Here is a 118,479-nt window from a genome sequence, read left to right on the forward strand (position 1 = left end):
CTAGGTCGCGTTGGTTTGAGTAACATGGAAAACTGACAAAATATGAAAAATAGACTTCGCTTACCACGGGCAGAGCGATCACCTTTATGACGTCATAGCAACTGAATCATGTAGCGCACTTTTATTTTTATTTTTTTACCTCTTCCGAAGCCCCTTAAAAAAAAATTAATTAATCTTCTGTTAGATAGGCCTGGCTAAGATAGGTTGTAGTTACATATCGCCAAAATCATACCCCAAACGTGTTTTATTTGTTGAATTTCACAACAAGTGCATGTTTGTTTATTTGGCGCACCTTGGAAACGTCCACCAATTCTGGAATGACGCGCATCAAACAGCAGCACATTTGTGTGACTCGCCGTGTCACGTGACTGACCTGCAGGAGACCTCCTCCATCCTTTTTTTTTTTTTTTCTCCATACCCTCCGTCCTCCTCTTCTTCCTCCTCCTGCATGCACCGACGCGGTGTTGCAGCCCTCAGGACATCAGTGCACTGTCATGGGACAACTCGATGCATATTGGCCCGGGACGAGCACGGAGACGTCGTGATCTACACCTGCCACTCAACAGTTGACGAAATAAATTATTTGCAAAACTTCCAACTTGGACTTCCTGCGTTTATCTTGCATGAACGATGAATTCCAGCACTAGACCATCACGGTAAGTAATGTGTGTCCAAATCAAGGGTCTTTATTATCTTTACTCTAAAATATAAAAATGGGAACTTGCGTGCGATGCTAAAAAAAAATATATATATATATATATAAAATGTCATCTTTGAATTAATTACCTTATTTTGAAGAAAAAAGGCACCTGTCAACGTTTTCTAAGACTCATTGCACATGACAACAGAGGTGACAAAAGTACTCACCAGCTACACATTGTAGTAGTACAGATGTAGATAGAGAGGGAGAAGAGAAATTCACTTTTTTGATACTTGTGTACAAAAAGACAAATACTTTGATAAAAGGAGACGTACTGATTCAACTCCTGTATTTCTGAAGCTTTGGTTTTATTGGGAGGAAAAAAATAACAACAGTAAGAAAGGATTTGTACTGTACTTTCTTACTTCCCACCGCTGCAGGACAAAAGTATGAACTGAATGTTAATCATTGTTATATGACTAACTGCATATTTACAAAGTGTGTAGAGGAGAAAAGTAAGACATTGAGAAGTCCATCGTTCTCAACAACAACAAACAAAATGCAACTAAGTTATTGACATGTTAAAAGTGGCCACGTACAGTCTTAAAATGTTCTGGATGTTTGTTTGATGATATTCACGCTCTTAACCCCAGTTACTATGGCAACACTTTACAGTAACTATATCTTGGTCCTAAAGTCAGCCGTGGAACACATGGAGGGGACCAAGTGTCTAACAACTCTGATTAAAGTCTACATTGATCTATGCATTCTAAATATACCCAGTCTATGAAAATATTAAGACAGTCTTGTAGGCTAAAGGCCAATCCCTGAAGGACACTTTGGGGATTTTCCATGCGAGCCTCTTAAGGCCTGATCTTTGCCCTGTCTGCCATATTTGCTCATTAAATACACTGCGTGTCTGCAGCTGCTAAATTCCAATGCAAACGAAACGCTCTCATGACGTTAATTTGAAATCCATGATGCCGCTTTTGGGAATGCAGTCAGAGGGTCTCAACCGTGCGGCCAAATTGGGGTTTACTGTGCCCCAAAAAGGAAAATAGCACTCGAACATTGTAGTTTATAAAAACATACACGAAAATGTAAAAAAATCATTTTTGTCACACGTTCTGCTTCAATTCAATTGAGATTGTGCCGCTCCTTCTGGTGTGTGCACCTTGGGGGAGTAATAATACAGACATACGGATATTATCGGCGACAGAAACAACTCCCCAACAGTAGCATTAGTCGTTCTTCGCAGAGGATAAAGAATATGTTCCATCTTCTTGTTTAAATAGCCACTGCTTAAAGGGTTAGAGCACAGTCACATAGACGCTATTCATTTCCCATTATGTATTAGCATTAGCATTAAGCTAGTGGACATGAATGCTATGTGGTTGTTTTAAGTACACAATGTTTGTGTTAACATTAGCATTATGCTACTGGACTTGAATGCTACGCTATGTGGCTTATTTTTCCCCTGACGACAATGAGTGATCTTCCATCTTTTTAGTCCATCTGATGTCCTCTGCTCCATCCACAGGTTCCCCTCCATCCATATCCTTCTCTTCCTTGTAGTCCTTCCTGTGGGTTTCTCCTTCTCACGACCCCAGTGGATTCTTCAGCGTGTCCCTGCGGTCCTCCCACAGCAAAGAGAGAGTCGGCCGGCCCCACGCTTCCTGTCTCAAGCCCGGCTTGATGTCACCTCCCCCTGTGACCCAGAATGCCACAAACGGGCGCCTCTGCCCAGCTACTGGGATCTACGTCAATTTCTGGCCTATGAGACTCTTGACTCTGATGGTCAACTCACCGAGACCGCCGTTGGAATCTATGGATATAACCTTGGGTCCAACAAAAGCTCTGCATACTCCTCTAGGCCTTCTGGGAAAGGCAAACAGTCGCACACCAGACGGAAGCGTCAGATCTTTGGTCACGACGGGCGCTACAGCATTGCAGGGCACAACTTTGTGCTTAAATATCCCTTTTCAGTGGCCGTCAAACTGTCCACCGGCTGTTCTGGTACTTTGGTCGGGGATCGGCATGTTCTAACGGCTGCTCATTGTGTTCATGATGGTAAAAACTATGTGAAGGGTGCCCAGAGGCTCAGAGTGGGCTTTCTAAAATTCAAACAACGGGACATACAGTCTTCGATTTCTAACTTGACCAACCACGTTGAGGGTGGTCCAAACGACGCCCCAATAGTGTCTGAGAAAATTAAGTTCCAATGGATCCGAGCCAAGCGCACACATGTACCCAAAGGATGGATTAAAGGCAATGCCAATGACATTGGGATGGACTATGACTACGCTCTTTTAGAACTCAAGAAAGCCCACAAACGGCGTCACATGAAGTTGGGCGTCACCCCTCCTTCTCGGAGGCTGCCGGGGCGACGGGTGCACTTCTCAGGATTCGACAACGACCGTCCGGGACAGCTGGTGTATCGTTTCTGTCAGGCCGGAGAGGAGACGTCAGATCTGCTCTACCAGCACTGCGACGCCCAGCCCGGGGCCAGTGGGTCAGGGGTCTACGCCCGGATGTGGGACGGACGGCGTCGGCGCTGGGAGAGGAAGGTGATAGGCGTGTTTTCTGGGCACCAGTGGGTGGAGCGCCAAGGGGCGTCTCAGGAATTTAATGTAGCTGTGAGAATCACACCTCTCAAGTATGCTCAGATCTGTTACTGGATTAAAGGCAATTTTGTGGACTGTCGACAAGGCTGAGGTAGTACATTGACGTGTTAGAACCACTCACAGCACTGAAGAAAAAGATCTCCAAAAATCACCGAAGGCAACAAAAGTTGCTGATGCAAAATTATTAGTGAACCCCGTTAATTTTATTTTTTTTTTTAATGATTTGACACAGACCCAAAACGTTAGTATTACTTATAGACCCAAAATGGCAGCAAAGCACTTTTCCTATCTCACAAGGCTATGGCCTTGAAGCTCCTCCCCTCAATTCAACACAGTTGCTTGGCCCCAAGGCTTGAGATTTTCAGCAATTATCGGAGGATAGGTTCCCCCTCAAAAATCTGCAACTAAGCAAATGATGAAATATTACCATTGAAATATGTAACCAACATAAGCCAATTTACCTCCTAAGACACAACAGAGGCAAGTGGCAAATGTATTTGCTTTGAGGGGCAATTAACAGTGGTGCTTTGAGATAAAAGTGTCCCAACTCACTATTTTTTTAAATTTTATTTTATTATTTTTTTTTTTTTTAGATACAAGTTTTGGGTTTGATTTACGAGGAAAAATTGGAGATGCGAGTGGCAGGATGGTGGTAGTGAACTAAACTTACTTACACGCAGGCAGTCAATAACAATGCACATCCTCTGCGTAGAGACTAATATTGCTGCCGCTCACTGAGTCACTTACAGTAGTTGTGAAACTCTTCTCTATGTCTATAATGCATGACTGCATTATACTGCCCCCCCGGTGGCCAAGTCAGGCACTCCAGGAGCCACAGCAGATTAATCAAGATGCACGGTTTCATTACTTAGATTAATTTAATCGTGTTGTTCATGTTTTTATAAAGGACAATGTTATAGATGTACTTATATATATATATATATAAAAAAAACAAATTACACATTACAAACATTTTTTGTTGGGAGGTTGGATCAGATTGATTTTTGTTTTTTATTTCAATAGGAAGATAATTTGAGATTCAAGTTTTTTGAGTTATCAGCGTTGCGACGGAACCAATTAAACATCTCTCAAGGCACCACTGTATGTCCAACCCGTCAGGAAATCTTATAATCCTCTGGAGCGTTGACTACAATTAGAAATTTGCCTGTGGCTCTAAAAAAACATTGATAACAGATGGATGGAATATACAGAAAATGAACGTCAGGACTGGGAGAGCAGTTTTTTTTTCTTTTTAATGCAAAGTGTGATTGCACTGTTTGAACTTTTTCTCCAGATCTACTTGTATTTTTGTGGATGAATGTACACGTGAGCTACCAAAGGTGTCATTTGATTGTATCCAAATAATTATATTCTTTTTAATGGGCAAGGCAGTTCTTTACAAGCATGATGTATTATTTCTGCTCAATCAAATGTTTGGAATTCTGATGGGTTGCTATTGTGCAGAAGTGTTTTTTTCCAAAGTTCAGCTTCAGGTGCACATTGTCACTATCCAAAATCATATATCTCATAATTATTTGGACACAAAAAAAAAAAAAAAAAAAAAAAAACTGTAAATATGGAACTGCAGCACATGATTTTTGTAGGGCAACCGTTTGCTCCCTCTTGTGGGAGTTGCAAGTATTTTTTTTATTCTTACTCTTCCCTTCAATAACCTTTGTGGAATTGCATTATTGTGTTCGGGAAATGAATAACTCTGGCAAATAAATGGGAAAAAGTGCTTCTGAGATCCTTTTTAGTGTGCACATATGCTCAGTCAATTATACAAACACACAACTGTGTTTATTTTAACACCATGTTTTATTTCAGATGGCCAAAAAAAAGATCCTCAGGGTGAAATGAATACTGTAAAAAGCCGAAATATGAGGACCAGCTCCTTGAACGTCTGCAACAGAGATGTGATGCTGGATATGTTACACAGAATGAAACAAACTCAAATTTCATCGACACCGGCATCTGTTTTACTCGCACCCCCGTCTGTTTTATGCTAAAGGAAACAAGGGAATGGAAGTGAAAAGGAGACTCGTTTTTTTTTTTTTTTTTTTGTGAAAAAAAAAATGCTTTCCAAATATCAAAACTTCAACTCCACTTTATTGTCAGGGGCTTTCAGCAAACCAACAAAGGCAGGCAGAATGTGTTGTTAGAGCAAGCACTTAAGTGGGAAGAAAAAAAAACACAACGGCAAAAGCTGAAGCTGTTTCCTATCAGGTATAACTAGATAAGGGCAGGTGTTGTCATAAGATAATTTCTTTCAAGCGAACAGCGCTACCTTCTGGACACTGGTCACTACATTCAGGTCGACATGCGCTAACTGCACACAAACAGCAAACGCAAAACTGCAAGGCACAAAGAGGCAAATTCCTCTTCCTCCCGAGCCCCGCTCATCCTGTCCCTTGACTGAATATATCAGATTCCATCGGTTTGATGATCATTCAGGTCATGTCAAACGCATTTAAATGAACCACCAAATACATGCTTTGTCTGTGGATTTGAATGTGTGTTAAAAGGAGGCAAAAGTCAGACGGCGCAACTTAAGGCAGAAAGGTGCATAAACAGCGCAACTTTTATATTAAAAAAAAAAGAAAAAAAAAGGCAACATGCAAAGTGACCTGTAGAAGCGTAGGGGTAACTGGGGCAATATAGGACACTGGGTAATACGACCCCAATTCTAATGAAGTTGGGACGTTGAGGTAAACATAAATAAAAGCAGAATACAATGATTTGCAAATCATGTTCAACCTATATTTAATTGAATACACGACAAAGACACAATATGTAATGTTCAAACTGATAAACTTCATTGTTTTTAGCAAATAATCATTAACTTAGAATTTTATGGCTGCAACACGTTCCCAAAAAGCTGGGACAGGTGGCAAAAAAGACTGCGAAAGTTGAGGAATGCTCATCAAACACCTGTTTGGAACATCCCACAGGTGAACAGGCTCATTGGGAACAGGTGGGTGCCGTGATTGCTTCCCTGAATTGCTCATTCATTCACAAGCAAAGATGGGGCGAAGTTCACCTCTTTGTGAACAAGTGCGTGAGAAAATAGTCCAACAGTTTAAGGACAATGTTCCTCAACATACAATTGCAAGGAATTTAGGGATTTCATCATCTACAGTCCATAATATCATCCAAAGGTTCAGAGAATCTGGAGAAATCATTGCATGTAAGCGGCAAGGCCGAAAACCAACATTGAATGCCCGTGACCTTCGATCCTTCAGGCGGCGCTGCATCAAAAACCAGCATCAATGTGTAAATGATATCAAATGATATATCAGTATCACTGTAAGTGCAACTTGAAACTCGACTATGCAAAGCAAAAGTCATTTATCAACAACACCCAGAAACGCCGCCGGCTTCTCTGGGCTTCGAGCTCATCTAAGATGGACTGATGCAAAGTGGAAAAGTGTTTTGGAAAATTGTGGACGCCGTGTCCTCCGGGCCAAAGAGGAAAAGAACCATCCGGACTGTTATGCACGCAAAGTTCAAAAGCCAGCATCTGTGATGGTATGGGGCTGTGTTAGTGCCAATGGCATGGGTCGCTTACACATCTGTGAAGGCACTATTAATGCTGAAAGGTACACACAGGTTTTGGAGAAACATATGCTGCCATCCAAGCAACGTCTCTTTCATGGACGCCCCTGCTTATTTCGGCAATACAATGCCTAACCACATTTTGCACGTGTTACAACAGCGTGGCTTTGTAGTCAGAGTGCGGGTACTAGACTGGCCTGCCTGCGGTCCAGACCTGTCTCCCATTGAAAATGTGCGGCGCATTATGAAGCGTAAAATACGACAACGGACACCCCGGACTGTTGAACAGCTGAAGCTGTACATCGAGCGAGAATGGGAAAGAATTCCACCTCCAAAGCTTCAACGATTAGGGTCCTCAGTTCCCAAACGTTGATTGAATGTTGTTCAAAGAAAAGACATGACCCTGTCCCAGCTTTTTGGGAACGTGTTGTAGCCATAAAATTCTAAGTTCATGATTATTTGCTAAAAATAATAACGTTTATCAGTTTGAACATTAAATATCTTGTCTTTGTAGTGTATTCAATTCAATCTAGGTTGAACATGATTTGCAAATCATTGTATTCTGTTTTTATGTTTAACACAACATCCCAACTTCATTGGAATTGGGGTTGTTTTTTGTTTTTTTTGCTGTACTTAAATATATCATCTTCATCACCCTCTTTAACATAACATTGGTCAACAAGACCAAAAAACGTCACGAAAACGGTAAGAAAAAAACAACAACAAAGAATACACGCACCCATTATTTCACGTTTGCGTCATGGAATGTCAATGGCATTCAATCACAGGCAAAGAGAATTAAGATTATGTCACTAAATTTAAAACTGACCTCCCCCTAGTACAAGAAACGCACCTTATTAAGTCAGAAGAAAAATGCCTCATCTTTATTTCACTCAGGCTATCTCGGCCTTTTATAACAGTACACAAAGAGGAGTCTCGATACTAGTTCATAAAAGACTACTTTTTACAATAAATATTACATACAGCAGCAGATCCAGAAGGCCGATACATAATTATACAGGCTACAATACTGAACAAGGCGGCACGGTGGACGACTGGTTAGAGTGTCTGCCTCACAGTTCTGAGGACCGGGGTTCAATCCCCGGCCCCGCCTGTGTGGAGTTTGCCTGCGTGGGTTTTCTCCGGGCACTCCGGTTTCCTCCCACATCCCAAAAACACGCGTGGTAGGTTAACTGGATGGATGGATAATGCTCAAGTCACATGAGAGAATATGATGCCATAGGGCAGCCATATTGGATTCCGTCACATGTGCTTCATACTTCAGGAAAGGAGGGTGTTTGCATATACTGTATTGCTCTTCTTTACGTTGTAAAAATTAGTGTGAGAAAGTATCCCATTTTATGGTGTTGATACAGTTTCATGTCCATTAGTAAATGTGTGTGTGAGAGATCATTGGTATAAAAAGGAGAAAAGTGAAACGAACTTAGTCGTTTCTGGAACATTTAAAAAATCCTGGGACATCATGAAAAGGGTAATATGGGCCACCAGATTGGGGGGAAGAAAAGGACCGGGTCTGTATTAGCCCCATAAAAATGAGATCATAAATTAATCTAAGATCACTGGCATACACCACTTTACCAACAACGAATATTTCTTCTATAGATAAAATACCAGCTACCATGCCTGGAAATTACGAAAGAATTGAGCCCAACTCTTCTGCGTTGAAAATGCATCATTGCACGCATCATCACCAACTTTCTTTGGTGGAGGATCAAGAATTGGTGGCAGACTTTCTTTTGGTGTTCTTTCGTTATTTGCCTTGTAAAATATATATTTTCATGTTTTTCTCTCTTGTCAACAGTGTAATGCAGTTTCAGTACAAAACTAATTCAGTTAAACGTCATGTCATGTCTGTTTGGTATATGTTGATAAAATTGTGAAATTTCAATTTAACTTTAGCTTATTCTGGTCTCAATTTAGGCGGCACTGCAATTGGTTCAGAAATACAGGTAATTTTCAAAAAGTGGCCCACATTACCCCAGTTACCCCTCCTGCTGAGAATACGTGAACTGGTAATGAGACAGGCAAGTGTGGATGACTCCAACACGGCGACTCAGCATTCAGCAGCATCCGTGTCATTAAACCTCCTTAGAAAATGACATTCAAAATGCAAAGGGAGGTTTCATCCTCGTTGGCCACATTAATCTAGCTCTGCTAACGCACATGGGCCCCATTGGGACAGCAAGTCAAAAGATGAAGGCGGATGAACTTAAGGAGCATAACCGATGCCCGAACTAGATCATAGCAAGGACTTCATGCCAAAACGTTGGAAGAAAAAGCATTAGCACCGTGTACCTTTAAAGCATTCATGGCCGGAGCTGTGAGGGTTCCGTGTCAGGGTGAAGACACCCCGGGGTCACAGCCTATGATGACAAAAAAAGAACATGCCAATCGCGAAAACCCAAATTAATGCGCAAATTAAATGAGGAAAAGCATGCAGCAGTTTTTGTCAATACAGTGAGTAGAAGTAATAAAGTGCTGAGCAGCTCGCCGACAAGAAACATATCGTCTTGAATGGATGCCATAACTGAGGCAGCTTAACATACACTACTCACAAAACGTTTGGGATATTGGGGGAAATTTCAGGAGTAACCTGAAATGCAAACAAAACAACTTGCTGTTCTCTAAGAAGAAGTTCTAGAAGAACGTCTTTAATCCATGATCATTTCCTAGGACATCCACTCGTGTACCTGTGGCTAAAAAGCAAAGTGTGGAGAGTCTCTGTCACTAAAATGCAGAAGTGCAGTCAACGAATGAAGCTATCGTTGCCAGCAGCCTCTCAAATATTCACACGTAACCGCTTTTATTCAACATTTCCCCACTCCCGAAGACCAGGAGTCACAATTTATTCTCAATCGACCGGATTAGGTGTGCAGTCTGTTTTAGAAAACAGCAAGTTGTGGAATAACTACTGATACAATACAATGAAAAAGGTCTGACATCTGCATTCGAAAGGTTGGAGAAGGTCAATTTAAGTTCACCTGTAAAGGTTACAGTGCATTTTAGGTTCATCGTGAAATTCCTCTTAATACTCAATATCCCTAACTTTTTTGTCAGTAGTTTATCTTAGCGCCGAGACTTTCCTTCAACATCTTGGACACTTAAAATAAAATCATCCCTTAATCTGCATGATATGGTTACAAGCCAGCCCATTTTTGGGGGGCATAGAAAGGGTCTCTGCTGGTTGCCAAGCAATTGCCCGTACCGTTTGAATACGCGGTCCGCCGCTCAATATTTGATGATTTGTCGTGCGCGATGGGTAGCGACTTGCTCGTCTTAACTGTCGGCAGTAGGTTTTCCCGAGAAAACGGCTGCATCTTCGTCTTGAAATTAAGTTTGTGGTTCGAGGGTTAGAATTTCAGACCAATCAGGGACAGAAGGTTTACGTGCTAACTGACCTGTGAGGCTATGTGGCTACGTAGCCACTTTTGACATCTTTGGCGAAACCTCTCCTCCTCTTCTTCCAGCAACAACACAACGCAGCATGCTAATGTCATCAGCGTGGTAATGCCCGGCGTAACTCGAAATAGTATACAAAATAAAATATTCTTTTAAATAGGTTTATATAAACATTGCATTAAAAATATAACCGTATCAAAACACGATTATGAGTTCAGAGTCCTGTCCCTTTATCCTCCAATTGTGAGCGCCATACACCCCCTCTGGTCTCCCAATTTCAACTCTACCGTACGTCTCCCACCTCCAGCTTTCAGTCTTCACTGCGACTTTAAGCCCAAACTACTGGACAGAGGGTACGAGTAGGCTTTGCCCAGCACTATGCGGTCTCTGAGCAGCTTGAAAAGGACATAGTAGTTGCAGAGGAGAATAAGGCCCAGAGAGAGCGTGTGGTTCCAGCGCTCGGAGAGGAACAAAGAGTATAACTGATACAGAACCACACTGGTCTCAATCCAGATCAGCAGGTTCAGGATCCGCAATGGCTTGTGGAAGAGGAACTGTAACACACAAAGAAAGGAAAAGGTCAGAAAACCTCAAGGGCATATTCTTACGGGTCACAAATATTATTTTCATCATTTCATGATGATATACTGTACATTTGCATGAAAGCAACACCAGTAAATAAAACATTAAAACAAGACGATTAGGCGGACATGTTGCTCTGCATCTTTTCTGAACGACAGTGTTGCCCTGCGTATTCACCATTCGATTGTCAGGAATTCCTTTGCTTGAAATAACTGACTAATCACTATTTTTCTGCTCAGGCCAAAGCAACACAAGTATTACTTTGGCGCCATCTTTGGGAATGTGTGTGGTGTCGTTTCAGAGTGAAACAAAGTATGCTATTGCTTTTCTCACATTGCACTTGTCTGCTTTGCCAACATTTATTCTTGTGTACAAGAGCACATACTTGTTTATCCATGTCACGTCAGTTTGTGCGAGCATTATTATTTGTATGCTAGCTGATACTATTGAGCCTCTTGTCAAGGTGGTTTGTTTGTGCTGGATAATTGAATTCCTGATTACAGTTTGTCGTCATAGAAAAACAAAAAGCAGGTGTCCGTGTAGATGTTAGCTTTTTTGCTTATCCTTTGTGTTGTTAAAAACCACAGGAAGTAAAACAATCCAAACGGATTCATTTCTAAGTGCTCTACCACAATCTTGTGGCATGGAGAAGCAACTCCAACTAACTACACGCCACCATTTCGGGGTGAGGGCGAGCATGCTTTTGCTTATACAGTAGTGGAAGGCACTTCTGTACAAGCAAAACTACGTTTCTACATGGAACTCCAAGTAGGAGTTGTTCTCCCGATAAAAATGTAAATAAAATAAGCATTGTTGTCTTGACTACTGCAGTTCATGTATAAAATTATATAGGAATTAGTTTCTGCACAAGATAAACTAGTGTGGCCGCGCTTCTCTGTGATTCGGTGTTTCACCTTTATATTTTTGTGGCGTCTTGGTACCAAGAAACTATGTTGAAGTGAGTTGGAGAGCTTCATTTACACAAAATGAGTGCTTTGCCGCCATCTTGTGGCATCTATAGACTACGATAAAGGTTTTTTTTTCGGGGCTGGAGGTGACAATTGTGGATTTTCGTTATTTACGACAGGGCTGAGTTCCTATTCCCTGTAAATAGCAGGGGTCCACTGTAATATTAACTGTTAAGTTGAAGAGTTCAACCATAAAAAAGCAGACATTGCAACCTCCAATTTCTGCGAATTTTGTTGAAGCCAAATTGTATTTAGTGTATTCTAAAGTTAATATGAGTTACAAAATTAAGAGGCTAAATGGGGGGGGGGGGGGGGGGGGAGAAGTCTTTCAAAGAGGTCTTTAACGTCATTTCATAGCAAAACCAGACAACTCCAGGAAAGTAATTTTCTTAAAAACAGACAAGTCCAACCTTTTCACGCAACTATGAAATTGGTGGTTGAAATGGTAATGGTATTATGCTTTGAACGACAATCTCGAACTAACCCTTGACCTTAATTTCAATTCACCCTTAATCCTAACCCTTTAAAGTGAGAGAAAAGCCACTTTGCACAGAGTCAAGTTATTTTCTCCATTGTTGTGATCCTCAAGATCCTGTCGACCCACCTGACCGCGACCGATAAGGCTTCCTCGTAGAATACGCAAACCTGGTCACAAACACCAATCTCACCGGTGAGTTTCTCGACATTTTCCCTCTTGGAATGCTTCACGCAATTAACCTTAAGCAATACAGTTGGCATTTCAAGCGCAATCAAAGCTATAATAAGCAGCAAGTTAACAAGAAAGACATGTTTGACAATGTATGCAACGAGTGACGAGAATGTGACATCAATGCGTATTAGCTCGTGATTGGCTTGAATGGAGATGACGCTAGCGGCAGTAAAATAAAACCTTTATTTTCAACGAGTTTTACACAGGAGCGGTGGGTGTGGTTTTGCAGGATTCGAAAATGCAACACTGAACAATGACGTGACAGACAGTCTGCTAGTAGGTGATGTCATTTATTTTTTTTTAAATGGCGGTTGTCGGCTTTTGCGCTTGAACTCGTCAGTTTACCACTAGCTGGGGTTGCAACCCTTGATCAGTCAAGTGAATCATTTACCGGTTACTAGGATTTATGCGTGTAGGTACTCACATAAAATCTTGCATGTGAAACATCAGATGGCATAGCAACATTATAAGGTCCAACTGCTTTATACAGACAGCGGCTGTGTCGTACCAACACACCTTGAGGCCAAACAGTGTGTTCTGACCATCTGTTGGGGGGGGGGAACAAAACTTTGTTGCATTCAGAAGAGAACCATGAGACTTACGAACTGCAGGACAGAGGGATTCACTTACACATGCTGAGGTGTATTACTGTATGAGCCGTGCTCCAGCTTCTGCCATCGGCCCAGGTGGGACGCGGAGCGATGCAGCAGGTCGCAGTAGTTAGGGGGCAGCAGCTGGCTCATCAGCATTACAAAGGCATTGATCCACACCATGATCAGATGCTCACATGACCAGCGCATGTCATAGTATTGGGTGCTCTGGAAGAACAAAGGAGTCTTATTAATCTGAAACATGCAGTCAAGCATTGAGATGAATTTAAACAGAAGCAGAAGAGCAAACCCACCCTCACAAAACACAGAGGCAAGAAGGCAACATAATAAGCACTGAACAGCGAGTTGAACAGCACTTCCTTAATCCGTCGATTAAAATCGCCCTTCAGCTCCTCCACCTCCGATCGAATCAGCTCAGGCGTGTGAGTGTGCGTGTGGGGCGGGCAGGTGTGCGTGGGCATGTGCTGCGGTGCGGAAAACTGTTCTCTGAGGTTCTCTCTTAACAAGAGGAGGAAATCCCGGGGTCGAAAAAAGGGGGCGTCCGTTAGGTCCGTTTGCTGGTGGTCGGCCGAGTAATCGTAGTCGCCTGTTGACATTTGGCTCTTGGGTCCTTCCTGGTGGAAACAGCAGAGCGGGACATACACGCCAAACCTACAAGCAGGAGAAGTAATCGATTTAGTATTTAGTTAGACATAGCAGTCACTGATTAGCATAGAGAAACATGTATTTTGAGTGTGGTGAATAAAAAATAAAAAAGGGAAGTTGTGCCTGTGCCTACACACCAAAATCGGGTTGTCATGCTGACTTTCAATAAGATAAGATTCATTGCTTTAGCGCTTGGGTCTGGCAGATTAATCACTATTTATGTCATCACTAGATGAGCGATATCACAGTAGTGACGAGGGTTGTGTGCTGGTTTCCAGTGGAAGAAAGGATGAACGCAAGTTTACACCCCAAAAATCCTTGTTGACTTATCATTTGAGTGAAGAGCAGTGAGAGCGACATCAGAATGTGAAAATAAAGTAGACAAAGAAATTAGTCAAACGTAGACCTTTTATTTACAGTTCCTAAAAACCACTGACTGCCTTTGTTTCTTATGTTTTACTAGATAGTACTTAAATTCAGTGGTGACAACCTGTTAAAGCTGTGAATAATGTACCATATTATTATAAACCGGTGAGCTGTTTTGATGTGACTACTGTGCAAAATGTACAAACGGTGACGTATGGAAAGCCGTTTGAGCATTTATTTCATATCCTTGATATGCAACTTAAGGCCTATGTACTAGTAAGCACTTTTGGTGTCAGACAATTTGGTCCACTAGTAGATTGACTGTCTTACTAGTAATGTTTTTTTTGGTTTTTTTTTACCCAATGTATCGATATCCTTGGTATCAAATAAATATAAAGAGTGTAGTACATGGACCTGAAGATGGATGTAAAGGACATCAACCCAATGCTGAAAAGTCTTTACATACAGTAACTACTCGTGAAGCACTAGATGTAAACTAGTAGAATTTTATAGTGTAACATAGTAGTAGTAGCAGGCAGATGTTAAAATTGTTATCCTCACTCGGAAGAAAATTCAGCGCTCTAGTACAACAACCATCTTACTAGTGAAGTGTTTTCCACAACTGCCTTGCACTACAGTATGACATTTCTGCACTAGGACATGTTGCAAGTGAGGCAAAACTACTAGTGGGCAAGAAAGTTACTAGTGCGTGACAAATAACTAAATAAATGTTACTAGTGCAGCACATGAGTTTAATAGTATGGTTTAATTGCGTCTCACTAGTAGTGCAAATAATATTACTCGTGCACCGTAGTCATTCTACTAGTGTGCTGAATTGTCTTCCGAGTGAGCACAAACAACATACTAGTACATGGACCTTAAGCTGAATATCAAAGTTATCGAACCAATGCTCAAACAGCTTTATGGAAATTATTGGAAAAAAACATTACTTTGTGCGCCCTAGTCGTTCTACTAGTGAAGAAAAAGAGCGAACTAGTACATGGGCATGAAGCTGGATAATGTGGATATCAAGGATATCGAATAAATTCTGACATCATAATCACTAATGTCTTTGAAATGGCGTCCTTACAAAACGCTGGCCCTCCGTCCACCTCTCATCAAAGGGTTTAAGAACAAGTTCCATGGAAGCAGAGTGGACCAGGTTGGTACTAAACACTCACGGGTATCCCAAGAAGAGAAGGTTGAGAACAGAGTGGTTCTTGCAAAGGTTGACCAGCGTCCAGCAGAGCACCCAACAACACGTGGTGAGCAGACACAATCTTGCTGTGAGCAAAACCAAATAGCAGACCAGCGACTCCCTGCTGCTGAGAGACAGCTGAACAGAAGCAGGACAGATATCTTTACTTAGGAGACAAAACATGGATTCATCAGCTGTCAGGTTACATTAATACCTTGATTTACAAGTATCGCTCAGTCAATTTTCTTTTTTGCTTTGTAGTACTTCTACGAGAGGTACTATACTGTAGCAGTAGATGATAAAGGCTAGAACACCAGCCACGGACGTTCAATCAATTTTTATGTTAAAAAAATGCAATCAAGGAAAACTTTCTTTACATTCTCGTTTATTACTTTTACGATTTTATACAGTACAATAGCGTACAGTGGTATTTTTCTTCTCAAAATACACGTCACCAAAAAAAATGTTTTGGGGGGAGGCTACAAAGCAATAATGGCCTTTCCATTCTTTTCAATGGGGAAAGCTGATTTGAGAGATGAGTGATTTGAGTTACGAGCATGGTCGCTGAACAAATCAAGCTCATAAGTCAAGGTACCACCGCCATTTTTCCTAGGTTCTCTGGGAAAACTGAGTTCACCTCTGAAACTGTAGTCCAAACAAGCCTCCTGGCCAGCATGACTGTGATGAAGATAGCCAGGTGGTAGTCCATTAGGTGGAAGCTCTGTAGGTAAACAAGCAACGGTCAGAAGGAGAAGCTGTATGGCGTTCAGTCGCAGCATACAGTTTATATTGTTTTATCATCGAAGCCTGTCTGCCGGCGTTGTGATGGAAACATCCAAAATATGCCAGGCAGTAAAATGCAGACAGAGTGAGTCATTCCATATTATTGCTGTTTATGCATGCATTGTTCTGTGCATGCATTTAACGTCAGGCACCTTGTTGGGCAGCTAAGGGCTCCTCACAAAGAGGTTTTGTTCATTCACGGCAATTATTGTTTTTGTTGACACAGTAATTATTGTATGATTATTTTCTCCTACAGAAACGCAAAATAATATCTTAGTGAGATTTTTTTCAAAAGACATGAGGCGGTGCTCCGCCCATTGCTAGGTCAAATGCGGCATTTGTGATTTACGGTGCGCCAGTGCGGGAAATGAATCGGGCATTCACTAAATGTAAACACTGAAAACATTTCCTTACTGCTTACAGGTTTAAGTTAGCTCTCCTACCATATTGGTGCTTCCAAAAGTGTGTGTGTTCTTACGAGTGAGGTAGAGGTGGGTGGCTGGCTGTATGGGTACCACCAAACTGTCCTGTAGATGTTGACGTACTGGACGAACAAGGCCACCAGAAGATAAACAAAGAGCAGGAACTCAAACAGCAGGCTGCTGTCCAACGGCAGTACAGGAATCTTTGAGTGGCGGACGGGCTCTGGTCTTATTACGGCCGAGATCGGTGGTGCAGAGAGACCCAAGGAGCCACTGTTCCTAAAAGAAGCCCCCACCCACACACACACAAATACCAGCGATAAACGTGTGCAAAACAAAAACTATACATCCATTTTTATTCTTTTTTGACCAAACAAATTGTACTGAAGAAAGGCTGCAAGAAACACCTCATCCACTTGTTTATTAAAAGCGTGTGCAACTTGTTCCTAATTAATGGGGGTAAACAGTGGAGATAAACTGTGCACACAGACACCACAAACAAACATGAGAAGACTGAGAAGCACAAGCGCTTACATGAGCAAATGTTCAGTTTTCAGTTAGTCCAGGAAGTGATTAGTAAAGGAGCTGCGAAGCGGACGATACGGTATGTTCCCCGAGTTCATTTACCTCTACCAGGGAATGACACGCAAACTATAAGGTAACACACAAGTGATAAGGTAAAACGCAGTGGTACCATGCTATATAACGGTTGGGCGTGGTAATTCAATCATTTTAGTATTAAATATTGTTTAGTAACATTCAGCAAAATATGTACATTCAAACTAAAGATTAAAGTTGAACCAAACTCAATTTGTTGTTTGTTCCTAATTAAATATGAAGGTAAATTGTGAAAATGTGCAAAGACTGAGCAACGTAGTGCTGAATTGAATTGGCTAGATCTTTTGAGCGTGACGATAGCGAGCTGGGGCGTGTAATTTGTTGCATGACGCCGTCCCCCACTAGATTAACACTAAGCGACCCTATTCCATGCGGTGTCCATTCGGCGGAATTGCCACTTCCCCGTCCGTTCATTATAACCCGACTCATTACAACCAGTAGAGCAATTCTCCTCTTCCCGCGTAGGAGCGGTGAAAGGCGGCACATGTTTGATTGACAGATGAAAGTTCCGGGGAGGCGGGGTTATCAGAGCATTTAGCGACAAGCCCTCAACGCCTGCAAGCTAAAAGAAAGTCTCTTGTCCATTTTGAAAAATCATTTCACATACTTTACAATTTTCCTTAGTTATTCATTCATAAACAAGACTCTTTTCTGTAATGTGTCATATTTACAACACAGTTGTTTTGTCCGTTTGGTTTTACTTGAACTATTTAATTTTACGACCTGCTCAGTGTACAATCCAGCTGGTACACGCCCAATTTTATATGTCACTGCCAAGGAGCTACAAGACTTCCGCCCATAGAACTTCATCGATGCTCGATCCTCGCACCCCAATGCGACAGTTGACTTGCTTCTTAACATAACAGCGAGAGAACAACTTCCGAGTCTCTTTTAAAGCATGGAGCAGCTAGGAACGTTGCAATTATGGGAAATGAGCTCGACTCTTGGACACCAATGAGCCGCCAGATCGTCAACTCCTTGTTGAGTTTGTTGCATCAGGCCGAATATTCGAGTTAACATATTGCAATACTTACCCAGCTCTGTGCACCGGCTGCATCATGCCTGCCTCCTGATCATCCCTTGAACTCTTGCTTTGGATCCATTTCCCTGCCTGCCTGGACCCTGCACCACATTTCCTCCAAATATCTCCGAACAGAAGCCTTTCCCTCCAGCCACAACAATAGTCACATGTACATGAAACATCTGTGCATCATAGGTCTGCTGTTCATCTCGCTGACATGCACCTGGGTCCTCCTCACAATCAATACCCTAACAGAATCAGTTTTGTGTTCAATTTAACAAGTCAATTTGTGCGTAAACTGAGATGAGAAAGTCATTATTTCAATATTCATACTTTCCCTGCCATTTTTGTTTGGTGGTGTGCTTTGACATTTTTCTCTTGTAAAAGGGGTGCTACTTGGGAAATACTGTGTTCAGGAATACTTTTAAAGTGTTTTGACGAGTTTAAATGTTGTTAAAGTGTGGAAGAGTCGTAAAACGGTTTACAACTATTTAATAATAGTCGCTCTTATTTTGCTTTTTTACCAATCGCACGTGGATCTGGAAGATATCGACCAGTGATAAACGGGGGTTCACAGTGGTTGGATTTACAACAATGGCGCAATCAAGTGATTGAAATTCCATGAGGATGCCAATCCCCACTACCCAGCCTGTAAAAGATATTTAACCTCCCAAACTTGAATGACCTGCAGACAAACCAACCACTTAGATAGGGCGACCAAAACTTCGCCACCAAACAACATGGTTGCCCATCCAGATGCCAGATGCACTGTGAGAGGACCAAAGCAGCATTTGCGGTCATGTATCAGTAGTGTGAAAGGCAGGGCTATTAAGTACGGAAAGCCGTTTGAGCGTTTATTCAATGTCCTTGATATCCAGCTTAAAGGACCTGTAAAGTGAAAATATAATGTCTTGTAAATTTGAAACACCACAGAGGAGTTAACAAGCCTGCCAAATTGGAATCCAAAAATCGTCAAGTACCGTATTTTCACGACCATAGGGCGCACCGCATTAAAAGGCGCAGTCTCAGTTACGGGGTCTATTTCTGTATTTAACACATACATAAGGCGCACCGCATTATTGGGCGCACGCATGGTAAAACACACGCTAGCTTAAAACATACATGCACTCTAAAACAATGTTTTTAAAAAGGCACTGAGAGCAAAACTGAGTTCAGTTGTACTTTATTGAAGTATTTAACAATGTACTAACGTTATTTTTTGATCAATCCTCATCCACAAATCCATCAAAGTCCTCATCCTCTGTATCCGAAATGAACAGCTGGGCAAGTTCTCCATCAAATACGCCGGGTTCCCTCTCGTCATTGTCGGAGTCGGTCTCGTTGCCGTGCGGCTCCTCAGCAATGATGCCGGCTTTTACGAAAGCTCGAACAACAGCGCAAGCAGACACGTTAGTCCAAGCATCCACAATCCATTCACATATGGTGGCGTAACTCGCCCGGCGTTGCCTCCCAGTCGTAGTTGCACTTGTTTTTTCACAGCGGCTGGGAGATGGGCGCGCATGGAGTCACAGATCAACAGGGACGGTGACGCGTGGAAAAAAAACCATCCGGTCTCTCTACGTACACCTCCCTCAGCCACGCTCTCATTTTCTCTTCGTCCATCCAGCCCTTTTGATTGGCCTCAACGATGACTTCGGCTGGAAACTTTTCTTTAGGCAGCGTCTTCCACTTAAAAATCACCATAGGTGGCAGCTTCTGCCCGTTACCATGGCAACCAAGCACAACAGTAAAAGCCGACTTCTCGTGCCCCGTTGTGCGTATCGCTACCGTGCTGGTCCCCTTCTTCTCTCCAGTGTGGTTCACCGCGATGTCGAAAGTGAGCGGCACCTCGTCCATGTTGGTGATGTGGTTGGGCTGGATGTGTTTGTCGGCAATCTTTTTACTGCAGTAGGAGCGGAAGTTGGCCACGCCGGAGGTTGCTGCGCCACGGTAGTCCTTGCCCGGATGGATAGATGGCGCCGTTTCATAAAACGAAAGCACCAAGACTGACCTCCTTGACAAGGTTCGATTTTAATTTCTTCTGCGAGCGTTTTTGCCGTCGGTCGAATGGTGACTGTAGAGACGCTTCTCCCGGCTGTTCTTTACTCATTAATCCATTGCTCGAGTTGGTCCTCCAACTCCGGCCACCTCGCCTTGCTCCCGCGAAAACTCAGCTTCGTTTTCCAGCTTCCTCCACTTGCGAACCATGGATTTGTTGATCTTGAATTCTCTCGCGGCTGCTCGATTCCCACGTCCCTCCGCGTAACTGACAGCTTGCAGTTTAAACTGTGCTTCGTAAGCGTGTCTCTTCGTAGATGCCATTTTCGGGGGTCCTTACCCAAACCGATGTTGTTTTGCACAATGCACGGCACGGTATACCTACTGGGGGCGTGCCTTTAGCGTCCTCCTTCACGCGCGCCCTTCCCCCTTTACGTCCGCATGCTGTCCTCAGTCACGTCCGCCTTTCCTCTACAGCAGCGTGTCGGCAGGAAATGCTCCCAGTCAGTCAAGCGGAGCGCTCATCAAAGTCGCACGTAAGGCGCGCCGCATTATAAGGCGCCCCGTCCATTTTGGAGAAAATTTAAGACTTTGAAGTGCGCTTTATGGTCGTGAAAATACGGTACATAAATCAGGCTCCAAAATCATGAAACATGGAGCCCTCCTCTGAGCTGTAGGACGCAGTGGGCGTGTCCGCCGAATGCGCTGAAAACATGCCCTCCTCGACCTTCACCAGTCACTCAAGTACATGTCTGTTGCTCACACAATGTGCGTTGTGTCAGCTACAGGCTGAATAACGGGTGTCAACGTGTTAAATAAACTGTTAACTTTCCCTGAAGAGTCTCTTTGATGTGGACGAGAGGCGTCACATTTAATGGATTAATCGACAACTATTTTGATAATCGATTAATCGTTTAGTGCCAGTTGAGCTTAAAATTGTCTAAATCCTGGAATCTCAACATTAAATATTCTCCGATTTATTTTCCACTACAGTATGACATTTCTTTCTGTTGGTACAGTTCTACAAAGTCATCATCAATTCCATCCTTTGAGAGGCTTTCCGATGGCCACTCCAAAACACTGACTTCGTTATCCGTAAGCCACTTTGTAACCAGCTTGTCAGTATGCTTTGGGTCATTGTCCATTTAGAAGACTCACTTGCGCCCAGGCTTTAACTTCCTGGCTGATGGTTTGAGATGTTACTTCAGTAGTTCCACATCATGTTCTTTCCTCATGATGCCATGTATTTTCAGAAGTGCACCAGTCCCTCCTGCGGCTCAACAATCCCCCAACATGATGCTTCCACACCTGTAGTTCAAAGTTGGGATGGTGTTCTCAGGCTTGCAAACTTCCCTCTTTTTCCTCCAAATGTAACAATGCTCATTATGGTCAAACAGTTCAATTTTAGTTTCATCAGTTTAGTTTCAATTTTAGTTTCATCAGACCACAGGACATCTCCAAAAAATGAAGGTACTTGTCCCTGTGGGCATTAAAAAAATGCAATCTGGCTTTTTGATGTTTCTTTTTGAGTAATGTCGTCTTCCTGATAGAGGGGTCCTTCAGCCCATGTCGGGACAGTACTCGTTTCACTGTGGCTGACACACGTACCAGAAAGCATCTTCACAAGGTCTTTTGCTTTTGTTCTTGGGTTGATAGGCACATTTTGAATCACAGCACGTACATCTCTGGAACACAGAACCAGTCTCGTTCCTCGGCGGTATGATGGCTGGACATTCCCATTGTGTTTGTACTGGTCTTTATATCTGCATAGAAGTGTTTGAACAGATGAACGTCTGGAAATTGCATCCAAGGAAGAACCAGTCTTGTGCAAGTCCCCAATTCTCTTCCTGATATTGTTGCTGACTTCTTTTGACTTTCCCATGATGTTACACAAAGAAGCAGTGTGTTTCAAAGTGTTCAGTTCAAATACATCCACAGGTATGGCTCTTATTAACTCAAATGCTGTCAATAAACTTATCGGAAGCTTCCAAAGAAATGACATAATCATCTACGTCTTCTCAAATTGTTTGAAGGCATTGCAATCTTGCTGTATGTAAAATTCAGACTTTCAAGAAAGTATTAATGAAAAATTGCCCCTAAAAAACCCTCCTCTCGTTATTCTGTCATTCAGCAAATGGAAATAATTTTGGTTATCCAAATTGACCTAAAATAGGAAAAGTTCCATCTGATTTCATGTCAGTGATATAAAAAAAAAAGAAGCATATTTTTATATAGTATCGGTAAATATCTGATTTCAACTGTGTATTGCATGGCTTTATAGCTTTATTATAATTTGGCTTTATAGCTTTATTATAATTTTACCATCTGAAATCTCTCATTACCATTTATTCATGCATTCATTTTCCATACCGCTTATCCTCACGAGGGTCGCGGGTGTGCTATAGCCTATCCCAGCTATCTTCAGGCGAGAGGCGGGGTACACCCTCAACTGGGCGCCAGCCAATCGCAGGGCACACAGAAACAAACAACCATTCTCACTCACATTCACACCTACGGGCAATTTTGAGTTTTCAAATAACCTACCATGCATGTTTTTGGGATGTGGGAGGAAACCGGAGTACCTGGAGAAAACCCACACAGGCATACGGAGAACATGCAAACTCCTCACAGGAGAGGCCGGATTTGAACCCAGGTCCTCAGAACTTTGAGGCAGATATGCTAACCAGTCGCCCACCGTGCCGCCCTTTTACCACCATCCATAGTTTAATTTAAATTGTTTATTAATTATTACCATCTACGTTGCATGTTGCACCATCTGACCTAGTTGTGAGTGTAACTTTCACTGAAAACTGCTATAAAATCAATTTCCGATTCCTATTCTGATTCTACTAGTATGCCAAAGTGCAGAAATGTCTTACTGTAGTGGGGAAAAACATAACTAGTCAAGACAGTTGTTCTACTAGTACACCTCAGCCACTATTGGTACTCGTAAAGCGCTACATGTTAACTAGTAAAATGTTATAATGTCACTAATAGTACTAGTAGGACACAGCTGTCAACTAGTGAACAGTTCTGCCTCACTAGTAATATGTACTACTGTGTTACAGGACAAAGAGCATACTAGTTAGTACAACCCCAATTCCAATGAAGTTGGGACGTTATGTGAAACAAATAAAAACAGAATACAAGGATTTGCAAATCATGTTCAACCTGTATTTAATTGAATACACTACAAAGACAAGATATCTAATATTCAAACTGATAAACTTTATGATTTTTAGCAAATAATCATGAACTTAGAATTTTATGGCTGCAACGCGTTCCCAAAAAGCTGGGACAGGGTCATGTTTACCACTGTGTTACCTCACCTTTTCTTTTAACAACATTCAATAAACGTTTGGGAACTGAGGACACTAATTGTTGAAGCTTTGGAGGTGGAATTATTTCCCATTCTTGCTTGATGTACAGCTTCAGCTGTTCAACAGTCCGGGGTCTTCGTTGTCGTATTTTACGCTTCATAATGCGCCATACATTTTCAATGGGAGACCGGTCTAGACTGCAGGCAGGCCAGTCTAGTACCCCCACTCTTTTACTACGAAGCCACACTGTTGCAACACGTGCATAATGTGGTTTGGCATTGTCTTGCTGAAATAAGCTGGGGCGTCCATGAAAAAGACGTTGCTTGGATGGCAGCATATGTTTCTCCAAAACCTGTACCTTTAGTAATGTACAGCAATAATGGTGCCTTCACAGATGTGTAAGTTACCCATGCCATTGGCACTAACACAACCCCATACAATCACAGATGCTGGCTTTTGAACTTTGCGTCCATAACAGTCCGAACTGTTTTTACTGACACTGGTTTTCTGAAGTGTTTCTGAGTCCATGTGGTGTTTTCCCATACACATTGATGTCGGTTTTTGATGCAGCGCCGCCTGAGGGATCGAAGGTCACGGGCATACAAAGTTGGTTTTCGGCCTCGCCGCTTACATGCAGTGATTTCTCCAGATTCTCTGAAGCTTTTGATGATATTATGGACCGTAAATGATGAGATCCCTAAATTCCTTGCAATTGTACGTTGAGGAAGATTGTCCTTAAACTGTTCGACTATTTTGTCACGCACTTGTTGACAAAGAGGTGAACCTCGCCCCATCTTTGCTTGTGATTGACTGAGCAATTGAGGGAAGCTCCTTTTCTACCCAATCATGGCACCCACCTGTTCCCAATTAGCCTGTTCACCTGTGGGATGTTCTAAACAGCTGTTTGATGAGCATTTCTCAACTTTTTTTGCCACCTGTCCCATCTTTTTTGGAACCTGTTGCAGCCATAAAATTCTAACTTAATGATTATTTGCTAAAAACAAAGTTGATCAGTTTGAACATTAAATATCTTGTCCTTTGTAGAGTATTCAATTAAATCTAGGTTGAACATGATTTGCAAATCATTGTATTCTGTTTTTATTTGTTTAACGCAACGTCCCAACTTCATTGGAATTGGGGTTGTACATGGACTCCATGGACATAGCCATGAAGGATATTGAAGCCATTTGAGCATTTATTCAATATTAAGGATACTGTATACAAATGTTCCAAAAATTTTTTTAAGGTAAGCAGTTTGCACATTGTTACGATATTAAAGGATAACAAAGCCCTTTGTTCTATATCCTTAATATAGAGTGCACTATTAAATGGACCTTAAGCTGGATATCAACGATATCGGATAAATGCTCAAACAGCTTCTTGGGAAGCTGTTTATTAAAAAAAATAAAAGAAAAATAAATTACTAACCAGACAGTCATTCTACTAGTGTGCTGACTTGTCTTATAAGTGAGGGCAAAGTAGAGTACATGGATCATTAACCTGGATATCAAGGATATTTAATAAAGGTTTAAACGGCTTCCCGTAGTTAAGCTAAGCTCATGGCATCTAATTAAGAAGTTCAAGATAGGGTGGAGATGCCTCTGGAAGTGACACAAAGATGAACGCTGAGAGAAACAATGCAGGCCAGACCTGTTCCTGAGGCCTGTACCATTGCCCAGGTTGCCGCCAACAAGAGTTTGCAGGGAGGGCAGGGCAGAGCGGCTCAACTGCTGTCTGCTGGGACCCCTGCGACCTCCTGGCATGGTCGCCGGTTACCGTGGCAACCCCGGACGCTGGGACACCTCCCTTGCTCCTTAATGAGCGACCATATACGCTGAGGCCACTGCGAAGGAGAGCAAAAGAGGGATTCTTATCACAGGAAACTTTCACTTTTCATTGGGGAACAACAACAAAAAATGAATGGGATTGTATTTTAAGAATTTGAAGGCCGATTTTTCGTCTGGAAACTTAATTCATGTTCTGAGCACTTTCATCATGATTTTAGTTTGGATACAATCCTGATCTAATATTGACGAGTGCGGTGTGACCTGAAGCCTCCAGAACACAAACACTGATAATGCACCATGCAGTAAAACATGTACTGTAAAGAATTTGTATGAGGAAAGAACAAAAGCCAGGAGGAGCGAGCAGCTTTCCTTAACATAAAGTTGGTTTGAGTGGTTGTATGTCGCTTGATTTATTTAGTTTTGCAATGATCCGGTCCGATCGGAATCAAGTTGAAGGTCTGGTGTGACCTGATGCACAGGCGATGGTGCCCTCACAATTTGACACATTTAAGGCGCTTTTGCAATGAACAATAGGAAAGCAATGAACAATAGAAAAATAAGCCAATATGTGTCACACTCATGGAATGCCACCCCAACTATTGCATACTCTGAAGTAGTCAAGAGTCACACACTTGTTTCAAATTAAGATTTTCTTTTTTTTTTTTTTTTTTACTTACAATTCAAAGTGAACAGCAATTTGTATTTATTATTATTATTTTTTTTAATTTGCCCTCAACATGGACGCTAACATGTTTCTGCACCATTTGAGTAAAGGGTTATATAAAGTGTCTGCTCGAAGTTTCCTTCCAAGAGGGAGTTTTCCCTTCCCTTTGTCGCCTCGCGCTTGCTCCAGTGGGGTTCGATTTTAATGCGCTGGGTGTGTCGTGAAGTGTCCTGAGACAACACCGTAAGGATTGATACCGAAATCGGTACTTTTTTGGTACAGCGCGAAGAGTTGGCCAATTCCCATGGCGCACTTGAACGCATCAGTGCCGCACAAGAGCGTAACGATGTCACTCGCAACAAAAAACTATGGATGGAAGGTTGAGAGTCAGAGACAGCACAATCTATAGCCTTAGCACCTTAGCTCAGTGCCGAATCACGTAACTAAACGTCTTTCCTTTCGGTCGTATTGCTGTGATTTCTTTTCTTTTCTTTTTTTGTGACGCACTGAGTGTTGCATTTGTAGCTGCTATGCATTTTTTTTTTTTGTATACACATTGCTATACGTGTGTATTGCAAATTGTTATAGTCAAAGTTTGACTTAAACAAATGGGTTTAAAGTTTAGCATTCATATGAGACATACTTCAGTAAATCAATACAAAATAGTGACAACAGTGGAGGTGGTGCAGCTTGCCAGCGACACCGTTTGTTTTACTGTAATACATGCAGTACTGTGCATAGTGAAAAGCTTTCATTTTTAACTTGCATTCATGATAATAATACATCGAAATACAATTACTGTATATCTTTGTTCCTTGTGCAGTTCTTTGCTAAGAGGTTTGCTTCACACATTTTGTACTTTTATAATTTTATTGTTTTGTATTTTCATACTTTATTATTATTTGTAAAATATTATACCTTGCGCGGCACGCTGGGCGACTGGTTAGAGCGTCTGCCTCACAGTTCTGAGGCGCGGGGTTCAATCCCCGGCCCCGCCTGTGTGGAGCTTGCATGTTCTCCGCGTGCCTGCGTGGTTTTTCTCCGGGCACTCCGGTTTCCTCCCACATCCCAAAAACATGCATGCTAGGTTCATTGACGACTCTAAATTGCCCGTAGGTGTGAATGTGAGTGCGAATGGTTGTTTGTTTGTATGTGCCCTGCGATTGGCTGGCAACCAGTTCAGGGCGTACCCCGCCTCCTGCCCGATGACAGCTGGGATAGGCTCCAGCACGCCCGCGACCCCAGTGAGGATAAAGCGGCTCAGAAAATGGATGGATGGATGCATTTATTTTTATTCCAGTCTCCTTTGCTCATTTGTTTTAAACTTAGGATGTCGTTTTGTTAAAAAGTGTCAAAGTGTTTATCGCTGTATTGAAAAGCAAATGCTAAATTGAAAACTGTTGCTATTCTATTAATTGACAACTTAACATTACGACATAAACACACAAAAGTACCAAAAATTGTTACCGGTGAGTGCTGGTATCGATTGCCAGGTACCGTGCCAGTTCAAATGTGAAAGGTACCCATCCCTCATCCACCGCAACATTGATGCGAGTTTCATTAGCCCATCTATGGCATCTTTCATCCTGTGTTAGCATTAAGCTAACTGAAGCTCACATGTGGTTTGATTAGGTGCAAATGCCACTGACTGTTTCTTTACACAGAAACTTTGTTTTCTCCACATTTGCTCAATGAAACACGTTTCAAGTGAAATCTGTTCTACTGATTTTTAAAGACTGGAAAAAAGCTAGAAAACCTTGTACGTTTCTTTTGGTACGTTTTGTCCAAATGTTCGAAAATAGCAATATGGGGAAGTCTGTAATGAAAATGACTGACCTTTAATTTAGGTGTGACTTTTCTGTGCAATACTTTTAGGTACAGTTTTTACATCTAATTGCTGTGTTAATGTTCAAATGTGCCTCATGCTACAGTGGATTACAATGAATACATACTTTGCAGAAATAATGTTGGCTCGTGTTTGATAGAAAGTTAGGCCTACTACTTTACCATCATCAATGTCAATCATTTTGTCAACACATGCATAGCAAAGCATTTATTTTATTTTATTTTAGGTAGTACTGGGAGTATAAAGTTTGAGAACCACAGATTTAAAACATTGGATGACTTAAGTCAGTCACTTTAACACAGAGAAACAAACGGTAAAGGAGCAACGTTTCAGTTGAAAGTCACTGGAGAAAACGGGAACTATTGCAGGAGAGTATTTTGTCATTTCGTCAGACTTTAGCCTTTTGTGTTGCACTAATCTCACGACACGGAAAGAAACGCGAGACAACCGTGGGCAGATTTCATGTTGATGACACCGCGGTGACGTGCACTAAACCTGGCGTTTCTCAAGCATGACACCAGGCAGTATGGCTTTTTATTTATTTTTATTTTTTATTTTTTTTTAAATATACGCCAGTCAGAAACTTCAGCAAATAGCTTCAAAGATGGGGGTTATATACGTGGGCGTGTGTGTCTGGAACATTCGTATAGATTGCTTCAAGCTCTGCGCAAAGTCACATTTTACTCACACGACAACATGCGGGAGGCTGAAGTGAACGAGGATGCATCAGTCACTTGTGTGGCTTCCAGCCGGACGAGTCCAGACGGAACCGAGCATTCCACCGACTCCTTCTTTTTTTTTTTTTTTTTTTTTAATTAATAATAATACTCCAATAAGATCCAACGCAGCACCGTGGCGATGAGCTACCGTGGTTCCGGACAAGTTGGTGCGGTCCCCGGTCACTCGGTGTCGGAATGGAAAAGGCGTCTTTTTCCAAAAAGTTAAGCCCAAAGCTGCGAGGAGCGACTGTGTAAATGCATTTCACAGAGACCGACGTGGCAAGCCCGCACCTCCTCGGGACTGACGTCATCTGTGCGCGACATGAATCGTAAACATGGAGAAAGGAACAAAAAAAGAAAAAAAAAAAGGTTTTTAACCGTTGCGTTTGAAAGTCATCGTTACATCCGACATCAAGGGTGGTAAAAGTGCTCACGCTGTATTTTAGTGTAAGTACAAATATATGTGGAGGAAAACGTCTCAGATAAAAGTACTGATTTAACTCCTGTACGTAAGTGAAAAAAAAAAAAAAAAGCACAGACTCGGAAATGTACTCGGGTACAAAAGTAGAAAGATCTTTTTTTGTTTTAACTGTCAGCTCTATAGATTTTTAGGAATAAAACCTCTGATTGATTAACAATTAATTTACTGTATTTTAATGATGGTCATTATGGTGGTACTTTTTTCGACTTACTTGAGTAGAAGTACAGATACTTGTGGGATAAAAACTGGTCAAGTGGAAGCCGTTATTCATATTTAAAGTAGTAAGTCAAAGAAATTTACGGTGCTATACAGTACTTTCAAAAATGTGTTACATCTAATTATTATTATATATGTTTTAAATCGGTAAATTATTTGATGGCTCCGCATAAAGTAGTCTTTAAGTCTTGAATTGAAATGTATTTTTTAGGAACTGTTTTGAAGCTCAAATGCAACCAATTACCTCCAAAAGTCACATAATTAGAGGGGGAGAGAAAAAAAAATATCCTCGTTGTGAATGTAGCTTTCAGTGACAATGGCAATGAAACGGATTCTGATTCTGAAATGAAGTTCACTTATGTGCAATCGAGCATTAACGTGACGTTTCGGTATTCACACACGTGTTCTGAGGCCCCGGTTTCTGTACAGAGTCTGTTGGAATCTCCAGCACCAAGGTGGCTCTTTCATCCTTCAGGTGTGGCCCTCTGTGACTGGTTTTGGTTTTGGTTTTGATTTAAGGTTGCTGACCCCTACTTGGAAGCGGCTCCTACATGCACAGACGATCTTCTCTGTACAACTATTTATGACGTGCACTCGATGGGTCACCTTCTCCACATCTTCTGATGGATTCATTTAGATTTCGTTTTTAAGGAAATAGAAAAATAAAATCAAACTTTTGAGGTATGTGTATCACATGAAGGTCAATTCTTAGTGCATTTTGAGCAAAATCTCTAACATACTCGTTTGACCCCGTATGGGGATCCAGAAAAAGTCGAAAGCTTGTATGTGAAGTTTTTATTACTCAAATTCAACGAGAAATAATGTCGAGAAGACGCTTGAATTATCAAAAATTGTCTTACACAAACTTAATGTGCTTTACAAACACACACAAAAAAGGTTCATACTTCAACATTTGCACCGGTAAAATTGGATCCTAGAAATGACAATGAGAGAAGCATCCTTGATTTCCCACAAAATGATACGTTAGCTACAGTACAGCATGTCAATTACTTACACTAATGGATTTTACGTACAACTATACTAAAAAAGCTTCATCATTGTAATTTAAGGCTTCACAGAAATAACTGCACACAATTAAGGCAAACAAATAAACATTGTGTAGCTTTAAATAATTTCAATATAATATAGCAGTTGTAATATTTTGGTGAGTCATCCAATCCTACTAACCCTTTAAGAGCTTTATTACCCTTCCTACTTTTTGTTGGCATTTATAAAATAAAGACAAAGTTGGTCACTTCCTGGAGGAAAAAAAACAAAGACAACTCTAAAAACAATAACTTCAATAACTATGGAAAGCATTTAGTCAATAGCCTAGTGGTACTAGTTGTTAACCGAGTAAGAGTAGGCCAAAAGTGGGACTCATAGTGGGGGGGGAAAAAAACACGACTAGTCCGACACTGTTGTTCTACTAGTGCGCTGAATTGTCTTCCGAGTGAGGACAAAGAAGGTACTAGTACAGGAACAGTTAGCTAGATATCAAGGATTTTGAATAAATGCTCAAACGGCTTTCTTAACCAGCAGGCCGTCAACATTCCCCAAGGTTCTAATTTCATTGACGAACCAGCCGAGGGCGTTCATACATTTGACGTACTGTGTATTTTAAAGCAGTTCTATGCTACCGGGACCTATTTCTACGCGCCCAGGCTGAGTGGAACGTTTTCTCTGCTACCAGGGTTATTTCTGTGCTTCCAGATGAAGCCAAATACTTCACAAGTGTATTTCAAGCATATATTTTCTGAACATGTATTGGGCAACACAAATCTTATCCTGATGGCTCGCTCATAAGGTATTTCAAATTTACCAGGAGTTTGACAGCAAGGCTGCTAACAACTCCCAGTTCAAGTGAGGTGTGCGTGCGCTCAGAAACAGAGGTCAAAGGGCGTTTTCACAGCTCCGCTCAGATGACGACGCTGGTGCCACTCCGAGAGCTCTTAACCTGAGAGAGACACACTAACTTTAGATCCATTTTTCTCAAAAGCTGGAAAAATGTGATTGATTTTTGTCTTTTTTTTTTTTTATTTTAAAAATCAATCCAAAAAAATAATAAATTATGAAGTGCAACTGAACTAAAGCAGTGTTTTTCTTACAGAGTAGTGTTCGTTCCTCCTTGGTCCTGGTTTGTTTCCAGGCTCGTACTCTGTGTAGCTAGGAGGTTTCTCACCCCAGCCGCCGCCGCCGCCCCCTCTCCTCCCTCCTCCGCCCCCTCCTCTCCGACTCATGTCCTCATCATCAGAGCTCCATGACCCTCTTGGTCGACGTGCTCCCGGTGGGGCATAGTTTCCTCTGGACCTGCTGTCAAATAGATCATCCCTGGAACGGGATCGAGAGGGGTCCATGCCTCCCCGTGCCCCGGCACGCGACCGCCCATCCAACGACTCCTCGCTGTAGCTCCTCGGAATGCCTCTGGACCGTGGAGGTGAGGGATAGCGTCGACCCAGTGTCCTGCGCTCCTCGCGGGGTCCGAAACCGCCACGGCTGCTGTCGCTGGAGCTCGGGGGGCGAGTCTTAGGCGCGGGGGGCTGCACTCGGCCCGGTTCACGTATTGGTGGGAGGGTGATGACGCGGCGGTCTGATGGCACCTCACCGAGTCCAGATATCATGCTGGGAGGCCCGGCTGAAAAGGGGACACTGACGGGCATGTGCTGGGGAACAGGTGGAAGCTGTTGCATGTGAGGGGGTGGAGGCGGCTGCACCTGATGGCAGGAAGACGATTTATAATAAAAAAAAAATTAAAAAAGGAAAAGGTCAATATGAACAAACTTCTGCACACAATAATATTATATATTATAATTACCACATTTGTGCTAATTTCCGTTAGCCCATCTATGTTTTTTGCATTATTTCTTAGAATTAGCAGACTGGCAGACTTTTGTTATTACATGGTTTGGTTGAACATTTTGTTGTTTAAATATATACTGTTTATTTCTCTTTTGTTTTACTGTATGCGTCAGGTTTACAGTAAACTTCAAGTGGGAGTGACAAATAAAAAGCTGGAGGCAAGCGCGCTTTGGAGAATCATGTGCGCGAGAGTCTTCTTTCTGTTTCCACAAAGTAATAATGTTACACAGGTCAGAGCAGCCACCAAGGAATACTTTAAAGTGTGTTTTCATAAGTTTAAATGTGTTTGAAGTGTGTGCGAGGGGTTTAAACTATATATCAATATATTTTGATATGGTCTCTATGTATGGCAGTGTCGAGAATATACAGTATCTCCTATGATAAACGGGGGTCAATTTATTTATGCAGGTCTGGGTTCCAATTGAGTGACCAAATTGCTAGTTATGAAAGTTTGTGAGAGCTTGGTTTGAATGGCAATAACAGTACGGCGCATACCTGAAGCAGCGGACTGCTCACGTCCAACCCCCTCACCTGACTCTCCATGTAGTCAAGCATGTGATTGGTGTTGGCAGGTGTGTGGCTGCCGTGGATACTAGGGGCCGGTATGCCGTAAGCTGAGGGCTGTGGCGGTGGCAAGGGCATGGGCTTCATATGCATGCTCTTCCCTGACACAGATCCTATCGGGACAAATCACAGTCCCAAATGAGCAGATTACAAAATCAAAAGTATCTTTCTTGCAGTGCGTGTTGTAGACCTACCTGCGTATAGCATTGGGTTCATTTGAGAGGAGGGAACATGACTCATCGGTCCATAGACGGGCTGTCCTCCCATCCAGGGAGCCATAGCCCTCTGAGCCTCCTTCATCATACGATGCTGCATTACCGCTGAAAGACAACCACAGCAACGGATTTACTCATTTACAAACGGGTAGGCAAAACATATGATCGTACAGTAACTCAGATCATCCGTCTGTATGGTCTATCCTCACTACCAAAGAATATTATATACTTTGGGCAGAGTTAGCTAGTAACACACTATATTTCCTCCATTCAGTGGCAGTTTTTGTTGTGGGGCGACATGGGGCAGTTGCCCAGGGCGGAAATTTCCAAGTTAATTGAATTACTGATGCTGGTCGTAAGCCTAAGCGCTAGAGGAAGATCCTGAACATTCAGGAGAAGATACAAGTCCTGGACATGCTTTGGGAAGGACGCAGTTACGCCGCCGTTATATTGAGAAGACGACGAGGGTTGTGTCAACTCTCAACGTAATGAGTCCATCTACTAGGAGCCAATGTAGTAGTTTCCCTACAAAATATCAAGCCCGACTACCTTTTTCTGGGCAGCAGCACTGCTGTGGGCAGCAGGGACAGCGCACATAGCAACAGCACTTCTGAGGACAACACTGGCAGCAGCAGATGCCAAATAAGATGATGAGCAGCAGCGCTCCGATGACGATGAAGAGAACAGTTAACCAATCTGAGGGCGGTAGAGGAAGTGTCACCTTCACCAATGTACGTCCAAAGAAACGGTAACAACGACCTCGGAACAAGTCCCTGGACATTTACAATATATGAAACGTTTTCTTACGATAAACAATCAGTTTGACTTCTTTGTCATTGTCTCCAGTGGTGTCTCCAGGTGCGTCAACGGCACAAAAGTACACACCGTTGTCCCACCACATCACTTCATTGATGACCAGATCAGCATCTGTACAAACACAATTGTTCAATAATTAAGAACAGTCGAGTAGAAGTTTAGACTCAGAGTCACGGTTGTTAACAAGAAGTCCAAAGGCCTTGGCTTCATTTTCACAATATTTGATATATTTCCAGGCTGTTAAACATCTAGTCCAAGTCAATCAGGTTTATTTCAGTTGTTTATTTTCACCTCCCCTCTCAAAAAGATGCACAAATAAAATCAGTTAAGTTGCACAAATTCTAGGTCACATTAATGGTGGAAAAAGTTTTCAAATGATTTATCTTGGTCAAAATTCTTTTACATCACAAAAATCTCGCATTTGAACAAGGGTGTGTATACTTCTTATGTCCACTGCAGCCTTGTTCCTGTTTTTGTAAGCTGCCTGGTGAGCCTACAGTATTGTGATATTTAACAAGTAGAAACAATACAGTATAAGATTTCTTGGTTACTCAGTAGATGGCGAAAATTGGCGAAATAATACAGTTATTTTCGGTGTAGAGTGAAGAATAACATCTGTGAAGCAATTTGATGTTCTTAACGATACTTTTTCAAAAGCAAACATGCTGTGGGATGAACTCACCATTTGCGATGGAGATCTTGCGATTACGGTATTCTGCGCCGCGTGTCGCCTCATTGTTTCCTCTCTTTTGAATCACGGTGCGAAGCGTGCGCTGGCGATCGGGACAGTCGTTCGCTGGATCCTGCCCCAACTGAAGTGCTGACTGGTAAGCTACACACGCACACAAAAAAGGAGAGATCCATAGGTTATCATATCTGCAGCCATCAACGGTACAATGATCAAATCTCCTCTCATGAAGCTGGAACTGTGCAAACACCACAATTCAATGTTTAATTTGTGCACAACAAACTGTGAAATACAGTGGTGCCTTAAGATAGAAGTTAAAACATTTTCCCAGACCACGCTCGTAACGCAAAACACCCATATCGCAAATCATCTTTGTCCATTGAAATGAATGGAAATGCTATTAATCCGTAAAAATTGCGTTTTCATCAAGGAATACTAATATAAGAACAAATGTAATTTGTATGTCATAGAAACAGAGTAATAGGATAATTAAATAGAAAGTAAAACATTAAACAGTTTGTGCACCAGGATGCAATGCTGCATTCCTATTCAATGGTTTTATCTTACTTACAGAGAATAGGGGCAATACATATACGAGGTAACTACGGCCACTTTTCATACTGCAAAAAACAAAAACGCCACTAGGAGTCCATCAGGTAGGTTATCTTGAACACACTAATCAGCTAATTGTAAAGTCTAGTCTAAAAAAAATGATAGAATTAATGATATTGTCGAAGAAAAATGCAGCCCTATGGGGGGGGCACAAGTCAGTGGAAACTGTAGGCCGGTCCCAAGCCCGGATAAATGCAGAGGGTTGCGTCAGGAAGGACATCCGGCTTAAAACCTTGCCAAACAAATATGAGCGTTCATCCAAAGAATTCCACACCGGATCGGTCGTGGCCCGGGTTAACAACGTCCACCTAAGAAGAAGTGGGACACTGCGAGGGAGAAAAGGATCTATACAGGCTGGCCAGACAGAGGGATAGAGATGAAAAGGATGTGCAGCAGGTTAGGGTGATTAAGGATAGAGATGGAAATACGTTGACTGGTGCCAGCAGTGTGCTGGCTAGACGCAAAGAATACTTCGAGGAGTTGATGAATGAGGAAAATGAGAGAGAAGGGAGAGTAGAAGAGGCAAGTGTGGTGGACCAGGAAGTGGCAATGATTAGTAGGGGGGAAGTTAGAAAGGCGTTAAAGAGGATGAAAAATGGAAAGGCAGTTGGTCCTGATTCTGATTCCTGTGGAGGTATGGAAACATCTAGGAGAGGTGGCTGTGGAGTTTTTGACCAGCTTGTTCAATAGAATTCTAGTGCGTGAGAAGATGCCTGAGGAATGGAGGAAAAGTGTACTGGTCCCATTTTTAAGAACAAAGGTGATGTGCAGAGCTGTGGCAACTATCGAGGAATAAAGTGGATGAGCCACACAATGACGTTACGGGAAAGAGTAGTGGAGGCTAGACTCAGGACAGAAGTGAGTATTTGCGAGCCACAGTTTGGTTTCATGCCTCGAAAGAGTACAACAGATGCATTATTTGCCTTGAGGATGTCGATGGAAAAGTACAGAGAAGGTCAGAAGGAGCAACATTGTGTCTTTGTAGATCTAGAGAAAGCGTATGACAGAGTACCCAGAGAGGAACTGCGGTACTGCGTGCGGAAGTCTGGAGTGGCAGAGAAGTATGTTAGAATAATACAGGACATGTACGAGGGCAGCAGAACAGCGGTGAGGTGTGCTGTAGGTGTGACAGACGCATTTAAGGTGGACGTGGGACTGCCTCAGGGATCAGCCCTGAGCCCCTTCCTTTTTGCAGTGGTGATGGATAGGCTGACAGATGAGGTTAGACTGGAATCCCCGTGGACCGTGACGTTTGCAGATGACATTGTGATCTGCAGGTGGAGGAACAGTTAGAAAGATGGAGGCATGCACTGGAAAGCAGAGGAATGAAAATTAGCCGAAGTAAGACAGAATATATGTGCGCGAATGAGTCGGGTGGTGGGAGAAGAGTGAGGCTACAGGGAGAAGCGATAGCAAGGGTGGAGGACTTGAAATAGTTGGGGTCAACCGTCCAGAGCAATGGTGAGTGTGGTCAGGAAGTGAAGAAACGGGTCCAAGCAGGTTGGAACGGGTGGAGGAAGGTGTCAGGTGTGTTATGTGACAGAAGAGTCTCTGCTCGGATGAAGGGCAAAGTTTATAAACCAGTGGTGAGGCCAGCCATGATGGACGGATTAGAGAGCGTGGCACTGAAGAGACAACAGGAAGCAGAGCTGGAGGTGGCGGAAAGGAAGATGTTGAGGTTCGCGCTCGGAGTGACCGGGTTGGATAAAATTAGAAATGAGCTCATCAGAGGGACGGCCAACGTTGAATGTTTTGGAGACAAAGTTAGAGAGAGCAGACTTGGATGGTTTGGACACGTCCAGAGGAGAGCGAGTGAGTATATTGGTAGAAGGATGATGAGGATGGAGTTGCGAGGCAAGAGAGCGAGAGGAAGACCAAAGAGAAGGTTGATGGATTTCGTGAGGGAAGACATGATGGCGGTTGGTGTTGGAGAGGAGGATGCAGGAGATAGGCTTCCATGGAAAAGGATGACGTGCTGTGGCGACCCCTAACGGGACAAGCCCAAAGGAAAAGAAGAATGATATTGTCAAAGAAAATTAACAAAATATTTCAAGAAAGGGAAGGGGAGTATAAATTCAGAGATATGACACATTTTTGAATTAAAAAAATGCAGAACCACAATAAAAATAAATAAATGAATACAAAATCAAATAATCGAGTGAGACTATGGAACAGACTGAGTGAGGAGCTGAAACAATGTCCAAACATCAACCAATTTAAAAACAAATTCAAACAAATGCAAATACAAAATATGAGGAGGAAGTAGTATCAATTACCGGTATATCATTATTATTATATGGGAGAATAAATAAATGCATATATACAGTGGGTACGGAAAGCCCGCATGGAGTTTGCTAAAAAAAAAAAAACACCTGAAGGACTCCAAGATAGTGAGAAATAAGATTCTCTGGCACTGCTCATCACCTGTCCAATACAGTCCCAACAGTGAAGCGTGGTGGTGACACCATCATGCTGTGGGGTTTGGTTTTCAGCTGCAGGTACAGGACGCCCGGTTGCAATCGAAGGAAAGATGACTGCGGCCAAGTACAGGGATATCCTGGACGAAAACCTTCTCCAGAGTGCTCAGAACCTCAGACTGGGCTGAAGGTGCACCTTCAAAAAAGACAATGACCCTAAGCACATAGCTAAAATACCGAAGGAGTGGCTTCTGAAAAACTCTGTGACTGTTTTCGAATGGCCCAGCCGGAGCCCTGACTTAAACCCAACTGAGCGTCTCTGGAAAGACCTGAAAATGGCTGCCCACCAACGTTCACCATCCAACCTGACAGAACTGCAAGCGGGAATGGCAGAGGATCCCCAAATCCAGCTGTGAAAAACTTGTTACATCATTCCCAAAAAGACTCACGGCTGTATTAGCTCAAAGGGGTGCTTCTACGAAAAACTGAGCAAAGGGTCTGAATACTTATGGCTGTGTGATATTTCAGTTTTTCTTTAATAAATCTGCAAGAAAATTCAACAATTCAATTTTTTTCCTGTCAATATGGAGGGCTGTGTGTACATTAATGTGAAAAAATGAACTTAAATGATTTTAGCAAATGACTGCAATATTAAAAAGAGTGAAAATTTAAGGCGGTCTGAATACTTTCCGTACCCACTGTATATTATATAGGTATAGGTGTGTCCCCCCCCCCCCCCCCTTCTTCTTCTTTTATGGTTGTTTTCGTTTTGTCTGGAATCACGAAAAAAAGTTACTAGCGAGGACAAAGAGCACACTAATAAACCGGAAACTGGATATCAACGAAATACTCAAATGGCTTTCCATAGATCTCCCGCTGGCATAAAAGATGAATAGATCAATAAACATCTCTCACCTGTGGAGTAGTACTCCAGCACGGGGTCCTTGCAGAAGGACTTAAACCTCCAGGTGACCAGAACATCTTGGAGGGGCGCCGACGTGGAGAAGTCACAGCGCAGGGTTACTGAAGCAAACAGAGCAGTGCTGCGCTCCAGCTGGGGGACGATCACTTGAATACACACCGACACTGGAAAGGTAAGCCAAACACACAATGACGTATGTATGCCAAGCAGAATGGAAAATCCGGATCCCTTTCACTCCGGAACAGTTTTACTGTGTCACGGTGGAGTTTTTAAGCTTCCGCTGTGGTATTATAATTGAGCTTTATTGAGAATCAGACTTGATCATTCGAACAGAACAAAGTTTCTAGACGGGAGCGAGAAACAAAAGACAAAAGACAAAGCACTAATTGTAAACAGTTACTATGACTGCCAGGTCCCCGACTGGCGGTCATTGGCCCTACCCCGTGTATCAGCGCCCCCCGGTCGTCTTGCATTTGTGTTTAGTGCTAAATATGCGTGGGAAGTGTTGCCTCATCTTTATGCCAGATGTAAAAGCCACAGGGGGGGGAAACCTATGGTCAATTTCTATGGAAAGCAGGAATTTGGGAAATATTCCATGGGAATTAACGAGCAAATCGGGGTCATTGTTTTGGAAATGCATCACATTCAAGCATAAATATGAACATTTTGTTTGATCAAAAGCAGACAATCGTGCAAAATATATAACGCTCCTTGCCCACATGCGAGGGCATAACAGGAGCGAGGCACCACAGTTTACGAGTGCGCTTTTCCCAGATACGACCCGCCGTTTGGCAAATTTTGTGAGCAATGATTTGAGTTACGACCCTAAACGGCGGCAGCGAGCTTCACAACATCAAGTAGCCTGGCCGATAGCGAACGCGTCTTCAAATAAGAGGCGGCGTGTGCTTGCTTCAAGCTGTTCATTGCCATTCCTAATTCATGTTGACTGCAAAACTAAACATTAAACACAGAAAACTACTCGTTGTGCATTTGACCAAACCACATAACTTTGCCTTAAAAAAGGTACGGTAGCTTAATGCTAACACACACAATGCAAAACACCATAGACGTGCTAACGAAACTATCACTGATGCCGCGGTACAGCATCACATTATTATTTTGAGGGATCAAACCATATTTTAAATTATAATTCGTTTTTTAAACAACCAAGAAATGTGTAAAATCACAATACTTGGTTGTAATGTAATATGTTAATGAAAAGAGAGACTGTTTATATTTTTTTATTAGTTTCTGATTTGTGTAAAGAACAAATACTGTATGGGGTTGATTCCAAAACAATGATCTATGGTTTTAATCCATTTTTTATTTTGCCCCAAAGGAAACATCCAAGGGTCCTGTTGATGCATTCAATTAAAATTAAAAATGCAATCAAAATGCAACCAAACGTGATGAATTATATTACTTTGAGACATTAATTGAAATAGTTACACTACCATTCCATTTTCAACAGGGTAACTTGTAATTGTAACCAATTACTTGGATTTCCAAGTAATCTTCCCAAGACTGCATGGAAGTCAAGGTACCACTCTGCTGTAGCCGAACTGTTCCATTTCTCGTCATTTCACCCGAGCGGCAGCGTAGCTGAATCGAGCGTGTTACCTAAATTTGGCCTCGCAACGCAAATTAAAGGAAAAAAAAAAAAACTACAAAAAAAAAAAAGACCAATTGATGGCTTCAAACTCGAAGTTGAGGCACTCGTTAGTTAAGGTACCACTGTAGTTGCATGCATTATTATTATTATTATTATTATTATTATTTTTTTTTAAATCAGGATTTTGCTCAAATATATTTCCCCCAATTCATCCGGCGTCTCAGGAGGGGGAAGCAGTGCACCATCAACACTGTGTATAGTGGGGACGGGGCGCTGCTGACCTCGACTCGGGACGTTGTGAGCCGGTGGGGAGAATACTTCGAAGACCTCCTCAATGCCACCGACACGGCTTCCCATGAGGAAGCAGAGTCTGATTTCTCTGAGGCGGGTTCTCCTATCTCTGGGGTTGAGGTCACCGAGGTGGTTAAAAAGCTCCTCGGTGGCAGGGCCCCGGGGGTGGATGAGATTCGCCCGGAGTTCCTCAAGGCTCTGGATGTTGTGGGGCTGTCCTGGTTGGACATCGGGGACAGTGCCTCTGGATTGGCAGACTGGGGTGGTGGTCCCCCTTTTTAAGAAGGAGGGTGTGTTCCAACTACAGGGGGATCACACTCCTAAGCCTCCCTGGTAAGGTCGATTCAGGGGTGCTGGAGAGGAGGGTCCGTCGGGAAGTCGAATCTCAGATTCAGGAGGAGCAGTGTGGTTTTTGTCCTGGCCGTGGAACAGTGGACCAGCTCTTCACCCTCGGCGGGGTCCTCGAGGGTGCATGGGAGTTCGCCCAACCAGTCTACATGTGTTTTGTGGACTTGGAGAAGGCGTTCGACCGTGTCGCTCGGGTGGTCCTGTGGGGGGTGCTCCGGGAGTATGGGGTACCGAACCCCCTGATACGGGCTGTTCGGTGCCTGTACGACCGGGGTCGGAGTTTGGTCCGCATATCCGGCAGTAAGTCGGACTCGTTCCCGGTGAGGGTTGGACTCCGCCAAGGCTGCCCTTTGTCGCCGATTCTGTTCATAGATTTTATGGACAGAATTTCTAGGCGCAGCCGAGGCGTAGAGGGGGTCCGGTTTGGTGGCCTCAGTATTGCATCTCTGCTTTTTGCTGATGACGTGATTCTGTTGGCTTCATCAAGCCGTGATCTCCAACTCCCACTGGAGCGGTTCGCAGCAGAGTGTGAAGCGGCTGGGATGAGAATTAGCACCTCCAAATCCGAGACCATGGTCCTCAGTCGCAAAAGGGCTGGCGTGCCCTCTCCGCGTGGGGGGTGAGATCCTGACCCAAGTGGAGGAGTTCAAGTATCTCGGGGTCTTGTTCACGAGTGAGGGCAGAATGGAACGGGAGATCGACAGGCGGATCGGTGCGGCGTCTGCAGTGATGCGGACTTTGTATGGGTCCGTTGTGGTGAAGGAAGGAGCTAAGCCGCAAGGCGAAGCTCTCGATTTACCGGTCGATCCACGTTCCTACCCTCACCTATGGTCACGAGCTGTGGGTCGTGACCGAAAGAACGAGATCCCGGATACGAGCGGCCGAAATGAGTTTCCTCCGCAGGGTGTCCGGGCTCTCCCTTAGAGAGAGGGTGAGAAGCTCGGTCATCCGGGAGGATCTCAGAGTAGAGCCGCTGTTCCTCCACATCGAGAGGAGCCAGATGAGGTGGCTGGGGCATCTGATTCGGATGCCTCCAGGACACCTGAGGTGTTCAGGGCACGTCCCACCGGGAGGAGACCCTCAGGGACGACCCAGGACACGCCGGAGAGACTACGTCTTTTGGCTGGCCTGTGAATGCCTCGGGATCCCCCCGGAAGAGCTGGACGAAGTGGCCGGGGAGAGGGAAGTCTGGGCGTCCCTGCTAAAGCTACTGACCCCGCGACCCGACCTCGGATAAGCAGTAGAAAACGGATGGATATTTCCCCCAACTATATTTTACTTCCCTAAGATACAGCCTTTAATTTGGTAATTTCCTGGTTTTATTTCCACAAATTCTTATTAATTCCCATGGAAATCCATCCATCCATTTTCGCTTTATCCTCACAAGGGTCACTGGCGTGCTGGAGCCAATCCCAGCTGTCATCGGGCCACCCCGAACTGGTCGCCAGCCAATCGCAGGGCACATACAAACAAACAACCATTCACACCTACGGGCAATTTAGAGTATTCAATCAACCTACCACGCGTGTTTTTGGGATGCGGGAGGAAAACCGGAGAAAGCCCACGCAGGCACGGGCACAACGTGCAAACTCCACACAGGCGGGGGCCGGGATTCGAACCCCGGTCCTCAGAACTGTGAGGCGGACGCTCTAACCAGTCGTCCACCGTGGTCGCTCCCATGGAAATTCCTGGACTTTTGCAACCCTATTCGGAGCAAAATAAAAGGAGTATGGTAAGAATGCAACAGCGAGTGTTTTGCTGAAACAACACTGAGCTCATCCTCCAGTGGCCCAACCAGAAAAACAGGTGACACAGACAAAGGCACAGGAAGTGAAACCAACCAACAAACATCAAGGTGGGTGGGATGAAACCGTGCAGTCAACTCCAAAATCAGCTCTTTCGGACATATTGCAGGATGCATATATATTAAATCACCTCCAAAATTGGTTTCAATTACATTTGCAAAAGGCTCCTCGTGATTAATAAAACAGATCACATATCGTGCAAGCAAATGTCATCCTTTGAAAGTACCGCGAACCGGGTAGGGCGAGCGTATGACCCCTTGAACAGATTTATATGAAATGAAACAATCATAATAATAATATTAAAATAACCCACAACATTTCCACTCCAGATAGAGAGAAAAAAAAAGTGTTCCGTACCTTTTAGTAGCGACGAGAGGATACAGGCGACCAATAATCGCCGCATGGTGTAAAAACGGCGCAGTAGACTTAAAAAAAACAACAACCTCTTTTTAAAACGAGAAGAAAAACCGTACAAAATAGACAAAAAGTATTATGAAGTGGTGGTTTCAAGCCGTATTCGTTGGCCCCTCTTGAATGGTGCAGTATGTGACTGAAGTGAAGTCACTGGGCTCAGCCGCGAGGCCACGCCCCGAAACAGGTGAGCGCTTCCTGTGCGGTGACGTCACGAGGCGTGACTGCGTTTCGGAGAATCATATACGGTGGGAATATTGAGCGAGATTTGGAAAAATAAATAAATAAAGTTTTACCTTAAAAAAAAAAAACTGGAATAACTAAAGACTGGAAATCGTGTTGGCTTTTTTCGTGCAAATAAAATAAAATAAAAAAATAAATTCAAAACAAAGTGAGAGAAGTCATTTTCAAAATACTTCATAGGTGCTAACCTGTAAAGACCAAGCTGTTAAAATATGATATCAATATTTACACACACTGATATTTCTTTCTGTGGTCTTCTTTCTTCTTCCAGACGCTGTCTGGCTGAAGCCACGAGGTGTCAGTCTAAACTAGCAATTCACAATCCAAACGGTTTTCTTTCCACCACCACAACACGCGGATAGAATTCTCTTGAGACTTGTTTCTACTTTTAATGCTCTTTTTTTTATTATCATTAATTTATTATTATTTTTTTTTTAACGCTACAGAGCTTAACACATAGCATGGTGGAAATGCGCACATGGGCCAAAACTATAATCCCCTTGGTAAAATAATGAAATAAAGGTCTTGTCCAAAAATTAATAGCACGCCACTGATAGCCTGTCTGACATTTCATCCTTAATCCATGCTTCAGAGAAAATCAAAGTGTCGTTTTATTTGCTACTTTGTAGAAACAACGGTGCCTTGATAGGCATGTTTTTCAGATATGACCCATCTCTTGGCCATTTCGAGATACGAAACGCAATTGGGGATATGGGTGCCCTTCAGACCCCCCACCGCTAGACGGCGCCAACAAACTTCACAACATCTGGCCACCATCAGTTCACATTGGTTTCCTTGTAGTGGAAAGGCAATATGAGTTGCTTTGCCAACTGCCAATAGACCCCACAGAAGAAGGAGAACAAGCGAGGACCATAACATTAGATGCAGTTGTCTTTAATGTTTGCAGTTTCCATGTTTGTAGGTTATGCAAAGAACAAATGTTATTACTGTTTTTTTTTTTTTTTTTACAGTACAATACTGTTCAGTGCATTTTTTTCTTATTGGAAAAAAAAAAAAACCTAAACATTGAAAACGAATTTCGATGCTTCTTGGGGGGCCTGGAACAGACAAACTGCATTTCCAGTCATTTCAGTGGGGAGCAATGATTTAAGATATGAGCGTTTTGAGATACAAGCGTGGTCACGGCACAAATTAAACTCATACCTGAAAGCACCGCTGTACAGTACTTGTTTTTGCAGGTTCAGATCTCGCGCCTGTGTCGAGGTAGCCTCCGACCTGCGTTTGACTTCTGTTCCGTATCTTCAGTGTAACATCATTCTTATGCTTGATTCTGTCAATGTTTGGAGACTCTGCCATGACCTCTCCAAGACAGGTGCATGTTTCTATGGGAACCTGTGCAAATGTGCTGGGATCACAAACAGTTACTGGGACAGTTTCAAGCTCCCCTTTGAAAACTGCTACCACTCCATCCATTTTCTACCGCTTATCCGAGGTCGGGTCGCGGGGGCAGTAGCTTTAGCAGGGACGCCCAGACTTCCCTCTCCCCAGCCACTTCATCCAGCTCTTCCGGGGGGTCCCGAGGCGTTCCCAGGCCGGCCAAAAGACGTAGTCTCTCCGGCGAGTCCTGGGTCGTGCTCGGGGACTCCTTCCGGCGGGACGTGCCCGGAACACCTCACCGGGGAGGCGTCCGGGAGGCATCCGAATCAGATGCCCAAACCACCTCATCTGGCTCCTCCCGATGTGGAGGAGCAGCGACTCTACTCCGAGATCCTCCCGGATGACCGAGCTTCTTGAACTCCTCCACTTGGGGCAGGATCTCATCCCCGACCCGGAGAGGGCACGCCACGACTGAGGACTTTCCCGACTGAGGACCGTGGTCTCGGATTTGGAAGTGCTGATTCTCATCCCAGCCGCTTCACACTCGGCAAATAAACAATAACACACCGGTAAATCTAAAATCCATTTTTAGTAGACATGGGTCAGATTCAACCCGGAACAGCCTTACTTGTATGCGAAACACCTTTTAGCACCTGTGTAAAAGAATTACATTTTGTGTGTGTGTGTGTATTTTGGAACGCTTTAGGGACCGTCATCAAATATCAGGGTGCAAAAAATGACACCACTAGTGGACAAAATGTTATTAGTAAGATATTAATTCTACTAGTCGTCTTTCTAGTGAGGACAGAGCACATTAATACACGGACCTTAGGCTGGCTATAAAAGGTATCGAATAAACGGTTTTGCGTGGATCTCCGAGGCTGAGCAAGCAGAAGTGCTGCGTGAGTTTTCCTCCAGTTGTGGATTGAAGAAAGGCAGCCTGTCACTGCAACAATGGACAAAGACGTGAGTCATACTTGGCACTGTTTCGTTAGCAAAAAGTAAAAAAAAAAAAAAAAAAAAAAAAAAGCCATCGCCACACAAATGATGATATTCCAACATCGTACCAGGTTCTGTCTAAATAGATAAACTTGACATGTAACTGCTACTGTAGGTTGTGTTTAAGATATGTGTCTTAGTAGTCATGTTTTATCCACTAGTGCTGCAACTTTAGGCCTACTAGTGCACAACTAAACCTTTCTAGTAAACTCCTGTCCTATTACCAGCATGCATAAGTTGTTCAATAGCGTGCAAAAATGTCCTACAGTAGTGGAAAACTTTTACCTGTAGGATACAGTCATTCTACTAGTGCGCTCAATTGTATTATTAGTGAGGATAAACAGCATACTAGTACATGGATCTTTATGGAAAACTGTTGGGCGTTTATTATCAATATCCCTGACGTCCAGCTTCAGGGTCCCTGTACTAGTACACTATTTGTGCTCACGAGTAGAGCAACTTTGGTGTACTACTAGGGTACCTACATGTTACAAGTGAGGCAAATCTGCACACTAGTTCACAACAGCTTCCTACGAATACTACTGCCGTTATAAAATTCTACCAATTCACATCCCGCACTTAACTAGTAGTACTAGTAGCAAACATGTCAACATTGCAGTTTTGCCTTACTAGTAACATAGTTGTCATACTAGTGCGCTGAATTATCTGACTAGTGAGGACAACGCGCTATTACTAGTACATGGGCCTTTGTATACTTGACTGATAACAAGTTGACATTTATTCACCCAAGAGAGAAAACTAGGTGAAACAAAGATTTCATATTCATATGACGACATACTCTCCCTTTTTAAAAAAACAAAACAAAACAAAAAAACACATAAATACTGTACCTGTTACTGGATGCACATTGTGAACATATATTCTGAAAAATGTCACGTTCTGTATTGTCAATGTTTTACAAAACAAAGGAAAACCTCGAGTCCCACATTTCACAGCTTTTAATGGCGACTGAAGCTCCACTTACACAGAGGGTCAGTACATCATGTATAGTTTGATTAATAGGGACTTACAACAAAATAATCACACTGTACAGGGTGAATTAAATGTGGGTCCTGTTGTGTCAGAGAACAGGCAGCAGTGTTAGTCCAAACCCTTACTAGACTGGCGTTAATGCATCGCATGTGCATCTCAAAACAGTGTTACCTTCACCTTGCACGCATTTGGATGGAGAACAAACTCCTAAAGTCACCTGACTGGTGAACTAATTTGTGTTTCTTTGCCGTTTAAACGACTGCGTTGTTACGAGTATGGTTGATTTAAAGATAAACAAATCCAATGAAGGCTTGCGATCAAGGTCACAAATTATTGAACATTGTTAATTTAGCTCCCTATCCATGTTAACTTCCAGGTTCAAATTGCGCAGATTTCCTTATTGGGTGAAACAGTGTTACCCGCATATCCATGTTTTGCTGATTTTTTTGGAATATGGAATCTGTCCTGTTATTGTGTTTTTGTGTCCAGGCCAAAGCCATGTCTAATATAAAAAAATATTGTTTTGGTGTCATCTTGTGGCATCTTGGTAGGGAAGTATATACTGTATGTGCCATCTGAGTTTCAATTTCTAACACTGAATTTTTTTATCACTCAAAAAGTCAGTATGGTATTTTTTGTGCCATATGATATTGAATCCGAATTTAAGACATTTTATTTTTTTCGCAGATTTTGTATTTTTTTTTTTTTTTAACAATCAAATTTCTAACACTGATGAAAATAAATCTTTACAATTCAACAACTTAAATTCAAATTCTCAATCAGATGGCACAAAAATACAAGATATAACACTGATTGTTTTTGTTTTTTTTAACCCTCAAGAGATTTTGTGGACAAAACAGAAATACCAGTACACCCTCTGGTATTTTGTTTCCATCTGAGTTTGAATTCAAATTCAAAACAGAATTTAAGACTGATTTTTTTAGCACAGAGAATTTTATTTAGAGTACAAATTTTCAATGCTTCAACTTTGATGGTAAAAAAAACCTCAGAGTAAAAAATGTTAAGGTAAAACAAAAATTCCAATTCAGGTGCCACAGATACTGTAGATCTTCTGGTATTTTTGTGCCATCTGAGTTTGAATGTGAATTTAAGATGCTGATTTTTTAAATCAATTCAATTAATGAAATTACGAACACTGATGAAAGCCAGATGCCACAAAAATACCATAAGATCTAACACAGAATTGTTTTACCATCTAAAAATTCAGTGTAAAAAAAAAAAAAAAAAAAAAAAAGTCTAATATAGGTGGCACAGGTATATATTGTAGTATTTTTCTGCCATCTGAGTTTGAATTCGAATTTAAGACGTTAACATTTTTGTATCTGAATTTTATTTCCGGGTTGAAAATTTCAGTGTTAGAAATTTGATGGTTAAAAAAAGTGTTAGAAATTCCTATTCAAACTTAAATGGCACAGATAGACTTCGCTATCTTGGTGCCAAGGGACTATGTTGACGTGACGGAAGGAACTTCATTTAGTCAGGCCATAGCCTTGTCTAATAATAATAATAATAATAATAATAATAAAAAAGTGCTTTTCTGCCATATTGTGGTGTCTTTTGGCAATTGGAAATCTTTTGGGGGCATCAATGCTATTATGTGGATTTTCGCTATTTGCTGTACATTTATTCTTGTTTTTGTTTATTGTGTACTCCATGTATTGATTTTTAAATTGGAAAAAAAAAAAATGTTTTAAACCTCTGTGATTGATAGTCTACCATATTGTTGTCATATACTCTCCACTCTTTTTTTTTTTTATTGTTTTTTGTCTCATCAAACAGAAATGAAAGCACTCATTGTGGAGGAGGCATAAAGCTACAGTCACTGGTTTCCATCCCCTTTTAAAAGGGAGGAAGGGGAGGTGGCGCGGTCCTGCCAGGAGGGACATTCCAGGTCACGCACCAAGCCCACATCAGTCCAGCTGAGACATTTGCTTGGCGACCAGTGACACATAACGAAGCACCAATGACATCGGCAGTTTAGTTTATCCGCGTGTCATCCGTGTCTCCATTCAAGTGTACCAGTTACAGTGAGCCTATTATCAGCTCACACATACTGGAGCGCCCATTGAATCACATGGTCGGACGGTCCGCCCCCTTCCAAGCGCCGAGGCTCTTCCAGCCAATCACACGATAAGGGAATCCCGGCTGAGAAGAGTCCCCTGCTGAGGATAACAAAATAAAACAATTAAAATGTCACTATAAATGAAGACGTTCCCAGGTGAGGCCACACATTGTTAGAGTGGTGAAGCAGAACCTGGGACCAACAACGCTTCAACTTATGACATCATCATTCAAAGCTGCCCAAACTTGGTAAATATACAATTTGGAGTGGCACTTTGGATGTTGAAGAGCGTTTTGCCCAATATTGTAAGGGGGTAGATGTTAGTGAAGGTGGGGGCGTTGGATGCAGAGCACAAAATTCTACCTAGTTTTCATCCTGGTAGCATGCGAATCTGACCTGTCAAAGGTAAAAAAGTCATTATACACTGAAAAGAGCGACATATTCTATGCTATTTCAGCAATACCATTTGAGGAAACGCGACTAAAAAAACTCAAAAGAATCCAATTAGACGTGACAAGTTTCACCATTATACATTCCTCTTATAATGTAGACCGGTGTTTACCCATCTCTATTGAGCCCAGGCATGTATTTTATATCAAAACAAATTCGAACAGCACACAACCAAACAAAATTGACACTAAAGTGGATACATATATATATATCGCAGTTAATTCTTTGAGCCCCATCTAATTCGCCCATTTTGAAGCGACTATTTTTGGTGTGTTTTTACAGTGTACGTCCAAATCCTAATTTAGTGTCGCGTGCCTTGAGTGTAATATCCCGCTGTGCCACAAAATGCCGGGCGGCACTGTTATCTCCTGAAAGCATGCAACAAGTAATTAAGAGCAGGAAGAACTAATCTCCAGCAAAAGTCATTGCTCCAACAGAACAGAGAGCCTTGTATGTCGTATTCTGTTGATGTGTTGCGACTCCTTAATTAGCAGTTGTTTGAAGGTTAATAATCAATGTAACATCTATGCTAATTTCCGTTTGCCCTTACTGTATATGGTGTGTCACGTGATCTATTAGCAGTAAGATAGAGGACCTTTGTTAGACGAAATGATATGGTTTAATTTAACATTCTGGTCAGTTTTACTGTAAACTTCGACTGGGAGTGACAATTAAGCAGCTCGAAGCGAGCGCGCTTTGCCTCGTACTTGGAGAACAGTGCAAGCAAGCGAAAGAGTCTTAGTTTAGGGAACAGGGGTTCACTGTCATGTTTCTATACTGCTGATCCGCCGGTTAGCATCGTCCGCATCCAGCCCGAGCAGCTATAACTCACCACTTTCCGAGCCTTGTCCCTGGTCTCCCCACGGCGATTGAGCGGGGAAGGAGCGGAAGGTTGTGGAGAGCGGGTGCGTGCTGGGAGTGGCCGCGGAGAGGGCCCGTCATTGCGGCTTCGCTCTGTATCCGAGTAAAGGGCCAGTGAATCAGCTTCGGGCCTGTTGCTAGGTGACCTGCTACAGTGCCGGCCGGACTCCCCACTGCTCTTTTTCGAGCTTCCCTTCGAGGGTGTGTCTGAATCGTCCTCTCCCCGGGCGCCCCGCTTCCCCTGGTTGACTCCTCGTAACTTAGCTTTACGCTCCAAAAGGCTGTTCAGGAATGCGCTGTCGTAGTCTTTTTCTTGAGAAGAAGTTGATGATGGACTCCCAATGGGAGGGGGTGAGGCAGAACGCCCATTTACCCTGGTGCCCCGCCCCTTTTTAGGGGATGGAAGTGGACTTATGTTATGTTCACGTTTCTTCTTTCTTCTGGGTCGGTCTTCATGGTCACCGCAGTCTCTGAGCTCGTTGGGATCGTCGTAGCGGTGCTGCGGTGGACCGTGCCGATGTGAAGGATATCGTCTGAACTCCCGATGCTCTGGCTCGTCGTCTTCGTCGTCCCTGTTCTCTGCCTGTCTGCGTCCTCTTTGCTTGTAGGTAGCAGCGAACTCTTCCAGTTCATCCAGTGAGCCAGTCCGTCCCGCAGTGTGGTAGGTTTTTCTTTCCAGATGTTCCGATCGAGGGTTCCACCTGCAAAATACAAGAACGTGACAAGGCAGGACAAAAAAAGGAGGTGAGTACAGTGCAGACCTGACTTTTTTTGGGGCGTTTTTCGAGATACGAGCTGTCGTTCGGCCGGTGCTTTGCTTTCACTTGAGAGCAAAAACCTGAGTCATGAGCAACGTATGGTGGTGTGGAACTTACCTCACATCACACCAAGCAGCAGTTTGGCCGATGGAAAAGAGGCTTCAAGCTGCTTAATGCCACTGCCAGTTGAAGTTTAATGTCAAACTACTATCAACATAAATAGAGAATTACATGTTGTGTCTTTAGAACAATCACATTGTGATTGCGCGTTTGAGTCCGCTAGCTTAATGCTAACACATAACGGGAAACGCCATTGACAGCTAGCTAACGGATGGCATCGATGTGGCGTTGTTATAACCGTTTAAACAACGGATATTTGAACACAAACTGGAGAGCATATATTCTTTTATCCTCTGGGAAGAACGACTAATACTAGTGCAGCTTACTGAGGACTGACCATCTTCCTCTACTGTATATCTGCATGTCGGTATAAGGGGGCCAGGGCGCATACACCAGAAGGAGCAGCACAATGTCCATTGAATTGAAGCAAAAAAGGTGTTACAAAAACAATTTTTTTTTTTTTTTTTTACGTTCTATTTCATTTTCATTAGTGTATGTTTTTATAAATGACAGTATTATAGAGTGCTATTTCTCACCATTAATTGAAATGGGGAAAGATGACTTGAGATAAGAGTGTTTTGATTTACGAGCGTGGTCACAAACTGAAGTGAGGGGAGGATATTCATTTAGTCAGGCCGTAGCCTTGTGTAATTGAAAAAAGTCGTTTTCCGCCATCTTGCGGCATTTAGAGGCAATTACAGACTCGATTACTCTGGGATTGAAGTTCCTGAAATTGCACCTGCAAGCCTATCCCTGACTTCATTTGAGTAGACTATAAGATTTCGGTTTGCCTAGCCATACCTGTTGTGGCGGTTCTCTTCACTGCGGTTCTGTTGCCGTGCCTCACGTATGTGCCTTCGAGACTGGGAAGAGGAAGGAGGGTCGTCACTGTAGCGGCGCGGCAGGAGGGAGTCCTCCGCACAGTGACGGGGTTCCGACTCAGGGTCCTGGCGATAACGCTCTGGTGAAGAAGGGGGGTTGTCACGGAAGCGCTGCGGCTCCGGGCTGCGGTTGTCGCGGTATCGTCTCGGTTCGGGTTGAGGATCGCCATCCGGAATGGGCGGAAGTGCTTTCTTCTGGACCTTTCGAAATGTCTGGCGAAAAGCGGTTTCTCCCTCGTGGAGGGAACTCAGTTCGGACACGCCACAGGCTGGATTGGTACAAATGAATAGAGGGATGAATTCGCACAACTGCAATAGCACACTTTAGATTTGATTCAATAGATGAACATCAGAGAGAGAGAGCGAGAAAGTGTGAGAGCTTAAACGTATTTGAGGGAGCGACGTTAAAAATAGTCCGCCAGCCAAGCAAACATACAAGTTTGGATATCAGAATTATCGAAGAGGCAGAATTTTTGAATCCAGAGAAACATGCAAAGACTAATAAGTAATACTAAAATGAGTATTCCAGCATGCGGTATCCAAGGATGACATGAGCATGCTGAAGGGTCTCTTGATTGCACATGGACAGGTTTCTGAAGCTTACACTGGTGGCTGGTGGACCTGGCAGGGTTGAAGTGAGCCAGTTGGTTCTCTACATACTGTAGAACCCTGAGAGAGTCCTGGTCCTGAGGTGACGGCAAGCGGTAGGGAGCACCTAAAGCATGTACTGGAACTGGACATAAACACTGGATCCCATCAGCACTGGGAGCTTTTGTTTCTTTTTCTATAGGAGACACGGTGCTTGATGCCTTTGCTTGTCTTCAATGTTATTAGCTGTGGTTGAATTAGCATTGAATCGCACTACTCACAAAAAGTTACAGGTACGGTGCTCTTTTTCTGAAATTTCACGATGAGCCTCAAATACACTACAAGCTTTACAGGTGAACCTGAATGCACATCCGACTTTTCAATGTGAAATTTCAATAACCCTAACTTTTCGTGAGTACTGCTAATCCTATATTGAGCCAGAAGTGAGTTGGACTTACCCGCTGTGAGTAGACTACCATCTGAATGGGGGACAGATGACATCTGTTCCACCAGGGACGGGGGAGCAATGGGTACCATTGCTGGTACGCCAGAAACAAAGTATGGCGGGTACGCGGGCGTCTGCAGGGTGGAGCTTCCCGTCTTGACACCTTTACCTGCCTCGTACACTAGAAAACCAAGACACAATGTGAGTGGTTTGAGTTTTTGCTCTTATCGAGTGAACTAGATACAAATGATGTTGAATCAATGCTCAAGCAGCTGTCCATATTGTGCTGCGTTGACTCGATTTGTGTGTGACTTCTCACAATGCTTGGGGCAGCAGCATGTGTCCGGGCAGCAGCAGCAGCTCACGTAGCAGCAGCAGGAGTGAGGACAACACTGACACCAACACACGCCAACCAACAGAAGGAATAACAAACTGCCCAATGCCACAGCAGCCACAAAAACCCACTCTGGAAGAGAATAAACAAAGAAATGAGCACAGACACAAACGAGACAAAATTCCAATAAGAGGTGGACAGTATTCAGCATTTGATTGAGACCTTTTCATTTCATAAACATTTACATACTGTACATTGTCCATGCATCACACAGTATGTTGCAGGTCCGGAAGTGAAATTAAAAAGTCAACAGAATTGTCCACAATACATCCTCTTTAAGACAACAGTGGACCGACACATTGTTCGTTTGATCTCCAGAGGAATAATAAGCATCTTTTATGGTTGTGGACACAGCAAACACACACTGTTCGTGGCGCACAGTGGAGCAAGGGGGCGGGGGCTAATTAAGCCCGGCGTGTGGGGGGTCTCGCTCAAGGAAAGCGGGTGCGAGAGAAACAACCAGTTGCGTTAAAAAAACCAACAAACAAACAAACGTTCAATACCAAACAAATGTGAGTGCTGATGATTCCACTTTCATTCAGCAAGCGGATGAACTCCACGTAGACACAACGTCAGAATGGGAAGGATAAAGACTCAGATAAAGACGTTCAAACTATGTGAAAGCAAGGACAACGATATCTCTCGAAAGGCACGCATGCGCAGAGAGGAAACCTGTTTTGGCGACAGGAAGGAAAGGAATAGTTCACGCTGCTGTATCAACAAATCCGTTTGTAATGGGATCTCATTAACAAACATTACCGCACACATCCCTTCCAAAGATAAGATTCCAGTAACCTTTTTTTGCATGACCGAATTAGTCCATGTCATGTTGTCAGACACATCGATACATTCTTCCACCAGCAGCACACTATGATGATTTCATATGTAAGGGGAACGTGATGTCACATAAATAAATGTCCATCCCTGTAGATGACTAATTTTGTACTTATTTCAAACAACGAGATAGCACGCACACCACAAACATAAATATAGCTTGAATGACCATAATAGCTGTTTCCCAACACAGCTCATCTGGGAGCTGGGCGCCAAAAGCCGGGAGCGGAATCACGGGGGGCGTTAAACAGACCTCAAAATTGTACTTTGACACCACTTTTTAAAGATTAAATGGAAATGTATTGTACTAAAAATGATATAGATCTGAAATGTACTTAAAATATGTGCTGCGCTTAAAAAGTAAAAAAAAAGCACTGTACTGGATTTAAAAGCACCAGTTTAAACAGGCTATTTGCATTGCTACAAACGTCAATTGTATTTGTATTTCATTCAGTGATTCCTTTGCATACCACTAGAGGCAGCCTGTCAGCCAATAATAATTTTTGCACACATAATTATGTAAAAATGGTGGCCCCCGTAGGCGAGTAGAAGGTGTTTTAAACATTTCTATTTCTTTTTTTTTTTGAAGAATAAATTCAGTACTTAGTAGATTTAAGTAAACAAGATTAAACGTGAAAGACGATATGCCTATTTACAATATAACAAGACGTTTTGACATCTACGGTTTAGTTCTGCTTTAAGGGTGAAATCATCCCAAACTTTGGACCTTCTGTTTTATTTACTATTCTGTTACACACTCTTTCCTCCTGGCTTGAGCAGAGAGCTACGCGAGTATGCAGTAACACTGGTCCGTGTGAAAAAGGTGACTCCAAAATCCTGCGATATAGCAAAAAAATAAATAAAATAAATGGAGAGATAAAATTAGAAATGTACGATTTAAAAATCCGCAGAGACTGCGAAAATTGAACGCTGATGTGTGTTCACATGAGTTTATTCAAGATGTTTCTGCAATGATTTCGTATAGCTATGACCAATCCATAACATTTTTTTTTTGCTCAGTTAATGTAAGCAGAGATATACAGTTAGTGCATAGTTAGTGTTAGTATAAGTGAAAGGAAGCAGGTGAGGGTGGGGATACATTATTCCCCTACCTGGCATAATCTTCCATTCAAAGTCAGGAAGCAAATCTTCAGGCACACCTGAGAAACCTGGTGAGAGACAGAGCACAGGTGAAGGAGGAGAGGAAAGGGAATGGAGTGGGTGTAACCAAGAGTACTGCATCAAAGGAAGTTATTGGTGCGGCAACATGCATCAAGACAATGAGAAATATCAGCAATCACTGGCCACCTTATTAGGTACACCTGTCCTCACCTTGGGGATCCATTTTGAAAGCTGTCAGCAATTTAGAAAGCGAATTTAGATTGTTTGTATTTGCTGTTAAATTACATAGTAGTCACTGATGGTGTAGTGGTACACTCGCCTGACTTTGGTGCAGGCAGCGTGGGTTCAGTTCCCACTCAGTGACGGTGTGAATGTGAATGTGAATGTGAATGTGAGTGGGAAGGGTTGTCCGTGTCTATATGTGCCCTGCGACTGACTGGCGACCAGTTCAGGGTGTAGTCCGCCTTTCGCCCGAAGTCGGCTGGGATAGGCTCCAGCGTCCCGCGACCCTAACCAGGATAAGCGGTGTTGAAAATGGATGGATGGAATTATATAGTCTTTTAATTCATACATATAGGTTTTTTTTCATATTGAAAAAAACATATTTTTCATTATTTTGATATGATTTGGTTATCGTTTCCTTGTGTTAACTATAAAATGTCAAATGTTTCTGCATTTACGTATGTCTGACTGCATTCTACAACCACAGCTGAAAGCAGATGTTTTCATACACTATATAAAAACACGTGCTTTTTTTTGTTTGTTTGTTTTCTCACTGTCTGACATGATATCAGGCTAAACTTTTCCTGTTTGCGAAAGGCCAGAATAATGAGAGCATTTTTAAAGCAATATTTCACGACAACAACTGACTAACATAAAAAAAAAAAAGAAACATTCCATGAAAAAAAATCTTCCAATTCCCACTTTTGTTCAGATTAGTGTGTGCCCTTTGGTTTGCTACTGTTGATAAAAATGACCATTAATATATTTGTAAAGGCATCTTTTCTATTGGATCACATCAGTGTGTACAGGTGTAAATTATGCGGCTGGGCACAGATAAAGAATGTGAGTGTATCAGGTAGGCGGTGAAAGAGGATCAGCATGCACCATTCACTCTCATTTCAAAACGGATGAAATCGAAATGTGATCGAAGCAGATTGATCGTTTGATTTGTGACGATATCGTTGAAGTGATGAGGGCCGCAGTGGGTATTATGACATGCGTAGCGGCAAATATCATGGGTGGCAGTCAGGCTGTGTGGAAACATCTTGAAACTTGGGAGGCTTCAAGATCAATCGAAAGACCTTTCTTTGAATGACGTTAGGATTTTGCGATTGTGGTGTTTAAGTCCTTGTTGGGCTTTCAGGTGGAATTTGACTTAAAATGCAGTCTAACCTTTACAGGTGAACTTAATTTGTCCTGATCTTCAAACTGTCGAATACAATACTGTTCTAAGTAGTCTATATAGGAATCAATGTGTTTGTTTTCAGGTACAAACCCGACGTATTGTGTTATCTTCATTTGTGTGTGTTATCTTTTATACATGAAATAAATATGAAAGGCCATCCTACCAGTGTGTTTTGTTGGTTCGTGTGGGCAATACATACAGGCTTACAGTGATCAATATGAGCTAGGTGCCCCTCCATCGATTGTCTTACACGATCCTGTCCCCCTACCCACTCCGTGTCATGAACTAACGCCTATATTATTGCCAGTCAAGCCCATTTTGCTCATAAAACAAAGAAACCTCTAACCCTTCTCAGAGGCCCCAACTTCTGTTTCTATGGAAACAGAAGTGCCCCACAAGCCCGACACTGAGACAAGGTGATTCGTTGTATCTCGCAGATTTCCTGAAGTCCAGGTTGTTGAGCTCAAGTCAGTGAAATCTTGCCGTCTGTATCATCCTGCGGTGTTCTTCTACCCTGTGATGATCCGCAAGGCCCAACTCAACGTGTGACGGGATTCCAATTATGTTTGCCGGGAACTACTGGCGAGTCGCTGACGTGCGCTACGCATAAGTCCTCGAGTGGCAGGCGGACAAAAGGTTCGGCCTCAGGATGAATGAGCGGACCGAGCCTCTCGGCGGTTGCTATGGTGACGCTTGGACTCGCCCATGAATTCAGTACGCTGTCGCTGTAAAGTGCAACAAAATACACAGAATAGAACGACGGTACACAGAGGCGGCACATTCACACAGAGTGACAACAAAAGTGACACTATTTTAAAGACGCTGTAAAGTGAATTCAGAGATTTGTTCATGAATACATGATACAGTACATGTTGGAAGATAACTGATAAGCGTGAAAAGACTGAGAACTCCACTATGTCGTACGGAATTTTGGAGAGCTACCTTACACGGTTTTACAGCATTTCAGTTATTTCTTTCTTTTCAGAGATTTATGACTTATTCAGTCATTTGGTTTAGTTATCTGAGCGTCTAAGAAAGATGCTAGACAAAGTAGCATCCATTTTCCCCCCCTCAGGTCGCCCGCAGCACTCAAGGGAGGAGAGAGCGGTTTCATTTTTTCACAATTTTGAAAGCTTTGTTTTACATACTTTCCGATCTCTTTAATCATTCAAGTGTGAATGATTGTTAAGGTCACTCTTCTCTAAGTCGCTTTAATGTATTCATACTATAATGTTTACGCTTGTAAATTGTAGATTTTTGGCTCGATCATGGCCCACTCCGTTTTTAAATTTGGGATTGACTGGACTGAATCATACAAAGGATCGTAAAATAAGCGCAATCAAACAAGCCCTGAGCTTCAATAAAACAAAATGAGCGAGAAGAGTTGCTACGACGACAGGCCATTAGTTGCAGAGAAATAAAACTGCTCGTTATAAATCAGCTTATTAGTGAGGTTCTATTGTTCTCTTGGTGATGAATCGGTCCACTGAGGAATGCCACATTATGCAACAGTATCGACAGTATTTGTTTCTTACTAAGCCCGGAGCAGGCTTGTCAAACGTTTTACTTCAATAATAATAGGTGACTTGTGTGTGTGATGCGATTTCTACTGTACATCAAGAGGCAATGGGACTCGCTACAACATCCTAGTGCGGCAGCTGCATTTCTAGGCGGACTAACGCTCGTTCTCAGAAAGTATCAGCACCTTACCCAGAACCAACAGCTCCACAGAGGCTTCATTCTGTCCGACCACATCATCAGCTATAACCACTTTGCACGTGTACACGCCGCTGTCTCCCCACCGGACCTCTGCGATGCGCAGGTCTGCCTCTGCAAGACACGAAAAGGTCGAATTAACCAAAGAATCATTCAACCGTTGGTACTTTTTTCAAGATGCCAGTGATGGAAAAGAATCATGCGCTGCTCAAAGGAATGAAGGGCGACGGACTAAATGCGTTTGCTTACGTTGTTCGGCTATGGAAAGCTGTGGGAGCCTTTATTCGATATCCTTGGTTACTAGTAAGACGGAGCTGTTGTACTAGCGCACTGGATCGCCACACTGGTGAGGACAGAGCTTGTTCTCGTACTTGGACCTTAATTTGGATATCGAGGATATCGAATAAACGCGGCTTTGAATAACGTCTGGTGTATTTTGGCTGGAGAACTATCCGCACAGGACAACACGAGGCTGCCGACTCTATTGTAAGAGATCAGACATGAAAAACAACAGCCAGGAAACGGGTTGTAGTCTTGATTTCCCTTTCCTGTTTGCCAAGGAAGCGGGCAGAGCGGTCCAGACATGCGCCACTCACAGTGGGCAAGCTCTGCTTCGATATGTGTCACTTTACACTGCCATTTAGTTCCCCCTTAACACCATTCACGCCATCAAATGCAAACCCATTGACTGTTTCTTTGGTTTTTTCGCATGATTACTGACTTTGAAAAGGAGCACTTTACAAGGTTGCTGTTATGAGAAAAACATAAACATTTGAAAGGTGATCATATTCATCCTCGTGATGTTTTGGCAGAGATTTGATCAGTTAAAATATTCCCACTGCGCAAATATTTCCCAATGCACTGTGGCGCCTTGAGATACGAGTTCCGTTCGTTCCGTGACCATGCAAAACACTCATATCTCAAATCATCTTTCCGCATTAAAATGAACTGAAATGCCATTCGTCTGTTCCAGCCTCCTAAAAAAAAACAACAAATTGTTGAAATGTTTTTTTAAGTATGAATATAGCACCAACTCTATAATAATATAATATTGCACTTTGTGCATGCACATATTATTATCATCATAATTAAATCTAATGTAAAGAATAAAACAGCTTGTGCATCATGCATGATATAATCCTTCAATTCACTCAATGTGCTGCTATTTCTGGTGTGCCCGCCTGGGCCACCGGGGGGCAGTATAATGCAGTTATACTGACAAACGAGGAAGAATCACTCCTCCCAGCGACTCAATAAGCTGCAATAATATTAGTTGTTGTTTTTTTGTTGTTGCAATGGATAAAGAATACATGCCAGGGATAATAGTGATATTGTCTGTCTATGTGTTGCCCCACCTCTTGTGTTCCAATATGCGTTCCTTAAATGGACTCACGGAAAAACTGACAAACAAATTGAGAAGTGAGTTCAGTTGAGTTCACTGCACCCATACAGCATACATACATACATATATGTACTGTATCTCAAGTTTGCGCTTGCAAGTCAAAGCAAAAAAAAACAAAACAAAAAAACAGCCAAGTCAGGTCACTCGTATCTCAAGGCACCACTACCTAACTTTTTTCACAACACGCGCCGCATGAGTTTGATTTGGGAACACATTTGCGCGGTCCTTACTGTTGATGATGGAAACATCTCTGTTCTTGTAGTACTCTGACAGAGTGATGGAGGATCCGGACACGGAGGCCACGGTTCGCACCGTGCGGCTGCTGTCGGAGCAGTCGAGGTAGCTGGCTTTCTTCCCGACGTCGTGACCCGCTCCTCCCAACCCTCCACTCAGGCCGTCGGAAAGGCTGAAAGAATCCCTCGTGCGGTCCCGGCAGTACGACTTGTAGACCCACTGCACGATCGGCGTTTGGGTGGACACGCTGTTGAACTGGCACGGCAACACCACCGACTGGAACAACACCGCGTACTTCTTCTCATCCTTTACTAACACGTGAACTCCACAACACTGCTGCGGGAGGAGACCTGTGGGAGAACAACAGCGAGGTTTTCTTTTTTGCACAACACAGGTTCAAGAAATAACTGGAAATGTACAGTGAAGAGCTCCACGGAAGGCCGTTTGAGCAGTTATTCGATGTCTTTGATATCCATCTTAAGGTCCATCTACTAGTACACTCTTTGTCCCCACTAGGACGAATATTTGCCACACTATTAGCACATCGTTGTCTTACTCGTCATGTTCTTTTTCCCAGTAATAACGCCACTTTTACGACGAGTAAACTATTGTGTAGCATTAGTAACAATGCTGCTTGAGCCTTTGTTCGATATCCTACTGGAAACTGAGGAGTTGTCAATCTGGAGGGGAAAAGGTGCAGGTTTTTGAGAGGGTAAGGACTACTAGTGCGGACAAAGAATGAAGTGGTACACGGACCTTGACCTTGAGCTGTATATCAAGGCTATCGAATAAATGCTCCAACCGCTTTCCATAAAAGACCACAGATAACAACATGCCGCGTCTAAAAAAGCCACTCGGAGAAATGCAAAACAAAACCCCTCCGAGCGAATGCGCAGTTTGATGTGATAAAAAAAAAAAAACCAAGGCTGAGGTGCACTTGGTGTTGTTTTCAAGCCTGTGAAGCTGCAGGCTGCTGGAGTCTAAATGATGACCAGGAGCTTGAAGGAGGCACTTCAGGAGCAACACCACACACCCCGGAGGAAGATGTGAAAGAAAAACACACAAACATCCACACCCACTAACACCTGTGAAAACACGAGGTCCACGGATCAGGTGTTTTAGGGTGGGCACGGTCGAACGTGGTCTTTCCTGATTCCATGGTGTTTTCCAGTCTGTCGATTTGTTGCTTATGTTTGGTATGTATGATCATTCTCATGCTGTTTTACTCTTTCGCTGTTTTGAGATTCCGCCGTTCCGCTTCAAAGAGCAACAGATGCGGCGACCTGAGCAAATGTGGCGGGGAAACACGCACAGTTCTCAGGACTCATAAGGACCATTATGAATTTCAACATGACTTTTATCCATCCATCCAATCCACCTTCCGCTTCAGCGGATAGATGTTGCTTCCAAAAATAAATTAAAAGGAACATCTATACAGTTAATATAGCTTCGCAGTAGCGACCGTCTGACCCCCGAACAAATGATTTCTCTCTCCGTTCAAAATTGTCCCCAAATCCAAACAAATAAGAGGTTGACGGACGGTGTCCTTCCGAAGAGGTTCCGCAGTTTTGGACTCCAAGGCAACAGTTTGTGCCTTTTCCACGGATCCCCGACTGCAAAAGCACAGAGGACGGATTCTGCTAGGATCAAGGACCGGCTCGAGCAACCCACGCTTTATTACTTTCTTAGAACAAAATCCCTCCCGTGGAGAACATATAAGCAGCAGAAGGAGGTGGGTTGGGGGTTCCTGTTGCAATATTACAAGAGGCGCTAAGAATGTTCCCAAGGCGGGGTGCGAAGGTTGCCATCTTAAATCGGACTTAAACCGTAAAATAGTTCACGTCTGTATAGATAGATGCTGGCACATAGCCACAACATGTTAAGTGAATATCTTGGTTTTAAAATGTATTGCAAAATTTGAAACAATCATTGGCAAAAGATTTTGCCGCGCTTGTACAGTAAACATAATGGAATGGAGGAAGTCATAATATAGGAAATGTATTGACGAGAAAAAGGACAAGCGGTCTACTTCACGTCCAAACCAGTGGGAAAAGCCACCAGGCTACTTACTGCTAGGCCGCTAAGCAACCAACCTCGCAGAATTGTGTGCTTTTTGTCAGCTCCAAGAATGACTCGAGGCTGACAAAAAGACAAGGTGTCTTTTTTTCATGTTATCATTCGGTCATTTAGCTTTTTGGTGTTGTCAGTTTAGTCCTGATTATCTTGTCATAATTTAGCTACCAGCAAGACTCCCAAAATGACCAAAGGGAGGGAACCATATAAACCTGGCTGCAGTCACTCAGACCTCTTTTATTGCCCCCCACCACCAAACTCGGATTATTCACCCATGACTTAGTTTTAACAGTCTACAACACAGGTTACTGGCCATTAAGAAAACTGAAATTCCACTAGACTTTCAAAATCACTGAACTCTGGGAAGAAGAAGAAGAAGAAAAAAGAAAAGAAAACAAAACTTGAAAGAGGATAATTCGGATCGAAAAATGTTGAAGTTGTTTAAAACTAGTTACTGCGTCCATCTATCAGCCAGTGAAGCGTCCACTTACGAGCACTCACTGTGTGAACCTGCTCTCTCTCTCTTTTTTTTTTCTTTTCTCGTCCACCTACCTGCCAAACAAGCGACCCAGATCCACCACTTCGGTATGAAAAACATCCTCCAGACGCCATCGGTGAATTCCATTGCATCCAAGTGGAAGATGCACTCCATTCTCTTTGCTTTCATCCTGGACGTCAACTTTTTTTGAACTCCCACAATCTTGGCACGTCGGCGCACTAAACCGAGTGGCACATAACGGGACACGAAGCGTCAAGCTCACTGCGGAAACGGCCTTTTCCGGTCAACATTTCACAATAAGAGCGCTACTGTCAGTGAGTTCCTTTCAGGATAAAAGTGAAAGAAACTACAACTGCGGCAACAGCATATGAAAAGCCTTTTGAACATTTATTCAATATCCTCGATATTCATCTTAATGGTATGCGTTCTTTGTCCTTAGTCCTTGAGATTTCAGCACAGTAGTAGGACAACTTTGCCATGACATCCTCGTAGGAATACTATGTTACTAATGAGGGAAAACTATTTTGGTGCTACCAGTGGGGTCCAGGAGGCTACTAGTGCATGATATGCCAACTTGTTGAGCATAATAGTGTTACTGAGGTCAAAAGTGGCACTCTGAGTGGGGGAAGAAAACAAACAAAAAAGTTACTAGTAAGACACAATTGTTCTACTGTACTAGTATATGCGTACCCTTCTGGATCTAACCCAAGCCACGGCTTGAGTTGGACGACTTTCTTCAATCGTGAGGTACTGCCCTCTAGTGTTTAAGATTTATTGAACCATTTTTAAAAGTCTCCTCAGCCTTACTTTATTTCATACTTCCGATGGAATAAAATACAATAATAGGATATATTGACATCGTTTGACAAAAACATGACGCACATCACTGTGGCGTGTGGAAAAAAAATTAATGTATCAAAGCTGAACTACAAAACTGCGGAAGCGTATTGCATTCAAAACTTCAAACAATGATTTTTGGTTAGCTTTCCTGGAATGGAGGTCGGTTGCCCAAGAATTGCGGCAGGTAACTCAAGCAGTTGTTCTACGGAGAGACAAGCACGCGACAAAGGTGGCAAAGACCTGCTACGCATTGTAGCCTAACAAACAGTCAGTACAATCAGAATTACATGTTCAATTGCAGTCACATTGTTCGGAAGAATGTGTCCGAACCCGTCTGAACGGTCGTAAAATTACACTCACACACATCTCAAATGCAACAAACGGGGTTTAGGGCTATCGCCGCATCTACCTGGTAACAACATCAATTAAGAATGCCGTCTTGGTGTATTCCAAAAATTCCGCAAATTGGTTACATAATGGAACCGAATCAATAGAAATAAATAGGAATAAACCAGGAACTGAAGGTTCTGTCTCAATAAGGAACTTAAATAGAATAAGGAAAATCTATTTCAGCATAATCCTAACTAAAACAACCACGGTACAGAAGCACGGTGGTGCCTTGACTTCCAAGTGCCTCAACTTGAGTTTTGTTGTCGCTTTGTCATAATTGGAGGTACGTGCAAGCAACACTATTTTGTCTGAATCAAACTGCTCAACTCCAACATAGTTCCTAGACACCAAGATGTCCGTTAATTAACCTCAATTTCATGTAGATTCCAATAATTCCCATGGAAAGTCTCCAATTTAGAATGCAGCGAACCCCCGCATATTTGTAATTAAAAGGAACTATGCTGAAGTGAGATGCAGTTTCATTTTGACAAAACTAGTGCTTTGCTGCCATTTTGTAGCATCTATAGGCAATTATAGTACAGTATCAACTTTATTTGTCCTCAATTTAAAAAAAGAAAAAAAAAAAGAATCTCCCTGACGTTCGCCAATCGCGGGGGTTACTCCATTTCCAGAATCCCCCCCGTATTAAACACCCATTGAAATTTGCCAGAAGCTGTCCATACTTTTTCCACCCCTTTGAAACTCCAGTATTATCTAACAAAGAAGGAAGTTTACAAGTTGGACACCGGTGCCATGGGTTATTTTTTCGATGGAAATGACTTTCCCAATTTTTGCGCTCATCCGTAAACAGTTCCTGCTGCGTGACAAAAGCCCTTGGAGGTTCAAAACCAAGATGAATGGCTCAGTTGTCTCTTCGGCGTGGCTTATCGGATGGGACAGGAGGCTTCTCCCGATCATCATAAGGTTCATCGTAGCGGTCGTCGTCATGGTTGCGCTTATCTCCGTTTTGCTCATCGTCGTCGTCGTAGCGATCACGGCGGTCACTGTACTCGTCGCGGGGATCGGTACGGCGGTTGTCGTCGTAGCGCTCGCGGCTGTACTCGTCACGTACGTTGGAATAGTCGCTGCGCCGATCGGGGTAGTCGCTGCGGCGGTCGTCGTAGTCGCTGCGGCGGTCGTCGTAGTCCCTGCGGCGGTCGTCGTAGTCGCTGCGGCGGTCGTCGTAGTCGCTGCGGCGGTCTTCGGGATCCCCGCGACGATCGTCGGGATCCCTGCGACGATCGTCGTAGTCGCTGCGGCGGTCGTCGGGATCCCTGCGACGATCGTCGTAGTCGCTACGGCGATCGTCGTGATCCCTGCGGGGGCTGTGGTCACGTTCGCGTCGTTCTTCGTTCTGCTCCCGGAGGGGGGCCCTCACATCCGATTCGTCCGAATCGCGTCTAACAGCTGACCTCTCAGCTCCGTTCTTGTCTGGCACTTTGTCGGGGTGCCCTTCCTCGCGAACTCTGAAAAGTTAACAACGTTACGTGACAGAAATTGTTCTCTTCAACTTATTCTCTTCATTTTGCAGAGTTTCACTTGGCTGCACTTCTTCCAGTATGTGCACGTTTGTCCAGTCAGATTTCAGCCTCCGTGTGTTGCCATGTCAATCTAATCTGCCCAGGACCTTGCGAATCGACGGTGCTGCCCAACGAATCTGTATATTAGCAATGGGACCGTTTCTGTACCCAATCAGATTTCACGTTGGTCCTCACAGGGCCAGAGCGCTGCCACTCGATAATTTAGCAGTTTTCCGTCCTCTGATCGCTTGATCGAAGGAAAACGTGTTCAAGCCAAGTTGAACTAGCAAAACACGTCTGTCGCGACGACGGCCATTGCTTATTTGCTGTAGTACTAGACCGGATCCAACTGCAGGAGACAATTTCTCGTTTGTGTTTAACTATGCACTTGAAATGTATACATATACTGCTTGGAGTTTAAAGGGCTTTATGAGTGAAGGTATGCAATTAACCTTTAGGTCCTAATTAAACTCATTCAACCTTGAGTGTGTTTGTGGAGGGGGTGGGGGGGGACAAAGCAAAAAACTATTACCCCATTGTATATTCCTCCTCCTCTTTCTTCTTGCGGCGGCAGCAGCAATAGATGACAACGACCAGTATGATCAACGCTGCAACAACTCCTGCAATTATTCCGACCGTGAAGCCGATTTTCATGGATGCTACACAAACAGAGTGGAAGACAAACTCGTGAGGAGAACACATGACAATACACTGTTGCAAAAAAATATATAGCGGAGGAGTTTCCTACGTGGCATGACTGTGAGGGTGATGTTGCAGCTGGCAGAGCGGATCTTGTTGCTTGAGGTGCAGGTGTAGTACCCCGACGTCTCTTTGGTGATGTTGAATAGAGAAAGGACGCCGCCCTCTGACAGAAACAATCAGAATGACATGGGTTTGATGATCGGACGTCCTGACATTCCTCGTATACATTTACATGAAACTCATGACCAGGAATAAACAGTCTACATTTTTGAAAAAAAAAAAAAAAAGTCTTATGTTGGCATACAAAAAAAACCAAAAACATTTTAAACCGGCCTTTGGAACAGAAACATACGAACACTGTGCTTGTGGTTTACTTCCTCACACTTCATGTGGTAAAAATGACATGTCAGTCAGTCATTTGTTTCTCACCCTAATTTTGCTTCGATGCAGGTAGTAGTAAGTTGACAGGATGAGAATAGGTAAACGTGTACTTACTGCTAGTAGTCCGTTGGTCTTTGATATGGGGAACATTACGTACATCGAGACTGGTCCAGTCATACTTGGGTGGTGGCGAGCCTTCCTCTGAGAAACAGGTCAGATTAATGTTCTGCCCATATTCTTCTTTCCCTTCAATTTTACAGATGGGCGTAGACGGAGCCACTGAAAGCAACACAGTAACAGAAATACATCATCACATAGGAATAAGTGTACAAATACTCATGTTTAGCATCATTTGAAGAGTGTTCAGTGTCAGTAAGGGAATACTTTATATATACACAGTGGGTACAGAAAGTATTCAGACCCCCTTAAAATGTTAACTTTTTTTATATTGCAGCCATTTGCTAAAATCATTTAAGTTCATTTTTTTCCACATTCATGTACACACAGCATCCCATACCGACAGAAAAAAAAACAAAACGGAATTGTTGAAATTATTGCAGATGTATTAAGAAAAGAAAAACTGAAATATCACACAGCCATAAATATGCAGACCCTTTGCTCAGTATTTCGTAGAAGCCCCCTCCTGAGCTAATACAGCCATGAGTCCTTTTGGGAATGATGCAACACGTTTTTCCCACCTGGATTTGGGGATCGTCTGCCATGCCTCCTTGCAGATCCTCTCGAGTTCTGTCAGGCTGGATGGTGAACGTTGGTGGGCAGCCATTTTCAGGTCTTTCCAGATATTCTCAATTGGGTTTAAGTCAGGGCTCTGGCTGGGCCATTCAAGAACAGTCACGGAGTTTTTCAGAAGCCACTCATTGTCTTTTTTCATTGTCTTTTTTGAAGGTGACCCTTCGGCCCAGTCTGAGGTTCTGAGCACTCTGGAGAAGGTTTTCGTCCAGGATATCCCTGTACTTGGCCGCATTCATCTTTCCTTCGATTGCAATCAGTCTCCCTGTCCCTGCAGCCCCTGAAAACCACCCCCACAGCATGATGCTGCCACCACCACGCTTCACTGTTGGGTCTGTATTGGACAGGTGATGAGCAGTGCCTGGTTTTCTCCACACATGCCAATTAGAATTAAGGCCAACAATTTCTATCTTGGTCTCATCGGACCAGAGAATCTTATTTCTCACCATCTTGGAGTCCTTCAGGTGTTTTTGTTTTTATTTTAGCAAACTCCATGCTGGCTTTCACGTGTCTTGCACTGAGGAGAGGCTTCCGTCGGGCCACTCTGCCATAAAGCCCCGACTGGTGGAGGGCTGCAGTGATGGTTGACTTTCTAGAACTTTCTCCCATCTCCCGACTGCATCTCTGGAGCTCAGCCACGGTGATCTTTGGGTTCTTCTTTACCTCCCTCAGCAAGGCTCTTCTCCCCCGATTGCTCAGTTTGGCCGGACGGCCAGTTCTAGGAAGGGTTCTGGTCGTCTCAAACGTCTTCCATTTAAGGATTATGGAGGCTACTGTGCTCTTAGGAACCTGAATTGCAACAGGATTTTTTTTTGGAACCTTGGTCAGATCTGTGCCTTGCCACAATTCTGCCTATGAGCTCTTCAGGCAGTTCCTTTGACCTCATGATTCTCTTTCCTAATCAAGTCCAATCAGTATAATCAAACACAGCTGGACTCCAATGAAGGTATAGAACGACCAGAAGAAATGAGCAGCACCTGAGTTAATATATACAAGGGTCACAGCAAAGGGTCTGGATACTTGTCAGTTTTTCTTTTTTAATAAATCAATCAAAAATTTCAACAATTCCATTTTTTTGGGGTGCTGTGTGTACATTGAGGGGAAAAAAATGAACTTAAATGATTTTAACAAATGGCTGCAATATAACAAAGAGTGAAAAATTTAAAAAGGGATTCTGGAAACTCTCTCTACCCACTGTATATTTCTTTTTGTGAGAACAAGTACACTCGTCCCACAAGTTTAAAGCATGTGGGAGGAGTGAAAATGTTTTACGATCTTTATCATGATGATTGTCACGCAATATATGAGGGGAAAGGTGTTCATATGTCTAATGAACAAAAAAGACAGGCAATATGTGAGGTGCATTACTTTTGCAGTCAATGAAAAATGTTACCGAGAACCACCAAGCGGGCAGTGTCGAACAGCGTGCCCTCAGTGTCGCCTGGGATCTGGACGCGGCACTCAAATTCTTTGTTATCCGCGAGTGAGATGGAGGTAAGCTTCAGGTCGGCCTTTCCCGCGGCCAAGTCCACATCCATGGACAGTCGCTTTTTGTAGGCTTCTCTGATGTCCATCAACGCACCAGCCGAGTAATAAGCGGCGATCACTTTCTGTTCAAATGAACAACATCAGAACGGTTCACCATCTGGGCTCGTTCCATTTAAAAAAAAATATATATTTTTTTTTAAACCTTTTAACTGCGTTAATGCAAATGTAGTAAAACACCACGGATGGGGATTCTTGCCTGATTGTTTTTTTTTTTTTTCCCCAATTTAAGCTCTGAATATCTCAACAATATATTGTTTACATCAAATGGGACCTTTTGACTATTGTGGCATTTTTTGTCAAATTTAAACGCATTGAATCATTCAATTTGGATCCAGTGGATGTAATTCCAGACTAACTGGAGAAATTAAATTCTTTCAAAATAAAAGCTGAAGCAAATCTCTGCATCAAAACTGCTCGCATTACCCGATTGATCGGATAATCGGTAGAATACTCGACTCTAAAAATATTTGACAGCAGCTCTATTCCAGACTCATCACTTGAAATTTTTAGCTTTCAATGTTTTCTACCAGATGATACCATTTCACAATTTTTGGACAAAAAAAAGAAATGCACACTTTATACTAATGACAAGCGCCGATGTTAGTTAAACACTTTATGCAGTAAAAGCAGGCAAAAACAAACAAACAAATCGTTCAGTTACATTTATTTATTTATGGCCACCAACAAGCTGAAGGGGAACTGCAAACCAAAAAGGCCCGATGGTTAAAAGTTGAAGACCATATTGTCTTTTCTTTCTACTTACTGCTATGAGAGTGAGACAGACAGCCAGATAAATAACAAACCTCGTCAGCATTAGCTTCTAATCCTTCCACAGACCACAAGATGACCACGAGCGGCGGCCTGGTTAATATGGATTCAAACAAACATGGCAACGTGACGTTGTCACCTCTGGCATACTCGTACTGGTCCTCTGCGATGCTCACTTGTAAGGCACCAGCACCCATCACCACTGCAATGATGTCACAACAGTTAATACTGTAGATTTTTGATTTCAATGACTGTTTTTCAACATAGGCACAACATTGTACACTTTTACAAAAATGATAAATGCTTAGTACCCACACAGAAGTGAAGCCAGCTTCCTCCTCTTGCAGCTACAACCCCAATGAAGTTGGGGTGTTGTGTTAAACAAATAAAAACAGAATAGAATGGTTTGCAAATCATGTTCAACCTTTTCTTTGAACAACGTTCAATAAACGTTTGGGAACTGAGGACACTAATTGTTGAAGCTTTGTAGGTGGAATTCTTTCCCATTCTTGCTTGATGTGCAGCTTCAGCCGTTCAACAGTCCGGGGTCTTCGTTGTCGATTTTTACGCTTGATAAATGGGCCACACCTTTTCAATGGGAGACAGGTCTGGACCGCAGGCAGGCCAGTCTAGTACCCGCACTCTTTTACGACGAAGCCACGCTGTTGTGACAGCTACTGGTTTGGCATTGTCTTGCTGAAATAAGCAGGGGCGTCCATGAAAAAGACGTTGCTTGGATGGCAGCATATGGTTCTCCAAAACCTGTATGTACCTTTCAGTATTAATGGTGCCTTCACAGATGTGCAAGTTACCCATGCCCTTGGCACTAACACAGTCCCATACCATCACAGATGGCTTTTGAACTTTGCGTCCATAACAGTCCGGATGGTTCTTTTCCTCTTTGGCCCGGAGGACACGACGTCCACAATTTCCAAAAACAATTTGAAATGTGGACTCGTCGGACCACAGAACACTTTTCATCTTTCCACTTTTCATCATCACCACGGCTCATCTAAGTCCATCTTAGATGAGCTCGGGCCCAGAGAAGCCGGCGGTGTTTCTGGGTGTTGATAAATGGCTTTTGCTTTGCATAGTCGAGTTTCAAGTTGCACTTAACGGATGTAGCGCCGAACTGTATTTACTGCCATTGGTTTTCTGAAGTGTTCCTGAGCCCATGCGGTGATATCCTTTACACATTGATGTCGGTTTTCGATGCAGTGCCGCCTGACGGATCGAAGGTCACGGGCGTTCAATGTTGGTTTTCGGCCTTGCCGCTTACATGCAGCGATTTCTCCAGATTCTCTGAATCTTTGGATGGTATTATGGACCGTAGATGATGAAATCCCTCAATTCCTTGCAATTGTACGTTGAGGAACATTGTCCTTAAACTGTTCGACTATTTTCTCACGCACTCGTTCACAAAGAGGTGAACCTCGACCCCATCTTTGCTTGGGAATGACTGAGCGATTCAGGGAAGCTCCTTTTCTACCCAATCATGGCACCCACCTGTACCCAATGAGCCTGTTCACCTGTGGGATGTTCCAGACAGGTGTTTGATGAGCATTCCTCAACTTTCTCACTCTTTTTTGCCACCTGTCCCAGCTGGAACGTGTTGCAGCCATAAAATTCTAACTTAATGATTATTTGCTAAAAACAATAAGGTTTATCAGTTTCAACATTCAATAACTTGTCTTTGTAGTGTACTCAATTAAATATAGGTTGAACATGATTTGCAAATCATTGTATTCTGTTTAACACAACATCCCAACTTCATTGGAATTGGGGTTGTAAATAAGCTAAGCTAAAATATAGACTATATTAGGCTTACTCCTTACATTTGTACTTTTTACTCAGTCAAAATAGGCTTGCTACCTTTTTGAAGGTAGCAAGGACCATGGACCATACAATGCCAATTTAGCATTTTTGTTGTTGTTAGTTCACAACATTAGCAAAGCTATGGGAAGGGTTTGCTAACCTGGCTCGCTCTAAATAAAAAAATGGAACGTGATTTATTTTTCTTCTCGGTACGAGCACTATGCAAATTAATAAGAGAGGTAAACTTTTTGTGTGGAGAGAAGGTTTCATTGTGCCAAGTTATCAAAACGGGCACTGCATATAACTGACTGCAACAATTACTCAATCGGCCACTAATAGATTACCAAATTAATCAACAACTATGTTGAAAATTGATGAATCTTTTAAGACAACTTGAAATTGTCAAACTCTTTGGTATTTCCCCATCTCAACAGTAAATCTTTTCACATTTCTGTTGTCCTCCATGAAAGCACGCTGATGATCTTTGTGTTTAAACAAAACAAGTTATCATCAAAAACAACGAACAACATTTTTGACTATTTGATGAAAATCGGCAACTTCTAATGAAATTGTTTGGGCACTTCCTGCCCTGTCCATTTGAAATGTCCTGTTTTTGAATAAAGGAATGGAAAATAAATAAATAAATAAATAAATAACAGACAAACAAATCAGAGTGAAACAGAACAAAGCCACCTCTGCTATATAAGCGTGTGTGAATCACTACACATTCAAACAGCACCACAAAATTGCAATGCATCTAGAGGTCATTATAGGGCACAGGCAGTGGTTTTGAACACAGCCTCTATGCACTTTGTCGAGCAAAAGGGAGACAGCCATGTTGGGCGTTTCCCCGTTTTATTGCCGTAGGTTTTGAAGAACATTCAATTTAGTTACATCCCTAGCCACCTCCTTTTTTTTTTTTTTTTTTTTTTAAATCAATGGGGTCTATAGTTCCAGACCAATTTCACTATTCTAGTAACTACACAAACACTTCACATGAGTGATAACCTTTGAGAACGCTTTACAATTAGCACAAACCCAAGTTGGTGTGGCCTCTTAAAAAAAAATGTGCGTGCAATGACTCACTGAGATACAGAAGAGTGAAGGTGAAAATCCTCATCTCCATGTCCAACGCGACGAGTTGGACTGTGGCCTTGTGCGTCTTGTACTAGTTGAAACCGGTATCGAGTACCGCATTCGAAACCAGTCCTCGTCGAACTGCGCGTTGCTCCAGGTGAGACGCTTCAGCCCGGGGCTCAGCTATTGACTGACAGCTCCCCTGAGCCAATCACAGCCTCTCTCGCTGAACAGGTAACATTCTTGTCCCGCCCAGCAAACATGTTTTGGCCTGTCCGCTCCTCCAATGTAGACCACCTGGCTTGGAAAGGAGTTTTTCCCAGAGACTCTTTTCCCATTCAATAGTGTCTGTTATAAATTTTAGCTACACGGTTGACAAAAAGTGCCAAAACGGAGCAGATTCAGTTAACCCATCGGGCATGTCAAAACGGGCGAGGGGGGTGGCACAACAAACAAGTTTCAACAACAGGTGTTGGAACCTGTCAGACTGGTCGGATGAGAATCTGACCTGTGTGTTTTTAGCGTACTATACCTGGAAGAGGTGGCAAAAGTACACACCCCCTGTATTTAAATAGAAATACAGATACTTGAGTAAAAATGAATGCACTGGTTGGACAGAAAGTACTGGTTTGACTCATTTACTGAAATACTAGTATAAAAGTGCAGATGCTGAAATGTGCTTAAGTACAATAGACAATGAGTTTCTGATCGGGTAAGAGAGGTTTTTGGGTGCGTGAGAGAGAAATTTTGTGTGTGTGTGTGTGAATGTGAGTTTTTTTTTTTTGCATGTGAGAGTATTTTTGGGTGGATGTGTGTGAGAGTTCTTTTGGGCGATGAGAGTTTTTTCTGGGGTGTGTGAGAGGTATTTGGTATGTGACAGTTTCTTTGGTGTGTGAGGTTTGTTGACGCGTTTTTTGTTTGTGACAGAGTTTGTTGGTTTTGGTGGGTGTGAGTTGTTTTTTTGGTTTACTCGCGAGAGAGAGGTTTTTAGGTGGGTGTGAGTTTGTTGGGTGTGAGTAAAATGTTTTTTTTGTGAGTGAGAACATTTTTCGGTCTAAGGTTTTCGGATGTGTGATTTTCTTCCTGTGAGTGAGAGGTTGTTTCGTGTGTGAGTAAGAGTAATAAGAGAGAGAGCGCGAGAGAGATGTTTTTGGGTGTGTGCCTATTTTGGCCCGTGTATGAGGTTTACTGAAGTGTGAGAATGTTTGTAAGAAGTTTTTTTTTGTCACGAAAGAGGGGGATTTTGTTGATCGGAATCTTTTTGGTGAGTCACAGAGGGTGGGATCGCGAGAGGATTTTTAGTGTGTGTGAGAGTTTTTTGTGGGTGCGTGTGAGGTTTTTTTTGGTGTGAATGAGGTTTTTTTTTTGGAGTGTGGGAGAGATTTTTGGGAAGGTGGGATTTCTTTGGAGAATGCGAGGGGATATTTGGTGAGTTTTTTTATTTATTTATTTATTTTTTAATTTAAGAGGTTGTTTTGGTGAGTGTGAAAGTTTTTTGGTGAGTGAGAGGTTTTTTTTTTGGTATGTGTGACAGTTTGTGGAGGGCGTGTAAGAGTTTTTTTTTTTTTTTTTTTTTTTGGTGTGAGTTTTTTTTTTTGGTTTAACTGAGATTTTATGTGCGTGTCTGAAGTTTTTGGGTGCGTGTGTTTTGTAATGTGTGAGAAAAGTTATTTAGTGTGAACAAGAGATTTTTGGGTGGGTGTGGGAGTTCTTTTGAGGCATATGAGAGTTTTTGGGTGCCCGTGAGATTTTTTTAATGTGAGGGTGTTTTTGGTATGTTGTGTTTTTTTTGTGTTTTGTTTTACGTAAGTGTTTTTTGCTTTTGTTAGTGTGAGTTTTTATCGGTTTATGTTGGAAGACAACATTTCCCATAGGTGCGAATGATTGGCTTTTTTCCGACGTTGTGTTGTGTCGCTTGCGTATTTACAAAGGAGGTTTTCTATGTGTGACGAACTCTTCTTGCGCCCTCCAATTCTGCTTTTTTTCTTTCTCCCCCGATACATGCTCCCCGCTGCTACAACCGATGTTGTTTCTTTTTCTTTCGGCCGGATCATCTCACCTTCACGTCCAACAAAAGAGCCTAAAGTCGCCTTGCAGGCCTAAACCCAGCAGATGAAAAGAAATCCCATGTGTTCTGTTTCCAGCGTATTACCTCGTACAGCCTACTGGTCAGTATTTTTCTATCATTTATTTTTTTGGGGTGTGCATCGTTATATTACATCACCTTTAAGTGGTATCTTGAGTGTCTCCTGATGGTTTAGCTCCTTTTCATTTGTGGTACCTGCGAAGTTCCATTTTGTTGAAGCAGCCCAGCTACAAGAGAACTCCGGATTTCGGAAGAGAGCCCCAGACGGCGAGCAGGAAGTGGAGGCAGGAAGGTGGGGGAGTTTGAGCAGTCAGTCTGTGCAAACATCAGAACTTCTTGCACATGAGTCACTCCCTGATTCGTGCGTTGAACGTCAGTGTCCCCCCCGCGTATTCGCTATTTGATTTGAAACTATCTCAGTTATTCGTTGAAAAACTCACCTGTTTGTGGTTTTGTGCTCAGGCCAAAGCCATGTCTAATATAAAAATATTGCTTTGGCGCCGTCTTGTGGCATCGTGGTGTGAACTTTTTTGAAGTATGTGCGAGTTTCTTTGTTTTTTTTTTGGTGAGAGAGAGTTTTTTTCTCGTTTGCCACAGAGGTTTTTGGGTGTGACCGAAACGTTTTTTGATAAGTTAGAGAGGTTTCTTGGTGAGAGCGAGAGTTGTTTGACATGAGTGAGCGGTATTTTGGTGAGTGTAAACGTTTTTTGGGGGCGTGTGAGACATTTTTTTGGGTGACTGAGTTTTTAGGTTTGTGGTGTGTGAATTTTTTTTAGTCCGTGCGTGTTTTTTGTGTGAGTGTGAGAGTTTTTTGGGTGTAAAAGGTTTGTGTGTGTGTGTGTGAGAGAGAGAGAGAGAAAGAGAGAGTTTTTTGCTGACTGGGAGTTTTTTTCATGTGTGTAAGAGTTTCTTGAGTGTGAGTTTTATTTATTTATGAGTGTGAGAGGTTCTTTTTTTGTGTGTTTTTTTTTTTTTGTACATTAGAGTTTTTCGTTGTTTGAGTGTTTTTTGGGTTGCGCGTAAGAAGTAAATTTTTCCTGTGAGCGAGAGGTTTTGGGTGAGTTTGAAAGGTTTCCCGGTTTCCGTGAATGGTTGTCTTGAGAGTGGACGTTTTTGTGCGAGAGGTTTTGTGGTGACAGTGAGAGGTTTTTTTTTTTTTTTTTTTAGGTGTGAGAGGTTTCTTGAGCTTTGCAATCATTTTTTGGGTGCCTGTGAGAGTTTTATTGTTGAGTGTGAGAGGGTTTTTTTTGTTTGGTGGTTGAGAGTTTGTTGGTACATTTGAATTTTTTTTTATGAGTGAGAGAGGTTTTCTGGGTGTGAGAGGGTTTTTTTGGGTTGTGAGTTTTTGTGGTGGAGCGAGAGTTTTTTAAAAAAAAACTTTTTATTAGAGATTGGTGTGAGTGAGAGGTTTTCTGGTGTAGAATGTAAGAGTTTTTTATTGTATGTGATTCACAAAAGGGCGGAGGCGGGGTCGCAGAAAACATTTATAGTGGGGAGCACAGAAGAAGAAACGACAGGAGGAGGAGCACCGAGCCACATACACACAGGGAGTAACAGATTTTGTGTAATGATACATAAACACACAGATTGACCCGGTTGCACTCACAAACGGCGAAATTGGACACAAACACAGCGACTTCGATATTTAGTGTACTTGTCGGCATCGGTGCTGATGTTAGGATTCCTTCCAAAAGCTCACCAGTGATGATGAGTTTGTCCGGCGTCTCCCAGTCAACTCCCAGTCAGCAAAAAACATTAGTGTACATGAGCGCATTTCGGTCTTGTATATGAGTGAAAAAGAATTCAGTCCGGTAGTTTGTATGAGACCTTTATGAAAAAAGGCATTTGTATAAGAGAATTTCAGTAGTCCATATGAGACTGTTTCAGTAGTGTATATGAGCACTACTATTAAGGGTCCAGGCCGCTACTAGTGCTTGACAGATGTCGACTAGTGTTATGTCTGCAGCACAGTCGTTTATTGATATGTTTTCACTGTGTAGTGGCCAATCTGACACTATTTAACGTGGTGTTTTATTTTTTGATTTTTTTGGTATCCATTCAAATTTGGCAGCCTTTTTTAAAAAAAACAAAAAAACACTTCACCGTGGTGTGCCAAATGATGAGAGCTTTTTTTTGGTCCACTTTCGTGCGACTTTAAGATAAATATCATGGATTGTTGAATAAGCGCTCCACCGACTTCTCTTACATTAGGCACAGGGCCATCGTGAGGCCGCTCGACATCCCGACGTCGAGTTCTGCGGCCGGCATCGTCCTGCGGGCGACGCTCGTCTGGATCGTTTCCCTTGTCCTGGCACCTCCAGAGGCCATCTTCTCTGACCTTCACGTCTTTAACGTTCCTTCCGGCAATAAGAGCTTTGTCACCTGTGCGCCCTATCCCCCTCGTGGCGAGCTGCACCCTAAGATCCACTCCGCTGTCTCCTTCCTCGTTTTCTACATCATCCCACTGCTGGTCATAGCGGTGTACTATACCTTCATCGCTAGTAGCCTGACGGGGAGTGTATGCAAGCTGCCTGTGGAGGGGAAAACACATGCAAGACAGCAGGGAAGTTTCAGACGTGCAATGAACCTTTGTTCGTCACGGGGGGGGGGGGATACATTCCAACCCTAGCCAGGATAGCTGACAAACAGCAACATAGAGACCATGGAAAATGCTTCGGAAAGCCTTTTAACCCTTCCCACACACTTTGAACACATTGAAACGCTCTTTTCAAAACATTTCTTAGTGCCCGTTTTCTCGTTCACACACAGGGGAAAAAAACAAAAAACAAACAAAAAACACCTGCTATCCGTGACTTCCAGTTGAAGTTTATTGTAAAACCGACGTATTAATCAAAAGAAAATGTCCTACTTGGAGATCAAAACCTTATAATTTCTTCTAAAATAAATGTAAAAAAAGCGCACTTGCTGAATGTTAACATATAATGCCAAACGCCATAGCAGGCTAACGGATATTAACACGGACGGATGAGGTGATTAGAAACCGTCAAACAACTGCGACTTTCACACACACACACAAAAGAGGGCACAAAACAAAAGAGAATCAAACATTGTAAAGGTCAAACAAACATCAAAATGAAGCAAAATCATATATTACCGAAAGACTCGTGGCTTATTGCCAACGTACCGCATTATGCGAAACGCCATAGACGGTCTAATGTAAATTAGCATCAGTATTACATGCGAATCTTGAAACAACTGCTACTTTATTTAACACACACACACACACACACAGAACAGCAACCCATAAAACGGGGCATGCAACATTACTTACAGACTGTAACAACCATTTCTCGCGTCGTATCGCTGTATTCTTGAGCTGCTTGACCGATGTGCCCGAGGAGACTACTTCTTCCAATATTCTGAAACGTTCCTTCTCGAACCTTCGACAGGTCGAGTCAAGAAAACGCTTGGCCAAGACAGTGTTGGCATTTGTGGCCCTCTGCGCCGAATGCTGGCTGGCCGGTCACGCCATCTTCTTATGCCGCTCCTACCACTACTCAGAGGTAGGCCTCAACAAGCTGCGACTTGCACAATCCGAATCCAAATACGAGATATGTGATAAATAGTCTGCTTTTACAAACACGATCATGCTCAGTTTGGATCGACACGGGCACAAAGGCACTAAGGTTTTTAAAGTGCCGCCTACTATTGCACCCTCGTCGTGCAAATAGTGTACGGAATTGCTTTACGAGCGAGGGCGAAGGGCATACTAGTACATGGACCTTAAGATGGATATCAAGGATATCAAATAAATGCTCAAACAGCTATAAATAGCCACAACAAGCTTTTTCATTCTAATTATTTTTAAACAGCTTTTTTTTTTTAAATAGCCATTTCCTGCAACATTACATTGTTGTGCAGTTTGTTATTCATTTCATTTGTTTTGGCTCAAAGTCAATCTGTGTCATGCGCAGTCTTTGGAATGACTTTGGAAGCAATATTGTTTATTGACTCCCACCCGAAATATTTGTATTTGCCTGTAGATGCCAGGAGATGGCAGCAAAGCACTTTTTTTTTTTTTTTTTTTTTAGGAGACAAGGCTATTGGCTGACTGAATGAAGCTCCTCCCCTCACTTCATAATTGTTTGATTGTCCCTAAAATGCCAGAAGATGGCGCCAGAGAAATAGGTTCACAGACAAAAACCTTCATGCTGAAGTGCTTCACTGTCTCGCACAACTGTTCTTTTTTTCAAAGCAAAGCAACTTGAAATGCTGCCTACCAATGGTATTTTTTTTTTTTAATTCCCCAGTGCATAAATACATTATTTTCTGTACAATATCTTTGTGGATCCATTTGGTGGACACGTCCCCGATCCACTTTGTGTGCAGCGCTGTTGCTCGGATCCTGGCCTTCACAAACTCCTGCCTGAACCCTTTTTTTCTCTTTATCTGCTCAGCGAGAACCTTCAGAAGGAGTTCAAGGAGAACCTCTGCTGTTTCTGCCCTGAGATCATCAAAGCGTCCACGCACAGTCCAAATCGTGACATGCGCATGACCTCTGCCACGCCACTGCGTGGCACGCTCAAGCTTTGACTTGCGTCTAAATGTCCATCGCAGAAACCCGTATTGTCCTATTACCGATGTGTTTATTGTCATGATTTTATCTTTGTGTAAATGATCTAAATTTCAGATGAACATTAAAGGATGGAGTTTCACGTTGTTATTTCCGAAAGTTGCGTTTCCCCATGAGAGGAAATGGAGATACTTTCAAATGCAAAATACAAATCAAATAAAATGGGAGCAATAATCCACAATTGCACAAATATAAATGATACAAAAATAATCTTTTTTATAATCTATATATTCAGTGCACACACACACACGGAAAATAATAATAATAATAAAATTCACACATTGATTCAAATATAAGATCAGCACGTTAAAAATGGATTAACATGGTCCTGTGACCTACTATCATCTCTATTAGTTCACGTGATTTGCATAAATAGTATTGTAAATAAGTTACGTGCCTCTATGTCTCTGCTTCCAAAAAGACCGGGCCCGAGTTTATCCTAATTGCAGCTACTTGGGCCACTTACACCTGCCATTAGGAGAGAGAGGGGGGGGGGAACAGATGCGTTTAGACACAGCAAAAGGGCCCCGCGCACTTCTCCATAATGCCGAGGTCCTGTGTGTCCTATACCTGCAGGATGAGGGGTCAAAATATTGACGTCTGTGAGAACAGATGGAGCTGCTCAGGTGGCAGCGTTGGACCGGTCTTAGTTGGGCGGTGGGTTCAGCTCTCGGGACACAGTCGCAACGCTCGACATCGATCTCACAGTCGGGCATCCGTGACGTCGGTGGCAACTCTAAACAGGAGGTCATTGGATTATGTTGGAATCGCCGCGAGTCACGATCGCTGACTGTGAAGTCTCACATACTGGCTGCGCGCTTGATGAGTAACCGTGTAACTGTCACGTGAAAATACAGTCGGAAAATACCAGAATAAGTGTTGAGGTGGTATTTACTTACCTTTTACAGCGGAGCGTGATGAGTGAACGACAAATTAGCAGGCACATTTCAAAGCGTATTTGCTTTTAATACGCGGAAGAACGAGGCCCCCCTCGCCCGCCATACGACCACATAGACTCTACGCTCACCTGGTCTACCACCGGAGGGGTACGGTATGCATCTGTCACTTGCGCAATCCCAAATCCAACCGCTGACGCAAAGTCTCATGGAGTCCTCGGCCTCTGGAAGCTGACTGATCAGAGAACAACTGCAAAAAAAAAAGAAAAGAAAAGAAAAGTAGATTCATACTGTGCAGCAACCGCATCTTCCATCTATTTGAGAGAGTGGAGTGACAGCTTTCAGACTCACCCACTGCTGCCCTGAGGCTGAGCGTCGCGTCGTATAATGGCCGGCTCCATGCATCGGCATGCTGTGTGATTCGCGACTTTTATCAACACGGGCTCCGGTACAAACTTGAATGGAATCACGCTCAGGACCTGCAGCGCACGCAAACAGAAAACGCGCGTGAGAGATTTCGTCTCCTCAAGACTGCGACGCCATTGAGAAGTACCCTGGCCCACTTACAGTTTTATTGACCAGTACTGTACTTGTGTTTCTGCATGTGACACCATCTTGATTGCAGCAGCCACTACATCTGCGATGAGGAAAATAAAAGCGCATCGCTGAAATAACATTGTCACGTTAAGCCGTATATCGAGGATACCGAAGAAACGATTCGATGGCTTTCCATCATGCGGTAGCCTCAAGATGAAGCGAATGACGCGGCTGTGGTTTTGCGCTAAACAAACCTGTGGACGGACACGCAAGGTGGCTTGAAGAACACGGACGGGGCAGTGCCCAGCTCCTTGGCCACATCCACACACGTCTCTCTTGGCATGCACTGCGTCCGTTGCCACTCCTCATCGATGGCTGCACGGGAGACGCAACATTCTATGAAGGAGCCGTCGGGGACAGAATCCACAATCGCCTCTCACACACGCTACTTCAATCCTTCCACACATCATAGCGGAATGAACCAAATGCGGTCATGATATACTGAAAAAACCCCTGTGAGTACGCGCAGACACACCGGACATGAGCCCGTCGCCCTACCTTTGAGTATCTCCAGGCTGTAAGACTCCGCCGCGTAACGCGTGGAGCGATGGGAGCCGCCCAAAGGTGGCCAGAAAAGAGAGTCCGACTGCTGCAGTGTCATGCGACACTTCCACAACTTCCAGTCGGGGAAGTCGGCGAGCCTGAGCAGCTCGTCGAGGCCGGAGGCCGCGCGCACCTTCCTTTCCCACTGCTTCGCCACCTGCGTATTTTCATCAACAGCACATGGCCACAAATGAGCTGAAAGCGTCGTCGAAAATGGAAGCGCTGAAGGTTACGTACACGTCTCTAAACTCAATATCTCACTCGCAATAGAGCTCAGGTAACTGCATCGATCCGTTTGGCCTGGTCGTGAGAAACAGAGAAGAATACAAACTGCGTGTGTATAACTATGCACGCACACGTCTTGTCTTACGCAAGCCCGAAACAAGTTCTGTTCCAGGGTCTCGGTCAGCGGCCGAGTGTCTCTTCTCCAGCGGGTCACGACCTTCACAGCTCACTCTGTCAACGCTCCTCATTCTCAAGTGCCGCGTCGGTGTGCTTACGTAACGCATAAGAATAACAATTTGGGATGACACAAAAGTCAAATAAAATAAATCACCAGTGTGTGGGGGAGCATTTCAGTAGCGTATGAGCAAAAGTAAAGAAATAAATACATTCAAAACTAACGCGCAGGAGGCACAGTGACAATCATAAACCATCCGTGTGTAAGAGTGCTCTTCCACTTTAATAGGAGAAACAGAGTTTACATGCAATTTTGCCCAAAAGAGTTGCGTCAGCTAATGAGGAACAGCTCCCGAGATGATGATGATGATGACGATGATGACGATATTGAAGGGGGAAGTGAAACAGCATGTGGCACGGAGAGAGAAAAAGAATGAAATCAACGTAGAGCAATGGGAAGTTGAGTGTTTTTCGCCAATGAAAGTGCTGCTGTCCTCGCTCCCAATGTCATAGGTTCCTCCTTCAGTGCTTCAAGAAAATCCCCAAATGGGACATTTACCGGTGCGTGCGCAAAAGTCGCTTGGGCAGCTTGTAGGGCAGAGATCGATAGATATAAAAAGAAGTAAAAGCACAGTGCTGATTCAGCTGCGCTACTTAGTTCAAAGTAAAAAGTGCAGATGTGATCTACGGACGTATGCTGACAAAAGTATTTGTTACTGACAGTTAGCAGAGGCCAAAAGATGACCTTCCACGCCACTCACCCTACTCCCCGCCTCCCTTTGCAGGCCGAGGCTCCCGTTGATCCAGCTGAGCTCCGCCAGCAGAGTCACCAAGCAGGAGGTTCGACAAAGAGTCCGCTTCATCTTCATCGGCGTCCCGCCTGGACCCTCTCCTCTCGTCGTCTGGGAGGAACACTCGCTATGAACTTCCTTCCTTTTCACAGCCGGCTTCCTCTCTTGACTGCCAGACCAGCTGACCTCCTCTGTGTATGTGCTGCATAAACTCCTCCACGGCCGCGTGTGCGCGCTTGAGTAAGTAGGCGACGAGCTAGAAGCTGAAAATGACCTCATAAAATCCAAAGAGTCGCTTGAAAGCTGCCCAGCGGGAAGGCCCGAGAGAGTTGAAGTCTGTTTCCTCTCTCTTCGGTTACACGCCCAAGTTTAGAAGTTCAAGCCATCGGATGCCTGACACCTACTGTATCTCTTTGCCCCCCCCCCCCCCCCCCCCAACTTATTTGCTTCTTGCTACCATCCTTTCCTTCCAGGCCGTCACCAAGCATTTCACTCTGCACACGCACGACCGCTAACGGGTTTTAAATGTGATCCAGACTTGTGTTACACGCGAGGGGAGAAACAAGCAAGCGGCGCCGCCCCGCCGTGTCCCGCCGATGACACCCCCTCCCTGCTCGGACGGAATAAACATTAAGGAGGGAATGCAATCACTGCAGACACTTCACTAGTTACCCTTGTTTCGTCCAATGAGATCCAATAGAAGCGTTGCATTCAAAACCTTCAGATGAAAAGCGTGACATACATGCACATCCATCCAATTATCATCTCTTAAGTGTCCCGAGGACATGAAAATTGAGCGCAGGTAGGACAAAAAAAAAAAAAGAAAAAAAATGGCCTTCATCTATTGTGTGATAATTGACTTGAGTACAGACCAGGAGACATTTTGTGGACACAAGGAGGATGCAGAAGAAGGACAAAGTTACTGTCGCAGAAGGCGAAACAGATTTCAAAGGCTTTAATCAAGAACGTCTGCTAGACCAGTGGTTCTCAAAGGTTGGCATGTGGGCTCTCCAGTGATACGCAAACTGTTCATAATGTTAGCCCAAGAGAGTACATGTGTTAAGTACAGTTATGTAATCTTTAAGTACAATACCTTAGCATTTAATCTTTTTGAACTGTTTGCTTTCAAACATTTATTTCGGTAACATTTTTGTCAGGTACATTTGAATAAAAGCATTACCTATGTCATTTTTAAAAATGTTCTAGTGTTACAATGTTCAAACTGTGCATAATGTTACGGTGGCTAACAATATTATCAAATGAAACTTTTAGGCATAAAACCTGTGTTGTTGTTGTCGTCGTCGTCGGTTTTTATGAACACTTGGACCTACTATGCTACTGTAAGTTTTAAGAACCACAGTGCTAGACGGTTGCTGCTCGAATGAAATGAAAGGTAAAATGAAAACGCCTTTTTAGGATATAAAATATTACTCATATAGACAAGCAACAAGATATTTCGTACAACATTGTGGTCAAACAGCGTCCCCGATCTTCGATCTCCAATTTAAGGCCCGCTCAAAGCCATTTTGAGCATTCCTGTAATCGCTGATCGCCTGGCTGATCTCTTCCTGCGTGTTCATAACAAATGGACCTGAAGGGAAAACACATGGAGCTGTGTGTTCCTTTTCGTACGCACGGCAGGGAAAAAAATAAATGTTGCGGAACAAACGTACCGTGTTTCACCACAGGCTCGTTGATTGGTTCTCCGGCGATCAGGACAAAATGGGAAATGTCGTAACCCTGAAAGGAAAAGACAAAAAAGTGGAATAAGTACTTAATAAGAATAAGTAAGAGAGAGACTATATCGAGTATCTCTTACTTTGTTTACAAATCGCACACAATCTCCATCCCCAAAAACTACCGTGTGATGGGGCTCCACCTTCTGCTGCTCCTCATCTGGGCCTTTATTTAAAAATAAAACAAAAGAAAATAAAAAGACAAACAGTCCAAATGGAACATCTCAGTTTCAATCAATTTCAGCCTAAGAATGATCTACTTGACAAAACGTATTTGACTCGTTGTTATTTGTCCAGTAAACGTGGTGGTGGACACGAACTCAAGTAAATTCAAATTTCCATTGTTTTGCTCTCATCAAAACATCTGATGGCAATATTTCCAAAAACTGAGAAACGCTTGCTTGTCGCTAATAACACCTTGATCTTTACCTTTCCTCTCACGCCAAGCAAGGCAAATCAATCAAGTGAAAATGTTCAAAGAGCACAACTAACACGGCAAGTCGAATGAAACGAAGCCATGATGTCCTCATCGGCAAATTCACAACAAATTTGCAAATTCGCCTTGTCGCAGATTCTTTCCGGTCTATCCGCCCATTTGCTGTTTGCGTGCTCAGGCTCAAAGAAATAAAAGTAGTAACTTGCCACCATCTAGTGACATCTTAGTGCCAAGGAACTGTGTTGAAGTGGGTTGAGGAGCTTCATTTGGACAGAACTAGTGCCTGGCTCTGCTTTGGAAATGATGAACCTTTTTCAATTGCTCACAGATTTGTAAACACGTGGGAGGCGTAAAACTCTTAACAGGAACATCCTTTTTATATTTGATATTTAAAACCAGACACTCACCAACATGAATGGTTCCTGATAGAGTGTAAATGAAAGCGGTCCATCCTGTCGAAAAACATTTTTTATTTATTTATTTTTTTTTAAAAGTCCATTTATTTCAGTGATACAGCTTGCATATTCCTCACAATGGGTGAGATCATTTGCTTGATAAAATCAGTACCATCTGTCCGTTACTCCGTTGATAGCGAAAGAACGCCAACTCAAACCAATGCAATTATTCTGAAGTTTGCGTTTCTCAACTTGGTCTGAACAAATCTATTACATGGACCACAACAGGGCGATTTCAATAACCAAACATGCTTCCATACAGCAAATATATGACTGTTATTATTTACCTGAGGGAACTGGCTGCACATGTTGGGCTCCTGTCCTCAGCGCAAAATCCAAATACATGGTCGATGTCCTTGTGAAGACCTTGGCCTGTAAGACAACACAAATCAATACACAAACAAATGCAATAGCACAAAAACAAAACACACACTTTTGCTCCGAGGGCTTCTCCAGAAATCACGGCCACCGTGACTCCGCCCTGAGTTGGTTTGGGGATCTCAGAGCTCCGCAGCTCCTGATAGGCTGGTTCCACCATTTTGTTTTGTCTGGACAGGTTCACCCAGAGCTGCAAACCCACCAAGGGTTCCTCAGACATGGGCATCTCAGCGTGAACCACTCCCCGTCCTGCAGTCATCCACTGGACAAGCACAGACATTCACACACACACACACACACACACACACACACACACACGCACACACAGACATTTTCATTTTTTTATCGTACACCTTATTCTTGACCACCAGAAGCAAAGCAAATGCAGAATATACCTAATGAACCCTCCTGGTACCTTCAAATGTCCTCGCAATTTTTTATCCTTGCTGTACATTTGACCATGATGCTAACTAGCCCATTGAATAGAACAAACCCTCAACCGCCGAGCCACCTGTGCGTCCACAATACCTGTTACGCGACAAGCGAGAAAAACACAGATGACCGTAAAACCTCCCTGATTTACCGGAATTCGGAAATGAACATAATTTTAGTATTTTAAATGAATTTACAATTTACATGGACTGAGCCCTGCCGCGAAGAGTGAAAATCAGCAAGTAAGTCACTGATACCGCACCAAAATCTTTATAATTGCCACAAGATGGTAGCAAAGCACCACTTTTCTATTAAATAGGGCTAAGGCCTGACTAAATAACGCTCCTCCTTTCTCTTCAACATAGTTTCTTGGCACAACAATGCCACAAGATGGCAAGATGAGAAAAAAAAAAAAGTAATTTGTAACATTTACAACTGGTGATTTGTTGAGCTTTGACCACTAAAGGTATCTTCATCCCACAGACATGATTGGCATGGATTTTCCCTTCTAAAATGTCGACCGCTATTGTTGGAAAATAAGTACTTGCAGATCTCCAGGTTGCAGTCGCCCTGAATGGCCACAGAAGTCCTCATGGGCTACGACCCCTTCCAACACGTACGTTACCTGTTCGGGGAACAACGCAGCAACGGTGTAAAAGATAACGTAGCAAAGATTAAAGCAAACGTGCTCTACTTCCCCATTAACATTCCTAACGCTTTGATAAATGCTCATCAGAACAAGACCTCCTCCAACGGCTAGCATCTGAAAGATTAAAGGACGTTTCATCTGGATCCAGAGGACGCTTTCAAGGGAACGAAACGTCATAACATCCGACATAAGCACAACAGTTGGCTTGGTCAGTGTGGTCGACCGATGGGGAGGGAGAAGCGGACCAAAGTATAGGAAAAGTAGGTCACCTCATCTGCTCCCTTGGTGCTTCATGAGATGTACACTGTGTCACTAAGTGTGTGTGCTGGCTGTGATACAAAAATGTGATGGGGTACATGCAGAGGCCCAATTTTCATGAAAAATGCATAATCTGACCTGATACATTTTCCTAAAGATCTTAAGAAAAACACAGTTAACCCCCATTATCGCATTCTAGAGTAGACCCACCTGAAATACCGTAATTTCTTGTGTATAACGCGCAACCCCCCCCCCCAAAAATCTACAGTGCGCATTATACATAGGTATCGGGGCAAATGGAAAAAAACGTTCACATTTTAGAAATGTATGCTGCCATCTCGTGGTATATTTTCTCCACTCTGTAGAAACAATAAATATTACGTGAGATTATAGTCATTGTGGAACGTCTTCCCACTGTTAATTATGTTAAATGTCTTCCAGTAGACCTCAGTGCTGGCCAGCATGTTGCGGCACAACGTGGTACAACACTCAAGGTGCGCTACTCTAAATTTGGACTTGCCAGTCCGAATAATGTAAAAGGCGATGAAAAAACAAATTGCTGACAAATCTGCCATAAAGCTGGGGTGCGAACGATGAACTGCGATGTATACAGCAAGCTGGAACAATTTGGACTTTCCATATGACCTTTGAACTGCTGTTAAATGCACAGTCTGGATCAAACCTGGGTGATAATTGTTTTTTTCTGCGTGCGTGAATGTTTGTGTGTGTGTGATCTTTGTGATCAGTGATCAAGCTGGATGGGAAAAAAAAAAAAAAAAAAAGTGCTGAGTTCAGGGTCGGGAACTCACTGGGGAACATCTGAAAGTTGGGTTTCCTACTGCGAGCTGCCTGTGATCTTTCAGCACAGCTGCATCGTCCTCCAAAGTTATGCGAGTGTGAGCAAACACACCTGCAGAAAGGCATGCTGGGAGCTCTGCCGTATGCACCCACACTGGGAGATTACATCTGGAATGTCTGCGATAAAGTTGTTTGAAATTTCTCTTTATGGATACGGTGCGCTGCTCTACAGTAATTGATGCCTATTCAAAAAGGCTTGTAATTGCCTATAGATGCCACTGCATGGCAGCAAATCCCTTTTTTATGATATGATACGGATTTGGCTTGACGAAGTGAAGCTCCTCCCCTCACTTCACTATAGTTCCTTGGCCCCAAGATGGAGCTAAAACAATATTATGTATTAAGACAATAGTGCTTTGCCACAATCTTGTGGCACCTTGCAGTCAAGGAAATGTGTTGAAGTGAACTGAGGAGTTTCATTTAGACACAAATAGGGCTTTGCCACCATTTTGTGGCATCTTGGTGTCAAGCAACTATGTTGAAGTGAGGGGAGTACCCTTACCGTTTCAAATCCTCTGTGAGGGTGGTCTGGAAAACCTGCTGGCTTGCTGACACGAAACTCATCCAACATCAAAAAAGGATCCAGGTTCTGCAACTGGGAGAGACACTTGGGAATAACTGCACTCACAACAAAATAGACGTTGATATATTCTGAAAAAAAAAGAATAAAAGAAAACAACGAGACACATACTGTACCTCTTTTCTACCAACGCTTCTGCGAACACGAGCGCCAACTCCCTCACCCTGCTCCACACTCAGTACAATTTTCTCCACTTTTCTCACGTTCATTGTGCTGTAAAACAGTGTTTTTTTTGTTTTTTTGTTTTACAAATCCATGACTTCGGAATAGAAAATGTGCTTTTCCAGAAACAGGTGTAATTATATATATATATAATTTATTATTTTTAAGTATTTCTTATGGCGTCTGAAATTCTTAATTTTTCGATTTTAGCAGTGGTACCTTTGTGGTTGTGGGTTTAAAATAAAAATAAAGGATTAAATAATCAAAAGCCGATCAGCTGAGGTCGAGTCAGCTGATCGCTATTCCAGAGCGTCGCGGTTCGGTGACGTCACGCTATGCTACGTTCATAGACGCGAAATCAATTCATGAATGTGATTAAATAAAATACAAATAAAAACATCTCATGTGGAACGTTGCTCACTCGTTAATTGCGTACTTTTGCATGTGTCGCCCTGTGCAACAGTGTTTGAATAAAATGAGGAACGTCACATGCGTTCGATATTACTTTGTAGTATATATTATATACCTTACGAGAGCAAGTCATATTTAATTTTGCAGATACAGTATAGGACGCAGACTTACCTTCAAGGTAATGTATCCAAATGACTGAGTTATTTTCTGTCCACTTGCTTCATCAAAACACGGAAGTCCCTCGAGGGGCGTGGCTATGAGTCATAGAATGACTCAGCGATTTCTTGTCCAAAAGATTTTAGTCCAGCAGGTGAACGAAAATAAACAAAAATGTAAGGAACAGTACATCGAGCGTCCTTTGTATAACTATGACAGATACTTAGAATTGATTTTTTTCCCCATACTTCACAGCAGAGGGGGCAAAAGTAGTAGACTCTGTATTTAGAAGTACTGATACTTTGGGGAAAAAAAGACACTTTGATCAAGAAGAAGTATATATTCAACTCATTCACTGAAGTACAAGTAAGCAGCTGCAAACTGTACTATACCATTGGGACAATTTTGCACAACAAAAAGAAAACCTGCACACAAGAGCTCCCCCATTTAAAAAAAAAAATGAAGTTACATAGTCTTTACACTAAGAAGAAGAAAAAAAAGTATTGAGGACTGATCTGACTGACAACAGGTTCAAAACAAAAAAAAAAACACACCCAAAAAAAGGAAAATTAGCTTATGGAAAAAAATAAAAATACACCTTAACTGTCTGTGTTTTTCATGGTTTTCAAATGTAGGGAGTAAAAGTAAATAGTCATCAGAAAAATAAATACTGAAGCACAGACACGAGAATTAATTTTGTATTTGTACTTTGTTACTTTCAACCTCTGCGGATTGCCATGACCTTGATGACTGACAATCTTCAAACACATTGCTTTTAAAAAAACAAACAAAACAAAAAAAACAGTTCAATGGAAATGAAGAACAGGACCAACGAGTCGGTGTGTGTGTGTGTGTTACATCAAGATTGGATATCTTGAAACTATAAAACTGCGCATGCAATAAATGTGCGCATTCTTTACGATACAGTAGTAACAGTGTTTATGAGGCCGCTTGAAACAATCTTTAGAACTGTGTGTTTCCACGACAATTGCTCAATTTCCCACAGAAACATGCACCTGTTGCTCTTTGAAGGGTCATGGCGGAGTCTCAAAAGAGTAAAAGAGTCCAAGTTGTTTATTAATGTAAGACAAGCTATGAATACATGTCAAGCTCCGTGGTTCATAATTTGATATCGATAACAATAGTATGCGTGCGTGGAAAAATGAACAGTATGTAAAGGTTAAAACAAAAAAAGCATTCATCAACAGACCATACATAAAAGGCAAAATATGCTGTATATTGTGGTACATCAGCAATGTAAGGGTGACTCATGTTACCATGAAAAGAGCATTGAGTCACAACTAATCCCATTGCAGGCATACGAAAGGTCACCGACGTGCTCGTACACATTTTAGAATGCTTTTTAGTGTCACGAGGCACATGAACAATGAGATGGAAAATGTTGTCGTTAGAGCCATAAAAGTCCTTGCATTTGCTGAATATATTCTTCCGTTTTAGATCTCCTTGCACTCAGCTCAGTCGCCTCCATGCCGTTGCGATGGCGCAGGATGCGCTTGGCAATTCTCACACTCGCTGCTTGTCCACCTGCCAGGTTTACGGCATGAGGTCCAATCTGTGGGTGGGCAAGAGCAACAACACACATGGTTTGGATGCTGTCTGTAAAGTAATTACATATATATATATATATATATATATATATATATATATATACTACATTGTTGTATACTCTAAAAGGTTACCTGAAGAGCGGTGTACTGCCCCATCAAGTAAAGAGGACACCCTTCTGCCCAGTGTAAACTCTCTGATATGCATGGCCAGCCATCCAGCACCTTTATGAGAACACACGTACAGTGAGCGAACCACTGCATATTCGCACTTTGGCAATCACAAATGTACTTATTTGCAAATATAATGCTTGGTCCATTGTGCTTCACAATCAGTGAAAACAATGCCAAAACAATGGCAAAGAAAAAAATATATATATTACTTTGGCGCCATCCGGTGGCATCTCAGTGCGAAGTACACAACTTCCGCTGACAACCCAGACTACATTTAGCTCCTCCTCGACATACTGTACAAAGACGTGAGAAAGGTTGAGGCGCATCACGTCACTGTAGTTCCCTGACGCCGATTGTTACTGTCTTATAATTTAGGGCTTTGGCGAGATCTTGTGTCCAATAATCCATATATTCCAAAATAGGCAGCAAGTAGCTGAGGACAGGTTCCACAGAAAAAAACGAAACAAAAACATGATTCGGTAAAATTCATGAATAGCGAATTGTGAAAAGGCGGAGATTCACTTTGGCAATGACTTGACTTTAAGACATCCAAAATCTTAAGCCTCACTTGAATCGGGAATTCCTTCATCACTTCAGAAAGCAAAGGGTCCTGTTTGACATCAAGTTTACATCCAGTGGCCAACCAAATCGTATCTCCTGTCCAGCGTTCTCCATTGCTGAGGGATAGCCTCCAGGCCTGATTCCTGTAGCACCAGCTGGCCTCGGTCACCTGATAAGATAGTCACACTTGAGTTTCTGGGCATGAAAGCGTGATAATGTACTGTGTAATGCATCAGGAGTCATGATTAGGCCCCCTGAATATCCATTATCCAGGTTGCTGAAAAAACAACAACAACTGTACTTAAATAATGACTCAATTAATATGTATTGCACATTAAAGTTAAATAAACATTTGACCTAAATAAATGTTTAAAAAATAACATTCTTAATAGTTCAATCCAAATGTCCAAAATCAAATTTTATCAAACCTTGCCCTATGTCGCATCTCAATGTATTCCTTTCGCCTCTCCTCGGTCCTCTCGGTGTCCCACTTCTTCTTAGCTAACCTTTTTCCTTGTATGATTTCCTGTACTGTGAGGTTCCACCACCGAGTCTAACTTCTCTCCTTTCCTGCCAGAAGATACGCCAAGTACTCTCCTGCCCGCCTCTCTGATCACCTTGGCTGCACTGGTCCAGTCTTCCGGAAGCTCCTCCTGTCCACCGCGAGCCTGTCTCACCTCTTCCCGAAAAGCTGCACAACACTCGTCCTGTCTCAGCTTCCACCACATGGTTCTCTGCTCCGCCTTTGTCTTCCTAATCTTCCTCCCCACCGCCAGAGTCATCTTACACACCACCATCCTATGCTGTCGAGCCACACTCTCCCCTACCACCACGATGTCATCTGAGGGTAACCTCCTTCAGATGACATCGTCTGCACAAGATGTAATCCACCTGCGTGCTTCTACCTCCGCTCTTGTAGGTCACCCTATGTCCGTGCCTCTTCTGGAAAAAAAGTGTTCACTACAGCCATTTGCATCCTTGTTGCAAAGTCTACCACCATCTGTCCCTCCAAGTTCCTTTCCTGGATGCCGTACTTACCCATGACTTCTTCATCACCCCTATTTCCTTCACCAACATGTCCATTACAATCTGCACCAATCACGACTCTCTCTCTGTCCGGGACGCTCAGAACTACTTCGTCTCGCTCCTTCCAGAATTTCTCTTTCACCTCTAGGTCACATCCTACCTGTGGGGCATCGCCACTAATCACATTACACATAACACCCTCAATTTCAAATTTCAGCCTCATCACTCGATCTGATACTCTTTTCACCTCCAAGACATTCTTAGCCAACTCTTCTTTCAAAATAACCCCGACTCCATTTCTCCTCCCATCTCCACCATGGTAAAATAATTTCAACCCTGCCACTAAACTTCTAGCCTTACTGCCTTTCCACCTGGTCTCCAGGACACACAATATATCAACCTTTCTCCTGATCATCATGTCAACCAGCTCCCGAGATTTTCCTGTCATAGTCCCAACATTCAAAGTCCCCACATTCAGTTCTAGGCTCTGTGCTTTCCTCTTCTCTTCCTGCCGAAGAACCCTGCTTTCCACCTCTTCTTCTTCCTTTGACTTCGACCCACAGTAGCTGAATTTCCAACGGCGCCCCGCAGGTTGGCGGCGCCGGTGGCGGACGTTGTTAACCCGGGCCGAGACCGATCCGGTACGGAATTCTTTGGATGAACGCTCATATTTGTTTGGCAAGGTTTTAAGCCGGATGCCCTTCCTGACGCAACCCTCTGCATTTATCCGGGCTTGGGACCGGCCTACAGTTTGCACTGACTTGTTCCCCCCGTTGGGCTGCATTTTGCCGCCTTGCTTAAATATAGTGATATATATAATATAGTGATTATATATAATATAGTGATTATAGTGAATAAAAACAACTGTATGTAGTTCAATTAAAATGTTTTGCACAAGAAAATGATAAATGATTGCAAGTAAATCAACCTAAAGAACTAAACAGTTCTTAAAGATTAAAAACAAAAGTATTTTATGTACTTAAAAGTTAAATATAACTGAACTGCACTTCGCTAATTTACTGTACTGGATTTAAGCAACTGTAACATTCTGAACAGTTTGCGTATCAGTGCCACCAGAGGACAGGTGTCAAACTGGTGGCCCGGGGCCCAGATTCGGCCCGCCACATCATTTTATGTGGCCCGCGAAACCAAATCATGTGCATCCACTTCGTGTTCCCTGCTAAAATACCGAAATTGCAAATTCTCTTCACTATTACAACTATTGACATGTTGCAAGCACTTTGTTTGTTACCCATCCTCATTTTCAAATAAATAAATGAATTCAATGAATACTGATAGTCGAACAAACAAGTTGTGACTGGCTTCTGATTTCAAAAGTACTTATCCATCAATTTGCGTATCGGTAATAATATGAGGCGATCATACATTCATATGGTTTCGCAGCCATAACGGCCCTGCAAGAGAAACAATAACTACGAGGTGACCCGCGACGAAAATGAGTTTGACACCCCTGCACTAGAGGAAGCCCATGTACCGCTAGTGCTATACAATATTATCAATTATCACTGTTCTATCGCATCGGTTACAATACAACCTCACATCAGTATAATGGCCCTGCAATTTACCTGACAGTATGTCTTCACATCCACCTGTCCTTTCAAAATAAATGGCTGTAATTGGATGTAGGCCTCCGGGGTGATGGCGCCTCCTTTCCTCGCCTGGCGAATCATTGCCAGTCGCTTGTGAAGACTCCTTTCGTTGAAGAACTGTCTCAGGAAGGCTTGGCCATCCATCTTGATGCCATGCTCCACGTGCGAATAACGACCCACCAGGCTCTCCACATCGCCCACATCAAACTGTTTCAACTGTGAGACGCACACATAGAGAGTAAAAGAATGACTTTGTCCCCGTGGAGTGTCAAATGTGCAGTGGAAAGAAACTTTGCACAGTAAAATAAGACAAAATGATTGCAAATGAGGTAAAAGTTCAATATTTGATGGTTGCAGTAATCAATTGCACCCAATAAGCAAAACATAGAGAAGAGGAAATACCGATTGTTGTGAAAAGTGCTGAAATTTGGATTATATATATATATGTATAAATTATTCTTGTGGGTGAACATTTAATGGAAAATGGATCTATGGATCAAATTGGAATTCATTGATTGGTAATTATGGAGTGTCAAATATGAGCAGAACAACTCAAATTGAATTGTCATCTTATATCCTTGGTTTATTTAATAAATATATTTGTTTTTAAGAAAACAAAAACTTCCGATCAGCGGTGTGAAACTCACTCGTTGAATGGGCTCGTCGTATTATTACATGTACACAACCAATTGTGGGATAACTAGTTTTGAAATCAGAACTCAAGGATAATAGTTTGTTCAACTATTGTTCCAGTGACTGTAAAAAGGGGTTTGGCAACAAAATAATGCTTGCAATATCTCAAAGCTATTATCTATTACACATGACCCTTGGACATTTTGATACAGATTTCAGCAAGCATCATTGAATTTGACGCATGATTTGCTTTCGCGGGCCACATAAAATGATGCGGCTGGCTGGATCTGGCCCCCGGGCCTTGAGTTTGACACCGGTGCTTTAGATTGCAAGCAAATGCAGTCATCATTACAGATCACCAGGGGGCGGTAAAGCACTATTGTAGTTTGCAAACTGCCGTTAAACACAACAAAGACAAATAAGAAGTAAGTAAGTAAGTTGTCGTCGTCCCCCCCCCCCGTCCCGTCCCCCCCATCTGCAAGTGTGTCGCAATTGTGCGAGTGGACCTGGAGGTGCTTTCTCATGACCCACGTCACGTGACTGGCACCTTGCTGCAGTGCGATGGAGACGACATGAGCGCTGGTCAGACCTCCGCCAACTACCATTACTCTGTGGCCTGCCTCACACACCACACATGAGCCTGGAGACACACAGGTATGCACAACTTTTGAGGATAAAGCTTAAAACAACAGCAACAATAACAAAAGGTAAACAAGTACGGTACAGTGAACACATTTGAAAATCTGCAGATTTTTGTTTTGGAACCTATCTGGAAAAAATAGCCAAATTAGCTTTGGACGGCATGGGACTTTTAAGTTACTATTTTGCACTAGGGCTTGGTTCCTATCCGTGAATAGCAGGGGATCACTATTATAAATGTGCATATGACTTTAAAAATCATTCCCCGTGCTGTTTATTTCCTAAATGTGTATTATTTTAATTGATATTGTCTATGAGCAAAAGTACTACAGTTGGCTACTCAAACTAGCGGAGACAAACTCCTTCCGTTGTACAATTCTTGGGCGACAAAAATGTTGAATTCGGAAAAAGGCATATTGAAATGATCCCTACTAGACAGAATTTGGGCTTTGGGACGTATATTTTGTGGCGCAATCGTCTTACCCTCTGTGACATCATCAGAGTCTTCAAGGTTTTGCTGGGCCCTTGATAGACAGTGCATGAGGTGCACAGTGTGTTGCAGGCGCCCTTCTGGAAAGCTCTCTTCGATATTAGTTACCCACTGTGGGATGTTTGCCATTTGGGCCCGGGTGGGCCCTGTTGCCACAACAACCTGCCGTGCCTCCAGCACGACGCCATCTTCGAGTTGGACTTGGAAATGTTTCACTCTTTTCTTCCTCATGCAACCTCCTTGTTTGTCAGTTCTTCTTAAAACCTCTTCATCTATTGCACTATCCTCTTGGCCCATTTGCACCGCCGTGATGCGACTAACAGTTCCTTTCACAAGCACCTTGTCCAAGTTGTATCTCTCCACCTGTATGTTCATATCCATCCGGTTAAACAACTTGCAATTAATAGAACTAACTTCGTCCCAAAACAACATTTCCACTTTAGTCAACCGAGCGTGCATGTTTTTGGAATGTGGGAGTCCTCAAACAAAAACCAACGCAAGCATGGGGCGAGTATGGAAACTCCTCGCCTCGGCTGAGATTTGAACCCAGAACTTTGTAACTGTAAGGCATCCACGAGCCACCATGCACATGCAAACACTGACCAGAGAACACGGCGAAAATCATTAGTGACCCATTTTCAACATGCTCTATGTTGAAAATTTGGCCCCGAGACTGAAAAGTATGTTTTAAAAAAAAAAAAAACATACAGTGCTACCTCGTCTTATGAATTAAATTTGTTCCATGACCAAACTCGTAACTCAATTGACCTCATATTATTTATATTATATTTATGTGTTTAAACAACTTTACCTTAAGAATGCCCTCGCGCGGTTAATGGGAACACATAAAGGAAAACGCCATTGATGGGCTAAGACTTGGCATCGATAGTCGCGGTACAACCCTTTAAGCAATGGATATTCGTACACAAACAGTGGAGCAACACCTGTAGACAAACAATATAAAAATACTCACAGGCATATTTGATGTATCCTCTATGGAAAAACAACTCATATTACAGTCACAGTAGTTGCGGAACTATTCTTCATTTGTGTCAGCATTACTGTATGATACTGACCCCGGTGGCCATGATGGGCGCACGAGAAGGAGCAGCACAATACATTGAATTGAAGCCTTAAATCAAAGATGCACAAACTGTTTAGTTCTTTACATGCTATTTCATTCTGTGATTAGTCTGTTTTTATAACATACGCTATCATAGAGCGTTGTTTTCCTTATTAAAAAACACATAACATGTTTGGGATAAACTGCATTTCCATTCATTGTAATGGGGAAAGATGATTGGAGATACGGAGGTTTTAAGTTACAAGCATAATCCCAGAATGTCTTAAACTCGTATCTCAAAGCACCCCTGTGTATTGGAAAGTATTTGTGCCAGAAAAATAGTTTAAATGATCAAATTTGTCCAATAACATAATTATAATGAGTATGATGACCTTTAAAATTAGATGGTTTTTTTTTTGTTAGAACTTCTTTTTAAAGCACTCCCATAAAAGGTCAGTTGATTAAAAAAAAATATCAAGGTACACATCAATCATACAAAACACGAGTCAATGGTGACATAAAAAAAAACAAAAAAAAACGTATGTACTATAAGCGAGATAAATCATGTCAAGATCGAGAGAACAATGGGCACAACAACAGCCGACACCAAAATGCGAACGTAAGAATTCTAATAAATATTATAGTATAAAATATGATAATACGGAACACGCACAAATGCAAGCTTTCATGCCCATAACTTTGTTTATTAATGTGTGAATAATAGAGTACACAAGTGACTTCCCATTGAATGTTAATTCAACACGTCATGCTGTAAACACGCAAACACACGAATATATGGAGCCATCTTGCTCCGTAACAATATGACATACAGCCCGACCTGATCTTTGAAGAAATCCAAACTGAGTTTAGTCGATGGCAGGCTGAAGGACAAACTCTTCTTGAGGTTGGATGAGACGTTCAGACGTTGTCTCTCTTTCTTGCCCAGCCGCGCGTCGTCGAAGAAAGCGTTGTCATCCAGAATGCGCGCCTGGTCCGGGAGGCCGCGAAGCTCGGCCGAGCGATTGCGCTCGAACGCAAAATCCTGCAGCGCTTTCTAACGAACATCACATACGTACGTACGTACGCTTTTAACGATGAGTTTTCTCACCGGACGTCGCTCGGTGTGAGTTTCTGACCTTGTCGCCCGGGTCCGTGTGCACGAGCGTGTGCGAGCGCAGGTGGCGGATGTTCAGGGCTGCGAATTGACTCTTCCACAAGCAAGTCCACTCTCCATACGTGTCAACCACTTGGAGACTGACGACCGGCGGCCGATGAAGGCCTTCTGCTACTGCGGACTTGGCGAGGTGTTTCTCTTGCGTCGGCTCTGCCGAAATATACGAAAGGCTGTCAGGGATGTAATTAAGGATGACCCCTTACACGACTGAAATGCTCTCATACACACAAATGCAATCGTTTTCGCTCACACACACTACTGAAACGTTCCTGTAAACACTACCGAAATGCTCTCAGACGCCACTGAAACGCCCCCACACGCTAATGAAGCATTATCGGACGCTACTGAAATTCTTACGCAGACTACTTTCTCTCAGACAGACTCATTAAAGCCTTTCACTCACACACACACTGACGAAATGCTCTCCTAGTTTTTACTTATGATGAAAAGTATGGCTGAAAATCCTGTAGCCTTTGTTACCTTCCTCTTTGCGTTGCATGGTATGGATTTCGGGGTTGAGCTCAAGTCTTGGCGTTCCGGTGTGCAGGACGCGGGACGGTGCGACTCCTGTGCCGAGTTTGGCCTGGCGTAGGAACGTTGAGAGCGTGCTGGCCAGGGTCAAGGCGTGAGGCCCGCCTCCAATTATCAACACATCGAGCATCACCATCTGATACAGGAACGTAGTCACTTAATATGCTAGACGTCACAACTATGGAAGACTCTTCGTCCAGAATTGGAGGACAATTTAGGCATCACGTACGATCATTTCAGTCCAGCTCAAACATCCATGGTACACTTTCTCGCATCATATCATTTGTTGTTTGGCATAACGAGCATTCTTATTTTTTTAGTTAACTTACTCCACAGCAGACATGTTAACATGACAATAGTATCTTATACTTATACTCTTTTTGCCCGGTACTGAAAATCGCCGCTAACCACAATTAAATGAAAGACACGTTCAAGTTATAAAATGAGTCACTAATCCTAACTTGCTAAGCAATACGTCCTACTATTATAGCCTATTTTTCAGAATGAAGAGCATTACCGCACCTCGTTGCGTTTTGCCCGTCCGCTTGTGTCCTCTTCTCAAATGTTTTTGTTGTGTCCCAGCTGTTGTGAGGACATGAAACTTTGCAACAGTGCCATGTGCTTTTTCATGTAACCCAAGCCAGCAACGCATTTAGCCGTCTCGTACAGGGACGGCTGGAAATAGCTTCAGTGTTTATATATACTGTACGTGTGTGTGGGTAGGCGGGTGTTCTATATTTGTAAGTGCTTTTTACTTCACCATTCTTGGTTTTCGTGTCCACCTGTTGAAAGATGTGAAAAGCTTTGGAGTGCAGGCAGTAGTATGCCCTTTGTCCTTACTGGTAAAGCAAAAGTGCACACCAGTATAAGACGGTCATTCTACAGGCGCGCCCTAGCCGTTCTTCCAGGGCGGCGTTGAATTGTCTTACTAGTAAAGACAAAGAGCAAAGAAATGCATCAGATTATCAAATTATTACAGATGATTTCTGTCCGTTGTGCTGATTTAAAAAGTTCAAAAGTCTTTGTTCAAATCGTTGACTGACATACTGACCCTGTGGTTTGAGTAGTTCCGTTTCTGGCACGACCGTTAATATCAGTAGTTATATACATCCTTAATTCAACCGAATGAGTTGAATTAGAAGAGTCACAGGGGAAGTAGTATCCGTTAAGTTCTCATGTCAGTAGCGTACGGTACAATCGAGGACTTCCCATTTCCTCTTCTGAAAGTGTTTGCTCATGGATTAGAGACGCGGTGGTGATGAAACTTTAGGGAAGTGTCCTGCCCTTGGTATTTAGTGAGAGCACATCGCAGTCCAGTGTGGGCATTGATGTACAGTAAGTACAGTATAGCGGTATGAACGCGCCGAGCATTGCTGCAGAGGTTGAAGGGATGGGAGGTGTGTGTGTGTGTGTGTGTGTGTGTGGGGGGGGGGGGTTCAGCCTTGCTGTGCTCAGACCTTACGCCACACACTCGGTCTGCATTTCTGGTCTCTTCTGAAGATGATGCACAAGAAAGCCTGGAAACAGTTTGCATAAAATAAGCGGACAAAGAACATGGATTACTGGAACCATGTCCTGTGGTCTCATGAGACCACGATAAATTGAGTACAAAGACAATCAAGCATGGTGGTAGGGGTGTCATGGTATGGGGCTACATGAGTGCTGCCATCACTGGGGAGCGACAATGATTCCACCCGACTGACGTGGGCCCGAGAAAAATAGTATTATTATGATGCAGTATTGATGCGAAGGCCCTCAAAAGTGAAGTTCTCTTTTCGACCGCCATCAGAGGCACGCTGCGCTCTGATTCAAGATCAATTCCGCTATTTCTGTGGTCTCCGGTTCCCGCTTCCTCTTCTGCTCAGAGAACAAATATAAAACAGAACACAGGAGCGTCACGCTTTTTTGCAATACACGTTCAACAGAATCGGAATCATCGTTTGTGGACGTCGTCAGCAGCATGGATGTGGCGGTGGGTAACCAAGGCTTCTCTCCTTTTTCGCCCTCTAAGACAGATACATTTGGATGGATCCAGGTTCAAATCGGTTGCTTCATTCCCACACCGCAGGATTCACTTGTGAATGGAAGTGTGCTAATAGTTCACCAGCTCCATGAGGGGAAGCACCAGTATGAAGTGGAAAATGTTGTCAAGCCAAGACATTCAAGCGGAGGAAAACAGATCATCAGGTATTAGCACTTAGACCACTGAAGTATTTTTTTTAGTAGTTTTTTGCTATGTTCATATGTTCATATGTAAGGAAAAACTGAACAATGACGATAACAAAAAACCCAACAGCGCAAAGCAAAGAAATAGTCACAGTTATGACTTTATCAACTGCAAATTGTCTTTGGAAAGATATCTTCAAATAGAATAGACTAGAATAGAACTTTATGGTCACTGTTACAGTTACTGAGGTCAAAGATATAAGTACGCAATTATCAAAAACACTTATTTACAGAACGTACAGTTATTCACATCTGGGATCATGTCGATATTGTGATATGGTTATAGTAGGATTATTAACATACAGGTATCGTAGAGATTTTTGATCAGACAATATTGCGAAGAGCTTGTTCAGTATATTGCACTTAGTTAAGGGAGGTCTAGTCATTAGGTCGTACCATGGAGGGTTTTGGGGTGTGGGCAAATGCAATTCACAGCTTGGTGGCAGAAACAGTTTTTGAGCCTTCTGGTTCTAGACTTTAATGCCCTGTGGTGTTTTCCAGAGGGAATTTTGGGCGTAGGTACCTGAGGAAGTGCAGTCTTTGGCGTGCTTCTCCCACCGGATGGGAGATGTTGGTGGACCGGGTAAGGTCTGCCGAGATGTGGACTCAGAGGAACATGAAGCTTTCCACCCGCTCCACCTTCTCTCCATCGATATAGAGGGCAGTGTGGTCACTGCTCTTTGATTTGCTGAAGTCCATCATCATCTCCTTCATCTTGGCTGTGTTCAGGTCCAGGTTGTTGATTTCAGGTTGAATTCCTGAGAGGCCGGGCCCCGCAGGCTAACTTGTCAGCAAATTTGACGAAGGTGTCGATGGGGTGAATGGAAGAGCGTGGAGGCAGTATTATTTCTCATCCTGACATTCTGGGGTCTTATTGCTGAGAAAGTCCAGTATCCATGTGCACAGCGAGCCGCCAACGCTCAGGTTGCTTAGCGTCTAACCGGTTTTTGGGGGTCCAACTTTATTAAATACAAAGCAGAAATCCACAAATCGCATCCTAACATGAGTGTTAGCATTATCCAGGTTTAATGAGGGCCGCGTGGCGTGCTGTGTTAATTGTATCTTTTGCCGACCTTTTTTGTCCAATATGCCAACTGGTGGGTCTCGGGGTCATCGGGAAGCGCGTCCTTGATGTGAGACAGGATAGGGGTCTTCAGACAACTGGTGATTACGGGTGCTAGAGCGACTGGCCGATAGTCGTTCGGGCAGCTTATTGTGTTCATCTTAGGATTGCAGACTGCAGTAGCGAGAGGTTAAAAATGGTGGCGGAAACCTCTGCTCACTGCTCTGCGCATGCCTTAAGAACTCTTCGTGTCAATCCGTCCGGACCCGCTGTTTTCTTTTCGTTGATTCGTAAATGGTGGCGCCGTAGCTGGATGGGGGCGTCGTACCGCTCTGGAAGGGCAGGATAGGTGTGGATTCCGCTTTTGTGCCGGTCAAAGCAGGTGAAAAACAGCTTCACGGTGTCCTGTGAGGTACTGTCCGATGGGTCGGGGGTCGTGCGGCTGTCCTTGTAGCCGGTGAGTTCTTTGATCCTCTGGCACGGTGTCACGTATGTAATGGCAAATCAGACAGTGAGGCAGTGATATATTTATCATCAGTATTTGTAGAATGACTTGATTACTAATTAGATAACCGTTGTGTCCCTGGAGATTGCTGGGAATTCATCGTCTCACCATTCTTGCTTTTTTGTTAGGAGAGGAGACAAGCTGGTGCAGATAAATGGCACCGACCTGCAGGATTTACGCCCCGAGGAGGTGGCTCAGGCCATTGCAGAGGGTCAGCCTATGTTGGTGAGATGACATCTTCCATTTCCGGTCGAGCAGCCTGTCTGTCTGTCTGTCCGTCCGATCATTGGCAAGCCGGAAGTTGAATCCAGTAACTTGGCATTACTTTTTAACGGTCAGGGCCAGTGAGTGCTTGCCGAAAGCCTCCCATCAGAAGCACTGACCTAGCTTTACAGCCTAAATTCCAATATTCATTTCATTAAATTGTACTCAATTATTCCCAACTGTCTATTATCTTCATCTCCGGTACGACAGATTTGATGAATTTTTAAAAATATTGTTGTTGTGTGAGTAGATAAGTATTGACTATGAACTTTTCCAGATGCTCAACATGGCACAGTTGCATGCTTTTATATTGTGTTTTTGCGTAGTATTGATAGTTTTCATAATTGCAACGTGATGGTGGTGTTAATAAGAGGTGGATACAGTTTGCTAAGTCTCCACTGAAGACCCAGGTACCAAAAGCACGGCCCACCACTGCCTTTTAAGAAGCATATGAACATTTATCCTAATTTAAAACTCTCCAACTCGATGTTGACCTCTGTTTTTCTGTCATCAGACGGTGCACAAGTCCAGGAGCAAGAAAGATTACAATGAGCAGTCATGCTCAATGCAGGATTGTCTTCAGCCAGTCTCCAAGGAGGTCACCGTACTTCAGTTCAGCATGGAGATGGTGCGAGAGGAAAACCTGCAGCAGAGTGGGAGCGATTTAGGGGGTGATGCAGAAGAGAATGGTGGTGCTGAGGATGACATTTGCCCAGCTGAGGATGAGACCAACAAGCTGGAAAGCGATCTGCTTGTTGTCACCATGACAGAAACTAGCTTCTCTGTGTTGAGAGGCAGGGGCTGCGATGCAGAGAGCGCCTGTGGTGGATGTCATGGGACAGGATGCACCCTTAATGACATTGTGATGGTTGCAAAGACCAGCACTGTGACACTTGGTGAGTATTTTTTCTCTCTCCAGTAAAACAATGTAGCGCTCTCAGAAGAATAACTATATTTAAGGCAACCACACAGCCACTGGCGCCTGAACGCTAACATGCAATGGGAAACTCCATAGCCACATAGGCTAACAAGTAGCATCTATGTAGCAGTGTTGTTCCCCTTTATGTCACAGTGTGCCATTTCTTCTGTGACATCAGCCAATCTGTCAGCCAATCACGAATAGCCAGAGTGACACCTCCCTTTTTAAGGCCTGGAGGATGTTGTGATCTTGCGTTCAAGATGCGAGAACCCTACCCCGTGAGTTTATTTGCTCCTGCTGGCTGGTTGGCCAGCCTTCTGACTTCTGCCCACGACCGGGAGTTCTGCCAGCTCAAGGTTGCCTATTCCTGTGGCTGTTGGACTAGCCTTCTATCACGACCTCGAGTCCTGCTAAGTCTGTTTCCCGGTCTCCGTAATTCTGTTACAAGGTCAACTCAGTCGGAGTTTCCCGTTTTCCCTCTTCTGCTCTCTGTGAATTGTGAATTAAGAAGACAGTGAAATCTTGAGCATTTCCTGACCTGCTATGTGTGGATTACACACCGTTGCATCGTCGGGACCGAGACCAAGTGATCTTCCAAGCCTGACCCTCCCGACTGAAGTGTGAAGTCACTGCCCTTCACTGCACTGTATGCCGGCTTTGAGTTGACCTGTCACAATTGACATCCGATTGATTGAAGTCTTTTGAAAACTTTCCTGCTGTGCTGCATTTGGGTTCGAAGCCACACTCACACCGTTAAACTCGAGTTCGACACCCCTGATCTATATCATTGCTCTTTGGGATGTTGTGTTACAGTTTCAAGAGGAGGGGGCACTTTCAAACAAATTAAGATGCTGAACACTCCAGTTGAACACGTGGCCTCGCACAAATATCTACGAGGACTCTGTTCGCAGAAGACTCTCTATGTTTCACCTCAACCAGGTTTGTCATACAGTACAACGGGCGCTAGTCACCCTAAGATTAGAAATAACACAACTTGTCTCACTTTTCCGTTTCTTTATCAGCTTCGGGACATGTTCTAAAAAGTACTTTCTAGGAAATATAAATAGATGGATTCACGTGCACACAAAACTAAGGACAATTCTCTGTATGTTTTTGTACTCAGAAAAAATGACCATTTACTACTACAAGTCAACTTGTTTGGACCACCATTACCCAGTGGTCTTGAACTTCACAGACTCTGACTGTTTTCTTAAGTGCTCCAAGAAAGCAGAGCAGGTGCTCCTGCAAGTAGAGGTATAAAAAAATGTTCTTTCGGAATTTGGAAATATTGCACTGTATTTCAGCAGGTTCACCGCAAAAAGTTTGTAATTGTCTAAAGATGCCACAGGATGGCGGTAAAGTGCTTTTTTTGTGTTTGATAGGGCTATGGCCTGAGTAAATCAAGCTCGTCCCATCTCTTCAAAATGTTTTTTTTTTGGCCCCAAATGCCACAAGATGGCGCCAAAGCAATATTTTTACATTAGACATGACTATGGCCTGAGCACAAAAACAGCAAATAGGTGAATTGAAATGAAAACACTCGCAAGGAGCATGGAACAGATGCTAACACTAAATTAACTGTGTGGTAAACTGACTCACTGACTCACCCACTAAGCCACGCCCCTTAAAGGCACACAACACACTACAGCGTGTGTGTGACTTTTGTCTTAATTACACTTTATAAAATGATTAAGTTTATTTTTTCACATTCTCTTTTATGATGTTTTAATGTTTATATTTTACGATACAATATTTATTAAAAACAAAGGACGAGGCTGGAGGGTAAATGGCAAAAATCTGCAGATAATAATTTTAACCCCCCCCCCCCCCCCCCCCCCCCCCCAAATCTTGAATAATCTGGGATAAACTAGCAATAACGCTTTTCCAGGTCCAACAAAAAAAAAAGTGTTTTAAAAAATTTAAAAACTGAGGGAAATGAAAAACAAAATAAAAAATCAGCGAATCGGTAAATCCATGGGTGGCAAAATGGTGACTATGCAGTGGTCCACTGTAAAAGTAAACCCGAGTTACAATTTGGTCACAGAATTAATTCATACATTGGATTGAATTAATTCAATCCAATGTAAATGTTTTATATATATATATATATATATATATATATATATTAATCAAAATGAATGACCCATTTTAAAATGTATAAGAAGCACGTTTGTTTTTTGTAGGCAGTGGATAAGAAGAAGCTGAAAAGCATTTCTATGAACGACGAGACCACACTTTCCTTCGTCTTCTACATGAAAACCGACAGCACAAAGCAGCGGAAGTTTGAATCTGCACTCTACCGGGGCTGGTACATCCAAATAGCGACTTCAGCTTCCACAGACTCTGTGGAAATGGCAAAGTCGGACGGACGGCAAGGAATTCAATCATTCCTCTTTGTCATTCAAACATAGCATGATGGAAAGTTATACACCATAGTGCATTCATAATTTGACAATCATCCAGCAACCTGTTTAAAAAAATTAAAAAAAAATGGAAATACAGTGTTCCCCACTATTCACTGGGCACAGCCGCCGCAAAAAGCAAGAATCCCTAATTGACACTCCCCAAAGAAGCTTGTAATTGTATATAGCTATCACAAGATGGCAGCAAAGCACATTTTTCAATTAGACAAGACTGGCTACATGAAGCTCCTCCCCTCAGTGCAATGATGTTGTTGCGCATTAGACATTACAGTACGGTGGTGCCTTGAGAGTCCAGTTCAATTTGTTCCATAAACAAGCGCATAACGCAAAACACTCAAACTTCAAATCTTCTTTTCCCATTGAAATGAATGTGAATTCCATTATTCCGTTCCAGCGCCCCACTCCTCAAAAATGGTTCAAATGAAATAGAATGTAAAGAATTAAACTGCCTGTAAATCATAATTTAATGCCGCAATTCAATTCATTGTGCTACTCCTTCTGGTGTGCCTGCCACGGGAGTCGGCAGGCAATATAATACTGTCCAGTTGTGTGGACATAAATGATGATGAATAGACATCCACCACTACTGTGACTCAGTACGATGCTGTTATACTACTTTTTTTTTTTTTTTTTTAATAGAAAATAAAGAATATATGCTTGTGAGTACTATTATATCATCTGTCTAAATGTGTCGCTCCAAGATTAAATTTGTACAAAAATGACAAACTTGCTATTTATTGATCCTTTAATTAACCATCCATCCATCTATGCATTATCCCAAATTTCAAAAAAGAAGAAAACCCACACAGGCACGGGAAGAACATGCAAACGCCACACAGGCGGGGCCGGGATTTGAACACCGGTCCTCAGAACTGTGAGGCGGATGTGTTAACCAGTCGTGCCGGCATCCCAAACTACTGTTGTAAAATACTGCTATCAAGTAATTGTGCTTTTAATGAATATTCTACATTTGTGCCGGTCTCACGTGAGGTATGAATTTTTGTATTTTTTTTATATTGTAAACTAAATTGACACAATAGGACAACACAATGAAAACACGCTTGCCATTACACAAATAGACAATTGTACTCATCTACAAACTCTCTTTACTTTCCACGGTACAATTATATTGAGGCATTATATATAATCAGCATAATAAGATAAAGAACATAGTACAGAGCTTTTAGAAAATACAAGTGGGAGATTGCATTCTGTGTGAATTTTTTTGAGAGTAGTGTAATTGTCCACGATACTATCTATAAGTGTCTGTGAAGGCCCAAAAATACGTTTCCACCTTGGAAGTCTTATGATGATGTTTCGAAGAGGCCGCATGTCCAACTAAGGTCAACGTTTTCCTTCTATATGCTCAGAGAAGTCGACGAAGACTGCACCATTCCTCAGAAACCGGTTTGCTCATCACTACGGTCCTCATAGGCTCTGTTGGTGTGTCCGTCAGGCTCGTAAGGATTTTCCACCCCCATGTTTTTCGACTTCCTGCAAAAGGAGGAGAACCGCATGCCATGTGTCATCTCATTGGACGTGAGCGTAGAATGTGTACAGTTGGTTCCGGGTTCCTACACGTTTCAACTTACTTCCTGCGCTCTCTGATGCCAGAGATGATGAGAAAGAGCCCCATTAGCACCACCACTCCCATGATCACTCCAAACACCACCAGCCACACTTCCACCGGTTGCTCCACGGGAGGTGAGAAGGTTGCTGGGATACCCTCAAACTCCAGCGTCTTGTCGTCCAGTTGGAAAGCGTCGTTGAGTCGGCCTCGGGATAGTCTGCGACATATCGCACACGTATCAATCTAATATCTTGGTGGAGAGGGATTTTCATATTAGGTATACAATCATTTAATGTATCATGTATAATACGCCCCCTTGTATAATACGCACCCCCAAAGTTGGCCTCAAAATTCTGGAAAACCCTTCCACCGATATATAACGCATTTTTACAATGCATGATTTTGCTTCTACCCATATGATCAAAACATGAAGTAATATCTCTATTTTGTTAGTTTTTTTTCTCAAAGAATTATTCTGAAGTTAAGTACTTTATTTGAACACGTAATACTTTATTTTAATTGACTTGCTCTTATTTTGAAATTCACGGCTCTACTGTTATGAAGTAATTATACATTTATTTTAATGGGATTCAAATTAAACTGTCAAGCATTTCAGAAAAACATTACCATTAAACAAAACATAACCATAAAGAAATGAATGGTGGTTGTTGTTCAGTCATCAGTCATATTTAAAAAAAAAGAAATTGACAAATGCTGCCTGTGTATGTACACTTATGAGCGCAACTGTACATATATGCAGTCATGTGTAAACCTGTCAGATTGGAATGAAAGTGTACACTTAGTTCATAAACTCTAGGTGGCGGTGGCATACAGGAATAGATGTGCACAGCTTTTTCATAACCTCTAGATGGCGACATACATTTATAAAATGTGAACGTTTTTTTTTCTCCCCATTTTCCCCTATACCTATGTGTAATGTGCACTATTGACTTTTGACAATTTTTTTTTTTTTGGGGGGGGTGAAATGCACATTATACACAAGAAATTAGGGTAAATGTCCTGATTTTTATAACCGATTATATGACTTAATTACAGTACACCCGAAGTCCATTCATTTATTTTTAAGTGCAGTAAAGTTGGCTCTCACCGTATGGCTGCCTTCACATCTTCTTTTGGGACGTATACGGAGGGATTCTTAGGATTGGTAACCACAATGTAGAAGGAAATCCTGGGCGTTTGTTTATATGTTATGACGTTGTCCGCTCTGCCAATGTAGAAAGAGAGAAATGTTGTCACACGACAGCGGTAACGAGTTCAAGTCGAGACAAAGCGGAGCATACTGACGTGAAGAGAAGAGTGATGTTCTTTTGGCTGTAGTATTGCCTCAAAGCGTAAGCCACACTAGCCCTGAACAGGTACTGCTCATTGGAGTTCCAAGAATACTGCAACATAATTTGTCACGATTAATACTTCCCATGTCATTTTTCTGTGTGCCATTTTACAGGAAATAGTGATTAATAACGGTAATACTCACAGCTTCATCACCCATGGCCATTCTTAAACTCAGCCTCACTTTGATGGCATAATTGGAATCTGCAATGAGGGTCAATGAGACCAGTATGCTAAGTGTGTTCTACTTTTGTTAAATGTTGTGAGTAAACATACTGTAGTATGCCAGAAAAGTTGTTTTTCCACAAAAACGATATCATGTTTGGCAGTTTTTTTTTTTTAAACGTGTGGTTGTTTTCATCAGACTACTCACATGGCTCTACTGCTGCATCCCAGCCAACAGTGCGGTTATGTTTCTTATTGTCCTCCTTAAGCCACACATTAAGTTTTTGGAAATAGTCCAACAGTGGCCTGGCATCCATCTTAATATCTCCAGATATTGTATGTAAAGCTCTGGTCCACGACTGGGAGCGGCCCAACTCTAGCATGTTCCTGACAAAACAACGATCGGTGATGACTGCTGAAAGGAAAACTCGGGCCACGCCATTAGGTACAGCTACACGAACTAATGTGATCAAATACAATCCAGTTGTTTTTTTTTTTAATGGAGTACCAATAAGAAAATGTGGCCTATAATTTTGATTGCGAACTGCTCCAGATGATTTACGTTGCAAAGACACAGGCTCTTATGTTGCATTTTTTGCTCAATATTGATGGTTTCTCTAATTGTGACATGATAGTGCGTGGCGGTATTAAGATGTGAATGAAATGGCTGAAGGGACAAGTAGTGACGGTACCGGAGCTTGGTGCCTGCTGCTGTCGAACCGGTAATGTCACACGAAGACAACGCGTCAGACTGATTGGCAGCAAGACAAAGGGCTTTTTGGAACTGGAACTGGTAGATGGTTCTTGTGAAGTACCTGAATGTAAACGCATCATCAAAACATCAAAAACAGAAACATGTTTGTCGGAATCCGCTCCTTAAATTCATGTAATGGATCTCCGTATGTGTGCAGCTCACATCTGTTCTTGTGTATACTTTCTTTGGCCATGTTGAGGGGATGCAGTAAATAACAAGACAACCTCTAATGCACTGTAACCTTTACAGATGAACTTCATTTGGCCTTCTCTAAACTTTGAAATGCACATGTCCATTTGTTCGATGTTTTACCTGATGAAGGAATAGTCTCCAGATACATGGAACAGAGCAGCGGGGTCACAGTATGTCTCATCTCTCGGCACCGGCTCCACCACGCCGACCAGCTCCCTCCTGTTACGTCAGACGACAGCGATTGGAGCAGATGACGGTACCAGCGGGGATTTCGAATGTTTGCACTGGAACGATGTAAGGAGGCAACGTGTCTGTCGGCCTACTTCATCTCCCACCAGCGCTCCATCCATTTATCCTCGGGGATGTTTCCCGCAAAGACCTGCCACCTCCACTCCTCCAGCATGTAGGTGAAAGGCAGAGTGGCCACAATGGTGAGCGCCTGCTTGAGCAGGAAGTTCATCTCTGTCTCTATGGGGGATGGAAAAAAAAAAAAGAAAATTGGCATTTTATGCAAATGTACTTGTTGGGTTGATGTTGTGCCACTCGATGGCGGTGGACACGAGCTTAGATAGATCGATAGATAGATCGATGGGTGCATGGATAATGGATGACATCTGGACGGATGAGGGTATGGATACAGTAAGTAGGTACAGTAGATCACCGATGTCGAACTCAAGGCCCGGGGGCCACATGCGGCCCGCCACCTCATTTCATGTGGCCCGCAAAGCAAATCATGTGTGTCTACTTAATGTTTCTCGCTAAAATCTGTTCCAAAATTGAAAATGTTCTTTTTTTTTTTTTTTAGTGACAGTGAGGGATTCAAGGCATAAACCACTTACAACAAAATTACATTCAACAATCGTTGAATCAAATTGTTTTCCTTGACTACAAAACGAGTTGTCCACATTTTTGGGCGTATGTTGTATGTAATATGAGGCGATTATATATTGATATGGATTCACAGAATGGCCCTCGAAGGGAAACCGTTACCACAGTATGGTCCGTGACAAAATATGAGTTTGACACCCCTGCGAGTAGATGAATGGAAGGATGGATGTATCGATAGATAATTCAATAGAAGGGTGGATGGATACAGTAAATGGATGGATGCATAGACAGATAAATGGAGAGATCCTGCTGGAGAGATGAAGACAGTAGATGGATGGATGATGGATGGACGGACAGATGTGCAGGTTTGTGGATAGGCGTTCAAATTTGATGTTACATGTCGGTACGTAATCAATAATGCATAGCACCACATATAACGCCTGAATCGACAATAAATGAATCGATACGATATTGAAGTTACGCTTGTATACGAATAAGAAACAAGGCTACGTAATGAGAGAATGAATGAAAGGGATGAATCTGTCACAAGAAATCTTTTCACGTGTTTCGGGGGGAACCTTCTTTTTACCGTTATCATAGGTGAAGTTAGAAGGCAGGAGGCCAAGCGCCTGCAGGTGCTTGGGCGTGGCGGCAGAGAGGGACATGATCTCCCCGACGGCCTCGTGGAAACCCTCGTTGGCGCCGTCTCTCAAGAGGTAGGGCCGGTTTCGGTAAGCCATCTGGTACTGGTTGTGGCCCATCTCGTGGTGCACCGTCAGGAAGTTGTCCATGTTGACTCGAGTGCACATTTTGATCCTGAGGGTGGTACGACAGATAGGTGGATGATAGCGGTTTTATTGTGGAATGAAGATGCGTTATGATACCGTAACCGAGATACAGTACCAATAAAACAGATGGTGATCTTCCTGATGAGTCATAGATAAAGTGCAAACAATAAATAAAGGGAAATAAGCTGCGCGTTGCCGGATGTGATGGAGCAGGACAAGGACAGCTACTGAGCTAAAGCAAGTTGTAAAGTTCATTCCTTGCTTACTATAATATTAATTGTAGTATGAATTATAGTAGGCTGTTGTCACATTAAGCAAGCACAGTTTGAACAAGACTGAAAAAGGACAATATAAAAAAAAAAAGCTGCACTTAAATAACAATTCAATTCAAATGGATTGACCATTAAAGTCAAAGAACTGTGCTTAATGAATCATTCAATTAAAATGTGTTTCCCGTTCAAGTTCAATATAAATTGTACTTTAATAAATGTTGAAAAACAAACAGTTGTAAAAATGCTTTCATGTCAGCTTTAAAGTTCAATACAACTGAACTGCCCTCATTGTTTCTTTTGTGTACTCCACTTTAAGTATAAATGCTACAAACCATTTGTTGTGTCTGTAGTTTAGTATGCATTGTAAAAGGGAGACAATAAGTGAACAGTGACTTTTGTTTTGTGTTCATACAGAAAGCTATTGCTCTTGATGAATAATTGCTGTTTAATAATCATTTTAGTTATATTATATATTTATTTTTATCTCAGGCAGTGGTGAGGAAACGTGGGCGCAGTGTGCGGATTAATGTTTGACAGACAAAATATCTTATTGTGACCTTTATCAGCACCAATGGATCAGTCGTAGCTGATCAGCAGTAAAATGGCTGCATGACACGAAGCATAAATATCATCACAAATAAAAAAAAATGCAAAAAAGTGAAATAAAACAGAAGGACGTTTCTACGACAAGATGCCCACGTTTGTGGAAAGCCATGTGAGCATTTATTCGATATCGCTGATATCCAGCCTAAGATCCATGAACTGGGATGCTCTTTGTCCTCACTCGTAAGCAAATCAGCGCACGAGTAGAACTACTTTGTCTTACTAGTAACATTTTGGTCCCACTGTCGTATGCCGTTTGTGCACACTACTAAGACAATTTTGGCATACTAAAAGGACAACTAACTACATGTTACTATTGAGGCAAAACTCTACAATAGTTGACATCTGCATGCTACTAGTACTACTTATGAAGCAGTAGATGTTCGCTGGTAAAATTTGATACTGTACACAGTTGTCAACTAGTGCACAGTTTTTCCTCACCTGTAACATGTAGTTTTTTGTAGTAGTGAGGACAAAGAGCATACTAGTACATAAACCTTAAGCTGGATATCCAATTTCCATGAAGCTGTTTGAGTATTTAGTCAATATTCTTGACATCCCGCTTAAGGCCCATGTACTCATACGCTCTTTGTGTTCAGTGCACTAGTAGAACTGCTGTTTCTTACTAGTAATGTTTTTTCCCCCATTACTAGTGTGACTTTTGTCGTACAATTAAACCGTAATGGTAAACTATAGTGCTGCACTAGTAACAACTAGTAGGCAGGTGTCGTGCACTAGTAGACTGATGGAATGTGCCTTTCTCGTAACAGGGCTATTGAATAAACGCTCCAACCGCTTTCCAAACATGTTAACAACCTCTGCGGCGCAGTTGATGTTTTAATAATAAACTACACCAAAAAAAAAAAAGATTTTTAATATTTCTTATGTTTCCTGCTGCTTTGCTCATCTTGGTTTATGAACGGAAATGAGTGCGCGCATGTGCGCGCTACCTGAAGTCCTCTCGATTGCCCATGTCCCAGGCTGTGGGATGACAGACCACTTTGCGTCCATCCTCAGGCTTCACCAGCATGGAGTTGGTCCAGAAGTTGTCAAACATCTTGTCAAGGCCCACCGACATAAAGAACTTCTCCGCTTCTTTAAATAGTCGACGCTCAGTCCAGCCCTGAAATTCAAGTTGACGTTGAATGAAAACGGACGGATGCGACGCCATTGCGATTCGTTGATGCCACTGTGACGCTTGACTGTAAAAATAAACCTTTAATAACCTTTTTTTTTTTTTTTTTTTTTTTTTTCTTATCCTATCACCAACCCTCCTCCAAGTTTCGTGGAACGTGTTTTTGTATTTTGTGCGCAAGGCAGCTGATTGTATCTGTCCTACTACTGTATTTAGTGACTGACTATCCCAGTAGTATGTGTACCGTCCGTGGAATAAAAGTCACTCGATGAAATGTTCAAAATCCATACTGCTATTTGTTTTTATTTTTTAATCCAGCACAGTACAATTGTGAAATACAGTTCAGTTGTATTCAACTTTAAAGTACAATGATTAGCATTTACAACTTCAGTGAAGTACAATTTGTATTAACTTGTTATGTTCAATGCATTTTAATTATGTTTCCCCCCCCTTTATTTAAACACAGTTGTAATGTTCAAACTGTGCAAGATATTACAATAGCTTTCAACAATATGAACTTTATATGGAATAAAACTTTGGACTAATTTTGGGTCTACTACACTATATTCGTGATTTGCTACTCACAGCTTAGTTTAATTTTTGGGGGGGGGGGGCGGGGGGGGGGGCTTTCCTTCATTATTTGCTGAAAAACGAATTTGCTTTTTTTGTGCAGTCTAAAAGTATTGCTTCGACACCATCTTGTGGCGCCGTGGTGCATACTGAAACTATGTTAAAGTAAATTGAGGAGCGTCACGTCGTGCTTCGCCGGCATCTCGGCGTCAAGAAACTATGTTGAAGTGAGGTGAGGCGCTTAATGTGCTTCTACAGGCAATTTTAAACCTTTTCGTCGGGGGGGGGAGGTTGCTGTGAAAATGGCAATTAAAACCAAAAAAAAGCTGCTTAATGTTTTAACACTTATTATCATATTACTTTAAAGAGTGTAAACAGACTCAGTGGTGCCGTACCTGTGCCACCATTGTTTTGCTGACATCAATCTCACCCTCGTAGGGCGCTGACAGAGGATACAAGTTAGTCCAGAATCGTCCCCACATGTCGCCTGGTAAAGTCACATGGATGCGAAGGACAAAAGTCATCCAAGATGCACAACAGAAGACAAAATATGGACTGCAAATTGAAAGTGCGTCTGATTAGTTGGAATAACCCAAAATCAGCAAAGGTCAACATTCTGTACCCAGAAGATGGGCTGGCAGAGGTCCTTCTTCATCAATGTGGCCTTTGTGGACTTTCATGAGCTTCGCCCGCACATAAGCATGAAGCTCCTTGTATAATGGCAAGATCTGTTGGAAGACATCTTGCTGTTTGTCTACATCATGTAAATTCCCTCTCACCTTCCATGTTTCAGATTCCACAGACCTACCTGTTGATAGATGGAGCGTACGTCTTCCATCAGCTGATCCCCGGTGTAATCGTACGGACTTTTCTCGTCAATCGTCTCGTAGTTATATCTCCAGTAAGCGCCATGGTCCTCAAACCCTTCAAGTGCATGAATCAGAGGCGAGAACAGTTAAAAAATAGTGCATGATGTTCTTCTTTGTCAGGAGAATTGCAGAGGAGTGAACATTTTCTGCTACGTTCTCAATAAATTTCCATAGGAAGTTAAGCTGGGAAATTTTGGAAATGCAGCACAATGGTGGTCGGCATTTGCACATTTTTTGGGGGGAACCTGTCCTCTGTTATTCGTTTAAAAACTGACCAAAGATCTTCTTTTGCGCTCAGGCCATCTTTTGGCATCTCGGTGCCATGGAAATGTTAAAGTCAGTCGAGGAACTTCATGTACACAAAAGTAGTCCTTTGCCGCCATCTTGTGGCAAATTGTGGGTCATTTAAACATTCACTGCCATTGACGGCTTTAGAAGTCAAATATCAGTGTTAAATGGAAAGGCAAAATACAAAATAGATAGCTGTCTTTGCCCACGTGAGGGCATTAAAGTACCTTAATTGTTCATTTTCCCTACCCGCTCCCCTCAGCAAAGCTTTCTCGTAAGCAAAAAAAAAAAAAAATCGACTCAGTGATTGCTAAAAAGAAAACCTAAATTGGGGCACTTGTAGGTCAAAGCAATACTATACCTGCATGAAATCTGTTTTTTACTTTTTAAAGTCATGATTATGCCAAAATGCTAACCACTGTACCACCGACGCACATGGATTACGCTCAAATCGATTTTCCCGGCCTTCTCTTTTCAGAGCCAACTTTCAGTTTTGTAAGCATGCGGTTCGTTCCCGTTTGTTCCCGTCAATTCCCGTGGAACATTTCCGACTTTGAAAATGTCTTAAATTTTGCAGCCCTGTATGTCAGTCGGCCCACCGTTCTGTTTGGCGGCTTCGTTCTTCAGAAGTACATAATCTTCGTACAGAGGCCTCATCCTCTTCCCCACCTCTCTCCTCCATCCCTCCCACACGTGCAGAAGCTCAGAGTAGTTGTGGCTGGTGGCCATCACGTGTTCCAGGCCTGAAAAAAAAAAAAAATGTTTTTAAAAATTCAGCACAACTCAGTGAGCAAGCACGAAATATAGCCGCAATAGCATTCGGCACCTTGCAGTGATTCAACAAAAACAAAGCATTTTGAAAAAAAAAATCATTCAGGTCACCGGGACTCATCTCATATACAGAAAAATTAATGAGTGAACTTTGTGGCCCATATGACTTGTGGAATTAAAAAAAACCAAAAAAAACCCAATAATAATAAATTAAATATCAGTTGTTTCAGTGTAACAAGGACTGAGTGAAAACCTAAACAGTTTTTCAAAAATAAATGCATAGTTAGGATAAGGAGTAAAACAAATATGTAAAAAAAAATACTTGATAATATTTTTCTAAATAATTTATATGTTTTATTTCATGGTTTAGTCTAATTTTAGGAAGCGGGGACTTGGCTACAAATGCTATTTTTCCAGTGTTTAACGTAGTTTAAATTAATGTTTTCAATTGTATTTCTTAAGTATGCAATGAGATCAATGTGCAGGACACTTTGCTCGATCAAAATAATTTTTATAGATAGTTTGACTGTGCATTTTTCCATTTTATATCCCGGGGATGCCAATGGCACAGATATTGTGGAATGGCCCTTCAATAAATGTACACGACGATCGCAGTCACAACGCCCATCGGAGGAAAAACCATAACTGCAATGTGACTTGAGATGAAAATGAGTTTGACAATGGAAGTCAGAGGTTAAAGGAGTTACACAAAAGGCAGTTCAAGAAATTGTGTCCGTTTCCACGGGACATTTTGGAAAAAAAAAAGACAAGCGTGTGTTCACTCTAAACTGCCTGATACCTGGCTCCAAAGTCCGACAGTTAAGCGGGTCGTCCGTCATGCACACGGTTGCCGTGCTGTAGATGGTACTCATGTCGCTCAGGATCTTGCTCAGCTGCGGGCAGATTTGAAGCAAACCGGTGACGCGACGCGATCTCCAAAACACGCGAGAGCGGAGGCAGCGTTCGAGTAGACCAGATGGAAGTCGACTACAAGACGAGTCTTACGTGTGAAGCTTTATCCGGTGACAGAGCACCGGCACCTTTGTCTTGTAGTGAGATGAGCTGTAATTTGATTTGAGCGTCCTTGATTTGGTTAATGGGGAATTTCTGAGCCTCCTCTGACCATTCGCTGTAGAACTTGCCCCACACTTGACCCTCTATTGACTGAATACACGAAAACAGACAGACAACGATTTCAATATGTCATCGGCGCGATCTAGACCGATGTCGATTTGACAATCCACAACACATTTTCACCAATTTGTCCGAGTTCTCTTTGGTGATGTTGGTGTTGTAGGCCCACGATGCCAGCGAGTACTGGTACATGCGCGCGCTGGCCTGCTCGTCGAACTTCTGCAGGAAGTCCCTCGCCTGGTTCTCCACTAGCGACTGAGCGGAGACGGCACCGCAGAGAGCCAGCAAGCGCAAGAAAATCTTTCCGGACATGCTGCGATCCGTTCGCACTGGCGCACGATCGCACTCTGAGAAGGAAGGACACTGTAACATGCTTAAACACTTTGGATTATCTTCTGTACTGCCTTGGCCTTTGGACAGAGTCATAACTGAGGGTGTGTCTGAGTTTTCATTTCCAGATAGCGCCGCGTGGTTCACTCCAGGGGACACTGAGCGGGCTTCCCGGAGAATACAGGGTTTGAAAACAAAATCATAGTCACACGGCTTTCGTGTGTTTTATGAAGGAGCGTTGGAAAAAGTTGCCGCGCAGGCACGTCGCAAAGGTTCAACTTCAGGCACGACCCTGGACGACCCCCGACTGTATTGTACTTAAAAGTCGAATACGACTGAGCAGTACTTAATAAATGTACTGTACTGGTTTGACAAAAAGTTTCAACCACTCTTACATTATGTACGATTTTACCACACTTTGAGAATCACGGGTGTAAATTGTAGAAATAATAAGTGATTCCTGAATATTTTTTTAATTATACCAAATAGCTCTTGAGTACCCGACAATGTCCTCCCCCCCCTCCCTCTCTCTCTCTCTCTCTCTCTCTCTCTCTCTCTCTCTCTCTCTCACACACACACTTACTTACATATCAAATACAACAGCTCAAATAAGTACAGTACAGTAGACTGTGAAGTCGTGTCTCTCAACATACACGCAGCCCTGTTATTAAAACATTTTAGCATCTCGAGCAGGGGCGTCAAACTCCTTTTTGTCACGGGACACAAAGTCGACACACACTCTCGCGGGCCACTCAAAATGACGCGGTGGGCCGGATCTGGCCCCCGGGCCACCAGTTTGACACCGGTGATCGAGCGGAAGAGAAAAATGGAACGTACCTGACTTGGCAGAAGTGACATGAAAAGAGTTGCTTTCTTTTATTACATAGCAACATTTCAATGTGATTCAATATGACGTGAGCCTGACGTGTCCAAAAATAAAAATAAAAATAAGAATAAAAAAACAGGAAACAATAGAACAGTGCGAGTTCTTATCAGCTAACAGTGGATTTCATTGCATCATAAACACTGAGTGCCCTGTTAGGCTGTAAATCTTGATAACACCGCAGCAAAGGGTGGTTATTATTGTCATTCATTATAACAACAACACCAAAGGATTCTTTTGACACTAATTTCCCACCGCAAAACACATGTAAATATACACCAACAGAAAAATATTATTCTCTTTTTGTTGGTATTTTGGAGTGTCACTAATACCTTGAGTCAATAAACCTGTATTCATAAAATACAGATCAGTACTGTACAGTAGGTACAGTAAATAGGGACGATTATCTGAAGGAAACAGTGGCCTCTGTTGGTTGTGGATGGTAATGGCTTTCAGTCCTCCAATTGCTTATTTGTTGTACAGCAAAAAAATATATATATATAAAATATTATTGGACCATGAGACATACAATGTTGCATCTGTTCCATTCAAATTGGCCAACAACCAAGTGAATAATAATCATAATTTCCCAAGCTAAATTGAGCTGAGGCACATATTTTACGTTTGATTTTTTTTTTTGAATGTTCCTCTTTGTTTTGTGTTGCTTCTCAGTTATCCAGGTCACGGTAATCCACATCGAAGCAACTGG

At 42.8% G+C, this 118,479-nt stretch overlaps 11 protein-coding genes across 23 annotated transcripts; 3 read left to right on the forward strand and 8 right to left on the reverse strand.

The window, feature by feature from the left end:
* The first annotated feature begins 424 nt into the window (after positions 1–424).
* LOC133416645 (serine protease 23-like) lies at positions 425–5,002 on the forward strand. Its single transcript, XM_061703602.1, has 2 exons — positions 425–656; positions 2,181–5,002. Exons 1-2 carry the CDS (start codon positions 631–633, stop codon positions 3,352–3,354), a joined length of 1,200 nt encoding a protein of 399 aa, XP_061559586.1. The 5' UTR covers positions 425–630; the 3' UTR covers positions 3,355–5,002.
* Positions 5,003–5,082: 80 nt separating this feature from the next.
* tmem39a (transmembrane protein 39A) lies at positions 5,083–28,792 on the reverse strand. 3 transcript variants are annotated; one of them, XM_061670761.1, is made up of 10 exons: positions 28,466–28,792; positions 25,131–25,323; positions 18,176–18,307; positions 16,580–16,802; positions 15,956–16,039; positions 15,302–15,456; positions 13,403–13,760; positions 13,129–13,316; positions 12,923–13,043; positions 5,083–10,793 (listed from the first exon to the last, which is right to left on the reverse strand). In XM_061670761.1, the coding sequence occupies exons 2-10, from the start codon at positions 25,241–25,243 to the stop codon at positions 10,557–10,559; spliced, it is 1,611 nt and encodes a 536-aa protein (XP_061526745.1). In that variant the 5' UTR covers positions 25,244–25,323; positions 28,466–28,792; the 3' UTR covers positions 5,083–10,556. The 3 variants fall into 3 exon arrangements, with proteins under 3 accessions (XP_061526745.1, XP_061526747.1, XP_061526746.1); XM_061670763.1 differs by lacking the exon at positions 18,176–18,307 and having other exon boundaries at positions 16,580–16,796; XM_061670762.1 differs by lacking the exon at positions 18,176–18,307.
* Positions 28,793–29,975: 1,183 nt separating this feature from the next.
* On the reverse strand, positions 29,976–42,925 carry LOC133399305 (immunoglobulin-like domain-containing receptor 1). The gene is made up of 9 exons (XM_061670764.1): positions 42,700–42,925; positions 38,280–38,450; positions 34,330–34,479; positions 33,639–33,758; positions 33,381–33,527; positions 32,811–32,936; positions 32,548–32,729; positions 31,302–31,907; positions 29,976–31,150 (listed from the first exon to the last, which is right to left on the reverse strand). Exons 1-9 carry the CDS (start codon positions 42,743–42,745, stop codon positions 31,112–31,114), a joined length of 1,587 nt encoding a protein of 528 aa, XP_061526748.1. The 5' UTR covers positions 42,746–42,925; the 3' UTR covers positions 29,976–31,111.
* A 3,365-nt stretch (positions 42,926–46,290) lies between these two features.
* On the reverse strand, positions 46,291–62,417 carry LOC133399306 (immunoglobulin-like domain-containing receptor 2). Of its 4 annotated transcripts, none has more exons than XM_061670766.1 (10): positions 62,248–62,417; positions 59,619–59,972; positions 57,981–58,100; positions 54,853–54,909; positions 52,832–52,978; positions 52,526–52,693; positions 52,084–52,212; positions 51,400–51,748; positions 49,692–50,421; positions 46,291–48,509 (listed from the first exon to the last, which is right to left on the reverse strand). In XM_061670766.1, the coding sequence occupies exons 1-10, from the start codon at positions 62,360–62,362 to the stop codon at positions 48,471–48,473; spliced, it is 2,208 nt and encodes a 735-aa protein (XP_061526750.1). In that variant the 5' UTR covers positions 62,363–62,417; the 3' UTR covers positions 46,291–48,470. The 4 variants fall into 4 exon arrangements, with proteins under 4 accessions (XP_061526750.1, XP_061526749.1, XP_061526751.1 ...); XM_061670765.1 differs by having other exon boundaries at positions 52,084–52,263; XM_061670767.1 differs by lacking the exon at positions 54,853–54,909 and having other exon boundaries at positions 52,084–52,263.
* A 535-nt stretch (positions 62,418–62,952) lies between these two features.
* On the reverse strand, positions 62,953–74,336 carry LOC133399307 (cell surface A33 antigen-like). 2 transcript variants are annotated; one of them, XM_061670771.1, is made up of 8 exons: positions 74,210–74,336; positions 71,995–72,282; positions 69,129–69,295; positions 68,171–68,387; positions 66,142–66,306; positions 65,693–65,809; positions 65,477–65,603; positions 62,953–64,890 (listed from the first exon to the last, which is right to left on the reverse strand). In XM_061670771.1, the coding sequence occupies exons 2-8, from the start codon at positions 72,032–72,034 to the stop codon at positions 64,287–64,289; spliced, it is 1,437 nt and encodes a 478-aa protein (XP_061526755.1). In that variant the 5' UTR covers positions 72,035–72,282; positions 74,210–74,336; the 3' UTR covers positions 62,953–64,286. The 2 variants fall into 2 exon arrangements, with proteins under 2 accessions (XP_061526755.1, XP_061526754.1); XM_061670770.1 differs by having other exon boundaries at positions 71,995–74,084; positions 74,210–74,335.
* grpr (gastrin-releasing peptide receptor) lies at positions 72,652–78,747 on the forward strand. Of its 3 annotated transcripts, XM_061670773.1 has the most exons (5): positions 72,652–73,413; positions 74,063–74,153; positions 76,283–76,628; positions 77,476–77,595; positions 78,490–78,747. In XM_061670773.1, the coding sequence occupies exons 2-5, from the start codon at positions 74,098–74,100 to the stop codon at positions 78,538–78,540; spliced, it is 573 nt and encodes a 190-aa protein (XP_061526757.1). In that variant the 5' UTR covers positions 72,652–73,413; positions 74,063–74,097; the 3' UTR covers positions 78,541–78,747. The 3 variants fall into 3 exon arrangements, 1 of the variants encoding a protein (XP_061526757.1); XR_009768192.1 differs by lacking the exon at positions 76,283–76,628 and having other exon boundaries at positions 72,765–73,413; positions 77,482–77,595; XR_009768193.1 differs by lacking the exons at positions 72,652–73,413; positions 76,283–76,628 and adding an exon at positions 73,590–73,859 and having other exon boundaries at positions 77,482–77,595.
* Positions 74,061–82,294, reverse strand: vegfd (vascular endothelial growth factor D). Its single transcript, XM_061670772.1, has 9 exons — positions 81,862–82,294; positions 80,657–80,858; positions 80,353–80,473; positions 80,129–80,198; positions 79,913–80,040; positions 79,693–79,811; positions 79,236–79,401; positions 77,364–79,133; positions 74,061–76,602 (listed from the first exon to the last, which is right to left on the reverse strand). Exons 1-8 carry the CDS (start codon positions 82,168–82,170, stop codon positions 79,115–79,117), a joined length of 1,134 nt encoding a protein of 377 aa, XP_061526756.1. The 5' UTR covers positions 82,171–82,294; the 3' UTR covers positions 74,061–76,602; positions 77,364–79,114.
* A 537-nt stretch (positions 82,295–82,831) lies between these two features.
* Positions 82,832–88,504, reverse strand: pir (pirin). 4 transcript variants are annotated; one of them, XM_061670775.1, is made up of 10 exons: positions 88,418–88,504; positions 87,790–87,886; positions 87,596–87,682; positions 85,873–85,953; positions 84,952–85,158; positions 84,806–84,890; positions 84,471–84,515; positions 83,711–83,793; positions 83,565–83,631; positions 82,832–83,482 (listed from the first exon to the last, which is right to left on the reverse strand). In XM_061670775.1, the coding sequence occupies exons 2-10, from the start codon at positions 87,880–87,882 to the stop codon at positions 83,364–83,366; spliced, it is 867 nt and encodes a 288-aa protein (XP_061526759.1). In that variant the 5' UTR covers positions 87,883–87,886; positions 88,418–88,504; the 3' UTR covers positions 82,832–83,363. The 4 variants fall into 4 exon arrangements, with proteins under 4 accessions (XP_061526759.1, XP_061526758.1, XP_061526762.1 ...); XM_061670774.1 differs by having other exon boundaries at positions 87,596–87,688; XM_061670778.1 differs by lacking the exon at positions 85,873–85,953 and having other exon boundaries at positions 87,596–87,688.
* Positions 88,505–89,786: 1,282 nt separating this feature from the next.
* zgc:113276 (uncharacterized protein LOC553748 homolog) lies at positions 89,787–98,523 on the reverse strand. Its single transcript, XM_061670782.1, has 11 exons — positions 98,391–98,523; positions 97,818–98,004; positions 97,300–97,487; positions 97,002–97,217; positions 95,380–95,463; positions 95,145–95,322; positions 94,478–94,650; positions 93,315–93,554; positions 90,710–90,871; positions 90,103–90,192; positions 89,787–89,975 (listed from the first exon to the last, which is right to left on the reverse strand). The coding sequence occupies exons 2-11, from the start codon at positions 98,002–98,004 to the stop codon at positions 89,811–89,813; spliced, it is 1,683 nt and encodes a 560-aa protein (XP_061526766.1). The 5' UTR covers positions 98,391–98,523; the 3' UTR covers positions 89,787–89,810.
* il1fma (interleukin-1 family member A) lies at positions 94,461–105,963 on the forward strand. 2 transcript variants are annotated; one of them, XM_061670779.1, is made up of 7 exons: positions 99,762–99,840; positions 99,937–100,055; positions 101,791–101,887; positions 102,441–102,822; positions 103,659–103,784; positions 103,969–104,099; positions 105,029–105,963. In XM_061670779.1, the coding sequence occupies exons 1-7, from the start codon at positions 99,829–99,831 to the stop codon at positions 105,254–105,256; spliced, it is 1,095 nt and encodes a 364-aa protein (XP_061526763.1). In that variant the 5' UTR covers positions 99,762–99,828; the 3' UTR covers positions 105,257–105,963. The 2 variants fall into 2 exon arrangements, with proteins under 2 accessions (XP_061526764.1, XP_061526763.1); XM_061670780.1 differs by lacking the exons at positions 99,762–99,840; positions 99,937–100,055 and adding an exon at positions 94,461–94,625.
* A 542-nt stretch (positions 105,964–106,505) lies between these two features.
* ace2 (angiotensin I converting enzyme 2) lies at positions 106,506–116,869 on the reverse strand. The gene is made up of 18 exons (XM_061670785.1): positions 116,681–116,869; positions 116,429–116,587; positions 116,223–116,316; positions 115,252–115,395; positions 114,304–114,419; positions 114,118–114,223; positions 113,891–113,982; positions 112,741–112,913; positions 110,717–110,943; positions 109,623–109,767; positions 109,420–109,518; positions 109,046–109,168; positions 108,562–108,740; positions 108,334–108,392; positions 108,144–108,241; positions 107,947–108,063; positions 106,861–107,055; positions 106,506–106,762 (listed from the first exon to the last, which is right to left on the reverse strand). The coding sequence occupies exons 1-18, from the start codon at positions 116,867–116,869 to the stop codon at positions 106,666–106,668; spliced, it is 2,412 nt and encodes an 803-aa protein (XP_061526769.1). The 3' UTR covers positions 106,506–106,665.
* Positions 116,870–118,479: the final 1,610 nt, after the last annotated feature.

Source organism: Phycodurus eques, chromosome 2 (genome assembly GCF_024500275.1).
Source record: "Phycodurus eques isolate BA_2022a chromosome 2, UOR_Pequ_1.1, whole genome shotgun sequence".
In the NCBI taxonomy this organism is placed as follows: domain Eukaryota; kingdom Metazoa; phylum Chordata; class Actinopteri; order Syngnathiformes; family Syngnathidae; genus Phycodurus; species Phycodurus eques.

Excerpts from the sequence above, each read along its gene's own strand:
- LOC133416645 (XM_061703602.1), top strand. The coding sequence starts at position 631 with ATGAATTCCAGCACTAGACCATCACG. Across the intron at positions 657-2,180 it reads TCCAGCACTAGACCATCACG|GTTCCCCTCCATCCATATCC; the intron begins GTAAGTAATGTG and ends CTCCATCCACAG.
- tmem39a (XM_061670761.1), bottom strand. The coding sequence starts at position 25,243 with ATGCCAGGAGGTCGCAGGGGTCCCAGCAGACAGCAGTTGAGCCGCTCT. Across the intron at positions 15,457-15,955 it reads TTTGGACTACAGTTTCAGAG|CTGTCTCTCAGCAGCAGGGA; the intron begins GTGAACTCAGTT and ends GCTTCTGTTCAG. Across the intron at positions 13,761-15,301 it reads CTTCTCTTCTTGGGATACCC|GTTTGGCGTGTATGTCCCGC; the intron begins GTGAGTGTTTAG and ends TCCTGCTTGTAG.
- LOC133399305 (XM_061670764.1), bottom strand. The coding sequence starts at position 42,745 with ATGCGGCGATTATTGGTCGCCTGTATCCTCTCGTCGCTACTAAAAG. Across the intron at positions 33,528-33,638 it reads AGTCAAACTGATTGTTTATC|ATTGGTTAACTGTTCTCTTC; the intron begins GTAAGAAAACGT and ends TACCGCCCTCAG. Across the intron at positions 31,908-32,547 it reads TGAGCAGTCCGCTGCTTCAG|GTGCAGCCGCCTCCACCCCC; the intron begins GTATGCGCCGTA and ends TCCTGCCATCAG.
- LOC133399306 (XM_061670765.1), bottom strand. The coding sequence starts at position 62,362 with ATGAAAGCAAAGAGAATGGAGTGCATCTTCCACTTGGATGCAATGGAA. Across the intron at positions 52,694-52,831 it reads ATGCTGCTGCCCCAAGCATT|TGTACGAGGCAGGTAAAGGT; the intron begins GTGAGAAGTCAC and ends TTGGTTTTCTAG. Across the intron at positions 48,510-49,691 it reads GGGACAAGGCTCGGAAAGTG|CAGGGGACTCTTCTCAGCCG; the intron begins GTGAGTTATAGC and ends TGTTATCCTCAG.
- LOC133399307 (XM_061670771.1), bottom strand. The coding sequence starts at position 72,034 with ATGGAGATGAGGATTTTCACCTTCACTCTTCTGTATCTCA. Across the intron at positions 66,307-68,170 it reads TGCCCGCTTGGTGGTTCTCG|TGGCTCCGTCTACGCCCATC; the intron begins GTAACATTTTTC and ends TGTTGCTTTCAG. Across the intron at positions 65,810-66,141 it reads AGACCAACGGACTACTAGCA|AGGGCGGCGTCCTTTCTCTA; the intron begins GTAAGTACACGT and ends TGTTTCTGTCAG.
- grpr (XM_061670773.1), top strand. The coding sequence starts at position 74,098 with ATGAAAAGAAATCCCATGTGTTCTGTTTCCAGCGTATTACCTCGTACA. Across the intron at positions 74,154-76,282 it reads TTACCTCGTACAGCCTACTG|GCACAGGGCCATCGTGAGGC; the intron begins GTCAGTATTTTT and ends CTCTTACATTAG. Across the intron at positions 76,629-77,475 it reads AGGGGAAAACACATGCAAGA|CGACAGGTCGAGTCAAGAAA; the intron begins CAGCAGGGAAGT and ends TTCTCGAACCTT.
- vegfd (XM_061670772.1), bottom strand. The coding sequence starts at position 82,170 with ATGAGGTCATTTTCAGCTTCTAGCTCGTCGCCTACTTACTCAAGCGCG. Across the intron at positions 80,474-80,656 it reads CAGCCTGGAGATACTCAAAG|CCATCGATGAGGAGTGGCAA; the intron begins GTAGGGCGACGG and ends TCTCCCGTGCAG. Across the intron at positions 80,041-80,128 it reads CAGTACTGGTCAATAAAACT|GTCCTGAGCGTGATTCCATT; the intron begins GTAAGTGGGCCA and ends CGTGCGCTGCAG.
- pir (XM_061670774.1), bottom strand. The coding sequence starts at position 87,882 with ATGAACGTGAGAAAAGTGGAGAAAATTGTACTGAGTGTGGAGCAGGGT. Across the intron at positions 87,689-87,789 it reads GAAGCGTTGGTAGAAAAGAG|TTGCAGAACCTGGATCCTTT; the intron begins GTACAGTATGTG and ends TGTCTCTCCCAG. Across the intron at positions 85,159-85,872 it reads TGCAACCTGGAGATCTGCAA|TGGATGACTGCAGGACGGGG; the intron begins GTACTTATTTTC and ends GTGCTTGTCCAG.
- zgc:113276 (XM_061670782.1), bottom strand. The coding sequence starts at position 98,004 with ATGGTGATGCTCGATGTGTTGATAATTGGAGGCGGGCCTCACGCCTTG. Across the intron at positions 97,218-97,299 it reads ACACGGACCCGGGCGACAAG|AAAGCGCTGCAGGATTTTGC; the intron begins GTCAGAAACTCA and ends GATGTTCGTTAG. Across the intron at positions 94,651-95,144 it reads CACTGTGCACCTCATGCACT|CTTTATCCTCAAAAGTTGTG; the intron begins GTCTATCAAGGG and ends TGTTGTTTTAAG.
- il1fma (XM_061670779.1), top strand. Across the intron at positions 101,888-102,440 it reads CAGAGGGTCAGCCTATGTTG|ACGGTGCACAAGTCCAGGAG; the intron begins GTGAGATGACAT and ends TTCTGTCATCAG. Across the intron at positions 104,100-105,028 it reads AGGTGCTCCTGCAAGTAGAG|GCAGTGGATAAGAAGAAGCT; the intron begins GTATAAAAAAAT and ends TGTTTTTTGTAG.
- ace2 (XM_061670785.1), bottom strand. The coding sequence starts at position 116,869 with ATGTCCGGAAAGATTTTCTTGCGCTTGCTGGCTCTCTGCGGTGCCGTC. Across the intron at positions 109,768-110,716 it reads TAACTTCACCTATGATAACG|AGACAGAGATGAACTTCCTG; the intron begins GTAAAAAGAAGG and ends CATCCCCCATAG. Across the intron at positions 109,519-109,622 it reads GAGCGCTGGTGGGAGATGAA|GAGGGAGCTGGTCGGCGTGG; the intron begins GTAGGCCGACAG and ends CTGACGTAACAG.